Raw genomic sequence first — 144,179 nt, 5'->3', positions numbered from 1 at the left:
ATGTATACAAAATGTATGTATATTTCTATATCTATCTAATGCAATGTGCACATTGCTTTTCACAATTCTATGGTTATTAAAGATAGAAATTATTTTTTGTCTTTATTTTTTACCTGCAATGTTTAGCACCATGCTTGGCCCAAAACAAACATGTAAATTAAATTAATCTAACTGGTCTAGATCTTTTGAATGTAGTGTTCTTTAACTTTCTGGTCTTCTTTAAGCTCCATAGCACTGATTCCCTTTCAAATATTCTGAAGCACCTATTTCATATAAGTCTGACAGAACAATTTTAATAAACATGTGTGTGTCTATGTGTCTGTGTATATGTATATATGTAGTTTAATTTTAAAACAATTTTTATTATGAAAATAATATAAAATTTTATTTTTCTCTAAAAGGCATAACCTTATACTATTTAAGGCTTTCTTCTAAGGATGGATCACAGTTTCTTCTTGGAATGCCAAAAAAAAAAAAAAAAAAAAAAAAAACCAAATATTATTTCTATTCCAAATGCTATGGGACATTTGGTCATCTTATATTAAAGTGTTCATTACAAAAAAAAAGCTCATTTTAACAATAATTGTTATCAATGCCTGTTTTAGTGAATGAAGAAACAGAGAAAGTCTGTGCAAAATTTGATAAAATTTCCTAAAATTAAATCAATATATACTTACTAGTTAGTAACTTCATTACAAAGATTCACATAAAGGAGTGCAACAAAATATATTTTAAATATGTGATAAAATAAGAGAAAAAAAATTATAGCTTCCAAAGAAGTCTCATATTTTTATGCCATGAATATTATTTCCAAATAAGAAAGTCAAGATGTATTAGATGTGGATGATGCAAAGTAAATCACAAAAAATTAAACTGATTCTATTTATCAGGCAAGAAATGACTACTTACTAAAGTGTGACTTATTTCAATAACAGCTGTGTATGCAAGGGAGATCTACTGACAAAATCAATATCAAACTAGAAGAGTAAAATTTAGAAGATATAGCATACAATTGAGGCCACTCTAACTTGCACCATTTAAACAATCTACTGATACCTCAAATTGGAACTAAGTAAAAGAACAGATATCTATACAATCTGTCCTAAAAGTGTTCAATGAATAAAAAGTAATCACTATATTGAGGAGAACAAAAAAAAAAAAAAAAAGCTTGCAAAGTGCCCCATCCAGAAAATATTTGACTTCTTTGCCAAATGGAAGATTACGACAGCTGAATGCAATACAGATTTAGAAAACAAACTCATTTATTAAATCTAATAGAGGAGATAAAATTATGAGTAGTTCTGTTTATTCCAATAAAACAGAGAACCAATAGAAGCAAATATAAATTTCTTTTAAAAAGTTTGGCAAGATATCCAATATTAAATGTTCATTATGAAAATAGAAAGGTAAAAATGGGAAAGAGCTACGAAGCTTTTTATAACAAACTCTTTTCTTCATGAACTACATCAGAGCTACCACATTTAGACTTTATGATAATGCCAGTTCTTCTTCAGATGTAGCCTTTTGAGGACTAAGTGAGGAAAAAACAAAGATGGATTTCACAGCAGTTATATAAATTAGGAATGTATTATATGATAAATGATTCATGCAATTGTGGAACCCTAAAAGGTATATTTGATTTCCTAAGATACCTGAAAAAGATGAAATTATAGCCAGAAAAAAAATTGTATCTTATCTCTCTCACACACACACACACACACACACACACACACACACACAAAACACACAAACTCGGAGGCACATATATCCATAGACATACATATATATGTATGTAAATATATATAAATATATACCTATATATGTGCTTATTTTTCCAGATTACAAAAATTTTATGAGATGAACACATGTAATGAGGACATCTTTGATAAAGTTTTGATGAGGGGTAGGTTTTTGCAACAGCAGACGACCATATCTTTATTCTAACAACTGACTGAAAAGAGCAAAGAAATTCAGACCTCTATATTGTGATTGTTTACTGATTGTAAAAACAAATCAAAGCCACTTAATTTTGTGCATTAAAATTTTGTCTTAAAAGTATCTAAAACAAGGAACCTTTTTGTACCATTCAAACTCACATATTCTTTGAAAGATATAATAATAGATAATTATGTTTTATATCTTTCTGATGATTGATATCAAATGATGAATAAGACAGATGATGTAGACTACTGTCATGAAGGATATTCAGCATAGTGTCAAAATGGGATAGAATTTCTGTATACCTTAAGGTCTTTCATATAGATCCTATTCATAAGGCCTTCATTTCAATCCTTTGAGAGCTAAACTCAAAGAAGTTTAATCTACCTATCCACATTGGAAAACCATAGTGAATGAAAAATGCCCCTCTATAGATTATGTTAAGCAATTGAATGAGCAATTCATGAAACTGGTTTATTGATTCATACCTCTTATGTAGTCATTGAAGAGCAATAAACTGGCATCAGAACTGAACAAGATTCATAGAAACTAGCTATTTTCTCAGATATTATGCTTTGCTTTTGCTAACTGCTTGTTTCTTCTAAAAAAAAATCAATATTTTAAACAAAAATCTTTTTCCAGTGATACTGTATAACCACAAGTTATGGAATTCAACAATTTTTTTAATTAACTTTGAGATCACTCAAAAGGTAATCAAGAGAGACACAGCATAAGTGCACTGAAGGATATCATGAAAGAGATTCTCTAGAAGAGAAGGTAAACTAATCATGTAATTCCCAGCTTCTTTGTGTGGATCATAACCCCATATGGGATCCTATAACTGAATGTGGGGGTAAAGAAATTATGATTTATTATCAGTAAATGTTTGATTCGTACACTTATTTTATGTAACTTTATACCTGTAAAAAATCCTCCTGTGAAAAAGGGTAGAGAGTGGAAAAAGCTTAAGAAGCCCTGATACAGATGAAGGTGAGAAAAAAATTTTGGTGATCCATTGTGTTCCATTGAAGTCCTTACATTATCAAGAGATTTAAAAGAAAGCTCCCGTCATGCTAGTTAGACTCTCTGTGCAGCTTTTATTAGAAAGTAATTGAAAAGATTTGCATATATCATCAAGGTGGCAGGTAATTATTCTTAAGACTTGTAGGTAATAAAAAAGGAGGGGAAGGGGTATGATGACCAAATACATTAACTAGGTAATGGTACTTGAATGTAATGTAATATTTTTATACAGAAGGAATGATAAAAATTTAAAATTCAGCAAATCATAGGAAGACCTTTATAAACTAATAAGAAGTAAAGTGAACCAGGAAAGTTATTTAGACATATCTACAATGTAAATGAAACACTAAAACAAAACCAACAGCTACATAGTTGTGATGACCAACCTTGGCTTGATGTGTCCATTCAAATTCTGATTTTTTTAATGTTTTAAGATACTTTCTCTTAACCTCTATGTTAAATTCATATGCACTTTAGTATCAATGTTCTAATAATTTATGGGCTTGCTCTGAAGGATCATGTATCTACAGATGGCAGGTTGATGATCTCTCATGAGAGGAGGGTAAAGGTATTCCTAAAGGTGATAATCTGCTAGAGGAAATAGCTTTATTGATCATTCTTCATGGATGTAATGTCTATGTACGCCAACATATTATATCTTATGTAATATATACATATTATTTATTATGTACTATATAAGCTATATTAGATAAAGACATATTCCCTAAGTTCCCTGAAATCTTTAAAGTTCAATTATCCTACATCTCTCCAAATTCTGTTTTATGCTTTAGATACCTTCTCTGAATGACTCTGTTGAGATTCATGTGCATTTTAGAAAAATTCTCAGGAATTTAATTTATGCCCACTAATACAATTTATATTTACATAACTCTTTCCTTAATTAGCTACTGGTACTTACCAAACATTATGTCAGTAACCTGTATCAGTTCTTGCACTATTGACAATTCTGCTGGGAAACAAAACAGAAAAAGGATCAGGCATCCTGTCTATAGGAAAATGACTGGCTGAAAAGCACTTTTGTTATATTAGAACTCAGTACATAAACCATTTACATAAATCAGCTCGAACATGAAAAACAAAACATTTTTAAGGAGTGATTCAAATTACACTTAATCCTACCAATATTCATTGTCATAGTTCAAGAAAGATTGATCTAGGAATCAAGAGTCTTTTGCTCTAATCTTGGCTCACAAATTCATTCTATGACTGAACAAGTCTCTTTCTGTCTCTGCATTTTGGTTTCCTCATCTGTAAAATTAGTTCAACTTGAATCAGAAAATAACCAAGTTTTCCTCCTACTTTTATGTTCTATCATACTATAAATGTATAGAGTACCTATTAGTATATATAAGTAATAACATTTGCAAGGAGTTTATACTCTAATAAAATGGCATGATATATAGGTAAAAACATATATATCCACAGTAGTAACATATTGTTAATGGCATATTGGACTTTGAGTCAAAAGACCTCAAGTCTAGATTTCTCACCTAAATATGTTTCTAGAGGCAAGTCACTCAAATTCCTTAAGCCTCAGTTTGTTTCACTCATGAGTAAAATGAGAATAAGAAGAGAAAAACAATTTTGAAAACTATTAGAACTCTGATCAACACACAAACAAGGATGAAACATGCTATTTATCAATGAACTTAAAATGCAAAAAGAAAAATCCATTTTTGAACACGGATAATGTAAGTTTGTATTACCAAACTATGCAGCTATGTACCATGAGCTTTCTTTTTCTTTAATAATTTGTGCAGTGCAGGGAGGTGGAGTAAAAAAAAAAAAAACAGAATAACAGATTAATAAATATTTTAAAAAGATAAAAAAGATAATGATTTTAGCATAAAAAGAAAACATAAAAACCTAAAATAAAAAATATATAATTGAGATAAGACCAATAATAATAGGGCTATTACTTATATGTTGGCTGTGAACAATTCTCTTTGTAAGTTGTAAAATATTATAGAAAGGGAAGCTATTGGGCTAAATCTCTTTTTAGTCCAAGGGTCCTCTCAAATGTGAGTTTCAGAGGTCATAATATTATTTAAAATTAGGCTGACTAATCAATTACGTTAAATAAACCTTCATTAAGGTTTCAGTATAGACAGGGTGTTCAGTAATTCTACTCTGGCCTTCATTTAGTCTGATTTCCTAATAAGTAAACAATATTTCCATCTTTAATATATGTGCTTTTTGTGGCTTTCACAATGCTGACAGCCTGGTCAGCATTATTATTTCCAGCAGTTATTTAATGTGTCTTGATTTCAGTTCTCTCATTTGTAAATTTAAGGGTTCTACAAGATCATAGTTCTTGACTTAGTTTTTCCTCTGTGCTGTGGGCACTTTCTCAAATGTGTTTAAATGAATTTTAAAAAAATTAAATAATTAAAAATTTTTTTTAAATTCGGGATTATAATAATAGCTAGCATTTACATAGCACCTATTATATGACAAACACTTGACAAATATCATCTCATTTGATCCTCACAACTACCCTGGGAGGTAGGTCCTATTTTTATTTTTATTTCATAGATGAAGAAACTGAGATAAACAGAAGTTAACTGACTTACCTAGAGTCACATAGCTAATATGTATAGTAGGCTACATTTCAACTCGGGTTGAATGTCTAATGCTCTATCCACTTCCTTAACTAACTGCCAATTATAGGAAACCAATTATATTGAAATACAGTCATCAAAATAAAAAAAAAAAAAATACACACACACAAACACAAACACATATGCATACACCATACACAGGGTAGGAATCCTTGAACAAGATGTTTTCAGAAGTCTGTTCCCACTCTAGATCTATAAGCCTATCCTCTAATTCTTTGTGCATTGGCCTTGCTTCAACTAATTTTTTTTTATTTTAAATTTTTATCTCTTCTTATACTATAATAATTCCATTTTATTCTTTTTAAATATTTATTAATCTTTCTCCCTTTATTTTTCTTCTCCCCTTTCTTCTCCAGCATATTAAATAAGAAAAAGAGTTCTCAATACACAGTTAGATATTCTAGCAAAAAAAAAAGTTGTTTTTCTCTCTAATATTCTCATTGTATAATTTGTTTTCCTAGTTCTGCTGACTTGGCCATAGTTCACTGAAGTTTCCTCTTAAGTTGCTCATTTCATCTTTTTTAAAAAAAACACAATGATATTCTGTTACATTAATTTTCCATAGTTTGCTTAGCCATTCCCCCAAAGAAAGATATCACCTTAATTTCCAATTTCTGGCTACCATAAAAAGAGTTGCTATATATTTTTATACATGTAAATCACTTCCCACAGTTTGACCAACAGTAGACTAGCATACTTGTTTTTATACACCCCCTTCAATATTTATTATTTTTCTCTTTTATCATATTAACCACTCTTACAGATGAGGACTGAGGCCTAGAGAGGGGAATATACTTTTGTAAGATTACACACTGATCAAGGGGCAAAACCACAACTAAATCACAAGATGTCTAACTCCAGATATAGAATTCTTTCAAGGTACATGCATGTATGCATACCCCACACACATATACACACAATTCCCCAACAAATGAAATTTTTACCTTATTTGATATTGCTTTATCCCATTTGGAGTATTCTAAGGAGAGGTAGGGGAAAGGGATGATGAGGAAGAAAACAAGAAAAAAATTTCTGGGAGCTCAAAAGTAGGTGTTAAAAATAACTTTTCATCATTTTACTCACGTCATCCTTTTTGACAGAATTTTTAGTGAAAACTAAACCTTCTGAGCTCTTAAGAAGACTCTAAGAGGTGTCATTATTTGACTAGCAAGATATGGGTTAATAAACTTCTAAGAGGCCCCAGATGTTTCCTTCAGGGATGAACCAAAAGTTCTAAAGAGGTGGGGGTGAGATTTGGGTAAACAGATTTTTATTGGATCCAGGTGAAAGTAATTCTACTTAAGGGTATGTGATAAGTATATAAGCCCTGACAAAGGAAGCCGTCTTTCTGAAGGGAATGTTTCTCTCTTGACCTATTACTCTGCAACTTCTTTTAAAGCAGGTTTGGTGGCTTTTGGCTCTGTTGAGCAGCTTTCCAAAACAAAATGAATCGAACATGGAATCTCCACCTAGAATGATATGAAATTTTCTATCATTGTTTTTTCTGACTATTTTTTCTCTATAGTCTTTCTAATTCTTTATTCTAACTTTCCTCCTTTTTATGAAGCTTTATTTTATTCTAGTTCTCAAGACTTTGAGAAAGGCAAGGAAGGAGAGCTCGGTGATCTACAAAGAAATAGTTGGGCAACAGAGGAAACTAGGCAAGAAAAGGATCTGATCCCAAAGGGACTAACTAGGCATTCTAAAAATCAAGTAATTTTTCCTGTAGGACTTAATCTTTTTAAAAAACAAAGACATTAGATCAGTAACTGTTAATGTGGCTTTAGGTCAAGGCCAGCATATAAATCTAGTGGTCTCAGCTGTTTGAATATGATTTCTGACCTAGAGAATCAAGAAGTCGGGGGGCTTCCTGGGCTCAAACAGAGGCATCAGCTGAACTCTGTTCTTTGGGGATCTGTAGCCAGCAAGTAACGCTATCTTTCTTCACTAATCACCATGCTGAGAAGCTACTAGTCTTAGACTAAGTATTGTCAAACTGTCAACTTCTCATCTTCACTAAAAAAAAGGAACTTTTTCTGTGGGTTCAAAATCTTTTCTCCTAAGACTGTATCAAGACAAAAGCTGAAGCTGGCTTGTATTAGGTCTTCACTTTACTCTAGTGAAACTAGGTCAGATTCTACTTTTCCAAGTTAAGATGAAGGCAAGTCTACTTTAAAACTTTCCCTTGGAGAGACTAGTGGAGATATATCAAGATTTCAGAAAGTGGCTAACTCTTTTAAAAAAAAAAAAAAAAAAAAAACTAGAAGCAGGATTTCTACCAGGTTCCTGCAAAGAACAAAAATAACTACTACATCCATCAGGATAAAGGCAGAGCCTATTCTTTGCCAATCTAATAATATCTCACTAGTAGCACACTGTGGGAAAGGGGCCTAGATGGCTTTAAACAGGAGGGAAAAGTTCCTGAAGGTAAATATTGCTTATGAGACCTAAATATGGCAAAGCTATTTATCACTGCAGAATAGTCTTTCAGTTTAGGTAGATAGAAAGCTTTTCCTCTCCCAAATCTCTGGAAAAAGACATTTGTTAAAGAAATGGTACCTAAACTAAACCTGAAAGGAAGACTAAAAGTCAGGAAGTGTGGGCAGCATTCTAACTTACCTGGTATATTGAGATTGCTCTGAGCAAAAGAAGCTGTAGGCGCTTGTGGGGGAATTCACACCGTTATCTTTGTCTCATCCCCCATTAAATGTGCCTGAGAAGCACTCCAGCTTATGATAAAGATATCAGAACTACTTTCTACTTACAGCACCCTTATTCCCTGACCTGGGACTTTTGTGGAACTTAAAAAACCACTATCTTCCTTTTCACAACTTTTGTTGAAAGCTGTGAACGTCTCCAAATCTATGCTGGGATACCTGTCTGCTTCTAAATTCCTGTTTGGCAATTCTTTCCTATGTACTTTTGCCCGAGGCCTGAAAGCTCTAGGAGACGTTCTTGCTAGGGAAGTCAAAAGAAACTTGGTATACTTCTGGGAGGGTTTGGGATACTACAAGCCAGTTCGAGCTCTGGTAATCGGGGCCAGAAGCACACCTGGACCTAGTCTATTGAATAAATTGAGCTATCAGGTGTCTCCACAAGGAGATAAGGCAACAGGGCTCAGCTGGGTCTTCCTCAGCACTGGTAGCCACATCAGCAAACATGGCCAAACTTAATGCTTGGGTCACCTACCCTAGTAAATACAACCTAAATGCTGATCTCCAGCATTTAACTTGGCCCTTTTGTGGCCACACCAGGAGAGGACTAACTTCAGAAATGAGATTATACAGTGACAGACCAAGGTCAGCAACCTCAATAGACCAGACAAAACACAGGGATTGAAATAGAGGAAGGACTAGTACTAGAGCTAGAGAAATGGGACTAAGGGACCTACCCAACCCAAAGGGGTTAGTTACACTGGCCTCTAGCAAGTTCAATCTAACTTGAATAAGACTAAATATAGTGAATAAGATGGGACAAGAACAAGTACTTAAAAAGACTTAAAAACCTTAGTACTCAAACCTGAACTGTGGCTTTTCCTATTCCTGTGTTCAGTGCATACATCTTTTGTATGCATACATACAACCTTTAGCATACGTCCTTTGTGTAACCTCATTTCCAAGTAGAGTAACTGTCTTTCAAAGACAAGTGATCAGTATAGCCTTTCAGGTACCACTTTGATATGTGAAAATAACCTTCTACAATGCTATATGAATTTCATTTTCTAACTCTGGAAGATGGGTGCTCTGCCCTCCAGTTGAGTACCTTTTAAGTTGGTTACCATGTAAACATCCAAAAACTGAGTCCAGGGAAAGTCCACGAAGAAATTCTAGAGGTTCCTCTTCAGTCTTATTCCTGACCTCTAATTAGTCATGCTTCACACCAGACTAGAAGCTGGTACAGAGAAACTATTGATTTGAATGTGGTCTTCCCCCCTCTCCATTGCCACCTCTAGGCATACAGATCCTTATCTAACTAATCTAGGACTTGCCAATAGGCAACAAAGATGCCATTTGGCACTTGGATAAGTTCCTCAGGCTCACAACTTAGGTTTTACTTTCTATTCTGTTGCCAAGACCATTGATGTTGGGAAGATAAAAATCAAAAATGATAGCTAGTTTCCTGAGTCTGCTCTAGATTGGTGACTATTTCACACCTGAAAAATTGCAACAGCCTGCTGGTTGGGCTTTACTACCTCAAGTCTTTCCCAACTTCAATCCTTAATTCAGTCATTAAAATGACTTTCTTCAAAGGCAGATCTGCCCATATCAACTCTCAAACTCCCAAAATACCAATGGGATTTCCCATTTGCTCCAGAACAGAGCAAAATTCTGTTTAGAACACAAATTCCTTTATGACCTTAACTTCTGTCTTTTGCTGGTATTCATGCTCTCCATGGTGTTTGGGACAAAGACACCTACCCAAATCGACTACTCGGATCACTCACAAAAAGCAGAATCATTTATTAGAATCTCTAGAAGCAAACCATCCTATTCTGTGAACTCATAGAATCCAATTAGAAAATGTTGGGAGTGATTCCATTATGTTCTAATATTTTAAAAAAAAAAAAAAAAAAAAAAAAAAAAGATGAATGGAAAGGGAAGATCGGGAAACGTCTCCAGATAGACATTTCCATACTAGAGTTGGGTAGAAGCATCTTAAACCTGAACCTCCATCTAGTTGAAAGGAAGAACACATAAAACATACTAGGAGTGGAAATTTAGAGGGAGGAGAGACTAAAGGAATGATTGCGCTCAAAACAAATTCAAAGGATGAACAAGAATAATCAGTGTTCTTTAAAGTGGCAAAAATGGGAATGTAAGGGTTTATGCATATAGCAGAAAGGATTACAACTTGGGTCCATAAAAGTATTGGAATACTACTGCATTGAACTCAGATTTGCATAATGACCAAGCAAGATTCCAAAAGACTAATGATGAAACATGCTGCCTAACGCCTGGCATAGAGCAAAGCTTCTTGAACTGTGAGGTGATACTGTATGAGGATGTATTCTGATGAAAGTGGATATCTTCAACATAGAGAAGAGCTAATCCAATTCCAATTCATCAATGATGGACAGAATCAGCTACACCCAGAAAAGGAATACTGGGAAATGAGTGCAAACTGAGCATTGGTTTCTTTTGTTTTGTTTTTTTTGTTTCTCTTCCCAGATTTTTACCTTGCAAATACAATCCTTCCTTTGCAACAATAACAAAATGCGGTTCTGCACATATATATTGTACCTAGGATATACTATAAGATATTTAATATGTATGGGAATGCCTGCCATCTAGGGGAGGGGGTGGAGGGAAGGAGGGGAAAAACTCAGAACAGAAGGGAGTACAAGGGATAATGTTGTAAAAAAAAAAAAAAAAAAAAAAAATTACGTATGCGTATGTACTGTCAAAGAAAATGTTATAATTATAAAAATTAATTAAAAATAACAATTTAAAAAAAAACTGAGTTGCCAACCCCATGGGTTCATAACTGAATGTGGGGGGTTCATAAAACTGATTTCAGTAAAGTCTGATTTGTAGACTTTATGTGTCTCATAATTTTTTGGGTGAAAAGGTTGAGTGGGAAAATTAAGCCCTTAGAGGTAAGGGTGTAGGGTACCTGTATGGATACAGAATGAGAAATCTTAAGATATAGGGACTAGTAGACACTTTGACAATAGTGAATTTTTGTACATCTGGTTTCTGTGCAGATGGGAAGGATGAAAAGGTGGATCTTTCCTGATTAAACTTGTACATATGTATTAACATATATATGCATACATACATACTCTAATCAATACAAATATCAACCACAATTCCTGAAGAGCCATGATGACATGCTGCCTACATTTTGAGTTGATACTTGGTGTGTAGTTCAAGACAACTTTATCCATGACTGAGAAACTGTTTAGTTTTGACTCCATGCTTTCTTGGAAAAGGGTCTTCTCTCTCTCTCAATGGAGAGAAGTACAAAAGGGAAAGCTAATCTGGTACTAAAATATTTTTTAGACTTTTTTCCACTTCCCAGATTTCTCTTACAACAAATATAGGGATATTCTAAGGATTTGTAGAAGGTTGTAAGTGTCCTGGGGTCAAGTTGTTCCTGTACCATATCTAATAAGGCTTGAATTTTATCACTACCTAAGGGCCATTGTTCTCTATCCACACTGGTGTATCAGTTTTCCATTGAATAGGAACAGGTGAGAGTACAGGCAGGCCTTCAACAGCAGCCTGCCTAAAAAACCAAAGTACTCATTTGTAATTCTAACTGTTGTAAGATCTCTTACCCATAGATTGATGGGTAATAGATTTATATCTGTTAAACTAAAGGCTTAAAAGGCCTATCCATCCATGTGAAGCCAGTCCTTCAGAGACAGATTTTCCAAAATATCTTGCTGGTACTCTATAGGGTCCAGAATTCCTCAATCAAGGAAAGTCTGAACTTCTCCTCCATCCCTAATCAAGAACCAAGCTAAGACTGTTAGAGTCGGGAACTGTTAACTTACAAAGGGAGTCATTATGATTATTAACCTTGGAAGCAACTTCCAAGCCATTCATTTAATCTCTTCTCCATCATGCAGTCTGAGACAGCAGCCAGATCCTCTAAGGTTCCTTGCCAACAAATAAAAGGGGGAAAAAAGCTACAAAGCATCACTATGCACATTATTATAGATTTGCATTATACTTAGCAAGCTATTTTCCCTTTGGACCTGGGTCCAAGGGCTCAGACATGCTAGCACTGTTGGGTGAGTGCCTAGAGAAACTACCAAGTTATATGGTGAATATAGTGAAGGTTATATCCTAATCACATGGTATGTCTTGCTGTAGTTTGTACCTAGTTACTAGATCTCTTATGGCTTTCAACCCAATAGGGAAGACACAAGGCCATGTACTGGTCAGTGTAAGTTCCTGGACCATGAGGCTATTTGCTAAATTGTTAATAGTCCATGCCAACAGAATGGCTTCCACCAATACAGACCTTGGCCATACCAGAAGAACTTCCCCATGTAAGTGAGGGGAGCCTCTTCTTCTATTCAAGCTGAAGAACGTTAGTACTCTTATTGAATGGACTTTTTATGCTAGTAAGTAAACCTTGTAACTATCGGATGATTAAATTTAGAGTATCTGATTGGGGGGGGGGGGGTTGCATCTGAACCAAGCATTGACCTCAGTTGGTTACATCCATTATAACCTTCTCAGGTCAATTTAAGGCTTACTCCAGCCTATAGCAGCCAAAATTTCAAAGAAACCATTTAAAGTGCCTTGACATTGTACCTGACAATGTTTCACTTGTTGGGTTTTTTTTATGGCCTCTGCTGGAGCATGAGACTATGCAGAATAGACCAAATGATACCATAGGGAAGCATATTTGTGTACCATAATACAGTATGATTGAGACCTGGCGCCCATGAGTAGGGACAAAATAGAATCCTATTAGCCTCTTCCCCCTCCCCTCCCCTTCCCATTTCCACAAGGGACATATGGCTCCAAGTATCTTTATTTGATTGAATGATATTCAAGACTTAAACCTTCACGTAAGATGTTCTTGGACTAGCCGATAGAATGTCTTCTAGAGAAGTAGGAAGTTTATCATGACACTATGGTGGAACTTAGAAACTAAGCTTTCCTCGGGACATACAAAGACTCTGCTAAAAAGCTATTAGAAATAATTCAGAATTTTAGCAAAGTCGCAGAATACAAAATAAATCCACATAAATCCTCAGCATTTTTATACATTACCAACACAATCCAACAGCAAGAAATAAAGAGAAATTCCATTCAAAATAACAGTCGATAGTATAAAATATTTGGGAATAGATCTACCAAAGGAGAGTCAGGAATTATATGAGCAAAATTACAAAATACTTGCCACAAAAATAGTCAGATTTAAATAATTGGAAAGACATTCAGTGCTCTTGGATAGGCCGAGCAAATATAATTAAGATGACAATACTCCCTAAACTAATCTACTTAGTGCTATACCAATCAGACTTCCAAGAAACTATTTTAATAACCTAGAAAAAATAACAGAATTCATATGGAACAACAAAAGGTTGAGAATTTCAAGGGAAGTAATAAAAAAAAAAATTAAGTGAAGGTGGTCTAGCTGTACCTGATCTAGAACTGTATTATAAAGAAACAGTCACCAAAACCATTTGGTATTGGCTAAGAAATAGACTAGTTGATCAGTGGTATAGGTTAGGTTCACAGGGCAAGATAGTGAATAAAAATAGCAATCTAGTGTTTGACAAACCCAAAGATCCCAAATTTTGGGATAAGAATTCATTGTTTGACAAACTGCTGGGAAAACTGGAAATTAGTATGGCAGAAACTAGGCATGGACCCACATTCAACACCACATACTAAGATTAGATGAAAATGGGTCCAAGATTTAGGCCTAAAGAACGAAATCATAAATAAATTAGAGGAACATAGGATAATTTACCTCTCAGACTTGTGGAGGAGGAAGGAGTTTGTGTCCAAAGGAGAACTAGACACCATTATTGATCACAAAATAGCAAATTTTGATTCCACCACATTAAAAAGTTTCTGCACAAACAAAACTAATGCAAACAAGATTAGAAGGGAAGTAACAAATTGGGAAAACATTTTTACAGTTAAAGGTTCTGATAAAGGCCTCATCTCCAAAATATAAAGAGAATTGACTTTAATTTATAAGAAATCAAGCCATTCTCCAATTGATAAATGGTCAAAAATATGAACAGACAATTTTCAGATGATGAAATTAAAACTATTTCCACTCTTATGAAAGTGTTCCAAATCACTATTGATCAGAGAAATGCAAAGACAACTCTGAGATCATTACACACCTGTCAGATTGGCTAAGATGACAGGAACAAATAACGATGAATGTTGGAGGGGCTGTGGGAAAACTGGGACACTGATGCATTGTTGGTGGAGTTGTGAAAGAATCCAACCATTCTGGAGAGCAATCTGGAATTATGCCCAAAAAGTTATCAATGTGCATACCCTTTGACCCAGCCATACTACACTGGGCTTACATCCCAAGGAAATACTAAAGAAGGGAAAGGGACCTGTATGTGCCAAAATGTTTGTGGCAGCCCTTTTCATAGTGGCTAGAAGCTGGAAGATGAATGGATGTCCATCAATTGGAGAATGGTTGGGTAAATTATGGTATATGAATGTTATGGAATATTGTTCTGTAAGAAATGACCAACAGGAGAAATAGGCTTGGAGAGACTTACATCAACTGATGCTAAGTGAAACGAGCAGAACCAGAAGATCATTATACACTTCAACAATGATACTGTACGAGGATGTATTCTGATGGAAGTGGATATCTTCAACATAGAGAAGAGCTAATCCAATTCCAATTGATCAATGATGGACAGAATCAGCTACATCCAGAAAAGGAACACTGGGAAATGAGTGTAAACTGTTATTTTTACCTTCTGAATCCAATTCTTCCTGTGCAACAAGAAATTCGGTTCTACACACATATATTGTATCTAGAATATATTGTAATATATTTAGCATGTATAAGACTGCCTGCCATCTAGGGGAGGGGGAGGAAGGGAAAAAATCTGAACAGAAGTGCAAGGGATAATGTTGTAAAAAATTACCCATGCATATGTACTGTCAAAAAAAAGTTATAATTATAAAATTAAATAAAAATTAAATTTAAAAAATTTAAAAAAAAGAAAAGAATCTAATCTTAAAAAAATGAATGGGTGATACAGCAAAAAAACAAACAAAAAAAATTGTGTAGGAAACCTGTCCTCTTCCACATCTTTCACAGCTGCTTTGCCTCTGAACAAATCAATAGCCGAACCGGGAGGAAGCAATCCTTGGTGGTGGTGGCACTTCAAAGCCTGTCCCAACAGGGCCAAAAGACGAGATGGAGGTGCAACACTGACTTTTCCAGCTAAAGCCTGTGCAATTGCAGCTCTTCTTTTTTCCTTGCTGCTTCCATCTGGATATGCCTCATGAGGATCAAAATAGGACCTGGCCAAGAGATTCTCAAGATGAATATATCTCTCTGGCTGACTTTGTTTTAACATGATCATAGGGTCAGTCTGTCTTAGAAGAGATCTGGCAGCACCCAATTCACGAAGTTCTAGTAACTCCAGGACAATCTGTTCATAGAGATCAATCAGTGTTTGGTCTGGCAACTTCAGGGACTGTATAGCTTGCAAAACGGTATCCCAGTGTCCACTGTTAATATCTGCCACAACTCTCTATGTTGTCCACGGTATTCAGGGACACAGTTGTCTCCTCCTGCAAAGTGGCTAAGGCTCGATGTAAACCAATCTTGGATGTGAATCTCCCAGAAGTCCAGGAGCAGCAGGTTTTCCTTTAGGCTGTGAATCTGGTGGACTCTCACATCCACTGAATCCTGGCTCTCTGAATCTCCTCGAGCTTCCCTAAAGCTCTTCTGGAAAGTCCTCTTCTTGGCTCTATCCAGACTGACTCTCCAAATTCAATGTTGACTCCTTATATCCTCCCAGAGAATGGGATTGTGGGAACTCCTCACAAAACCAATGAGCAAACTCCTGTAAAAGGGTGGAAACTCACTCCTGTAAAAGGGTGGAAACTCCGAAGCAGAGAATTGTTAAGTACTAGACAACTGATTTAGCACCTCATAATAATCTTAACACCTTGTCTCACAATGGATATTAAGGTTCTTCAAAGTGACCTTTAATCATCCTTGCACCATTTCTTCTGACCCCTAAGTGCTTGCCTTATGTCTTTTAGGCAAATGTGTTTGGTATTCAAACATGGCCTTGTTGGAGATGGGCTTTTTGTGTAGAGTTTGAATGCTTGGCAACTGGACTCTAGAGAGGTCCTTGGTGTCTGGCACTCTGTCCTGCCAGAATCTTCCCAAAACAAATCAAACGAAAGCAGCTGTCTTTTGGGGGTAAATTGTCCAGGGTCTTACAAGGCATACAACAGTAATAGTCTTTTAATTACAAGCCTAAAGGTGAAGTTCCTGGGCATCTGCAGGTGTCTGCTTAAACAGCTTCTTTCTCTCTCCATCCATCCCAGCTTTTTTCCATATCAGAATTTTTCTTTTGTCTTTAGAACCTCATTGAGATCTTTCCATTTTTCCTGGTCTGAAGAATACAATAGTATCTTAGGTTGTTAGATCCCAAATAGCTTTGTTACAAAGCTTTCAAAGGAATTTTTTACAATCTAGCATGTAAATTAGACTGCCCAATTTCCTCTACTCAGATTCGACACTTTTTTCAGCAAGCTCTAATCCTTTTGTGATGTAACTTCTTAATCTCTCTGAGATTATATATGGATATGGCCGGGCTATAGAATTTTTGTTCTAAGAATGGCATTATACCCAAGAATGCCATTCTACAGTGCACTGGTACATTGTTTAATTTGCAGGTGAGATTGACAGGTCCATTCAACTTCCCCATGGATTACATAAAAAAACTGCTATATGTATAACTTCCCCCTCCCCCACTTCTCTTGAAATTTTTCATATACTGTCTCCTGGGTAAGTGCTGCTATTCTCTTCCTGCCTGTACCCTCACCCTGATCTTGGAATAAGTCAAATTATAAGAGGAGATGGTTTACAAAAATTCAGGTTACCAAAATCTTAATCATTTATATGATCTAGTTTAAAAAAAACAAAACAAACAAAAACAAAACTTGGTTGTCTTTCACGAATAAGGTCAAGGTATTATGTCTGACTGTGGCTAAGCAGAACTTATATTGATAAGTTCAAAAGACTCTACAAATCAGGTGCAAATACTGCATATGAACATTTGGAGTGGAGATCTAAACTTTAACATTTCATGTTCCTTTTGAATTACTGAAACCAGGCTTTGTTCATAGAGTATGCCCTAAATCTTCCCAAGATAATTTAAAAGGAAATGTTTCAGGGTCCTGGCATGGTGCTGGTTATACAGTTCAGGTTTTACAGGCACACAGTGAGTTCTGCACATGGTTTTGAAGACATTCAGTTTGATAGTCTAATACCGCTTCTTTCCACACTTCTTTGGAGTATCCCAAATGCTGACCTTGCTTTGGCAATGTGTGCACCAACCTCATATATAATCTGCAAGCAAAAATTCATATCCCAGCTCTTCCTCCATGTTATTCTCATCTTGTCTTCAAGTTAAATAACTTTCAAATCAATGAATGAACTGACCTTGATGCCATTTTTGAACTTGAAGACATCCAATAATACTAAAAACATCACTTCAAAAGTCATGGCAATAAGTTCATGGCCCTTCTTTTTTTTTTTTTTTTTTTTCCTTCAGTCCATTGGTGACTAGGAAAGTCCAAGGGCATCATTCACTTTTCAGAACTTGTGAGCATGCTATCATGAAACTGGAATATAATACTGATGAACCCTGGGTGAATTTTGCCCAAAAGCCATCACAACTGATCTTGGTCAAAGCCTTTGTCAGATCGAATGTTGTATACAGATCTCTGTTCTATTTCTAGGCATTTGTCCTAGAGTTAATGGGAAGAAAACCATAATTCGGCATTCCTCAGTCCTTTCTGAGGCAATACTAGCTTAGATGATTTTTCCCTCCTCCAATTAAAGAGAAATCTGACAAGAAACTTGTTGGCAATGATTGAGACCTCCCTTTGGTTGTTAGAGGACAACCTATTTCCTTTTCCTAAAAAAAAAAAAAAAAAAAAAAAAACTCCAATAATCTGTTGTGTTCCTCCTCTTTTCTGTATGATCAAGGCACAAAATAGTCATCAAATGTATTAAAGTTAAAGGACCATTTTTTCCAAATCACTAATTCTGTTTTTCAAGGCTTTGATTTTTATTCACTATCTTTAAATGAGTGGGATGAGTTATCCAGATTCTCTTGCCAAGTTTCCCTTTCCTTTTCCCATTTGCTTCTAGCTCTCTTGAGAGCCTTTTTAATTTCTTCTATGAGAGTCTTGTATGCTGAGGAGCAGATCATATCCCCCTTTGGGGATTCCTCTGGAGAGACAGTGTTTAGTCTCCTCTGAGTTTAAAGTCTGCACTCTATCCATATAGAAGCTATCAGTGCTTAGAGTGTGCTTTAACTTTGCTCATTTTGCCCCAAAGAGTCAAAAGAAAACTTACTGACAAGAAAGTCTTTTTTTGTTTTTGTTTGGGGGGGGGGGGGGCTTAAGGAGATGTGCATCCTCTCTGCCATCTTGGCTGGAAGTCTCCACTTTTATTATTTCTTATATTTTTCTTTTTCCAATTTTTTATATTATCTTTTTTAGTTTTCTACATGACCCATTTTAACTTCCACAGCCTTCAGTTGATGGGTCAGCCTTTCCATTATCTGTCCTAAAGTAACAATTTTCCTTGCCCCTCTACCTTAAAAATTCCTCCCTAAACTTTCCATCCTGCTATCTGGTTTCATTTTTTCCCAGATCCTGCTGTAGTTATTTTGACCAGGATTTTTTTTTCCCCCTTGAGACTTTACTCTCACTTCTAGGATATCACTATCCTTCATTACTGCAGTATTCAGACAATTATATTTCCTCTTAGTTCATCCATTTTGGTGAACTTCAACCAAGTTATGCAATTAATGGCACCGCTAGGGCTTACCTTGTTCCCAGGGTAGTGACCTAGTGTAATATTCTCTCTAAAATGTAATATTTTCTTGTTGGTTTTCTTGGGGTCTCTGGGAGCAGCCTTCCTTTTAATTCAATAATCACCCCAAATGCAGCCAGGTGTTAACGTTCAAATCCAAAGACTTCCTTTCCTGCAGCCCAGTTAGCTTTCTTTTTTTCTTTTTTTTTTAAAATTCCAAAACTTTAATTTAAAAGTGAGTAGCTATTTCATGTGATACAAACGTATATACATTTGTGAAAAAAATATATTCTGAATACTTTATTTCACTATTCAAAGACTGCTGGCAAAAACCTGTACATACTACATGGAAACTCTACTTTAACTTAACATTATTTCATTTCTTGGCCAAATAACTGATTTTTAAAAAGGGAGGGAAGTACTTATAAAATGTAAACATTTGTACTATTTATCAAATAATCATCCTGAAAGTCTATTTTTTAAAAAGTGATAAGATTTCCAAAACCTTGCTGCGTTGCATACTGATGTAAATACAGTAATAAAAATTCCATTTTAAAAAATCTAACACAAATGAAACTTTACAGACACAAGATATTAATTCTGCTTTAACTTATTAGTAAGTCAGGATAAAAGTTGCTTTTTAAATTGCAATTATTGAGATGCTGCTTGTCTGAGAGGATGAGGGGGTGGGTATGGAGAAAACATGTAATGAAAAATTTTGAGGAAATGGGATTCACAGAACTCAGAAGAACTTAAAATTGACTGCAGATTTCAGTAAGGAAGATTCAAGTGACCACAGTTCAAAAGTATTTTGGCTTTCACTTTGCTTTGGTTTAGACTGACCACCTTTAGAGTAGAAAAGGTACTTCAAACAAAGTAGTGAAGTCTGAGTTGGCAGAAGAGGAAACCAAACATCCTAAGTAAACACATTTTTTAGACAGAATTTAAAAGAACTATCACACATTTATCACTATTCCAGTTTAGAAGTTTACTGGTGATACCTAGCTTTAGAGCTAAAGGAGAATCACATTTCAGCCAGTCTTGCTCCCAAGCTCACTGTTCCCAAACTTCATAAAGAAATCTTCCATCAAAAACCCTGAATCCAGGACCCATTACTCATTTATCAAGAAAACCTAGTACAAAAATATCTCCGTGCTGCCAGTATGTAGTCAAGTTGGTTTTCTCCATGCTTTATTGATACATCCATCAGGATCTAGGCTAGAAGGAAAACCTAAAGCTATTTTGCAGCAGCAAGTGATCTTAGAACCCACTGGCAATCAGTGGAGCAACACAATGATCAGAGAGGCACCAGAGTAAGAGACACAGAGCAAGAGCAGGCCAAGGGAAAACTCAGTCTCATTAAAAACACAAAATTGGGTTCTAGATTTGCAAACACTGGATCCTGGACATTAAGCAAGGAGTAGCAAAGTCACTGGAGGGAAAGAACTAGTTTTGGCAAATTACTAAATTTTTTTTATCTTTTAACTTTAAGCTTATTAAATGTTCACAAAATGTTTTCCAAGGCTTTGTCTCCTAAACTGGACAAGGAACACTAAATCCCACTCCATGTCACCACATAGCAGTGGTCAATATTGATGTCTGATCATCCCTAACAAGATACTTTGAGGGGAAAAAAGCAGGGATAAATAACCAACATGCAGAGATAATGTCAGTCTCATACATTTCAATCTTAGGACTAATTAATAGGAAAAGTGTTTAACTTTCTACTTTTTCTCTCCCTTGTCAGTACTCTGGTAAGTGGTGCTTGTGTAGATAGAAATAGCAAGGTTTTTTTAGGAGGGTAAGAGAGGAAGGGCAAAGCTAATCCATGTACTGAATAACCAGGCCTTGGTTTATAGAGCCAACTATACATAGCATTCACAAAGCTTCTTTACACTCACTGGTAAGGATGAACTTTGCTCCCAATTTAGAAAGCACTGATGCTTAAAAATGCTCAATACTTTTTTTTTTTTTTAATGGATTAATGTTCTGGAATTTATTTCATGTCATTTCCACTTCTTTCCCTCTCAATTACCATTTATTTCCACTTCAAAAAATTTTTTTTTAAATTTAAAGTTTGTTAAAAAGTAAAAAATGTAAAAAACCTTTATGCTAGAAAAGTATTACTCTTTGGGGCTGAGTAGGGCTACATTTATAAATTATCTTATTGTGTAATTCCCACACTATATATAAATGAGATTCTGCTATTGAAATAACAAGGTGATCTATGCCTACTCATAATGTAGTATTCCATTTACATTACAAAAACCATTCAGATAAATGTAGAACACACCTCCAGCCTGCACCCACACATGGCTCTCATCCAATTTATATATACAACATATGTACACAGACAAAATTTGCACACATTTGAGTTGGGAAAGATTAGTAGATAGGTGTTTTCCTTGCCTCAGCTCCTCCCTGCTTATGGGGTGGGGGGAGAAAATGATGGCAGACATGGCTTTTCAGGATATTAAAAAAATACAGTAATCAGAACAAAAATTTCTCTTTAGCTAGCATGCGCATGTAATTAAAATGAAGACTGCTGCAACATCTGAGGTAATCCTCCTATATAAGTGACACTATGAATTAGGAGGAAAAAAAAGTGTACCCAGGCTACTTTGAGAAATATAGAATCCTCTTATGTAAGAAACAGATCCATGGCCCATTTCAATTTCTTCTCAATGACCACGATTTTATTGCCCTGTCATATATTTCAACAGGACCCAACATTTGTCTGCATGAAAGCAGACAATGAAGTCATTAATGTGTGGTGAAATTCTCATCTCCAAAGACTAAATAATGAAATAGCTTTCTATGATTCAAAGTTAACTGGATTAAAAATTCAGTTTATATATATAATGAGGGCTTGTTTTGATGACAACCAAAACTTGGGCCAAATTCTGTCTAGATATTTACAAAAACATAAAATGTGAAACTGCTGGTCCATATTTCTTAATATCACTGTACAAAGGAAATAGTTGCACAAAGAGAACATGCTACGCTTCTCTTCTTAACCAAAGGTCTACAGTTACCAGGCAATAGTTTCCAGAGCACTACATCCAGAAAAGGAACACTGGGAAATGAATGTAAACTGTTATTTTTACCTTCTGAATCCAATTCTTCCTGTGCAACAAAAAATTCGGTTCTACACACATATATTGTATCTAAATTATACTGTAATATATTTAACATATATAAGACTGCTTGCCATCTGGGGGAGGGGGTTGGGGGAGGAAGGGAAAAAATCTGAATAGAAGTAAGTGCAAGGGATAATGTTGTAAAAAATTACCCATGCATATGTACTGTCAAAAAATGTTATAATTATAAAATAAAATAAAAAAGTTAAAAAAAGTTTCCAGAGCACCAATTCATGCCACGCCATCATGCTTCTACTATATGTAATGGACAACTGTTATTGGTGAAATTCTTCTGAAAGCAAATATCCACACTTGTGTGGCTAACGGATCACAGAAATAAGTTCAACCAAAACCACAAATCATCAAATTTCTTAAATGTTAACATAAGCTGATCAGCAACAGAGGAAAGACAAGGCAATAAGAAGCACCAAAGAACATTTAAAGAACAGAGGTTCTTTAAATCGCAAGTCCAGGCCTTCCACAAAAGGAAAAATTCTCTTAGCAGCTACAGGAGCTTCTTCTCAATTTGCTAGCTGTCAGATATCTCCTCCTCCTCATCTTCATCTTTTCTATCCACCTCAGAGGTGTCTGAAGACTCATGAAGCAGTACATATTCCCGGCTACTAAACCCAAATTTGAGCACATCCTTCTCCTTTAGTTCATAGTAACGCTGTGGCTCAATACACTGGTTGTTCAAGAAGGTCCCATTGACTGAACCAAGGTCAATGACATATGGCCTTACCCTTCGGCCAACTGTTCCATCAGCACGTGTGTATTCTACAAGCCGATACTGAAATACCGCATGCTGCTTTGAACAGGAGGGATGATCAATAGGAATATCTGCAATCCGCCGGTGTCGGCCCAGAAGATAAGCACTTTGTCTGTGGATGTACATGACAGGAAGAACCTCATCATTCTTAAAGGGGTAAAGACGCCAGCGTTTCTTTGGAATCCGTGCTTCTGGAGGCTCGCTATACTTGATCACTACACCTCGAAACATGTTGGTATCCTTCAGGAGTGCCCCTGATAGTTCAAAGCTGGGTTTCTCTTTATTCGCTGGATCTTTTCCTTTACTACGACCACCAGCACACTGCAGAACAGTCTCCTGATTCTCATCACTGCTGCCACCCACATCTCTTTTCTGGCGACGACGAGCATTATAAAACTCTCTTTGTGCTTCTTGTTCCTGTAGGTTCTGAGTATCTCCGTCCCACCCACCACCAGGCCTCTTACTGGTGGTCTTCCTCTGGTTGGAATAGCTCCGCTGTCTGTCCCGGTCACTGTTTCTCTCTCTCCTGTGTTCTGGTTCTGACTGCTCCCTGGCTTGCCTTTCCTCTCTTCCTCTTCGGGGATGACTTTCACTTTCCCGTTCCCGCTTCACCTTGACTACAGGATGATGAGGGTAACGGCTTCTCTTACTTGGAGGAGATCTGCTTCTTCTCTCAAAGGACTGGTTTTTCCTTTTGGGAGGTGATCTACTGCCACTGCCAGCACGGTAGCCCGAGGCACGAGCGCTGCGGGCTCGTGGGGCTGGGGGCGGCAGTAGCGCCTCTTCCTCCGGCGCCGGGCTCGGACTTCCGCCCCGGCCCCGTTCCTCTGGGTGAGAGTGGGACGCAGGGGTCAGGCTGCGCCGCTCCTGCTTCACCAGCGACAGATCCGGCACAAGCACTTCCTCCCCCGCCGCTTCCCCTGGCTTGTCCTCCCGCCGGCGCCGCAGCTGCCTCGGCTCCCGCTCGAGAGTCGCCTCCTTCATCCTCGCGGCCCCGGGCCAGTAGGCTCCTCAGTGACTGCCTGAGCGCGCACCGTTTCCGGGGAGGCTTCAATTCTCCTTCCGTCAAACGAAGTCGGGTTCCCGGAGGACCCTGGAGTGCTGTTTGCACCCCCTGACTAGAGCTGCTGACAATAACACGACTCTGGGTGAGAAGCCGTGGTGTGCCTCGGCTGTAAGCTCAGGCTGGATGAAGTCTCGCCCCTATTTCGGAGATGAGGCAACGGAGGCAAGCCAACCCGAAGTGAATTGCCCAGATTCCCCCGTTAGCGATCCTTTATCTCCTTCCAGGGCTGGGCAGCTTTCTGGAGGCCTTTCAGTCTGGCCTTGGACCCGCCTGCCTTCTCTGACTTCTGAATGTCCCCCTCTGAATCCTGGCTGAAGCTCCTGACTTATATGTGCTCTCTCACTATAGGTGTAAACTCTACTACTAAGTACATGGCCTGAACCAGAGAAGTGTTAAGTACCAGGCTAAATGAGATAACTGTGGTCTGTCAATTTCACTGAGTTATCACCTTGTTTCAAGTTCTGGTGGGAAGGCGTTATCCGGAGAGCTGAAGGACTGCACTCATTGTGTGCACAAAATCGGATTGCTGAATAAGACAACCCCAGTCTTTGAGGTTCTCTTATTCCTTTCACTGGATCCCACAATTTCAGAACTATACATGTTGATGGTCAATTTCCTTAATCTTAACATGATGTAGAAAAAACATTTCTTTTCAGAAAGTGAAACATTCTTGAATGGGCAAACAAGTCCCTATCACCTCCAGCTTGACCTTGACTTCCGTGAATGTAACTTGCCAACATTGGATAGTTCTACAGAGGTAGCTGGTGGGATCAATAGGCACAGAACCTTTATGCTCTTGCATGTATTCCAACAACTAAAGTTAGAGTATCAAAGACAAGAGTGAGAATAGATCAGGCTCAACTGATTTTCAAGGAAAGCTACAAATAATAAAGGCAAATGATCCCTTTAATCTCTGCGGGACAGCAACTAATTCCTAATGGACCATGGGGAGATGCTAATTTCTAACTCAAAACCACTGAGCTAGTTTCAATTCCTGCCAGTTATGATTTTTTTTTGTTCCATTCTTCTATACTATTAAAAACTAATTACATTTTCAATTATAATGCCAGAGAAACTGAGGCAAGATAGAGATTAGTTTTTAATAGCTTATTTGAAAGGGAGAGATTGTGCTGGGGGCGTGATGCCCCAACGGCTGATGCCCAAAGCACCCAGCAGTTAATGTGTTCTTCTCATGAAGCATACATACACATGGCTTCAAGCTACCAGGGGTAGACTGAGGCTAGGGCAGTCAGAGCATTGAGAGCCAGAATCAGACAATCAATCTGGTTCTGACAGGGTGGGGAGAGGCAGCTGACATTCTAAGATGGGATAAAGAACAATGACAGAATGGGGGAAGGCAAGGGACATTCTGTTAAATAGGGAAGGGCTGAGGTCATAATGTCTAAGAGTTCTTTCTCTTTATCTGGATCATTATGATTAGGAGGGAAGGGGGGGGTTGGGTTCAGGATTGAGCAGAAGAATTAGGAATTGAGGCTGAAGAATTCAAGGAAACCGAGTCAGGATGATAAAAGGAACTGTGGCACAACACAGTTCTGGGTCTTTTAGCTATTCAAGGCAATCAAGAGGTCTACTTGTGCCCATGCTAATAACTAACCTTGCTTGGAGAAATGTAGCTCATTTAACTTTTCATTAAATTTCAAAGTAACAGTTACAAGAATACACCTGGGAAAGATAATCTGAAAGATTAGTTCATGGCTACAACTGTCTACCAGTGAGCTGAAATACATCAGTAGCAAGCATGGTATGGAAGGAGGCTCTCCATTCAGAACTTGTTATTAAAATCTCATCTTTGAGCGATATTGTTTCCATAGATGGTGGTAGTAATACCATAACTCACTGGAATCTCTAATTCAGTGCTCTCTACCCATAACATTTATCCCCTGAACCAGAGTGCAAGACAACTTGACACATTATGTAAAAGTTCCTTCCCTTAAAAAAAAAAATAAATAAATAAATTGTTTTTTTTTTTGTTTTTGTTTTTGTTTTTGTTTTTTTTTAACAGTTTTTATTTACCAGATATTTGCATGGGTAACTTTATAACATTGACAATTGCCAAACCTTTTGTTCCAGTTTTTCCCCTCCCCCAGATGGCAGGTTGATCAATACATGTTCAATATGTTAGAGTATAAATTAAATACAATATATGTATAACTGATCAAACAGTTTTATTAAAAAAAAAAAAAGTTTAAGCAAATAGTAGTTACTGAAAATACTTTTTTTTTTTTTTTTTTTTTTTTTTTTTTTTTTTTTTTTTTCTCTAGTCAGACTTATGGAAAGGTCATTGATAAATGACTTCTTCCTAATTCAGGAACCAATGAGTATCATTCAACCACAGTGTTGAAATGTGACCTGAGTGATCAATGGGATTTTTTCTGAATTATCAGGTAGATAGACACGCCCATTTAGAAAAACTGCAATATAGCTACCTTTCATGTTGCTGAGCCACTGAAATTTTAGCAAACTTCTGACTTGTCTTAATCTGTTCACTATCTTTCTATGAAGACCATAGGAAACATAATAATCTGAATTTTTAGTTAGTGAATCACTGGACTAAGGGAGCAATAAACTGGCTTCACCCGTCCTATTGAAGATGATACTTCTGTCAGGGAGACTGAGTCCATTATTGACTGCTTTGTGGATCCTCATATTTAAGAGGACATTTAGGGACCACTCTGTTCTTGAGGTAGGAAATTTAACACAAGGTAGACTGAGGCACAAGTCTGAGTACATTCAACTTATTGACAAAGCATGAATTTAACACTGAAATCTTAGCTTCTGCAGCAAAACTAAGATTTCCTCCCTCAAAATGAAGGGAGAATAGTTTTTATGAAGTCTTGGGAAATGAATATAGAAAGGCTAAAGGCAGAAGAAAATTGATTGGATAGAAACCAGAAATAAGGGCTAATAATAACTCCTTCCTTTCACTTCAAATTCTGCTTTACACCAAATTGGTATCATTTTCATATCTATTCTGTAAAGTGTTATGCTTTTTCCATTTCATCAAATCTATTTTGTAGGGAGTTATATGCCTTTCCCATCCCTTCTTGCAAAGATCTCATTTCCTTTTCCCATTTTTCTTCTCCTTTGAAATCCTTTTTTCAAATCTTCCAAGAAAGCACTGAAATGGGCTTTTCCTTTAGGAACCTCAATATTTTGAGGTCTGTTCTCTCTCCATAAAAGCTGTCTATAGCAATTTTTTTTTTTTTTAAAAAGCTTGAACCCTTCTCTTAATGCAAAGGTGCCACAGCTGCTTTAGTTTACTCTGGGGCATTTCTGCTGATTGACTTCCAGTGCTGGGTAATCTCTGCTAGGAACTCCAGTTCTTCCAGGGTTCAGTAGTTTACAATTTTTTTTCTAAAAAATCTGCTAAATCACCCACTTGCAACCAGGACAGAGTAGCCTAAAAGGGTCACAGAAGATTCCCAGGTGTGTGAAAATTGCAATGCTCTGACTCTTTGCCCTGGGCTCCCTGTGCTGAGTCTGGGCTTGGCAGGCTGGAAGAGCTTCAGGCCTTTTTGAAATAGGAGGACAATCTTCCTCTGGAAATGTGATGTGCACCAAATAGTTGTGGCTTCTGTGACTCCAAAACCAGTTTGGAGGCTTAATCTGCTGTTGGTCTGAGAAAAGGTCAGAGGAGGTCACAGAAAGTGATGTCTGCTCTCCACCATCTTCAACCCCCTTCTTTCTTCCTTTGAGTAATAAATGTTCATTGTTTGATTCCAGCTGCATCTGCAAGAATTGATAGCTAACCAGGCATCCTTGAAAAATAGCTTGGTGATCTAAAATACTACAGCAGACTTCCTGGTGTCTACCTGCCTCCTTCAAAAAGCAACAGATTTCTTTGCAAAAATAGGACAGTGATTAACAGAATTGGATTTAGGGTCCTTATAGGTTTGGAGAATATTTAAATTTTCAATTATCTGAGCATCTACCATTTTTCCTACATACTCAATAATTATAACTATTATACTTCAAATATACAAGGGCAAGTTTGTAAACACTTTTCAAAACATAACAAACCAGATAATCAGATTACAATGGCTAGTCTATGTGAAAAATATTCTTCTTTAGGGAAGAAAAGCTGCAATCATACAGAATAGTACTTTAGAAGCAATATTATGTGTGAATAACCCAATTGGAAGATTCTTCCTTAGAGCGTTTGGCTGAACTGTGTGTTGTAAAAATAGATTTGTAGGCCTCTGATTCTTCACTGTCTGCTATGGATCTCTTAGTGGTTCCAGAAGATGATTTACTGATTTTTCCTGAAGAATTTCCATTTGTTCCTGCAGTTTTCTGACTAGAAATGAATTTCTTCTCTTTAGAATTTAAGCTTGTTTCTTCATATTTTAAACCCTTACCTTTTGATGGTCCTGGAGATTCTTTGGTGACATCTAACTTAGAAGCTGATTCTATAGCCTTGGGCTTCTTGAATTTCTTTTCCAATTTTATTTTGAGTCGTCTGTCTTCCATTCTCTTCTTTAATACATCTACATCCTCTTTATTGCCATTAAGTACAATGACATCATCTTCTTGAAAAGGGACACCACATGTATGGCAAACTTCAGCTTTGATTTCTTTCAAGGCTCATTCAGAAAATACACAACCACAGCAGCGTAAGAAGCAAAACCTGTGCCGACCATTCATCTCCAGACCTACAACAGGGCAAATAAATTGAGCACGCTGGAGGTCATCATATTTATCACCTTTCGTATTTCCTTTATCACCACTCCAGGATGGATTATCAGAGAGTTTCAGTTCTGTCACATTCTTAATACTCTTAATGTGAGATGCTGCCTGCCCAAGAGTTTTGTCATTAGATTTGTCCAATAAAAACTCAATGACTGCATCTTTGTTATAAAGTCTGCCAAGTTCACAAGCTACTATTGGTCTTCTTAGAACTTCTTGACTTAATGTACAATAGTTCCATTGGGCCACTAATTCGGCATTTTTGTCAACCTTTTCCACCTTCTTTGGCCCCTTCACCAGCTCGTGCCTTTTGGGAATCGTGCCCCCATCGCAACCCATCTCTTCAGCACTATTCATTTCCGCAATTTGCCCTGCCTTTTATCCTAGCAGAGCTTGGGCTAGTGACAACTCGGGGGCCTGCAGGGAAATCTTCAACCAATGAAGTTGGTCCTCTTAAAGGTGTAAACTCACCCCCAGAAGTCCAAAGGTGGAAACGCCTTTCAAAGGCCTGAAAAAAGGTGTGAATTCTGAGCTAGAGAATTGTTTAGACAACCTGATTAGCACCTTGTAATCCTAACAATAGGACTGCTGAATATATGAACTAAGTTTAGAGACAAAGAAACCTGACTTAGCTCACTCATGTATTTCTTATTGATCCTCCTTACAGCTGACTGGTTTTGTCCTGTAACTAATTTTTTTTCTCCCCAAGGGGGAGAAACCTGATTTCACTAACTCCAGATCTTCTGTAGATAATGAATTGGAGTGCTCTCCTAAACATCTTCCACATTAAAATAACAATTTTTTTTTCCCTCCTAGAAAGACTTAAGGCCAGCATAAGAGTAGCTTGAGTGAGTTTAAAACCTCCACTATATAAATGTATGTTGAATCTACAATATTTACAATTTGAAAGGATGCACTGGAATTAGATTTAGGTAAAGATCTAAAGCACCATAAAAGCATGAAATAATTACATTTATAGTTATGTTTATCTTTAAAAAGCAGGGAGGGAAGCTGAGGAGATTCTAAAACTATAATAGATGGGCAAAGTTCATGACTGAACAGAATTAAGAGGGATGACAAAACAAAATACAGTTTTAATCTGAAGCTTTAGTACACAAAATGAAAATGGAAGCTAGAGTTAAAAGTTGCTCATTAGAAAATATTTGAAGTTTCCTCAATATAAGAATTCAATTAAAATATAAAATCTTGACTATAGTTTGTTATACAAATTATCAAAGGATAGAAACAGGGCAGGTCTTCCAAAAAGAAGCCAAGATATTGTCCATATGGAGGAGAGGAGAGAAACTCCGAAAGACTGGCCATATCTATTTCAATACTGCTTTGCTATGCCTGTTTAGGCATTGTTGGTGAATAGCATACAATCTTTAGTAAGAAGAGCTTTAAAGATCTCTTGCCTACTGGGAGATGTTATCCTTTCCCTTCATTGAGACTTTAGGCAAATACTTTCCTTTACCACCACTGACTCTTTAAATTTAAACTTAATTTTTGAAAATTGATAATTATTTGGTGACAGAAAAGAGACTACTAGGGTATGCATTTTCCACAAACCAAATTTTAATTGGTCACCTACAAAATTTGTCTGTTCTAACCTAGATTTCTTGAGTTAGGTAATCTGATTCACCATGAGTGCTCTGGAGTTGTGGATTCTTTGCTAAGACCTATGAACTTTCAAAAGTTCTTAGTTTTGTATTGGGTCACACAGGTCCTCCCTTCACAAAGTTCCTATGAAACATCACCTTCTTATGGCACCATAACATTCCATCCTATTCCTAGGTTATTAGATGAGCACTCCTGCATTCTAAATTAAGACAATTGTTTTAGATGGAAGGCTCTTTACCTAGCCTCTTACTCCTGGACTACAAAGGTCATGGCCAGATCTTGAAATGTGAACTGGGAAAGTGACATCTTTGTTGCAGATGAGCTTTGGCTGAGATGGAGCACTTTCCTCCAGTTGTCAATGATGGTCCTGTGACCTTCAACAGCCCAAGTCTCTAAAGACACTGAGGAATCCAGGAAAGAAGCCCTGGTCCTAGGTCTGTCTTTGGATCCTTTCTAAAACTGAGATAGGTGGCAGCTGCCTTGGTGCCCTGGGTTCTCCCTGGGCCAGGGCCCTGTGGGTGCTGCAGCATATCTCCCTGGATTGTCCCACTCCAATATTTGATGGAAGAGGTCCCTAGAACTCATTTATTCAGGCCCTTGTCCAGATAAGGAAACTGAGGCTTCAGTATGAATGTCCAAGGTCATAGTGGAAGAACTCTTCTTTGGTCTCTGACCCAAAGCTAAATCCCAAGTTGATTGTGCTTCTATTTCAATTGTGGTTGAGCCCTCTCTAGGACACCCACATCTACCATATCTGAGAAGGGGAGTCGGCAGGAGGATTCACTTCAATGTATTTGTGAATAGTTCTGTGTTCCATACCCCAGGATCTGCAGTCAGGGAGAAGGCTTGTGAGCTGAGGAATTCTGGAAGTTGTATCTTCTGTTCAAGGATCTATTCTTGCTGCCATTAGGGATGCCCCCTTTTCCCTTTTCAGAGGCTTCATACAGAGCTGCCCCAGGAGGTCCCTCCTCCTCCACTGGCCTCCTCTTCTCTGTATCTTCGGTGCGCAATGTGGGAGCTGGTGGCTCTGGGTTCTTTCATCAGGAGCAGAGTCTGAGAGCTTCTGTGCTCCGGAAGGAGCTGGTACCAAGATGCACTGTGCACCAGCTGCACTCCAGCCCATGTCCAGGACTCTCGGGGCTTTTTCCTGATCTTTCCTTCACCAGCCTCTCTTCCATTACCAGATCCTGCAACGGTCCCCGGCCAGGGTCTTTGGCCACATCTGTCCCATCCCCTGAGAGAAGGGAGTAGGTAGCAGTCTGGCTCTCTTCTGAAAGCCAGTCTGGACCTCGTGGGGCCAGCAGTGGCCACCACACCCATGCAGCTGTGTTTTCAGCACATGGGCTTTACTCCACCGCACACAGTTCATCCTTATTTCGGGCGAGCCCTACTCTTTGGGACACTCCTACTCTAGCTGCTTCATCCTTCTTAACCAAGATCCCTTCTTTATTGGTCCCCACTGTCTGCCTTACGATTCTGACCACTGAAGAATTTCCCCCACCTTCCCACAGCAGATGATTGGCTGAAGTAATCCAGAGTTTCTCTAGGGAGCAGAGCCAAAAAGAGGGGATGATACTATTTAAACGGATTATGTTTCAGAATCTGATGTTTGGGGTCTCCAGCAAGAGCCCAGAGTTTCGGGATTGGGAGGCTTCATGCATTCTATTCTTCCTTGCTTCTGGTCAGGAAGCAGTCTCCCAGAATCCTCCGGAGCATATCTGCCCTGAGACTTCATGGGTCTTATGGACTTCATGTCTTCCACTGTTCCTGGATGAAAGTTGGACAGAGTCTAGAGTTTCCGGGGGCTCCATCAACATGGATAAAAGTTCAGCTTCTCCCCTTCAGCTCTCCATCTTAAACCTGCTCCTTCAACTTGGAGCTGTCTTTTAGAAAATCACTTCATTGGTAATTGTAGAAATGAAATGTAGAAATAGACTAGCAAGTCTGGAGAAAATTAACCTTGTATTTCAAATACTATATTGTGGCAGATGCTTGATTTTTTTTTTTTCCTTATCTCTTATATTCACCTCTTGGATTAAAGTAAAAATCCCTCTTAGTATCTCAAGATTAATTTAAAAAGAAAAGAAAAATGTATAATATTGTTTCCCTAATCATATTTTAAGAAAGCTAACAATATTCCTCCCAGACGGAGGAAGTTAAGGTCTAGCATACAGACCAAAGGGGTTGAATATTGGCCAAGAAGTGAAATAGTCAAACTTAAGAATTTTCAGATTTCAGTCAAGACTAGGATCAGAACTAGAGAATTGGAACAGTAAGACAGAGCTAGATATAGCCCCAGATAGCAGTTTATTGATTTAACAAATTCTTGTTAAATATGTAATGTTTCCAAAATCTATGAGTTTTCTCTTCATCACAGGATTCAGGTCCTCCCTCAGGGAAGCAAAGAGGCCCCGTGTGTTAGCTCGGAAAGAAATGGGCTCCAGAGCTATGGGTAATATAATTCAGTCTGAATCACTGTCAGAATTGGCTGTCAAGCATAAGCCAATCTTGTAAGGTACTAAACCTCTCCTTCCTATAATTAGGAGAAACAAAATTCAGGTTGCTAAGGCCATGTGGAAGTAATAAGGCGTCATAGGGCCTGGGTCTCATGAATTTGTTTTGTAGAGCACCAACTCTTCTTGGGATGGGTTTGGCCCAGTTTTTATAAGTGTATATAATTATAGTGCATAAGATTGAAAGTATATTATCCTAGAGGAAAAATCTATAAGACTCAGTGGGCCTCTGTATATCACTTGTCTCATCTTCCCTCTGAGTAGTTTGTAGCCCCACCTCTATATCTTATTACAAGTTGTATCCAAAGATTCTGAAACTGTTAAATAAAATAGTGATTTTGGATAAAGCCAGCATTTGTACATCTCTTTAAAGTTTACAAAGTGCTTTACAGATATTTCACTTGTTGTCCTAGCAACAATCCTAGAACATGGAAAACCAAAAAGCAAAGCAATTTGCCCAAGGTTACATGCTAGTAAGAGACTGAGACCAAATTTGAACTCTAGGTTTCCTAACTCCAGATCTAGTGCTTCATCCCTCTGTACCAACTAGTTATGTTCAAGAAATTCAAAGGACTTGGAAATTTGGGATAGTCTTGCCTTTTCTAGCATGTTTAGGGTAGTCTCTTAAGGGGTTTCACTTTGAGATTCTAGTGGAGAATCTTTTTTCCTTCGGTCTCTTGCTGTCTGATAATTTAAATATGATTTGCTATCTTAGATCCAACAGAACAATGTCAATTCATCCTTTCTAGATGATTATGACTGAGCAAAGATCAGTAAGCTCTTTCCCTATTCTCTCTCCCCACATCTTCATATAACTGTTAAGTCCTTATGACAGATCACATACCGGAAATTTCAAAACAGTTGATGATTCAGAGGACAACTTACAAGTGAATGTTGCCTGCAGTGCTCATCTTGAAGTAGCTACATCTTTGATCATATCCTTTGTATGGGTCTGGCTTACCTAGCCAGGAAAGCTAAAATTAGAATTTCCTTACTGTCTTCAAGTTAGATGAATGGGTGGATTCCTTCTTGTGGTGACTACTCAAATGGGTCTGAGAATATATGGGTTCTCCCTATTGTCAAATGAGTGATATGGAAATTGATAAATCTTTGACCAAGATCTTGTTGCTCAGTGCCTTGTACCAAGACCCTTATTGGAATATAGCCCACTTCTTCCTTTTTCCTTGAAAACAAAAGTTGATTTTCACCCTCAGATGCATCCTTTTCAAAAGATTATAAATATCAAAAGTTTGAAATGTTTACTCTTTGCTACTATGGGGATAATGACAATTATGTTGATGGCTTTCTAGATAGTCAGTGGAATTTGTTTTAATTTATCCAGAAACTCTCTTGGAAATCTTCAGTTTTCAGAAAACCAAATTCAATCTTAGTCAACAGACTGCTTGCCAAGAGCAGCTTATAATATTGTTGGGATTGGTATATGTAGGGATTGAAGCTTAGCTCTATAGCTAAAGAGTTGGACTTAGTAAAATGAGAATATTTTAGAAACTTTATTCCACTTGAGACCAAAGCAATCCTAGTCCTTCTAGAATGTGTTAGCCAGAAGTCATTACAGTGGTGCAGATGCAGTTGATCTAAGTGTGACTGAGAAAGCAGCTAACATGGTCAAGAGAATTCCCATTATAATTTGCTCAAGGCCAGCATGAGAACTATTTTGCAGGGCTATGCTTATTAGGGCTTAATTATTCATTTTATTCAATTGTAGGGCAGCAAGGGGCAATTTACAGAAATGTTTAAGAACTTGCCCCTTTAGATTCTGCATTAGACTCTATACTTCAAAGTAACAAGGCAAGAAATAAAACGAACTTCATTTGACCTTACCGAGAAAGCAGAGATATCTGTAATTGCTTATCCAAATAAGAAAATTGGCCTAAAATGTCCTAATAAGATAAACCTGTATAGAGATGGAGATAAATATATTATGCTGGAATTCATTTTTTACTTAAATTTAATTGGACTTTTTAAAAAGTCTGTTAAACATGTATAAGCGGTTTTCCACCCCCTCCCAATAATTATAAGTTATCCCTCCCTGCTCTCCTTCAGCCAGTTCAGTCAGCTTTTGCAATTTTCACACTTTTGTAGCCCCTCAATGGATGAGTTGTTTATCAATGTAGATTTTATGCCACCTCAAATTTGCCTATATATTTTTGAGGAAGTTGGGGTTCTGACTTGCCAGGTCACACAGGAAGGGTTATGTGTGAAACCAGATTTCAACTGCGGTCCCTCCTCTTTTCAGGGCTGGTGCTCCTCTTCAGTTTTTAACTGTTAATATTTGAACTGTGGATGGATCTAGGCTTTCTGTCTCACTAAAAGCAAATTTGGATTGCTTTCCTACTATTGTAATTCATTAAAATACATGATGGCATCTTCTGGATTTCAAGTTGGGTCTGTTGTTAAATCCTTGAAGGTTTCTCTTTGACAATAACTCCATGGGTGAAAGCCTTCAAACACTAGCTTCTTCAAAATGGGATTTTGGCAAAAGGAGTCCATCCTGTCTGCCAGGGGCTGCCATTTTTCTCTGGACTGAGTTCAGCCTCATTTCAATAGAATAAAACTCTCAGAAGGCAGAAGATTGCATCTTCTGTCAGCCTCCTGCAACTAGAGGGATCTGATTCAATAGCAGAGATGCATTTTTTTTTCTTATTAAACAATATCTATTTGTAGGCTTTATTATTATTATTATTTTTAAGGTTCCATCAAATGTTGACTATGGCCCTTTTCCCAGATCTTGGCTAGATCTATTTGACCAAATCTGGCTGGGGCTTTTAAAACATCTTATCTTACACTGGATTCCCAACTTCAGAACAAATAGCTACAATCTACTTTCTCAATAAGGCCCCAGACACCTCATTTAAATTGAAGAAATCTATTTTCTTTCTTTATAAAGTAAGATTTATTTATTTATTTATTTATTTATTTTTAGTTTTTAAATAAACAAAACAGAAAAGAAACAATAAAACAAAACATTGCCATTTCCCCAGTCATACATCAGGGAGGGTTTAATATGCAACAATAAATTCATTTCAAGAAAGGTATACAATAAGATCAAATATTCATGATTGTCCTACTGGCTTCCTTGTAGATTCTCTAGCTTTCTGCTGTACACTTATTTTATCTCTCCTCCCTTCATCCTATCTCCCTGAAATATGGGTAAACTTATATATGCATATTTACATATACATTTTTATACATATGGCTAACATGTTGATTTCTCGATTGAATTTTTAAGATTGACTGAGATCAATGATTACTAGCCCTCCTTTTATTTATTTAGTTAGTTACTCATTCATTTATTTTAGATGAATTCTACTCCTGATAATTGTTTCTGCATCTTTCATAGCTAATTCTCATACTCAGCTGCCTTCATCTTTTGAACTACCCAATAACTATATGGTATACCTTTCCATGTAAAACAATAGAAACAATTTTTCATTGAGTCCCTTGAAGTTAACCTTTGTTGGCTCTTATGTTAGATTTTCTATTGAATTCAGGTTTGCTTGAGACAGTCCTGCAAATTTGTTGAATATCCTTTCCCCTACCCCTCCCAGTTATGGTTGACTTTGCTAGATCTGTTTTTTTGCCATGGGCCTATTTATTTTGATTGTCACTATATTATTCCAGGATCTGTGCTCTAATTGTATCTGCTGATAAACACTGCACAATTCTAATTGTAGCTCCACCATATTTGAAACTTTTTTTTTTCCTTTTTGTAGAATCTTGTTTTGGGTATCTTAAAATTTAATAATAATCCTATTTGTTTTCATTGGAGGATTTCTTTGAAATGATGCCTAGTGATTTTTTTTTTCCTATTTCTACTTTTTCCTAATGTTCTACCATTTCAGGACAACTTTCCATGAGCCTTAACACAAATGAAAGAAATAATCAGTGTCAAGGTTTTTTGTTTTATTTTTTTTTTGTTTTTGTTTTTGTTTTTTCTCTCTTCTTCCCCCATATCTTTCAGGTAGTTCAACTTTCTTGATCTGTTTCTTATGTTTCACATTCTTTTTTTTTTTTTTTTTTTTTTAATTCTTTGTAGTTTTTTTTTGTTTGTTTTTTGTTTTGGCTTCTTATAAGTTAACTGACTTCCTGGTCCAATTCTAATTTTCAAATAATTATTTTCAAGACTCTGGATCTCCTTTTCTAGTTTCGCTTTTTTCATAACTTGTTGTTTTTCTTGAATAGATCATTATTAAAGTTTTTTCCTAAATCTCTCATTTGACTTCTGAATTTTTCTTCTGGCAGCCTCTAGTATTTTTTTTTCCCCATTTACCTATAGTTCTGGATTTTTCCAACAATATTTCTTAGTTTTCTTTCTGGGATTTCTGTGGTCATGATAAATGGCTTTTTAATGATTATATTTCCCTCTGCTTCTAGTATAGTAGAGCATTTTCATGATTACTTGAAGAGTGCTGTCCAGGCTTTCTTTTTGTCATGATTTTCAGGTAAACCAGTAATCACTTAATTGTCTCTCCTAGATGTATTTTCCAGGTCAGTTCTTTTTTCAGACGCAGTTTACATCTGCTTCTATTCTAATCTTATGATTCTAGGAGACATCAAGAATCATAGCTTCCATTTGCCCAGTTCTATTTTTTTATGTATGATGTTTTTGGTGAGTTTTTGTAGCTCCTTTTCCTTTTGGTTAATTCTATTTTTAAAGGTATCATCTTCAGTGGATTTTTTTTTTCTTGCATTTGGTCAATTGTATTTTAAGGAACTTTGCTTTTCTAAGCTGTTCACTCTTTTGCATACCTATTCCCCCCCATTTTTAATTTTTTTTTTTAAATTCTACTTCATTTGACATAAAATTGATCTTTCAAGAAGGTTTTTTGGGGTTGAGATCAATTCATATACCTCTTTGTTTTGCATGTGGATATTTTGTCCTCTTCTGAGTTGGTCTTTTAGTATTCCCTGTCACCATAGTAGCTTTTTATGGTATAACCTCCCACTCCAAGGTTACTGATTGCCAGGCCATACATACCAATCTTTCCCAGATAGACAAAAAGGCAAGCCAATTTTGAGGTGCCAAACATTATTGGTAATCTCAGCAGGAAGAAAGGCAAGTGTCTGCTTGTCTCTCCTCTCTGGACTGAAGGCTGGGGCTGGCCATCTATGTTTACTCTCCTCTGGGATTACCTCTGCCCACTCCACTCAGCATTGCCTGAGGTGGATCCCCAGAAGGGATAATAAGTACTAATAACTCCTTCCTTTCACTTCAAATTCTGCTTTACATCGAATTGGTATCATTTTCATATCTATTCTGTGAAGTGTTCTGCTTTTTCCACTTCATCAAATCTATTTTGTAGGGAGTTATATGCCTTTCCCATCCCTTCTTACAAAGATCTCGTTTCCTTTTCCCACTTTTCTTCTTTGAAATCCTTTTTTGAAATCTTCCAAGAAAACACTGAAATGGAGGCCAGCTCATATCTTCCTTGGGGCTTTTCGTTTAGGAACCTCAGTATTTTGAGTCTGTTCTCTCTCTCCATAAAAGCTGTAAAGACTGAGTTTTATTTTGTTTTTTGTTTTTTAAAACTTGAACCCTTCTCTTAATGCAAACAGCTGCTTTAGTTTACTCTGGGGCATTTCTGCTGATTGACTTCCAGTGCTGGGTAATCTCTACTAGGAACTACAGTTCTTCCAGGGTTCAGTAGTTTACAATTTTTTTTTTCTAAAAAATCTGCTAAATCACCCACTTGCAACTAGGACAGAGTAGCCTAAAAGGCTCACAGAAGATTCCCAGGTGTGTGAAAACTGCAATGCTCCGACTCTTTGCCCTGGGCTCCCTGTGCTGAGTCTGGGCTTGGCAGGCTGGAAGAGCTTCAGGCCTTTTTGAAATAGGAGGACAATCTTCCTCTGGAAATGTGATGTGCACCAAATAGTTGTGGCTTCTGTGACTCCAAAACCAGTTTGGAGGCTTAATCTGCTGTTGGTCTGAGAAAAGGTCAGAGGAGGTCACAGAAAGTGATGTCTGCTCTCCACCATCTTCAACCCCCTTCTTTCTTCCTTTGAGTAATAAATGTTCATTGTTTGATTCCAGCTGCATCTGCAAGAATTGATAGCTAACCAGGCATCCTTGAAAAATAGCTCTAAAATCTAGATGCAGATCTAAAATACTAGAGCAGACCTCCTGGTGTCTACCTGCCTCCTTCAAAAGCAACAGATTTCCTTGATGCAAAAAGAGAACAGTGATTAACAGAATTGGATTTAAGGTCCTTATAGTCCTTATAAGACTGCTGAATATAGGAACTAAGTTTAGAGACAAACCTGACTTAATTACAGGACAAAACCAGTCAACTGTAAGGAGGATCAATAAGAAGTATGAGAGCTTTTTTCTAACTCCAGATCAGCTGTAGATAATGAATTGGAGTGCTCTCCTAAACATCTTCCACATTAAAATAGCTAATTTTTTTTCTCCTAGAAGGACTTTTAAGGCCAGCATAAGAGTAGCTTGAGTGAGTTTAAAACCTCCACTATATAATGTATGTTGAATCTACAATGTTTACAATTTGAAAAGATGCACTGGAATTAGATCTAGATAAACATTTAAAGCATAACAGCATCAAATAAATATAACTAATTATACCTGTAATTATCTTTAAAAAGCAGGGAGGGAAGCTGAAGAGATTGACTCTCTTGCATATTTTTTTCCCCCGATTTTTTATTCTTATATCTCATTTGCCTTAAAATTTTTCTTTCCAGAAGGTTCTTTGGAGTTGAGACCAATTCATATCCCCCTTTGATGTTTTGCATATGGATATTTTGTCCTCTTCTGAGTTGGTCTTTTAGTCTTCCCTTTCACCATAGTAGCTTTTTATGGTGTAACCTCCCACTCCAAGGCTACTGATTGCCAGGCAATACATACCAATCTTCCCCAGATAGATATAAAGATGAGCCAGTCTTGAGGTACGAAACAGCCTTTTTTTATTGGTAATCTCAGCAGGAAGCAAGGCCAAGTGTATGTCTCTGTCTTTCTCTGCATCTCTGTCTCTCCTCTCTGGACTCAAGGCTGGGGCAGGCCATTTATATTTACTCTTCTCTGGGATTGCCCAGACACCTGGATTTTTGCATCCTGAGGAGATCTAGCAAGAGGACACACCCCTTGCCATCTCAAGAACATACCTGTAAAACACATGGCCCTCAGGCCATGCCCCTTTTTAGCTCCTAGGTCTGCCCTACCAGCTGACGTGGCATTTCTCAGAAGGAAAGTCCCTAATACTATGGGGACTCTTTTTCACTCCCCTAGCTCAACTTTCTTTCTCCCTCTTTTTCCCTTTGAAAGTATAGCTCTGTTCCTGGGCTCCAGAGGGGTGCTGTACCATACTTGTGTAGCTTTGAGCCTTGTCCTTGATGTTTGGGGTCTTGCTCACATTCTGGTGGGACCCTGGTCTAGTCCAACCTATTGTCTGGCTTCCTGGGCTGGAAATATGCCCTCTGCACTGGCCCTCGAGGTTGTTCCACCAATTTGTTCTACTGTTCTCCAGAGTCAAGACTTAGATTCAGTAACTGATCTGCTGTGATTAAGAGCCTCCCACTGGCTTTCCTGTATGCCATCTCGGACTACACATCCCCTTTCCCCAGTGAGACGGACTCTTCTTGAAGTCTTTCCAACCTGGTGAGCTGGAAAATTACTTTCATTTTGTCTCTTCATAGGCTCTCTAGACCCAGACTCTTTCAGGGGCTTGGTTTCCAGTCTCTGAGAAACTGGGAGAGGTTGAGCAGCCATCTTGGCTCCACCCTTGCATTCAGTCTTTAATTCTATAGTTCCTTCTGGTCAGGTAGCCACTAACATTACAGGGTAGAAGAGGCTTTTTATGATTTTTTTTCTTTCCTTCACTCTTCTATGAAGAGGAGCCCTAATCTTCCCTGTCCCCGTAGTAAGTTTCTGTGGTTAGCTTTTTTCCTACTTTGCCTGTTCATTTTATTTGCTGATGAGCACCATTAGTGTAAGCTTCTCTAATCTGGGAGCAGGAGGGAGGAGTTGTGCCTCTAGCTTCACTTCAGTGCTCTCTCCTGACCTGGCACTCCAGACCCAAAAACTCTACCCTCCTGCACGTGCCTGCAGCCAGCAAGAGCTCCTGCCTAGAACTTCTGTTCTTGTCATGTGTGTGCTGCTTCCTTCTCACCTAGGGCCCGTCTTTGAAAAGGATTGTTGGCTCCAGCTGTGCAGCCAGAGGTTCCCTTAATTTTCCCAGACTACAGCTTCCCAATTCCCCAGGCAGTCTGGGAAATGAGTTTCTGTGGTTGTAACTGAGACTATCTTGATACCCAACTGGCCCCAGGACTCCTTGTAGGGGTTTTGGCTCAATTAGCCTGCAGATGTTTATATTTCACATTGTTTAAACCCCAATCCTAGGGTCTATATTTGGGTCTTCCCAGGTTGTCCCCAGAGGTTCCCTGTCCTGCCCCAAGTCTGTTTTTCAGAGGTGGTTCACCCCGAGTGAATTTTTTTTTTTTTTTTGGTGGGGAAAAATCTAGAGTTTGACAATTCAGGGACATTTAATGTTCATTTGAAATTGATGTCTTGGGGAAAATGTAGAATGGAACAGAATTCCAAATTGTTCAGAGCTACATCGCTTACAGTTTTGATTTCTTCACTGGATATTACATACTAATAAAAGATGGAACTTGTAGAGAGACAACTGAGTGACAGGCAGAACTGATCTCAGAGAAAAAAAACCCAACTGAACTGAGTGACAGGCAGAGCTTTTTGTAATATTCTGTTTTTCTGGAGGTCTTGGAGCAGTCTTCATTTCAGTTCAGTAATCACCAAGAATAGCCAGGTGTTAAAGTCCAAAGTCTTGTCTCCTTGCCTGAGGCTTCAGCTAGATTTCTGGAGGTCCTTCAGACGGGCCTTGCTTTCAGGGGAGGAAATGCAGGAGGACAGGCCTGCCCCCATGAGGCTGATGAAGATAGAATTGAATTTCTGAGTCCAAAGGGCTTGTGCTTCAGCCTCCAGCCACCACAAATGTGGAAGATGGAATGAATCTCTCTCCTTGGCTCCAAGAGCTTGAGCTCCCACCTCCAGTCAGTTTGTCTGCTCTGGCTCTCATTCTCTCTCCTCCAAGCCCTTCAGAGTTTTTCTGGTTTATACCTGGTGGAGAGCATATACATATTGGCCTCAGAGCCAATCATATCACTAGGAAACCATCATTTGTTGTAAGATTAAATCAATCACACTGAACTTGGAGAACTTATTAATCACCATGCTAAATTAGAGAACCATTGTCACATCAATTCCTCCGAGTTAGCACCTTGTAAGAATCCTTGTTTTAGGTACACAGTTCTGGCCCATAACAGCTTTTAAAATTTTTTTTTCCCCTAAAGATTTTGGGATGAAACTAACACCCATAACAATTATGGGGAATGACTGGTCATATTGGACAACTAAGCTTCTATCTACATGTACATGAAAAGTTCCAGACATAGACATTTTTTCCAGAAATTTATTTAAAAGATAGTAAGGAAAACAAATGAGGTTTTTTCCATCACTGTTTACGAAGAGAATAATAAGAATATATGCAATTTGGGTGAATCTTCTTTGAATTATTATTGTCCAAGAAAAGAAGCCATGGGGTCATCTGGCCTCTGACGTTTCATCCTGTAGGCCTCCAGTTCCTCTTCAGTAGGCTCTCTAGTCTCCTGCATGCTATTGTAAGGCCTCTTCCTTTCATCTACCTGCATGATCTCCTTGACATGGAGAAGGTGGGCCTCCTCAGCATTTAATGCCTTTTTCAGTTTTTCATGTTTCTTCTTTTCTTCACCCTCACTGTCAGAACCACTCTTCCTATGCTTCTTCTTCTTTTTCTTCTTCTCCTCTTTCTGCTTCTCTTGGTGAAGCTCCATTAGGGTTTTTGGTCTGCTTGTTTGCTCTGCTCCTACAGAATCATCAGGACTATATTCATGTGCATTAGCAATTTCCTTCCCAGCTTCTCCAGTACAGTAGGAAAACTTAAGGAAGGAATGACAGCACTTATATCCCCATCTACCTTCTTTCCAATAGGAACCCCAGATATGTGTATGATTGTTGATCCTGACATCTTCCTCATACTTAGAGCAGGCAATAGCTCTTTCTTGTCCTTTGATGAGTGTTCCGTGTCTTGAATATTCCACGTAGTCTTCTGTTTGAGCTAAGAGGAACTCAGAGGGGGGAGCATCCAGGTGTTCTTGACCTCCATACTTCTCTAGAATGCTTTCTTTCTGTTGTTCTTTGAAATCTTCTTTCTTGACTTTAAATGACTTGTACAGTAACTCCAGTTTTGTTGGATCTGCTTGGAGATGCACTTCAGAGCCTTTGTCATAAGCTTCCCAGGCAAACAACTGTGTTTGTGCCATTGAAATGGTATCTCCAGTGTATCGCACAAAATTGTCTCCTGCATAACTAACTTCATCAGGATTCTTTCCTGCATTGGCATAGGGATTCTCTCGCATTGCTCTTGTCTTTGGATCATAGTAGGCAGAATTGGGATCTAAGTTTCTCAAGTATTTAGCAATGTCTTCTCTGATTCTGAGATTCCGGACAGTAATTCGTCTTTTAGAGTCAAAATTTTGTCCAGGCATATCAATATCATCTGCATATTTATCTTCATCTTCATCTTCACTGTTATGGTCTCTTTCCGTTTGAGCATCTGGTTCTTCTCCCCCCCACTGATGTTTTGGGGAATTCACTTGTTCCATTAACTTTCCTGAGGCTAATTCTTCCTGTAGCTTCTGAGCTTTCAATGCACGTTTAGCAAGGTCAGCTTTGGCATATTCTTCCACAATCTTCATATGTTCCTCTGAGTTGTAACCATTCCAGAGATCCCTTTTACCATCATAAGCAAACCTAAGTTGAGGTTGTATATGTTCATCTGGTGCTATGTTAGTTCCTGTGAATTTGGCACCAACACGCCTAGGTCTCTCAAAGCAATCTTTTTTCTGGTGGGTCATAGCCCCACAATTTTCACATGCTCCTTTGCGATATTTTGTAGGCACAACATTCTCCTTTACACCTCTCTTATACCATTCTCCAGATGAACTGTACTCTTTTTGTTTCTCAGGTTGGGGTCTTTGATGCTTTAGTGTGGGTCTTTTGGATGGATCTACATACCATGGCACAGAGGAGATGTACTGAGGAATATGAGGATTGATATCTTTGCCTTCCTCATCCACTTCAGCTGGGGCATTACCCAGCTTTCTCTGTTCTTCTAGCTCCTTCTTCTTTCTCCAGTCTTCCCTTGTCATTTTCTTTGGCTCTTCCAAACCCATGTCACTGGATCCCCCTGGGGGGCCAGAAATTATTGCTTCTGAAACAGCAGCTGACATGGTCCTGTTTATCTGGCGGAGTCCCAAGTCTATGGAGCGGAAGACCCCAGAAAAATGACTTCCTTTCAGCTTGAAATGAAACGACGGCTGTCTTCTCCAGAAGCTGCCGGATCTCTCTCTGAGAAGAGATCTGCTGTGTCTACTCAAATCTCTCAGACAGATTCTTCTTCCTGTAGTGAACCCTTGTCTCCAGGCAGTTGCCCTTAACTCTTGTCCAGAGAAGTGACTTCCCTTCCTGCAGAGAGCCCCTTCAGGCCTGATGTAATGCAGACTTCTCCTATCTCTTTTATCCTCCCAGAGAATGGGCGTGGGATAATGCAAGGGCTTCTGGGAAGAACCACTTCAACCAATGAGCTTGCTCCTTCTAGGATTCCTAAGGTGTAAATTCCCTTTACAGGTCTGAGCCAGAGAGCTGTCAAGTCAACCTGAGTTCTCACCTTGTAATTGTCCAGTCAACCTGAGTTCTCACCTAGTAATCCTAACATATATCGAATTTTTTTTTTTTTTTTTAAAGCTTGAACCCTTCTCTTAATGCAAAGGTGCCACAGCTGCTTTATTTTACTCTGGGGCAGTTCTGATGATTGACTTCCAGTGCTGGGTAATCTCTGCTAGGTACCCCAGTTCTTCCAGGGTTCAGTAATTTACAATTTTTTTCTAAAAAATCTGCTAAATCACCCACTTGAAACCAGGACAGAGTAGCCTAAAAGGGCCACAGAAGATTCCCAGGTGTGTGAAAACTGCAATGCTGAATCTGTGTGAGGATGATGCTGGTGATCATACAAGGAGACTGACAGGTAGTTAGTGTTCTGACTCCTATGACTGAGGCAGTTGTGTCTGACCTCTTTTCCCTCTGCCTCCAATTTCTCATTCCCAGTCTGCAATACCAGTCAGCAAAGGCTGATTTGCAATTCCTTCAGATGCAGTGATCCACAGCTGGAAAGGCTCTCTGAGCCCCATCACCTAGGCATGGTCTTTATCCCTAAAACAAAATGGGGAATTGTTAATTTCCCCCCCCACACACACAGCATGGTCAATAAGTTTATGCATTTACTGTTATCTGAGTCAGTACACTGAGGAATGCAAGCAGCCCACTATCACCTTTGGATGGTTGTGGGGTGAAACACCATAGCAGGTGTTCATCTTGATGTCATGGAGACAAACTTTGAAAGGGAGAAGAGGACTTTAGTCAGAACAGGCATTTAAGTCTCCTCAGTCTCCTGGCTCTGCCCTGGGTTGGCCCATTTAATTAGAATGGATCTCTTTGAGGATGCTGCTCTTCTCCCTTTCCTTCCCCACTGGTTACTGAAGGAACTCTGGGATGATCCTTCTCAGGAACAGCTCTTAGGGGCTTCTTTTTGTGTCCCATGTTTGGGTGCCAAGGAGAGCAAAAAAGTCAATAAATGTTCCTAAAGCCTAAAGGCTTTAATAGTTCTAACCTGTAGCACTCAACCCAATCTCCACAAAAGATTAGAATCCTAATTCTTATTGAGATGTCTGGTTAGGTCCCTCCTTTTTCAAGATAAATTGGACCTTTTTGTTGATTCATCAAATTAATTCTGGAACCAATTCTAATTCTGTAACTGTGGAAAATAAAGAGCATAAACTGGTAGCAAGAGCAGAAGTAAGCTGCTTAGAGAAGCTTCTTCGGGAAGCTTTGACCTAACTTTAGGTTGTTACTGTTGGTCTTTGGTCTTACTTGTGACAACTCCACATGACTTGAAGTCTGTGATGTAAATTTTGGCAAAGTTTTATACTGATTTGGACATCTCTTCTGGCTTTGCTAAAGCCATGCAAACCATTCCTTTGATACATTGTAAAGTTCAGCTTGACAGTTCTTAGTAAGTTACCTTAATTTTTAAATCCCTGTAAAGATGGGTATTGTAGCTTATCTCAGAAGTATTTCGAGTAGCTGAATTAAACCTTACTTGGTGTTCACAAGCTGTACCACACACCACTGGGCTTCTGCTGATAATTGGGAGGAGGGACCCAAACTGCATAGACTAAAGGTTTGATCTAGTTGCAATCCTTAAAGAATGTTTCTCCTTGAAACAAAATCCTTATTAAATGGCTTTCTTCCTCCTGCATCTTTTAGTGAAAACTACACATGTGAATATGTAGATACTAAGATAAAGCAGTTAATATCACTGAGCAGTGATCTTATTCCTTTATGACTGGGGAAATCCAGATTTTTAGATGGCATGATAGTTTTGGAAATGACGAGATATAGGAACTTGTGTTAGGAATGTTGGTCCCAAAAGGAATCCCCAAAATGTTCTCTTGTGAATATTGCACTACTCCAATAGCCAATCTTAAGGTGAGTCTGAAAACTGGACTCTACATTTCTAAGGCATGGTGGTCTGGATTTCTTAAAGAATTGATCTCTGCTGCTATAGGGGTTTCTACTATACCACTTGTAAGGGCTATATTACATCAGGATCAATTTTGGCGTAATGAGAAGGGATCACAATCTATAGGAGGTGGTATTTGAAGGCATTCTACCAGCCTCAAGTTGGGGAAAAGTTCATTAGATTTGCCCCCCCAAAAAAAAAAAAAAATTCCTACTCCTATCAAGTCCTCTTTCTTCCTTGGAATGACTTTGCTGCCAGGGATTCTTGGCAAACTTTCTTGAAATTGTTTTAACCCTTTACTATTCTATTGTGAAAATTCTTAATTGTCCCCTACTCTTCTTAAGACTGCATAAAGTAGTCTGATATTCTATAACACATTGCAACCATGCCTTCATGACATATCACTCATGACAGATGTTTGAAGGACCAGGGGGAGTTTTCTGGCAGCTGCTAATTTACTTTGGTTACTCTCTTGTATTATGCTACTAAAGTTAATATCTGGTATTCCTAGTTTCCATTATGATATTTCAATCCAAACAATTGTCTGGCATGTCTTTCCCCCCCAAAAAAAATAACTATTTATGTGGCTTATTATGAAGCCTATGTCAGCTCTTCATACAGGGGCTACTGACTGATCAGAGTTAAAGATCAAATTTTAATATTGGCTTCAATAAAGTCCTTTCCTGTTTAGCTTTCCACCATTCTTTAGGGCATTATTTGGTGATGACTAGTAACTAAATTTCTTCAAAGAAATGTTTGTGATACAGAGAACTTTTCTCCTCTCCCTGCCCCCCGGAAGTTCCTTAAACTCTAAACTTTAAGTAGTGTTTTGGCATGGAGTTGAAGTCTTTAGCCTTTGTATAAAGCTTTCAATCAGACAAGCTTCCTGGACCTGGAAGTTTCATGTAGGAAAAGACATGACAATAATTGCTGTTGATCAAGAACCAGAATCTTTTTTTGTTGGGTTTTTTTTTTTGTTGTTGTTGCTTTTTGTTTTTTTCAATAAACTTTACTCCTATTTAAAAGGTGCTTTAGATCAATGCTCTTTTGATAGAGGAGCATTTAAGCTTAGAAAGAGGGGCTATAATCACAACCACCCCTACTTCATGCAAGTATGAATTTTTGAGGTATTGGCTACTTTTTGTGACAATGCTTCTTTCCAAAGGCAGCTTATCCTGAGAATTACTGGGCTTTATGAATGACTCGGGTGGTAGGAAAAGTTAAGGTCACTTAGTCATATCTGGGCATACATTGTATATCCAAGAAGTTACCATTCAGCATTTAGAATCCTTCATCCACTCCCCAGCAAGCAGAAAGACAATTGGTTTATGTGAGTCTCTTCAGAATTCTCTAAAATGGTCCTGCTGACTGGTTATTACAGAAAAATATTCCTAACATTCATATACAATAACTTATGCAGCCATTCTTCAACTGATGCGCATCCACTCACAACATAGCATTTTCATGTTTGTTTGCTTGAGTTTTGTTTTCAATTTTTTTCCTTTTTGATGTGATTCTTCTTATGTATCAAGATAATTGTACAAAAAATAAAATTTTAGTGCAGTTTCATGACTTCAGGAAGCTTCCCTGAAGAAACTCTTTACAACAATTTTGCAACTCATCTGCTCCAGATTCACATATCTAGCCATAGTCAGGAAAAAAGTTGAAAAGTATTTTTCATCAGATTCCAAACTGCCTTACACATAGAACTTTGGGTGTCCCTTTGTATGTAACCCAATTATGGGTGTTGATGCACCAGGTATGTGATTGATTTAAAGAGTGTTCTCTGAAAAAATTCAGTCAGACAACGAAAAGCATTTTATTTGAAAGTGATAAATTCTCCCTAATGGCATAGGGACCCAGATTCATTTGGTTGTAGGGATTCAGGTTTCAGCTTCTATAGCTGCTTCAGAATGATAAGGATAGTAGACATGTCCCTTCCTCACTGGATCCTTCCCTTTGTGAGGAAGATAATTTAAATAGGGCATAAAAAGAATTCAGGGGATGTATTACCTCTGGGGAATAGCATATATATATATATATATATATATATATATATATATATATATATATATATATATATATATATATGGCAGGATAAAATCATTCTTAGCTTTAGTTTAACTTCAAGTAAATCGTTTTACAACCATTCATGCAGTAACTTAGTGGGACTTGAGAATAATCGGGGAATGTGCCAGTTCAAAGCAACACAATTGGAAATTGAGCCAAAAGGATACCACCTTAAGGTTAGGACAAATGCTGTTCTAACTTGCCCAGATACAAACCTATGCCTGTAATATAGTTCAGGATCATATTCCTGTAAGGAGCTTGCATCATTTCTCTCAAATGGTGAATTACTAAATGAAGGATCCATCAGACTCATCTGAAAATCAACTCAAAACAATATCTATTAGAGTACCAAGAGATTTTCTCAATAGCAAGTCTCATTAATTAGAGCTTTAGAACTAGATACGATTATTTTTACTCTCAAAGTTGAAAATAAATAAATTTACCAGGTTTTCACAAGATTTCACTTACTTCATCTTTTACCTATTTTTCTTGTTTAAACTCAACTTGGTATAAAGACTAGTCATTAAATAATTCTATATAAATTTTTCCTCTCAGTAAATTCTTATCTTATCATAGAACCATATAACCCAAACCATTTTTCCCAGGATTAATGACCACACCCACACTGGTTTCAAAAATTTTATAAGCTTGCAAGTTTATTTAAAAAACAAAACAAAACAACACAACAATTTGATGGGTCCCTAGAAAAAAAGCAGCTGAGTTATCACCCTCATGAATATCCTATTTTAAGCTCAAGTGGTCACTTCATCCAGATTATACAGAAGTGAAATCTCCACATGGAGGAGTTAGTTGAAATCATTGCAAATAGTGACTTAGAAAAAAAGGCAAGAAAATATTTTTTTTTTCATGATTATCATAACTATTACTGGCAGAAGTGAATTGGGTTTCAAGATTTTAATGGGAACATGATCACAATATCTTGGGGATTTCCTTGAATCAGGGGAAAGCAGGGCTCTGAATTAAGTGTATCATTTAAATAGTGATGACGAACTCCCAGAAGTATAGTTTCCCAGTCTGGCTTGCCAAACGGACGTGGCAGAGAAGCATTCAAGAGGTGGGAAGTGAGTTGAGTTTTTAATTGTCTTAATATCATTGAATTTTTACCTTGTCTCGCCTGTGGGAGATTCTATCACTGGTATTGCCAATTGTGAACATTGATCCAACCTAAAAGAGGTTTACAGGGAGAGTTTTAACCTCATTTCAGAGAAATAAGCCATAGATGCCACTCTCATAGGAGCAGGTTTGAGAAGAGTTCTTTTTCATGGACAGAACAATAGCTCGATTTTCACCTATGGGAGTGGATATGGCCATCTGTTAAATGGCCTTCTCTCCTAGTACCTGGATCCTAAGGGGGCAGCTGGGGATAGGGCTGGCTTTTCAGGATTCATGGGAGATAGGTTAAGGGCACTCCTTATCACATGGTTTAATGCTCAAAGAGGGCAAATAGTTCTACTGAGAGGGACTGAAGTCTTCCTTTTGCTCAAAATAGGATAAACTCATTTCTGTTCAAAGATCATTATAACTAACACAGGCTAGGATTCCTGTTCTTGCTTTCTTTAAAAGCAGGATATGTCACTAACTTCCTTAAATAGCAAAGAAGAAATGAAATGTTTCCCACCCTTCATAGGAAGGCCCTGCCTACAAGATAAATGGGAAGATAGAAATCCAGGAACCTAAGTATCAAAGATGCTCTGGATGGCAGAAGTTGACATGGCTTCTGCTCACTATGGGAGAGCTTTCATATTTTACCACTTCCTGAATAGCCTCACTTAGAGACTTTTCCTCTATTAGTATGCTAACTTTATATAGTTGTCATGTATAGTTACTTCAATGTTCTGGCCCTGAAAGTTCATGCCAAATGTTCCAGGAGACAATTTCTACCAATCTTTTACCATTAGAGATGAGCAGTCTTTCTTTCATAGGTTGATTATGGAATAAATTGGATAAGAATGTTAGCCCAGGCACCTTTATATAACGTATTATATTAGACCTTTATCCATGCATGCTTGTCATCTGGAATGAGTCTTTCCTTCAGTTTGGTTAGTTGATCTTGTAGCAAACAGGGTTCAGGGTTAAACTGGAGGGAAAAACTAAGGGCTCAGGATTTAAGAACCTATAATGGAAAGGAGCTCTTCAGTGGTAATTTAGGCTTAGGATTGATTATATATTTAGATTGTGACCCAGGGACTTTTGAATTCATAAATTATCTTGACTCTAGTTTGCTTTGTTATCATGAATCCATTTTAGTTTCAAGCACAACCTAAGATCTGATCATACTGATTGCAAATTTCAAAACTCAAGGTTCATTTTCACATGGTTTCTGGGCATCTGTATTGCCAACTATGAGGACTGCATTCAAATGTACAGGGGACTTTTTTTGGACAGGTCTCTTCAGGTCCTTGGATGGTGAATGGGATATCTTATTTTATATTTAAAAAAAAATTAAGGACTAGCAATGAGTTATTTTTGGGTTCAGTTTATAGAACCAAGTTAGTTTGTCCATCTCAGGCTAAGAAACGTACCACAAATTAGCACATGCATTAAAGGAACGGGGCAATGTCAGATAACACTGAAAAGTATCAAGCATAGTTGAAGCTAGAACCTGGACAAAACTGCAAAAACATATACAGAACCCAACTTAATCCATTCAATGAGAGAAAAATAACTTAAGAAAAATAATAAACATTGCTATCAAGGCCCTTTATCCTCCAGGGATAATTACCCTGAAGTAGCAAAACCAAAAAACTCTAAATCTGAAGTTGGGAAAATGAGGCAGGAGAATGCCATCTACATCACTAAATGACATTCAGGGTCACTGGCTCTTGGGCACTCAGCACCTTAAGATGGATTTCACATTTTTTCTTCCTCTATAGCATAGAGGGATTGAATCCAGATTGCTGAGGAGAGGTTAAATATCTAGTGGATGTTGTATGTGCTCATTGGATCTGGTGGTCATGAATCGAGGTATAAGATTGCAACCCATATGTACCTTTAGAATGGTTGTTTTTTAATAATAGTGTCCTGAAATAATAGGTTTGTCAAGCTGGGGGGGGGGAGCAGCTAAGACAGATTTAGGGAGCACTCCTTATTATTATTAGAATGCTGGATCTTTATTTTTAAAGACTACATACATGTGTATGAAAGGTGTACATGTGGTTAAAAAGGGGAGAGATCCAAGAAATAGCATGCTAATGGCATAAAACAAGTTTTAGCTTTTTTCCCAGCATATTTCTTTGCTAAAAGACCTATGACAGGTAGAGCCGTTTCCCATATTTTTTAAAAGCAGTGAGTCAGAGCAACTTCACCTTCATCTGCAGAAGATGTACAAGGGTACTTGCTGAAAGTGAGTCCAATTGAAAAAAGATATGACCTGTTATTTTACCCACATTTCTTTAGTTCTTCTAACTGAACCCTACATGCATATTTCATGGTTTTCCCCTTTTGATTTTAGTTTGATTGGTTCCAGGGGTCCTCAAACTCTTTAAATAGGGGGCCAGTTCATTGTCCCTCAGACTGTTGGAGTGCCTCACAGTCTCCACTGCCTCCCCCAGTGCCCACAGAGTGCGTCGCTAATGCGAGTTTAGGTCAAACTTCTGGTCAGATTTTCCCATAACCTGGCAGGCCCCATAAACGTCCTCAGTGCGCCATAGTTTGAGGACCCCTGGTAGATTTTCTGAATGGATATATAAGGAAATGTGCAAAAGTTACAGCTCAAATCAAACTTCAATGACTTGGGGATGTTTGGAGTAATTGTTTAGCAGTCCCTATGTCTCAGACTACCAATCTGAAGCAAGAATTTCCCTTTATTTATTTGTTTATTTATTATTATTATTATTTTTTTTTTTTGGCCACTCAAATGGCCAAGGATAAAGTCCAGATGTCTTTCTCTCTCACAGTCTGTCTTCTTGCCTGAGGCTTGGCTTGCTTTCTGGAGGCCCTTCAGATGGGCCTTGGGCTTGGGAGGGGAAGGAGGAGGATGGGTCAGCCACCACAGAGGTGAGATGGAATGAATGTCTTTCAGGCTCGTTAACTTTTATATACTCTCGTATAATTACATCATTGCAGGTGTCTATCTTGTAGAACTATATCAAGTACTAAGCACATGTACTGAACTAGAGATCTAGCATCACCATGCTAAACTAGATGACCATTGTCTTATCAATTCCACTGAGTTAATTCCTTTTAAGTAATTTCTCTAGAGTTCTGCCCTTTATACCCTGGAATTTCTAGTTGGGCCTTTTGAATTAAACCTAAGGAGTAAATGCCCTTAAGTTAGAAAAGGCAGGAAAAAAATGGCTGACAGAAAACAAAGTCTGAGAAATATTCTTTAATAACCCATCCCATGTTATCTGAATAGTCATTCAGTTTGGTAGATTTTATTTATCAAAGCATTTCAAAGAAACAAAAACTGAAAATGGATAATTAACAATGATGGAAAACCAGAGCTCACTCATTTACAAGTTTCCCTTTGGAAAAAACATTAACTAGCATTACAAATAATCAAAAGGAGTGGAACCAGTTACAGCAATGACATTGTTTGACTCTTTAGTACAGGATTACTGAAAATTTGCTATCTGGTATGTATCTGCTTCTTCAGAAACAGATATGTTAATATTTTTAAAAATATACAAAAAAGGGTAACTTCGACTTAAATGAGAAATTTAGCAAAAATTACACTCGTAGCATTCTTAGGCAATTTCCCCCCTTAAATTAAAACAAAAAGTAACACATAAATGTTCCATTTAAGTTGCATACTCTCAGGTTAACAAAAATGAAATCATGAAATCAAGGTTTCCAGAGCTTTAAGAGTCCATCTTCACTGTAGGTAGCAATCAGATTCTGATGGGGATGGTGAGCAATGCCAATCACGTACTTTTCGTGAACTGTCAAAGTTCGTTCTAGCTTGCCGGTTACTGTGCTGAAACAGTATAGCACAAAATCTTCACCCACACAGTAGATCCATTCACCACGTGGCGAGAGGGCACAGCAGACGAAATCGCCGCCTTCTCTCTTACCAGAGCTGAAACTTCTGACAATCTGGCCTTGCATGTTCATGATGACCACTGTATTGGATCTGTTACACACCACAAAGTGCTCAGGATTTTTAGGAAGGAGGACGACACTGTTGACTGTGATATCCGTACCTGCAGTGCTGCCAAGAGACTTGAAAGTATTTGAACATTCGGTGGTCTTCACGTTCCAAATCTTTACGGTGCCATCGGACGATGCACTGATGATATACTGTCCGTCCTGAGTAAAAGTAGCTTCGTTAACAAATGAAGAGTGACCACGAAATTCCTTCAAGGTTTTCCCAGATCTTAAGCCGTGTACTCTGATAGTTTGATCAAAGGAGGCGCTGAGGATTTGACTGCTGTCCTTAGAGAAACTGAGGCAGGTGACACCTTTGCTGTGTGCCCTTTCAAATCTTCGTAAACACTGCCCACTCTGTATCTTCCACACCTTTATTTTTCCATCTTGGGCCCCAGTTGCTAACATTTCCGTGTCTCTGCTGAAACACATACATAGTACGGCATCGTCCATCATCATAAAGTTGTCTTGTGCTTGGTACTTGAGATCCTTCCTGATCTTTCCAGTTGTAAAGTTCCATACTTCAATGAATCCATCAACAGAGCCAGTGACCAGGTATTGGCCGTCTGGAGAAAACCGAGCACATTCCACATGTGACTTCTGGCCAAACTTAATGTGTCTGCTTAACTGTGTAGGAAACCTCTCCTCTTCCACATCCTTCACGGCTGCTTTGCCTCTGAACAAATCAATAGCCGAACCGGGAGGAAGCAATCCTTGGTGGTGTTGCCACTTCAAAGCCTGTCCCAACAGGGCCAAAAGACGAGATGGAGGTACAACACTGACTTTTCCAGCTAAAGCCTGTGCAATTGCCGCTCTTCTTTTTTCCTTGCTGCTTCCATCTGGATATGCCTCCTGAGGATCAAAATAGGACCTGGCCAAGAGATTCTCGAGATGAATATATCTCTCTGGCTGACTTTCTTTTAACATGATCATAGGGTCAGTCTGTCTTAGAAGAGATCTGGCAGCACCCAATTCACGAAGTTCTAGTAACTCCAGGACAATCTGTTCATAGAGATCAATCAGTGTTTGGTCTGGCAACTTCAGGGACTGTATAGCTTGCAAAACGCTATCCCAGTGTCCACTGTTAATATCTGCCACAAAACTCTCTATGTTGTCCACGGTATTCAGGGACACAGTCGTCTCCTCCTGCAAAGTGGCTAAGGCTCGATGTAAACCATTTTCCTTCAAGTACTGCATGATGAGACGTAAAACATCGGACGACTCGATTTCCATAGACATCTTGACCCTCTGGGAAACCTGCCACTGAACTAGAAGGATGTGAGGGGTGGCTTTCCCAGAACTCAATCTTGGATGTGAATCTCCCAGAAGTTCAGGAGCAGCAGGTTTTCCTTTAGGCTGTGAATCTGGTGGACTCTCACATCCACTGAATCCTGGCTCTCTGAATCTCCTCGAGCTTCCCTAAAGCTCTTCTCCTGGAAAGTCCTCTTCTTGGCTCTATCCAGACTGACTCTCCACACTCAATATTGGCTCCTTATATCCTCCCAGAGAATGGGATCATGGGAACTCATTACAGAGCCAATGAGCAAACTCCTCCCTCCTGCAGAGGGGGTGGAAACTCAGACCCGCTCCTGCAGAGGGGCTGGAAACTCAGACCCGCTCCTGCAGAGGGGCTGGAAACTCAGACCCGCTCCTGCAGAGGGGCTGGAAACTCAGACCCGCTCCTGCAGAGGGGCTGGAAACTCAGACCCGCTCCTGCAGAGGGGCTGGAAACTCAGACCCGCTCCTGCAGAGGGGCTGGAAACTCAGACCCGCTCCTGCAGAGGGGCTGGAAACTCAGACCCGCTCCTGCAGAGGGGCTGGAAACTCAGACCCGCTCCTGCAGAGGGGCTGGAAACTCAGACCCGCTCCTGCAGAGGGGCTGGAAACTCAGACCCGCTCCTGCAGAGGGGCTGGAAACTCAGACCCGCTCCTGCAGAGGGGCTGGAAACTCAGACCCGCTCCTGCAGAGGGGCTGGAAACTCAGACCCGCTCCTGCAGAGGGGCTGGAAACTCAGACCCGCTCCTGCAGAGGGGCTGGAAACTCAGACCCGCTCCTGCAGAGGGGCTGGAAACTCAGACCCGCTCCTGCAGAGGGGCTGGAAACTCAGACCCGCTCCTGCAGAGGGGCTGGAAACTCAGACCCGCTCCTGCAGAGGGGCTGGAAACTCAGACCCGCTCCTGCAGAGGGGCTGGAAACTCAGACCCGCTCCTGCAGAGGGGCTGGAAACTCAGACCCGCTCCTGCAGAGGGGCTGGAAACTCAGACCCGCTCCTGCAGAGGGGCTGGAAACTCAGACCCGCTCCTGCAGAGGGGCTGGAAACTCAGACCCGCTCCTGCAGAGGGGCTGGAAACTCAGACCCGCTCCTGCAGAGGGGCTGGAAACTCAGACCCGCTCCTGCAGAGGGGCTGGAAACTCAGACCCGCTCCTGCAGAGGGGCTGGAAACTCAGACCCGCTCCTGCAGAGGGGCTGGAAACTCAGACCCGCTCCTGCAGAGGGGCTGGAAACTCAGACCCGCTCCTGCAGAGGGGCTGGAAACTCAGACCCGCTCCTGCAGAGGGGCTGGAAACTCAGACCCGCTCCTGCAGAGGGGCTGGAAACTCAGACCCGCTCCTGCAGAGGGGCTGGAAACTCAGACCCGCTCCTGCAGAGGGGCTGGAAACTCAGACCCGCTCCTGCAGAGGGGCTGGAAACTCAGACCCGCTCCTGCAGAGGGGCTGGAAACTCAGACCCGCTCCTGCAGAGGGGCTGGAAACTCAGACCCGCTCCTGCAGAGGGGCTGGAAACTCAGACCCGCTCCTGCAGAGGGGCTGGAAACTCAGACCCGCTCCTGCAGAGGGGCTGGAAACTCAGACCCGCTCCTGCAGAGGGGCTGGAAACTCAGACCCGCTCCTGCAGAGGGGCTGGAAACTCAGACCCGCTCCTGCAGAGGGGCTGGAAACTCAGACCCGCTCCTGCAGAGGGGCTGGAAACTCAGACCCGCTCCTGCAGAGGGGCTGGAAACTCAGACCCGCTCCTGCAGAGGGGCTGGAAACTCAGACCCGCTCCTGCAGAGGGGCTGGAAACTCAGACCCGCTCCTGCAGAGGGGCTGGAAACTCAGACCCGCTCCTGCAGAGGGGCTGGAAACTCGGACCCGCTCCTGCAGAGGGGCTGGAAACTCGGACCCGCTCCTGCAGAGGGGCTGGAAACTCGGACCCGCTCCTGCAGAGGGGCTGGAAACTCGGACCCGCTCCTGCAGAGGGGCTGGAAACTCGGACCCGCTCCTGTAGAGGGGCTGGAAACTCGGACCCGCTCCTGTAGAGGGGCTGGAAACTCGGACCCGCTCCTGTAGAGGGGCTGGAAACTCGGACCCGCTCCTGTAGAGGGGCTGGAAACTCGGACCCGCTCCTGTAGAGGGGCTGGAAACTCGGACCCGCTCCTGTAGAGGGGCTGGAAACTCGGACCCGCTCCTGTAGAGGGGCTGGAAACTCGGACCCGCTCCTGTAGAGGGGCTGGAAACTCGGACCCGCTCCTGTAGAGGGGCTGGAAACTCGGACCCGCTCCTGTAGAGGGGCTGGAAACTCGGACCCGCTCCTGTAGAGGGGCTGGAAACTCGGACCCGCTCCTGTAGAGGGGCTGGAAACTCGGACCCGCTCCTGTAGAGGGGCTGGAAACTCGGACCCGCTCCTGTAGAGGGGCTGGAAACTCGGACCCGCTCCTGTAGAGGGGCTGGAAACTCGGACCCGCTCCTGTAGAGGGGCTGGAAACTCGGACCCGCTCCTGTAGAGGGGCTGGAAACTCGGACCCGCTCCTGTAGAGGGGCTGGAAACTCGGACCCGCTCCTGTAGAGGGGCTGGAAACTCGGACCCGCTCCTGTAGAGGGGCTGGAAACTCGGACCCGCTCCTGTAGAGGGGCTGGAAACTCGGACCCGCTCCTGTAGAGGGGCTGGAAACTCGGACCCGCTCCTGTAGAGGGGCTGGAAACTCGGACCCGCTCCTGTAGAGGGGCTGGAAACTCGGACCCGCTCCTGTAGAGGGGCTGGAAACTCGGACCCGCTCCTGTAGAGGGGCTGGAAACTCGGACCCGCTCCTGTAGAGGGGCTGGAAACTCGGACCCGCTCCTGTAGAGGGGCTGGAAACTCGGACCCGCTCCTGTAGAGGGGCTGGAAACTCGGACCCGCTCCTGTAGAGGGGCTGGAAACTCGGACCCGCTCCTGTAGAGGGGCTGGAAACTCGGACCCGCTCCTGTAGAGGGGCTGGAAACTCGGACCCGCTCCTGTAGAGGGGCTGGAAACTCGGACCCGCTCCTGTAGAGGGGCTGGAAACTCGGACCCGCTCCTGTAGAGGGGCTGGAAACTCCGAAGCAAAGAATTAAGTACTAGACAACTGATTTAGCACCTCATAATAATCTTAACACCTTGTGTCTCACAATGGATATTAAGGTTCTTCAAAGTGACCTTTAATCATCCTTGCACCGTTTCTTCTGACCCCTAAGTGCTTGCCTTATGTCTTTTAGGCAAATGTGTATTTGGTTTTCAAACATGGCCAACCTGTTGGAGATGGGCTTTTTGCTTGGCAACTGGACTCTAGAGAGGTCCTTGGTGTCTGGCACTCTGTCCTGCCAGAATCTTCCTAAAACAAATCAAACGAAAGCAGCTGTCTTTTGGGGGTAAATTGTCCAGGTCTTACAAGGCATACAACAGTAATAGTCTTTTAATTACAAGCCTAAAGGTGAAGTTCCTGGGCATCTGCAGGGTCTGATTAAACGGCTTCTTTCTCTCTCCATCCATCCCAGCTTTTTTCCATATCAGAATTTTTGCTTTGTCTTTAGAACCTCATTGAGATCTTTCCATTTTTCCTGGTCTGAAGAATACAGTAGTATCTTAGGTTGTTAGATCCCAAATAGCTTTGTTACAAAGCTTTCAAAGGAATTTTTTACAATCTAGCATGTAAATTAGACTGCCCAATTTCCTCTACTCAGATTCGACACTTTTTTCAGCAAGCTCTAATCCTTTTGTGATGTAACTTCTTAATCTCTCTGAGATTATATATGGATATGGCCGGGCTATAGAATTTTTGTTCTAAGAATGGCATTATACCCAAGAATGCCATTCTACAGTGCACTGGTACATTGTTTAATTTGCAGGTGAGATTGACAGGTCCATTCAACTTCCCCATGGATTACATAGAAAAACTGTAGCAACACAATGATCAGAGAGGCACCAGAGTAAGAGACACAGAGCAAGAGCAGGCCAAGGGAAAACTGTCTTATTAAAAACACAAAATTGGGTTTTAGATTTGCAAACATTGGATCCTGGACATTAAGCAAGGAGTAGCAAAGTCACTGGAGGGAAAGAACTAGTTTTGGCAAATTACTAAATTTTTTTTATCTTTTAACTTTAAGCTTATTAAATGTTCACAAAATGTTTTCCAAGGCTTTATCTCTTAAACTGGACAAGGAACACTAAATCCCACTCCATGTCACCACATAGCAGTGGTCAATATTGATGTCTGATCATCCATAACAAGATACTTTGAGGGGGAAAAAAGCAGTGATAAATAACCAACACGCAGAGATAATGTCAAAGTCTCATACATTTCAATCTTAGGACTAATTAATAGGAAAAGTGTTTAACTTTCTACTTCTTTTTCTCTCCCTTGTCAGTACTCTGGTAAGTGGTGTTTGTGTAGATAGAAATAGCAAGGTTTTTTTAGGAGGGTAAGAGAGGAAGGGCAAAGATAATCCATGTACTGAATAACCAGGCCTTGGTTTATAGAGCCAACTATACATAGCATTCACAAAGTTTCTTTACACTCACTGGTAAGGATGAACTTTGCTCCCAATTTAGAAAGCTCAATACTTTTTTTTTTTTTTAATGGATTAATGTTCTAGAATTTATTTCATGTCATTTCCACTTCTTTCCCTCTCAATTACCATTTATTTCCACTTCAAAATTTTTTTATAAAAATTTAAAGCTTGTTAAAAAAGCAAGAAATGTAAAAAGCCTTTATGCTAGAAAAGTATTACTCTTTGGGGCTGAGTAGGGCTACATTTATAAATTATCTTATTGTGTAATTCCCACACTATATATAAATGAGATTCTGCTATTGAAATAACAAGGTGATCTATGCCTACTCATAATGTAGTATTCCATTTACATTACAAAAACCATTCAGATAAATGTAGAACACACCTCCAGCCTGCACCCACACATGCTCTCGTCCAATTTATATATACAACATATGTACACAGACAAAATTTGTACACACTTGAGTTGGGAAAGATTAGTAGATAGGTGTTTTTCCTTGCCTCAGCTCCTCCCTGCTTATGGGGTGGGGGGAGAAAATGATGACAGACATGGCCTTTCAGGATATTAAAAAAATACAGTAATGAGAACAAAAATTTTTCTTTAGCTAGCATGCGCATGTAATTAAAATGAAGACTGCTGCAACATCTGAGGTAATCCTCCTATATGTGACACTATGAATTAAGAGGAAAAAAAGTGTACCCAGGCTACTTTGGGAAATATAGAATCCTCTTATGTAAGAAACAGATCCATGGCCCATTTCAATTTCTTCTCCTCAATGACCACGATTTTATTGCCCTGTCATATTTCAACAAGACCCAACGTTTGTCTGTATAAAAGCAGACAATGAAGTCATTAATATGTGTGGTGAAATTCTCATCCCCAAAGGCTAAATAATGAAATAGATTTCTATGATTCAAAGTTAACTGGATTAAAAATTCAGTTCATATATAATGAGGGCTTGTTTTGATGACAACCAAAACTTGGGCCAAATTCTGTCTAGATATTTACAAATAAAAAAAAAAAAAATGTGAAACTGCTGGTCCATATTTCTTAATAAGTCACTGTGCAAAGGAAATAGTTGCACAAAGAGAACATGCTAGGCTTCTCTTAACCAAAGCTCTACAGTTACCAGGCAATAGTTTCCAGAGCACCAATTCATGCCACGCCATCATGCTTCTACTATATGTAATGGACAACTGTTATTGGTGAAATTCTTCTGAAAGCAAATGTCCACACTTGTGTGGCTAACGGATCACAGAAATAAGTTCACTGACTTCCTGGTCCCATTCTAATTTTCAAATAATTATTTTCAAGACTCTGGATCTCCTTTTCTAGTTTCGCTTGTTTTTTCATAACTTGTTATTTTTCTTAAATAGTTCATTAAAGTTTTTTTCCTAAATCTCTCATTTGACTTCTGATTTTTTCTTCTGGCAGCCTCTAGTATTTTTTTTTTCCATTTACCTACAGTTCTGGATTTTTCCAACAATATTTCTTAGTTTTCCTTCTGGGATTTGAGGTCATGATAAATGGCTTTTTAATGATTATATTTCCCTCTGCTTCTAGTATAGTGGAGCGTTTTCATGATTTCTTGAAGAGTGCTGTCCAGGCTCTTTCTTTTTATCATGATTATCAGGTAACCCAGTAATCACTTAATTGTCGCTCCTCGATGTATTTTCCAGGTCAGTTCTTTTTTCAGACGCAGTTTACATTTGCTTCTATTCTAATCATTGACTGATTCTTGATGTCTCCTAGAATCATTAGCTTCCATTTGCCCAGTTCGATTTTTTTTATGTATGATGGTTTTGGTGAGTTTTTGTAGCTCCTTTTCCTTTTGGTTAATTCTATTTTTAAAGTGGATTCTTCAGTGGATTTTTTTTTCTTGCATTTGGCCAATTGTATTTTAAGGAACTTTCCTTTTCTAAGCTGTTCACTCTTTTGCATACCTATCCCCCCTTTAAAAATTTTTTTAATTCTACCTCATTTGACTTTTAAATTTGATCTTTCAAGAAGGTTTTTTGGGGTTGAGATCAATTCATATTCCTCTTTGTTTTGCATGTGGATATTTTGTCCTCTTCTGAGTTGGTCTTTTAGTCTTCCCTGTCACCATAGTAGCTTTTTATGGTATAACCTCCCACTCCAAGGTTACTGATTGCCAGGCCATGCATACCAATCTTTCCCAGATAGACGAAAAGGTAAGCCAGTTTTGAGGTGCCGAACATCATTGGTAATCTCAGCAGGAAGCAAGGCAAGTGTATGTCTCTGTATCTCTCTGTATCTCTGCTTGTCTCTCCTCTCTGGACTCAAGGCTGGGGCAGGCCATTTATATTTACTCTTCTCTGGGATTGCCCAGACACCTGGAGTTCTACATCCTGAGGAGATCTAGCAAGAGGACACACCCCTTGCCATCTCAAGAACATACCTGTAAAACATGGCCCTCAGGCCATGCCCCTTTTTAGCTCCTAGGTCTGCCCTACCAGCTGACATGGCATTTCTCAGAAGGAAAGTCCCTAATACTATGGGGACTCTTTTTCCCTGCCCTAGCTCAACTTTCTTTCTCCCTCTTTTTCCCTTTTAAAGTCTAGCTCTGTTCCTGGGCTCCAGAGGGGTGCTGTACCATACTTGAGTAGCTTTGAGCCTTGTCCTTGATGTGTGGGGTCTTGCTCACATTCTGGTGGGACCCTGGTCTAGTCCAACCTATTGTCTGGCTTCCTGGGCTGGAAATATGCCCTCTGCACTGGCCCTCGAGGTTGTTCCACCAATTTGTTCTACTGTTCTCCAGAGTCAAGACTTAGATTCAGTAACTGATCTGCTGTGATTAAGAGCCTCCCACTGGCTTTCTTGTATGCCATCTCGGACTACACATCCCCTTTCCCCAGTGAGACGGACTCTTCTTGAAGTCTTTCCAACCTGATGAGCTGGAAAATTACTTTCATTTTGTCTCTTCATAGGCTCTCTAGACCCAGACTCTTTCAGGGGCTTGGTTTCCAGTCTTTGAGAAACTGGGAGAGGTTGAGCAACTTTCTGGCTTTTTTTCAGCCATCTTGGCTCCACCCTTGCATTCAGTCTTTAATTCTATAGTTCCTTCTGGTCAGATAGCCACTAACATTACAGGGTAGAAGAGGCTTTTTATGATTTTTTTCTTTCCTTCACTCTTCTATGAAGAGGAGCCCTAATCTTCCCTGTCCCCATAGTAAGTTTCTGTGGTTAGCTTTTTTCCTACTTTGCCTGTTCATTTTATTTGCTAATGAGCACCATTAGTGTAAGCTTCTCTAATCTGGGAGCAGGAGGGAGGAGTTGTGCCTCTAGCTTCACTTCAGTGCTCTCTCCTGACCTGGCACTCCAGACCCAAAAACTCTACCCTCCTGCACGTGCCTGCAGCCAGCAAGAGCTCCTGCCTAGAACTTCTGTTCTTGTCATGTGTGTGCTGCTTCCTTCTCACCTAGGGCCCATCTTTGGCAGCACAGCTGGAGCCAACGATCCTTTTCAGAGGTTCCCTTAATTTTCCCAGATTACAGCTTCCCAATTCCCCAGGCAGTCTGGGAAATGAGTTTCTGTGGTTGTAACTGAGACTATCTTGATACCCAACTGGCCCCAGGACTCCTTGTAGGGGTTTTGGCTCAATTAGCCTGCAGATGTTTCTACTTCACATTGGTTAAACCCCAATCCTAGGGTCTATCTTTGGGTCTTCCCAGGTTGTCCCGAGTCTGTTTTTCAGAGGTGGTTCACCCTGAGTGAATTTTTATTTTTATTTTTATTTTTTTATTTTTTTTTATTTTTTTTTTTTGGTGGGGAAAAATCTGGAGTTTGGAATTCTGTTCCATTCTACATTTTCCCCAAGACATCAATTTCAAATGAACATTAAATATCCCTGAATTGTCAAATTGTTCAGAGCTACATCGCTTACAGTTTTGATTTCTTCTCTGGATATTACATACTAATAAAAGATGTAACTTGTAGAGAGACAACTGAGTGACAGGCAGAACTGATCTCAGAGAAAAAAAACCAACTGAACTGAGTGACAGGCAGAGCTTTTTGTAATATTCTGTTTTTCTGGAGGTCTTGGAGCAGTCTTCATTTCAGTTCAGTAATCACCAAGAATACCCGGGTGTTAAAGTCCCTTCAAAGTCTTGTCTCCTTGCCTGAGACTTCAGCTAGATTTCTGGAGGTCCTTCAGACGGGCCTTGCTTTCAGGGGAGGAAATGCAGGAGGACAGGCCTGCCCCCATGAGGCTGATGAAGATAGAATTGAATTTCTGAGTCCAAAGGGCTTGTGCTTCAGCCTCCAGCCACCACAAATGTGGAAGATGGAATGAATCTCTCTCCTTGGCTCCAAGAGCTTGAGCTCCCACCTCCAGTCAGTTTGTCTGCTCTGGCTCTGTCTCTCTCCTCCAAGCCCTTCAGAGTTTTTCTGGTTTATACCTGGTGGAGAGCATATACATATTGGCCTCAGAGCCAATCATATCACTAGGAAACCATTATTTGTTGTAAGATTAAATCAATCACACTGAACTTGGAGAACTTATTAATCACCATGCTAAATTAGAGAACCATTGTCACATCAATTCCACCGAGTTAGCACCTTGTAAGAATCCTTGTTTTAGGTACACAGTTCTGGCCCATAACAGCTTTTAAAATTTTTTTTTCCCCTAAAGATTTTGGGATGAAACTAACACCCATAACAATTATGGGGAATGACTAGTCATATTGGACAACTAAGCTTCTATCTACATGTACATGAAAAGTTCCAGACATAGACATTTTTTCCAGAAATTTATTTAAAAGATAGTAAGGAAAACAAATGAGGTTTTTTCCATCACTGTTTACCAAGAGAATAATAAGAATATATGCAATTTGGGTGAATCTTCTTTGAATTATTATTGTCCAAGAAAAGAAGCCATGGGGTCATCTGGCCTCTGACGTTTCATCCTGTAGGCCTCCAGTTCCTCTTCAGTAGGCTCTCGGGTCTCCTGCATGCTATTGTAAGGCCTCTTCCTTTCATCTACCTGCCTGATCTCCTTGACATGGAGAAGGCGGGCCTCCTCAGCATTTAATGCCTTTTTCAGTTTTTCATGTTTCTTCTTTTCTTCACCCTCACTGTCAGAACCACTCTTCCTATGCTTCTTCTTCTTTTTCTTCTTCTTCTCCTCTTTCTGCTTCTCTTGGTGAAGCTCCATTAGGGTTTTTGGTCTGCTTGTTTGCTCTGCTCCTACAGAATCATCAGGACTATATTCATGTGCATTAGCAATTTCCTTCCCAGCTTCTCCAGTACAGTAGGAAAACTTAAGGAAGGAATGACAGCACTTATATCCCCATCTACCTTCTTTCCAATAGGAACCCCAGATATGTGTATGATTGTTGATCCTGACATCTTCCTCATACTTAGAGCAGGCAATAGCTCTCTCTTGTGCTTTGAGTGTTCCGTGTCTTGAATATTCCACGTAGTCTTCTGTTTGAGCTAAGAGGAACTCAGAGGGGGGAGCATCCAGGTGTTCTTGACCTCCATACTTCTCTAGAATGCTTTCTTTCTGTTGTTCTTTGAAGTCTTCTTTCTTGACTTTAAATGACTTATACAGTAACTCCAGTTTTGTTGGATCTGCTTGGAGATGCACTTCAGAGCCTTTGTCATAAGCTTCCCAGGCAAACAACTGTGTTTGTGCCATTGAAATGGTATCTCCAGTGTATCGCACAAAATTGTCTCCTGCATAACTAACTTCATCAGGATTCTTTCCTGCATTGGCATAGGGATTCTCTCGCATTGCTCTTGTCTTTGGATCATAGTAGGCAGAATTGGGATCTAAGTTTCTCAAGTATTTAGCAATGTCTTCTCTGATTCTGAGATTCCGGACAGTAATTCGTCTTTTAGAGTCAAAATTTTGTCCAGGCATATCAATATCATCTGCATATTTATCTTCATCTTCATCTTCACTGTTATGGTCTCTTTCCGTTTGAGCATCTGGTTCTTCTCCCCCCCACTGATGTTTTGGGGAATTCACTTGTTGCATTAACTTTCCTGAGGCTAATTCTTCCTGTAGCTTCTGAGCTTTCAATGCACGTTTAGCAAGGTCAACTTTGGCATATTCTTCCACAATCTTCATATGTTCCTCTGAGTTGTAACCATTCCAGCAATCCCTTTTACCATCATAAGCAAACCTAAGTTGAGGTTGTATATGTTCATCTGGTGCTATGTTAGTTCCTGTGAATTTGGCACCAACACGCCTAGGTCTCTCAAAGCAATCTTTTTTCTGGTGGGTCATAGCCCCACAATTTTCACATGCTCCTTTGCGATATTTTGTAGGCACAACATTCTCCTTTACACCTCTCTTATACCATTCTCCAGATGAACTGTACTCTTTTTGTTTCTCAGGTTGGGGTCTTTGATGCTTTAGTGTGGGTCTTTTGGATGGATCTACATACCATGGCACAGAGGAGATGTACTGAGGAATATGAGGATTGATATCTTTGCCTTCCTCATCCACTTCAGCTGGGGCATTACCCAGCTTTCTCTGTTCTTCTAGCTCCTTCTTCTTTCTCCAGTCTTCCCTTGTCATTTTCTTTGGCTCTTCCAAAGCCATGTCACTGGATCCCCCTGGGGGGCCAGAAATTATTGCTTCTGAAACAGGAGCTGACATGGTCCTGTTTATCTGGAGGAGTCCCAAGTCTATGGAGCGGAAGACCCCAGAAAAATGACTTCCTTTCACCTTGAAATGAAACGACAGCTGTCTTCTCCAGAAGCTGCCGGATCTCTCTCTGAGAAGAGATCTGCTGTGTCTACTCAAATCTCTCAGACAGACTCTTCTTCCTGTAGTGAACCCTTGTCTCCAGGCAGTTGCCCTTAACTCTTGTCCAGAGAAGTGACTTCCCTTCCTGCAGAGAGCCCCTTCAGGCCTGATGTAATGCAGACTTCTCCTATCTCTTTTATCCTCCCAGAGAATGGGCGTGGGATAATGCAAGGGCTTCTGGGAAGAACCACTTCAACCAATGAGCTTGCTCCTTCTAGGATTCCTAAGGTGTAAATTCCCTTTACAGGTCTGAGCCAGAGAGCTGTCAAGTCAACCTGAGTTCTCACCTTGTAATTGTCAAGTCAACCTGAGTTCTCACCTTGTAATTGTCAAGTCAACCTGAGTTCTCACCTTGTAATTGTCAAGTCAACCTGAGTTCTCACCTTGTAATTGTCCAGTCAACCTGAGTTCTCACCTAGTAATCCTAACATATATCGAATTTTTTTTTTTTTTTTTTTTTAAAGCTTGAACCCTTCTCTTAATGCAAAGGTGCCACAGCTGCTTTATTTTACTCTGGGGCAGTTCTGATGATTGACTTCCAGTGCTGGGTAATCTCTGCTAGGTACCCCAGTTCTTCCAGGGTTCAGTAATTTACAATTTTTTTCTAAAAAATCTGCTAAATCACCCACTTGAAACCAGGACAGAGTAGCCTAAAAGGGCCACAGAAGATTCCCAGGTGTGTGAAAACTGCAATGCTGAATCTGTGTGAGGATGATGCTGGTGATCATACAAGGAGACTGACAGGTAGTTAGTGTTCTGACTCCTATGACTGAGGCAGTTGTGTCTGACCTCTTCCCTCTGCCTCCAATTTCTCATTCCCAGTCTGCAATACCAGTCAGCAAAGGCCGATTTGCAATTCCTTCAGATGCAGTGATCCACAGCTGGAAAGGCTCTCTGAGCCCCATCACCTAGGCATGGTCTTTATCCCTAAAACAAAATGGGGAATTGTTAATTTCCCCCCACACACACACAGCATGGTCAATAAGTTTATGCATTTGCTGTTATCTGAGTCAGTACACTGAGGAATGCAAGCAACCCACTATCACCTTTGGATGGTTGTGGGGTGAAACACCATAGCAGGTGTTCATCTTGATGTCATGGAGACAAACTTTGAAAGGGAGAAGAGGACTTTAGTCAAACAGGCATTTAAGTCTCCTCAGTCTCCTGGCTCTGCCCTGGGTTGGCCCATTTAATTAGAATGGATCTCTTTGAGGATGCTGCTCTTCTCCCTTTCCTTCCCCACTGGTTACTGAAGGAACTCTGGGATGATCCTTCTCAAGAACAGCTCTTAGGGGCTTCTTTTTGTGTCCCATGTTTGGGTGCCAAGGAGAGCAAAAAAGTCAATAAATGTTCCTAAAGCCTAAAGGCTTTAATAGTTCTAACCTGTAGCACTCAACCCAATCTCCACAAAAGATTAGAATCCTAATTCTTATTGAGATGTCTGGTTAGGTCCCTCCTTTTTCAAGATAAATTGGACCTTTTTGTTCATCAAATTAATGCTGGAACCAATTCTAATTCTGTAACTGTGGAAAATAAAGAGCATAAACTGGTAGCAAGAGCAGAAGTAAGCTGCTTAGAGAAGTTTCTTCGGGAAGCTTTGACCTAACTTTAGGTTGTTACTGTTGGTCTTTGGTCTTACTTGTGACAACTCCACATGACTTGAAGTCTGTGATGTAAATTTTGGCAAAGTTTTATACTGATTTGGACATCTCTTCTGGCTTTGCTAAAGCCATGCAAACCATTCCTTTAATACATTGTAAAGTTCAGCTTGACAGTTCTTAGTAAGTTACCTTAATTTTTAAATCCCTGTAAAGATGGGTATTGTAGCTTATCTCAGAACTATTTCGAGTAGCTGAATTAAACCTTACTTGGTGTTCACAAGCTGTACCACACACCACTGGGCTTCTGCTGATAATTGGGAGGAGGGACCCAAACTGCATAGACTAAAGGTTTGATCTAGTTGCAATCCTTAAGGAATGTTTCTCCTTGAAACAAAATCCTTATTAAATGGCTTTCTTCCTCCTGCATCTTTTAGTGAAAACTACACATGTGAATATGTAGATACTAAGATAAAGCAGTTAATATCACTGAGCAGTGATCTTATTCCTTTATGACTGGGGAAATCCAGATTTTTAGATGGCATGATAGTTTTGGAAATGACGAGATATAGGAACTTGTGTTAGGAATGTTGGTCCCAAAAGGAATCCCCAAAATGTTCTCTTGTGAATATTGCACTACTCCAATAGCCAGTCTTAAGGTGAGTCTGAAAACTGGACTCTACATTTCTAAGGCATGGTGGTCTGGATTTCTTAAAGTATTGATCTCTGCTGCTATAGGGGTTTCTACTATACCACTTGTAAGGGCTATATTACATCAGGATCAATTTTGGCGTAATGAGAAGGGATCACAATCTATAGGAGGTGGTATTTGAAGGCATTCTACCAGCCTCAAGTTGGGGAAAAGTTCATTAGATTTGCCCCCCCCCCCCAAAAAAAAAATTCCTACTCCTATCAAGTCCTCTTTCTTCCTTGGAATGACTTTGCTGCCAGGGATTCTTGGCAAACTTTCTTGAAATTGTTTTAACCCTTTACTATTCTATTGTGAAAATTCTTAATTGTCCCCTACTCTTCTTAAGACTGCATAAAGTAGTCTGATATTCTATAACACATTGCAACCATGCCTTCATGACATATCACTGATGACAGATGTTTGAAGGACCAGGGGGAGTTTTCTGGCAGCTGCTAATTTACTTTGGTTACTCTCTAGTATTATGCTACTAAAGGTAATATCTGGTATTCCTAGTTTCCATTATGATTTTTCAATTCAAACAAATGTCTGGCATGTCTTTCCCCCCCCCCCCCGCCCAAATAACTGTATTTATGTGGCTTATTATGAAGCCTATGTCAGCTCTTCATACAGGGGCTACTGACTGATCAGAGTTAAAGATCAAATTTTAATATTAGCTTCAATAAAGTCCTTTCCTGTTTATCTTTCCACCATTCTTTAGGGCATTATTTGGTGATGACTAGTAACTAAATTTCTTCAAAGAAATGTTTGTGACACAGAGGACTTTTCTCCTCTCCCAGCCCCCCAGAAGTTCCTTAAACTCTAAACTTTAAGTAGTGTTTTGGCATGGAGTTGAAGTCTTTAGCCTTTGTATAAAGCTTTCAATCAGACAAGCTTCCTGGACCTGGAAGTTTCATGTAGGAAAAGACATGACAATAATTGCTGTTGATCAAGAACCAGAATCTTTTTTTGTTGGTTTTTTGTTGTTGTTGTTGCTTTTTGTTTTTTTCAATAAACTTCAGATCAATGCTCTTTTGATAGAGGAGCATTTAAGCTTAGAAAGAGGGGCTATAATCACAACCACCCCTACTTCATGCAAGTATGAATTTTTGAGGTATTGGTTACTTTTTGTGACAATGCTTCTTTCCAAAGGCAGCTTATCCTGAGAATTACTGGGCTTTATGAATGACTCGGGTGGTAGGAAAAGTTAAGGTCACTTAGTCATATCTGGGCATACATTGTATATCCAAGAAGTTACCATTCAGCATTTAGAATCCTTCATCCACTCCCCAGCAAGCAGAAAGACAATTGGTTTATGTGAGTCTCTTCAGAATTCTCTAAAATGGTCCTGCTGACTGGTTATTACAGAAAAATATTCCTAACATTCATATACAATAACTTATGCAGCCATTCTTCAACTGACGGGCATCCACTCACAACATAGCATTTTCATGTTTCTTTGCTTGAATTTTATTTTCAATTTTTTTCCTTTTTGATGTGATTCTTCTTATGTAGCAAGGGATTGTACAAAAAATAAAATTTTAGTGCAGTTTCATGACTTGAGAAAGCTTCCCTGAAGAAACTCTTTACAACAATTTTGAAACTCATCTGCTCCAGATTCAAATATCTAGCCATAGTCAGGAAAAAAGTTGAAAAGTATTTTTCATCAGATTCCAAACTGCCTTAATACATAGAACTTTGGCTGTCCCTTTGTATGTAACCCAATTATGGGTGTTGGTGTACCAGGTATGTGATTGATTTAAAGAGTGTTCTCTGAAAAAATTCAGTCAGACAACGAAAAGCATTTTATTTGAAAGTGATAAATTCTCCCTAATGGCATAGGGACCCAGATTCATTTGGTTGTAGGGATTCAGGTTTCAGCTTCTATAGCTGCTTCAGAATGATAAGGATAGTAGACATGTCCCTTCCTCACTGGATCCTTCCCTTTGTGAGGAAGATAATTTAAGTAGGGCATAAAAAGAATTCAGGGGATGTCTTACCTCTGGGGTGTAGCATATATATATATATATGTATATATATATATATATGGCAGGATAAAATCATTCTTAGCTTTAGTTTAACTTCAAGTAAATCGTTTTACAACCATTCATGCAGTAACTTAGTGGGACTTGAGAATAATCGGGGAATGTGCCAGTTCAAAGCAACACAATTGGAAATTGAGCCAAAAGGATACCACCTTAAGGTTAGAACAAATGCTGTTCTAACTTGCCCAGATACAAACCTATGCCTGTAATATAGTTCAGGATCATATTCCTGTAAGGAGCTTGCATCATTTCTCTCAAATGGTGAATTACTAAATGAAGGATCCATCAGACTCATCTGAAAATCAACTCAAAACAATATCTATTAGAGTACCAAGAGATTTTCTCAATAGCAAGTCTCATTAATTAGAGCTTTAGAACTAGATACAATTATTTTTACTCTCAAAGTTGAAAATAAATTTACCAGGTTTTCACAAGATTTCACTTCATCTTTTACCTATTTTTCTTGTTTAAACTCAACTTGGTATAAAGACTAGTCATTAAATAATTCTATATAAATTTTTCTTCTCAGTAAATTCTTATCTTATCATAGAACCATATAACCCAAACCATTTTTCCCAGGATTAATGACCACACCCACACTGGTTTCAAAAATTTTATAAGCTTGCAAGTTTATTTAAAAAACAAAACAAAACAACACAACAATTTGATGGGTCCCTAGAAAAAAAGCAGCTGAGTTATCACCCTCATGAATATCCTATTTTAAGCTCAAGTGGTCACTTCATCCAGATTATACAGAAGTAAAATCTCCACATGGAGGAGTTAGTGATTTGAAATCATTGCAAATAGTGACTTAGAAAAAAAGGCAAGAAAATATAATTTTTTTTTCATGATTATCATAACTATTGCTGGAGAAGTGAATTGGGTTTCAAGATTTTAATGGGAACATGATCACAATATCTTGGGGATTTCCTTGAATCAGGGGAAAGCAGGGCTCTGAATTAAGTGTATCATTTAAATAGTGATGACGAACTCCCAGAAGTATAGTTTCCCAGTCTGGCTTGCCAAACGGACGTGGCAGAGAAGCGTTCAAGAGGGGAAGTGAGTTGAGTTTTTAATTGTCTTAATATCATTGAATTTTTACCTTGTCTCGCCTGTGGGAGATTCTATCACTGGTATTGCCAATTGTGAACTTTGATCCAACCTAAAAGATGTTTACAGGGAGAGTTTTAACCTCATTTCAGAGAAATAAGCCATAGATGCCACTCTCATAGGAGCAGGTTTGAGAAGAGTTCTTTTTCATGGACAGAACAATAGCTCGATTTTCACCTATGGGAGTGGATATGGCCATCTGTTAAATGGCCTTCTCTCCTAGTACCTGGATCCTAAGGGGGCAGCTGGAGATAGGGCTGGCTTTTCAGGATTCATGGGAGATAGGTTAAGGGCACTCCTTATCACATGGTTTAATGCTCAAGGAGGGCAAATAGTTCTACTGAGAGGGACTGAAGTCTTCCTTTTGCTCAAAATAGTTATAATGATCTTTGAACAGAAATGAGTTTATCCTAACACAGGCTAGGATTCCTGTTCTTGCTTTCTTTAAAAGCAGGATATGTCACTAACTTCCTTAAATAGCAAAGAAGAAATGAAATGTTTCCCACCCTTAATAGGAAGGCCCTGCCTACAAGATAAATGGGAAGATAGGAATCCAGGAACCTAAGTATCAAAGATGCTCTGGATGGCAGAAGTTGACATGGCTTCTGCTCACTATGGGAGAGCTTTCATATTTTACCACTTCCTGAATAGCCTCACTTAGAGACTTTTCCTCTGTTAGTATGCTAACTTTATATAGTTGTCATGCATAGTTACTTCAATGTTCTGGCCCTGAAAGTTCATGCCAAATGTTCCAGGAGACAATTTCTACCAATCTTTTACCATTAGAGGTGAGCAGTCTTTCTTTCATAGATTGATTATGGAATAAATTGGATAAGAATGTTAGCCCAGGCACCTTATATAACGTATTATATTAGACCTTTATCCATGCATGCTTGTCATCTGGAATGAGTCTTTCCTTCAGTTTGGTTAGTTGATCTTGTAGCAAACAGGGTTCAGGGTTAAACTGGAGGGAAAAACTAAGGGCTCAGGATTTAAGAACCTATAATGGAAAGGAGCTCTTCAGTGGTAATTTAGGCTTAGGATTGATTATATATTTAGATTGTGACCCAGGGACTTTTGAATTCATAAATTATCTTGACTCTAGTTTGCTTTGTTATCATGAATCCATTTTAGTTTCAAGCACAACCTAAGATCTGATCATACTGATTGCAAATTTCAAAACTCAAGGTTCATTTTCACATGGTTTCTGGGCATCTGTATTGCCAACTATGAGGACTGCATTCAAATGTACAGGGGACTTTTTTTGGACAGGTCTCTTCAGGTCCTTGGATGGTGAATGGGATATCTTATTTTATATTTAAAAAAAAATTAAGGACTAGCAATGAGTTATTTTTGGGTTCAGTTTATAGAACCAAGTTAGTTTGTCCATCTCGGGCTAAGAAACGTACCACAAATTAGCACATGCATTAAAGGAACGGGGCAATGTCAGATAACACTGAAAAGTATCAAGCATAGTTGAAGCTAGAACCTGGACAAAACTGCAAAAACATATACAGAACCCAACTTAATCCATTCAATGAGAGAAAAATAACTTAAGGAAAATAATAAACATTGCTATCAAGGCCCTTTATCCTCCAGGGATAATTACCCTGAAGTAGCAAAACCAAAAAACTCTAAATCTGAAGTTGGGAAAATGAGGCAGGAGAATGCCCATCTACATCAATAAATGACATTCAGGGTCTCTGGCTCTTGGGCACTCAGCACCTTAAGATGGATTTCACATTTTTTCTTCCTCTATAGCATAGAGGGATTGAATCCGGATTGCTGAGGAGAGGTTAAATATCTAGTGGATGTTGTATGTGCTCATTGGATCTGGTGGTCATGAATCGAGGTATAAGATTGCAACCCATATGTACCTTTAGAATGGTTGTTTTTTAATAATAGTGTCCTGAAATAATAGGTTTGTCAAGCTGGGGGGGGGGAGCAGCTAAGACAGATTTAGGGAGCACTCCTTAGCATTATTAGAATGCTGGATCTTTATTTTTAAAGACTACATACATGTGTATGAAAGGTGTACATGTGGTTAAAAAGGGGAGAGATCCAAGAAATAGCATGCTAATGGCATAAAACAAGTTCTAGCTTTTTTCCCAGCATATTTCTTTGCTAAAAGACCTATGACAGGTAGAGCCGTTTCCCATATTTTTTTAAAGCAGTGAGTCAGAGCAACTTCACCTTCATCTGCAGAAGATGTACAAGGGTACTTGCTGAAAGTGAGTCCAATTGAAAAAAGATATGACCTGTTATTTTACCCACATTTCTTTAGTTCTTCTAACTGAACCCTACATGCATATTTCATGGTTTTCCCCTTTTGATTTTAGTTTGGTTCCAGGGGTCCTCAAACTCTTTAAATAGGGGGCCAGTTCATTGTCCCTCAGACTGTTGGAGCGCCTCACAGTCTCCACTGCCTCCCCCCAGTTCCCACAGAGTGCGTCGCTAATGCGAGTTTAGGTCAAACTTCTGGTCAGATTTTCCCATAACCTGGCAGGCCCCATAAACATCCTCAGTTGGCCATAGTTTGAGGACCCCTGGTAGATTTTCTGAATGGATATATAAGGAAATGTGCAAAAGTTACAGCTCAAATCAAACTTCAATGACTTGGGGATGTTTGGAGTAATTGTTTAGCAGTCCCTATGTCTCAGACTACCAATCTGAAGCAAGAATTTCCCTTTATTTATTTGTTTATTTATTATTATTATTTTTTTTTTTTTGCCACTCAAATGGCCAAGGATAAAGTCCAGATGTCTTTCTCTCTCACAGTCTGTCTTCTTGCCTGAGGCTTGGCTTGCTTTCTGGAGGCCCTTCAGATGGGCCTTGGTCTTGGGAGGGGAAGGAGGAGGATGGGTCAGCCACCACAGAGGTGAGATGGAATGAATGTCTTTCAGGCTCGTTAACTTTTATATACTCTCTTATAATTACATCATTGCAGGTGTCTATCTTGTAGAACTATATCAAGTACTAAGCACATGTACTGAACTAGAGATCTAGCATCACCATGCTAAACTAGATGACCATTGTCTTATCAATTCCACTGAGTTAATTCCTTTTAAGTAATTTCTCTAGAGTTCTGCCCTTTATACCCTGGAATTTCTAGTTGGGCCTTTTGAATTAAACCTAAGGAGTAAATGCCCTTAAGTTAGAAAAGGCAGGAAAAAAATGGCTGACAGAAAACAAAGTCTGAGAAATATTCTTTAATAACCCATCCCATGTTATCTGAATAGTCATTCAGTTTGGTAGATTTTATTTATCAAAGCATTTCAAAGAAACAAAAACTGAAAATGGATAATTAACAATGATGGAAAATCAGAGCTCACTCATTTACAAGTTTCCCTTTGGAAAAAACATTAACTAGCATTACAAATAATCAAAAGGAGTGGAGCCAGTTACAGCAATGACATTGTTTCACTCTTTAGTACAGGATTACTGAAAATTTGCTATCTGGTATGTATCTGCTTTTTCAGAAACAGATATGTTAATATTTTTAAAAATATACAAAAAAGGGTAACTTCGACTTAAATGAGAAATTTAGCAAAAATTACACTCGTAGCATTCTTAGGCAATTTCCCCCCTTAAATTAAAACAAAAAGTAACACATAAATGTTCCATTTAAGTTGCATACTCTCAGGTTAACAAAAATGAAATCATGAAATCAAGGTTTCCAGAGCTTTAAGAGTCCATCTTCACTGTAGGTAGCAATCAGATTCTGATGGGGATGGTGAGCAATGCCAATCACGTACTTTTCGTGAACTGTCAAAGTTCGTTCTAGCTTGCCGGTTACTGTGCTGAAACAGTATAGCACAAAATCTTCACCCACACAGTAGATCCATTCACCACGTGGTGAGAGGGCACAGCAGACGAAATCGCCGCCTTCTCTCTTACCAGAGCTGAAACTTCTGACAATCTGGCCTTGCATGTTCATGATGACCACTGTATTGGATCTGTTACACACCACAAAGTGCTCAGGATTTTTAGGAAGGAGGACGACACTGTTGACTGTGATATCCGTACCTGCAGTGCTGCCAAGAGACTTGAAAGTATTTGAACATTCGGTGGTCTTCACGTTCCAAATCTTTACGGTGCCATCGGACGATGCACTGATGATATACTGTCCGTCCTGAGTAAAAGTAGCTTCGTTAACAAATGAAGAGTGACCACGAAATTCCTTCAAGGTTTTCCCGGATCTTAAGCCGTGTACTCTGATAGTTTGATCAAAGGAGGCGCTGAGGATTTGACTGCTGTCCTTAGAGAAACTGAGGCAGGTGACACCTTTGCTGTGTGCCCTTTCAAATCTTCGTAAACACTGCCCACTCTGTATCTTCCACACCTTTATTTTTCCATCTTGGGCCCCAGTTGCTAACATTTCTGTGTCTCTGCTGAAACACATACATAGTACGGCATCGTCCATCATCATAAAGTTGTCTTGTGCTTGGTACTTGAGATCCTTCCTGATCTTTCCAGTTGTAAAGTTCCATACTTCAATGAATCCATCAACAGAGCCAGTGACCAGGTATTGGCCGTCTGGAGAAAACCGAGCACATTCCACATGTGACTTCTGGCCAAACTTAATGTGTCTGCTTAACTGTGTAGGAAACCTCTCCTCTTCCACATCCTTCACGGCTGCTTTGCCTCTGAACAAATCAATAGCAGAACCGGGAGGAAGCAATCCTTGGTGGTGTTGCCACTTCAAAGCCTGTCCCAACAGGGCCAAAAGACGAGATGGAGGTACAACACTGACTTTTCCAGCTAAAGCCTGTGCAATTACCGCTCTTCTTTTTTCCTTGCTGCTTCCATCTGGATATGCCTCCTGAGGATCAAAATAGGACCTGGCCAAGAGATTCTCGAGATGAATATATCTCTCTGGCTGACTTTCTTTTAACATGATCATAGGGTCAGTCTGTCTTAGAAGAGATCTGGCAGCACCCAATTCACGAAGTTCTAGTAACTCCAGGACAATCTGTTCATAGAGATCAATCAGTGTTTGGTCTGGCAACTTCAGGGACTGTATAGCTTGCAAAACGGTATCCCAGTGTCCACTGTTAATATCTGCCACAAAACTCTCTATGTTGTCCACGGTATTCAGGGACACAGTCGTCTCCTCCTGCAAAGTGGCTAAGGCTCGATGTAAACCATTTTCCTTCAAGTACTGCATGATGAGACGTAAAACATCGGACGACTCGATTTCCATAGACATCTTGACCCTCTGGGAAACCTGCCACTGAACTAGAAGGATGTGAGGGGTGGCTTTCCCAGAACTCAATCTTGGATGTGAATCTCCCAGAGGTCCAGGAGCAGCAGGTTTTCCTTTAGGCTGTGAATCTGGTGGACTCTCAAATCCACTGAATCCTGGCTCTCTGAATCTCCTCGAGCTTCCCTAAAGCTCTTCTCCTGGAAAGTCCTCTTCTTGGCTCTATCCAGACTGACTCTCCACGCTCAATATTGGCTCCTTATATCCTCCCAGAGAATGGGATCATGGGAACTCATTACAGCCAATGAGCAAACTCCTCACTCCTGTAGAGGAAGTGGAAACTCACCCACTCCTGTAGAGGAGGTGGAGACTCACCCACTCCTGTAGAGGAGGTGGAGACTCACCCACTCCTGTAGAGGGGGTGGAGACTCACCCACTCCTGTAGAGGGGGTGGAGACTCACTCACTCCTGTAGAGGGGGTGGAGACTCACTCACTCCTGTAGAGGGGGTGGAGACTCACTCACTCCTGTAGAGGGGGTGGAGACTCACTCACTCCTGTAGAGGGGGTGGAGACTCACTCACTCCTGTAGAGGGGGTGGAGACTCACTCACTCCTGTAGAGGGGGTGGAGACTCACTCACTCCTGTAGAGGGGGTGGAGACTCACTCACTCCTGTAGAGGGGGTGGAGACTCACTCACTCCTGTAGAGGGGGTGGAGACTCACTCACTCCTGTAGAGGGGGTGGAGACTCACTCACTCCTGTAGAGGGGGTGGAGACTCACTCACTCCTGTAGAGGGGGTGGAGACTCACTCACTCCTGTAGAGGGGGTGGAGACTCACTCACTCCTGTAGAGGGGGTGGAGACTCACTCACTCCTGTAGAGGGGGTGGAGACTCACTCACTCCTGTAGAGGGGGTGGAGACTCACTCACTCCTGTAGAGGGGGTGGAGACTCACTCACTCCTGTAGAGGGGGTGGAGACTCACTCACTCCTGTAGAGGGGGTGGAGACTCACTCACTCCTGTAGAGGGGGTGGAGACTCACTCACTCCTGTAGAGGGGGTGGAGACTCACTCACTCCTGTAGAGGGGGTGGAGACTCACTCACTCCTGTAGAGGGGGTGGAGACTCACTCACTCCTGTAGAGGGGGTGGAGACTCACTCACTCCTGTAGAGGGGGTGGAGACTCACTCACTCCTGTAGAGGGGGTGGAGACTCACTCACTCCTGTAGAGGGGGTGGAGACTCACTCACTCCTGTAGAGGGGGTGGAGACTCACTCACTCCTGTAGAGGGGGTGGAGACTCACTCACTCCTGTAGAGGGGGTGGAGACTCACTCACTCCTGTAGAGGGGGTGGAGACTCACTCACTCCTGTAGAGGGGGTGGAGACTCACTCACTCCTGTAGAGGGGGTGGAGACTCACTCACTCCTGTAGAGGGGGTGGAGACTCACTCACTCCTGTAGAGGGGGTGGAGACTCACTCACTCCTGTAGAGGGGGTGGAGACTCACTCACTCCTGTAGAGGGGGTGGAGACTCACTCACTCCTGTAGAGGGGGTGGAGACTCACTCACTCCTGTAGAGGGGGTGGAGACTCACTCACTCCTGTAGAGGGGGTGGAGACTCACTCACTCCTGTAGAGGGGGTGGAGACTCACTCACTCCTGTAGAGGGGGTGGAGACTCACTCACTCCTGTAGAGGGGGTGGAGACTCACTCACTCCTGTAGAGGGGGTGGAGACTCACTCACTCCTGTAGAGGGGGTGGAGACTCACTCACTCCTGTAGAGGGGGTGGAGACTCACTCACTCCTGTAGAGGGGGTGGAGACTCACTCACTCCTGTAGAGGGGGTGGAGACTCACTCACTCCTGTAGAGGGGGTGGACACTCACTCAGACTCAGACTCATACTACAGATTCCCAATTCCCCAGGCAGTCTGGGAAATGAATTTCTGTGGTTGTAACTGAGACTATCTTGATACCCAACTGGCCCCAGGACTCCTTGTAGGGGTTTTGGCTCAATTAGCCTGCATATGTTTCTACTTCACATTGGTTAAACCCCAATTCTAGGGTCTATCTTTGGGTCTTCCCAGGTTGTCCCCAGAGTTTCCCTGTCCTGCCCCAAGTCTGTTTTTCAGAGGTGGTTCACCCTGAGTGATTTTTTTTTTTTTTTTTTTTTTTTGGTGGGGAAAAATCTGGAGTTTGGAATTCTGTTCCATTCTACATTTTCCCCAAGACATCAATTTCAAATGAACATTAAATGTCCCTGAATTGTCAAATTGTTCAGAGCTACATCGCTTACAATTTTGATTTCTTCTCTGGATATTACCTACTAATAAAAGATGTAACTTGTAGAGAGACAACTGAGTGACAGGCAGAACTGATCTCAGAGAAAAAAAAACCAACTGAACTGAGTGACAGGCAGAGCTTTTTGTAATATTCTGTTTTTCTGGAGGTCTTGGAGCAGTCTTCATTTCAGTTCAGTAATCACCAAGAATAGCCAGGTGTTAAAGTCCCTTCAAAGTCTTGTCTCCTTGCCTGAGGCTTCAGCTAGATTTCTGGAGGTCCTTCAGACGGGCCTTGCTTTCAGGGGAGGAAATGCAGGAGGACAGGCCTGCCCCCATGAGGCTGATGAAGATAGAACTGAATTTCTGAGTCCAAAGGGCTTGTGCTTCAGCCTCCAGCCACCACAAATGTGGAAGATGGAATGAATCTCTCTCCTTGGCTCCAAGAGCTTGAGCTCCCACCTCCAGTCAGTTTGTCTGCTCTGGCTCTGTCTCTCTCCTCCAAGCCCTTCAGAGTTTTTCTTTCATAAATAACTATTTTGTGAAAAATTCTCAGTAGGATTCACAAAAATAACATTAAAATGTAGAAGAAAAATGTTTTGCTTACATAAACACAGATGAAGGAATATCTTCTTATAATATCCCTTTTCAGAGTCCTGGGGCCAGTTGGGTATCAAGATAGTCTCAGTTACAACCACAGAAATTCATTTCCCAGACTGCCTGGGGAGAGCATATACATATTGGCCTCAGAGCCAATCATATCACTAGGAAACCATTATTTGTTGTAAGATTAAATCAATCAAACTGAACTTGGAGAACTTATTAATCACCATGCTAAATTAGAGAACCATTGTCACATCAATTCCACCGAGTTAGCACCTTGTAAGAATCCTTGTTTTAGGTACACAGTTCTGGCCCATAACAGCTTTTAAAATTTTTTTTTCCCCTAAAGATTTTGGGATGAAACTAACACCCATAACAATTATGGGGAATGACTGGTCATATTGGACAACTAAGCTTCTATCTACATGTACATGAAAAGTTCCAGACATAGACATTTTTTCCAGAAATTTATTTAAAAGATAGTAAGGAAAACAAATGAGGTTTTTTCCATCACTGTTTACCAAGAGAATAATAAGAATATATGCAATTTGGGTGAATCTTCTTTGAATTATTATTGTCCAAGAAAAGAAGCCATGGGGTCATCTGGCCTCTGACGTTTCATCCTGTAGGCCTCCAGTTCCTCTTCAGTAGGCTCTCGGGTCTCCTGCATGCTATTGTAAGGCCTCTTCCTTTCATCTACCTGCATGATCTCCTTGACATGGAGAAGGTGGGCCTCCTCAGCATTTAATGCCTTTTTCAGTTTTTCATGTTTCTTCTTTTCTTCACCCTCACTGTCAGAACCACTCTTCCTATGCTGCTTCTTTTTCTTCTTCTCCTCTTTCTGCTTCTCTTGGTGAAGCTCCATTAGGGTTTTTGGTCTGCTTGTTTGCTCTGCTCCTACAGAATCATCAGGACTATATTCATGTGCATTAGCAATTTCCTTCCCAGCTTCTCCAGTACAGTAGGAAAACTTAAGGAAGGAATGACAGCACTTATATCCCCATCTACCTTCTTTCCAATAGGAACCCCAGATATGTGTATGATTGTTGATCCTGACATCTTCCTCATACTTAGAGCAGGCAATAGCTCTTTCTTGTCCTTTGATGAGTGTTCCGTGTCTTGAATATTCCACGTAGTCTTCTGTTTGAGCTAAGAGGAACTCAGAGGGGGGAGCATCCAGGTGTTCTTGACCTCCATACTTCTCTAGAATGCTTTCTTTCTGTTGTTCTTTGAAATCTTCTTTCTTGACTTTAAATGATTTATACAGCAACTCCAGTTTTGTTGGATCTGCTTGGAGATGCACTTCAGACCCTTTGTCATAAGCTTCCCAGGCAAACAACTGTGTTTGTGCCATTGAAATGGTATCTCCAGTGTATCGCACAAAATTGTCTCCTGCATAACTAACTTCATCAGGATTCTTTCCTGCATTGGCATAGGGATTCTCTCGCATTGCTCTTGTCTTTGGATCATAGTAGGCAGAATTGGGATCTAAGTTTCTCAAGTATTTAGCAATGTCTTCTCTGATTCTGAGATTCCGGACAGTAATTCGTCTTTTAGAGTCAAAATTTTGTCCAGGCATATCAATATCATCTGCATATTTATCTTCATCTTCATCTTCACTGTTATGGTCTCTTTCCGTTTGAGCATCTGGTTCTTCTCCCCCCCACTGATGTTTTGGGGAATTCACTTGTTGCATTAACTTTCCTGAGGCTAATTCTTCCTGTAGCTTCTGAGCTTTCAATGCACGTTTAGCAAGGTCAACTTTGGCATATTCTTCCACAATCTTCATATGTTCCTCTGAGTTGTAACCATTCCAGCAATCCCTTTTACCATCATAAGCAAACCTAAGTTGAGGTTGTATATGTTCATCTGGTGCTATGTTAGTTCCTGTGAATTTGGCACCAACATGCCTAGGTCTCTCAAAGCAATCTTTTTTCTGGTGGGTCATAGCCCCACAATTTTCACATGCTCCTTTGCGATATTTTGTAGGCACAACATTCTCCTTTACACCTCTCTTATACCATTCTCCAGATGAACTGTACTCTTTTTGTTTCTCAGGTTGGGGTCTTTGATGCTTTAGTGTGGGTCTTTTGGATGGATCTACATACCATGGCACAGAGGAGATGTACTGAGGAATATGAGGATTGATATCTTTGCCTTCCTCATCCACTTCAGCTGGGGCATTACCCAGCTTTCTCTGTTCTTCTAGCTCCTTCTTCTTTCTCCAGTCTTCCCTTGTCATTTTCTTTGGCTCTTCCAAAGCCATGTCACTGGATCCCCCTGGGGGGCCAGAAATTATTGCTTCTGAAACAGGAGCTGACATGGTCCTGTTTATCTGGAGGAGTCCCAAGTCTATGGAGCGGAAGACCCCAGAAAAATGACTTCCTTTCACCTTGAAATGAAACGACGGCTGTCTTCTCCAGAAGCTGCCGGATCTCTCTCTGGGAAGAGATCTGCTGTGTCTACTCAAATCTCTCAGACAGATTCTTCTTCCTGTAGTGAACCCTTGTCTCCAGGCAGTTGCCCTTAACTCTTGTCCAGAGAAGTGACTTCCCTTCCTGCAGAGAGCCCCTTCAGGCCTGATGTAATTCAGTCTTCTCCTATCTCTGGAGTGCTGTCCTCTTTTATCCTCCCAGAGAATGGGCGTGGGATAATGCAAGGGCTTCTGGGAAGAACCACTTCAACCAATGAGCTTGCTCCTTCTAGGATTCCTAAGGTGTAAATTCCCTTTACAGGTCTGAGCCAGAGAGCTGTCAAGTCAACCTGAGTTCTCACCTTGCAATTGTCAAGTCAACCTGAGTTCTCACCTTGCAATTGTCAAGTCAACCTGAGTTCTCACCTTGCAATTGTCAAGTCAACCTGAGTTCTCACCTTGCAATTGTCAAGTCAACCTGAGTTCTCACCTTGCAATTGTCCAGACCACCTGAGTTCTCACCTAGTAATCCTAACATATATCTAATTTTTTTTTTTTTTTTTTTTTTTTTTTTTTTTAAAGCTTGAACCCTTCTCTTAATGCAAAGGTGCCACAGCTTCTTTAGTTTACCCTGGGGCAGTTCTGATGATTGACTTCCAGTGCTGGGTAATCTCTGCTAGGTACCCCAGTTCTTCCAGGGTTCAGTAGTTTATATTTTTTTTTTCCCTAGAAAATCTGCTAAATCCCCACTTGCAATCAGGACAGAGTAGCCTAAAAGGCTCACAGAAGATTCCCAGGTGTGTGAAAACTGCAATGCTCTGACTCTTTGCCCTGGGCTCCCTCTGCTGAGTCTGAAATAGGAGGACAATCTTCCTCTGGAAATGTGATGTGCACCAAATAGTTGTGGCTTCTGTGACTCCAAAACCAGTTTGGAGGCTTAATCTGCTGTTGGTCTGAGGAAAGGTCAGAGGAGGTCACAGAAAGTGGTGTCTGCTCTCCACTATCTTCAAACCCCTTCTTTCTTCCTTTGAGTAATAAATGTTCATTGTTTGATTCCAGCTGCAACTTCAAGAATTGATAGCTAACCAGGCATCTTTGAAAAATAGCTCTAAAATCTAGATGCAGATCTAAAATACTAGAGCAGACCTCCTGGTGTCTACCTGCCTCCTTCAAAAGCAACAGATTTCCTTAATGCAAAAATAGGACAGTGATTAACAGAATTGGATTTAGGGTCCTTATAGTCCTTATAAGACTGCTGAATATAGGAACTAAGTTTAGAGACAAACGTGACTTAATTACAGAATAAAGCCAGTCAACTGTAAGGAGGATCAATAAGAAGTATGAGAGCTTTTTTTTTTTTTTTTTCCCCCAAGGGGAGAAACCTTATTTGACTAACTCCAGATCAGCTGTAGATAATGAATTGGAGTGCTCTCCTAAACATCTTCCACATTGAAATAACTAATTTTTTTTTCCTCCTGAAGGACTTTTAAGGCCAGCATAAGAGTAGCTTGAGTGAGTTTAAAACCTCCACTATATAATGTATGTTGAATCTACAGTGTTTACAATTTGAAAAGATGCACTGGAATTAGATTATATAATTTTACTACTTTCTGAATGGCTTTTATTGAAATTTTAACCACAAGCACTAGGTAAAATTTTATTTTTTTTAATCTGATTGCTGGGAGGTTCATCCACTTCATGTTGTCTCTTTGATGAAGGATTTTTATGGGTGCCCTTGCTTTCCTCTCGGTTCTAATTTAATCTTTTCTGTCTTCTACCTCAGTTTTTTGCCTGAGCTGTTGCATTTTTTTTGTTTAATTGCTGTAATCTGGCTTTTGCTTTATCTCCTAATTCTTCTTGAAGGCCAAGTTCCTGCATCTTTTGTTCCATCTGTTAATCCCCTCACGCATCCTCTCTGAAACTGTACTTAAGGGGGAGGGGGAAGGTGGTTTTCTTTATTGCCTTGATCACCTGGAGGTACATATCCTGATAAGCTTTTTAATGAAGGATAAATACTCTTTGCCACTGGGGAGCACTCCTCCTGCTTTTCTTTTTCTTAGGATGTGTTTTTGTTAGAAACTAGAATGGGTGATTCTTTAATTCATAAGCTTGCTCTGCATTTACAACTCTACTCTTGGGTCTGATCACAGTTTGACCCATAATGTATGTCTACCTTCTCTTCTGGATGAGGAAGTGTTATGCCTTCTTGAATATCAATTTTTAATAATTAATATTTCAAGGCTTAGTCATTTATTATGCCTCACTTCTGGCACCATATGTTAAGTGTCACTTTAGCACTCAAGTAATGCCAATCTATCCTTATTCCTAGGTCTAATCAGAAACTCTGGTAAATATAATATCAAACTTGCCTCTGTTTTGAGGTCCTCAGATGTCCTCCAGCTGCTATCTCATACAGACTCAGTTTGAGCATAACAGAGCATCTGAGAGTTTTAACAGACAAGCTTAGACTTTATTCTCCTGGTTTACACTTCACTCTGACCTCCTGCATTATCTTTGTATCACTCCCAGGGTCAAGCTACAAGTGGAAAAGGTGGAAAAAGAGGTCAAATCCCTCTTCCTCTGAGCTCATATAGGGTCTATGAGGTTACAGACACAAGCCAATCAATGATGGAGCGATTACATCCCATTCCTGACATGATTTCAGAGTGAGACTTTAGGATTCCCACCATGGCTGGAGGTCCCACCCACAAAGGAAGTCTCTATGTACTCAACTCCGATCACATCTGGGACCTTGAGACCATTGGCCTACTACATCCCAATTTCACTTGCCTGACCTCTCTAATGAACCCTTACAGGGACCAAAACTAGAATCTGGGAAGCAGGTATTCTAGATTCATGGAAGCAACTTGGTCATTGACTCTTAAGAATGAGCATCCCTATGGTGTTTAAAAAAAATTTCTCCCTTCCTGTCTTGGAAAAATGCTTCAATTCCAGCTTTAGCAGCTTGGCTTTCAAAGATAATATAGCTTTAAAGAGTCTGAGCAGCACGAATGTGGTTGTGGTAGGGTGTCAGTATGTTTTCCACTGAGATGGGTTTATTCTGGTTAGGACAATGTTCTGTATTCATAGGTCTATTAAGGCTGGGTTACATCCATTTGCAAAGTTTCATTAGGTCTCAAACCACAAAGGTTCCTCCTTGGAGGGAGCATAGGAGCATGGAAAGGAAGGCAAGCTGTACAGGCTTTTACTATGCTCCCAGCTTCTTCTCTTGTTATCCCAAATTGTAAACATAAAGCTCAAGCAGCCTGATATTTAGAATGAGATTCTTGGGCTTCCTGAAATAAAGGAGTATTGGCCAACATAGAAAGGATATCTGCCTTTGAATATGCATTAAAAATAGGACCTGGAAGTCATGCAAGATATAAATCTTTCCTGGATGTTTTCCTACTTGCTCTTGAAGTTCCTTAAAGAGCTTATATGTTAGAAACTACAAATTGTATTTGGGCTGTGGCAATTCTTTGTACCACACCTACTGAATAGACTGAATCAGATATATCTATCTCCTGGATAATAAGAACCAGAATGATTTGCTTACAATTCAATCTGCTGAGTGGACTGAGTTCTGACTATTCTCTTTATAATTAAGTCACAAGATTATACAGGACAAATGTTATGTTTTGATACATCTGTAAAGATAATTGGTTCTTTAAGAGGAACCTTAGAAACCTTTTCCTCAGAAATACATTGCTAATTATGTAAAAACCAGGTTGTCTTTAATGGAGACACATGTGTAAGATTTGGAGCTATGGCCAATAAAATTTGCCACTCTGGGATGGTTTTCACAGCGTATATTAACTTCTGCACTGGTATAAAAGGTGTATATGTTGTCATGTCTTATCCCAGATAATTGTACTACTCTCTTAATGGCTTTTAATAAAATTCTAGTCACAAGCACTAGGTAAGGAGTAAGGCTATGGTCTAGTTGTGCTGGGAGGTTCACCCACTCTATCACATTGTCTCCTTGATGGACTGCTGCAGGTGCCTCTTCTGTAGCAAAAACCTATTTCCAAGGGTTTGAGTAACTTTCAACCACATTGGATAAAGCCAGTTCAACTTCTCTCAAAGCCTCTTGAGTTTTTTTTTTTTTGTTTGTTTTTTTGGTTTTTTTTTAATAAGCTGGGCCTAGTGAGTTTAAAGTACTGTCTCCTCTTAAAATGCCATATAATGGTTGCATTTGATAGGTAGTCAAGCCTACCACTGGACACATCCATTGGGTATCTCCTATCAATTTCTGAAAGTCATTTAAGATGTTTAGCTTTTCTGTTCTTAAGGAAAGCTTTTGTATTGTAAGCACCTTAGGGTATATTTCATATCCTAAATATTGAAAAGGAATGCCTTTAAATGTTTTTCTGGAGCTATATGCAATTTGTAGTTTCTTAGTGTTTCTATGGTCTTTTGTAGACATGCTTCTAACATTTGCTCCTCAGGTGCATAATCCAAGATAAAACATGTAATGTAATAACTTTTGGAAATGCTTTTTTCTTACTGGAGCAAGAGCAGCAGCAACATGCATTTGACACATAGTAGGGCTGTTTTTCATTCCCTGTGGCAAAACTGTCCATTCATATCTCTTATAAGGCTCAGCTAAATTAACACTGGGTACTGAAAAGGCAAATCTTTTTCATATCCTCCTTATCCAGAGGGATAGAATAGAAACAACCCTTAATGTCTATAACCCAAAAAGGCCATTCTCTAGGCAATTGAGTAGGAGATGGAAGTCCAAGTTGAAGAGTTCCCATAGTTTCCATCTGTTCACTTACTTTTCTTAAAATGATAAACATCCTCTGTTTTCCAGATTTCTTTCTTACAACAAATGCAGGGTAATTCCAAGGACTTAGAGAAGGTTGTAAGTGTCCTGAATCAAGTTGCTCCTGTACCATATCTAATAAGACTTGAATTTTTTCACTAGTTAAGGGCCCCTGTTCTACCCACGCCAGTATATCAGTTTTCCATTGAATAGAAACAGGTGAAAGTGTTGGCACGCCTTCAACAGCAGCCCTGCCTTAAAAAGCAGAAGTTCTCAATTGTAATCCTAACTGTTGTAGGATCTCTTCCCCACAGATTCATGGGGATTTTATTTCCTACCTTTTTCCGCCTTCAAATAACCATCTCAAAGAGGTAGCACTAACTTCAGCTGCTATTTATCCTCCTACACCAGACATATGGGTGTCTGCCTTATAATCTTCACCCATATCTACCAATCCTTCCAATGGTATGCCATTTACATAGATAGTGAGTATAGGTTGGTCAGCTGTAATAGCTGCAGTCCAGAACATTCCTGAATTCTGTTGTTGGGGGTCAGAATCTGGACAACTATCATCAGATTCACTATCAGAAGTGTGCATCAGTAAACCTGATGCCACTTTTTCCCCTAGTTGATAAGTCACACATTGTCTGTGTTAGTAAGTGGGATATTACCTACATTTTCCTACATCAATGTATGGATACACACTATTTTGTAAGCACTCTCAGGAGGTGAAATGGTCAAGCCTACTGTGCTTGGAGGCAAGGGATCCATAGGCTGGACAGAGACAGATTTCACTTCTCCAGGGGGTATCTCAATAATCCAGCTGCATACAACTCTATTCTCCCGGATTGTAATCCCTTTCTCCCATCAGATTGCTTCTTGGTTGATTGGTCATGTCTGAGTACTGAACTTCTAAAGATTCTGGGTGTAGCACTGGCTGCCATCATGCCCCAAGTGTTTTTTGCCTAGGGCTGGGCCCTGCTTCCCACTTCCCTGCGTCAATCTACATTCTGATACCCAATGGAAACCTCAGAATTTTGGACATGGGGTTTGGCTCTTATTCTCCCACCTTGTTTTCTCACTGTCTTTATGCCAACATTGAGCTTTCAGATGCCCTACTTTACTGCATTGACAAGTCTCTCTGGAAGTCCTTGCCAAAAGGGACCCTGTCTTCCATGTTCTGCATCATAGCCTGGATATAAAAGGCATTTGTGCCCACTGTGGCACAGCATCTTATAATTTCCTCTAAAGGAACATCCTTATGTGGTCCTAGAATAATTCTCCTACAAATCTCATTAGCAAGTTGTCTTATCATAATTTGTTGCTGCATTTTCACCAATAGTTTGTATGACAGCTGTCTGCAGATGTCCCACAAAATCATCAAAGGATTCATTTGGGCCTTGGGCTATTTTTGTCAATGCTTCCCCTCTATCTTGTCTTCCTGGGAGGGAACCCCATGCTTTGATAGCAGCAGAACCAATTTGCTCAAATGCTGCTATGGGTAATTAATCTGTGCTAAAGTGTCTGCATAAGGACCTAAACCTGCTAGTTGGTCAGAGGTGAGGTATATTACCTTGAGGTTGCCTATTTCATTCCTCAGAGTTCACTATACTTCAAAAGCCACAACAAGTTTTGTCCAGCTTCTAAACATGCCCTTGCTATATGTTTCTAATCATTAGGGGTTAAAACTTCAAAAGCCAAATTCTCTAATAGCTTGGCCCATAAAGAGTGCAAGCCTTTTTCAAATCTTTGATAATTTCCAGATTAAAAGGAGTGTATCTTCTTTCTTCTTGACCTGGAGAGTCAAACTCTTCAAACACAGTATATGCTTCTATTTTTAAATCAGATATATCCTGTCCTTCATTTTTAGCTTTAATTAGTGCCTTTTGCAATCATATTATAGGGGGTAGACAAAGCTGCCCCTACTCCTCCCTGCACCCATGAAGGTAAAATTGAGAGAGGAGGGTCAGGAGATGGGGAATGCCCTAAGGGGACCCCTGCTTAGGTGTAAACCCAAGTGAAACTGAACTGTGAAAGTGAGAAACACCATACCCCTTAAGTTCATCAGTGCTATACTTAACTCCTTTCCTGTCCAGTTTCTCCATGCTTTTCAGCAGCTTTGTCAATACCATGCCCCTACTGCTTTTTCTCCTTGCCCTTCCTTGCTTGGACATCCACATGAAAATCTTTCCTTGTTTTAGAACTTGTGGGATTCTTTAAACCCAATTGTATTATATTGTACATAAGGAATGTTTCCTCAGAAATTGAATAAGGACACCCATAGCTTCACAATATTCAATTAGTTGCTTTCCCACTATTTTCCACATATCTGGCTCTAATTTTTCTTCCTCAGATAGCCAAGGAAAAGTGCACTCTAATATATTTCAGAGCCCAGTGATCTGCTTCCAAGTTTTGCCAACGAACTTGGCTTCTTTATTAACCTAACTATGCACTCTAAACACTTCCCTTGGAGTGAGAGAGGCTCTTTTCTTAGTATTTGCCCCATTTCAGCTGAATAATGAAAGTGACTAGTTTAGCCTTACCAAAGTTTCCTTTTATCTATTTTTGTATTCACCCTATTTCCAGATTTTTTCACTAAGCTTAAGATGCTTAAGATGATGTTACTTGAACTTCTGAGTGTAGAGCCTCGTGTCTAGTGCCACACATTGGGCACCAAAATGTAATGTCAGGACTCTTTCTAGAGGATCTCTGGACAAGCCTTGGTCTTAGGTGGAGAAGTGATGAAGGCAGAAGAGCCACAAGGAGGTATATCTGTTATTGAACACAGGTGGTCACATCCTCCTTGACTTCTTAGGAAGGGTGAAAACACCAAAGGGAGATGGGGAGCCAAACCAAATATTGTCAGCGGGTTTCCTCTGGGCTATAAATGGTCCTGTACTTTACCCAAATTTCCCCCACTATCTGCAGCGCTCTGCAGCACATTATTTTGCTTATGCTAAATGTTAACACTTCTTTCCATGTCTAGTGTTGTCCTACTTTCTAGAGCCCCCAAGTTGGGGTGACAAAGCATACTGTTGCTTTCTAGAGCCCCAGTACCAGGTGATTAAAAATACTGTCCTAGTAGAGAAGTGATGAGACGGGACTCGAGATTGGTGAAAAAATGGAGTCCATTTATTCCAAGGATTTTCCTCCTTTTTATACCCTCATATACCCTTATGTAACAAACACTGGGCATGTGTCCAGTATATATGGTGTGTGTATATATAAACAGCTAATTGGGACAGGGTAACAAAGTAAATGGAGGGGGAATGAATTCAACTTATAGAATAATTAAGAAATGGTTATCTCCCACAAACTTGAGAATTCCAACTCTATGGTAGGATTCCTCATGACTACCTCTTCAAGATCCTAGTTATGTCAAGATTTATCTCTATTTTGGTTTTAAGAGTATGACTTATACATCTTTCACTGGGAGAGACTGAAGGGCATAGACCCAATGAGATTCACTGGTGTAGATATTTTCTGAAGCTCTTGTCTTAGCAATTGGACAACTTTCCTTTCTTCAGCAGCCATGGTTACTATAGAAGAGTACTACCTTTTTCTTGAGACTAGTCAAAATCTTTTTTCATGTCGTCTCCTACATGATATTGGGATAAGAAAGAGCCACTGAGATCAGTAAGACTTCTCTGGCCCCTCAAAAATGGACAAGATATTTTCTGGTCATGTATTGCCCAGAAACATCCTTGAAGACTGGCTTTTAATTAGTCATGAAAGATGGCTTGGATCTGGTTAATCTTTGAGAGGACATCCAGTGTCAAGGGAACTAGATAGAATGACCTAATCTAGTCATTTGTAAATGACTTACAATACCATTCTTGCAGTGAAGGTGCATTCCCCCTCCCCCTACCAAAAAAATTACATTAATCATGTGCTAAGACTCTAGAAGAAGAAACTTGACTACTATGTTTGACTGCTTCTGCCTTTAAGTTTGACTTTTCAGTTTTTTTTTTTTTTTTTTTTAACTTCCACTAACTTTATGGACTTTTGAGACTTACCAAAACTTATCCATATCTCAGATCTCTATTTCTAAGACTCAAGATGAGGTTAAGAGAACATAAGTAGGTTTTCCTAGACAAGAATATAAAAGAAATGAGTAGTTTTTCCTCTGTGTGATCCAAGTGACCCCACTTTTCTCCCCTTCTTCTCCCAGTATAACTTTTTCCATTCTTTAATATCTTTTCATAACATCAATTTATATCTACTCCCTCAGTGTGTTTATATCACCTTCTAATTGCCCTAATGAAAGATATAGTTCTCAAGAGTTACAAATAACATCTTCACATGCAGGAATATAAACAGTCTAACCTTTAATGTTCTTTTTATTCTTTCCTGTGTATCTTTTTGTTTCTCTTTGAGTCCTATATTTGAAGATCAAATTTTGTTTAATTCTGGTCTACTAATTGGAAACAATTGAAAGTTCCCTACTTCATTGAAAGACCATCTTCTCTCCTGAAAGTTATAAGCAGTCTTGCTGGGTAGTAGATTCTTGATTGTAATCCAAGGTCCAATGCCTTTCAGAATATGGTATTTCAGGACCTCTGGTCCTTTATTGTAAAAGCTAGCAAGTTCTGGAAAATCCTGCCTACGACTCATGATACTTACGTTATTTTTGGGGGAGCATACATATTTTTTTTTTTGACCTTATAGTACTGGAATTTTGCCACAATTTTTCTTGGTCTTCCTTGTGGATATCTTTTAGGAGGTCATCAATCGATTCTTCCAATAATTACTTCACTTTCTGGTTCTAGTATATCAAAGCAGTTTTCTTTTCTTTTCTTTTCTTTTCTTTTCTTTTTTTTTCCCTGAGGCAATTGGAGTTAAGTGACTTTCTTCTTCTTTTTTTTTTTTGTGTGTGTGTGTGCGCATGTGTGTGTGCGCATGCATGGGCAATTTTCCAGCATTGACAATTGCAAAACCTTTTGTTTCAACTTTTCCCTTTTTTCCCCTAACCCCTTCCCCCAGATGGCAGGTTGACCAATACATGTTAAATATGTTAAAGTATAAGTTAAAGACAACATATGTATACATGTCCAAACAGTTGTTTTGCTGTACAAAAAGAATCGGACTTTGAAACAGTATACAATTAGCCTGTGAAGGAAATAAAAAATGCAGTCAGACAAAATTAGAGGGATTGGGAATTCTATGCAGTGGTTCATAGTCAACTCCCAGAGTTCTTTAGCTGGGTGTAGCTGAGTCGGTTCATTTCTGCTCTATTGGAACTGATTTGGTTCATTTCATTGTTGCAGATGGCCACATCCATCAGAATTGATCCTCATATAGTATTGTCGTTGCTGTGTATAACGATCATTTCACTCAGCATCAGTTCATGTAAGTCTCCCCAGGCCTTTCTGAAATCATCCTGTTGGTCATTTCTTACAGAACAATAATATTCCATAATATTCATATACCATAATTTATTCAGCCATTCTGTAATTGATGGGCATCCACTCAGTTTCCAGTTTCTGGCCACTACAAAGAGGGCTGCCACAAACATTCTTGGGCGTATAGGTCCCTTTCCCTTCTTTAAGATCTTTGTTCTTACCCTTTGATCCAGCAGTGTTACTCAATTTGATAACTCTTTGAGCATAGTTCCAAATTGCTCTCCAGAGTGGCTGGATGTATTCAAAATTCCACCAACAATGTATTAGTAGTTTGACTGATTCTTGATGTCTGTCATTGGCTTCCATTTGCTCAGTGCTCATGAGTTTCTTCAGTTAGCTTTTCTATATCCTTTCTCACTTCATTTAATTCTATTCTTTAAGTTAGTGGGGGTTTTTCCTCAGTGTTTCATTGCTGTTGTGAGGTGTTTTTGTTTTGTTTTGCATTTGATCAATTGTATTTAAGGAATTGTTTTAGTTTCCCAAGCTGTTAATTCTCTTGAATACCTGCCATTTTTCTTTTATTTGTCTTTTAAAATCCTTTGAGCTCTTCTAACAAGGCTGTTGGGGCTTGAGACCCATTCAAATTCCTCTTTGAGATTTTTGCATATAGTCAATTTGTCCTCTTCCGAGTTGCTTTTTTAGTCTTTCCTGTTATCATTTGGGATATGAAGAGTAACCCCTTATGTTTGGTGTCTTTCTCATAGTTCTGCAAGTTACCTGATTTAATCTGCCCTGTTTGGTTTCCCAGGCTAGCAATTAGCCTTCTGTGTTGGGACTGGAGGCTGATTCATTGGTCACTCTACTATTGTTCTGAGCCATGACAGAGGGTCTCATTTGCTGATCTGCTGTGATTAAGACCCTCTTACTGACTTTCCCTGGACACTGAACTGGGCTGTCCAATCCTTTCACCATAGTGAGACTGATCTTTCTTGAAGTCTTTTCAGCCTATATTGAGCTGAAAAATTGTCTCTTTGTAATCCATCATTCCAGATTCTGTTTAAAATTTTGATTTCATGTTTTGAGAGAAACTGGGAAACTTTGCCATATTGGCTCCCTCCCTAATAGCCTTTCCATAAGCAGGGTTTGAGCAGATAGAGAATGAAACTTTATCTTAGAATAGGGGCAGAATTTTTCTTCTAGAAGGAGATCCAACAACACTTAGTGGGATTTATTGCTTTTTCAGCTAGGCAGAAAGTCCAAGTCCATGACAAGTGATCGTACTGTTCACTTGTAGTGATTGAATTTTCCAAGGTCAAGTGTTGAGAAATTCTATTAAATTAAAACATTTATTTAAAGTCCATGTATTTGCAATGCTAATTTTTTAAAGTTTCTTTTCATTTATTTATTTGTACTCCAGGACCAGTAACATCATGATTTTTGGGGACAAGGTAGTGTTAGACTGCCAAACCAGTCTAATGAGCTTGAAAGGCCCTACTACAGGCTGGGCCCAAATAATCTGCTTTAATATTTGAGCTGAAGATGTAACTAGACTTGTACATCTCATTTTCTTTATGCTACTGAGAATCTGCTTTGCTCATGGAGTGCATTGCCTTCTTTGAAGCAAGTGTGCCATGCTGGGTGGTACTATGCCAGCTTCTCCCACATCTCCCAATCAATATAAAGTTATTCAGAGACCTAAAGTGTCCTTGTACTGTTTCTTTTGACCTCTGAATTCTCCATAAGTCTTTTTAGGTAAACATGTGTTGGGCATTCAGGCTACATTGCCAGCCCTTTGGATTTCTACTTCCTGCAGTAGAGTTTGAAAGTTTTACAGTTCATATATTGTGAAAGGACTTTTGTATCTAGTATCTTATCTTGCCAGGTTCTTAGCATTTCTAACATAGGCAAGTCCAGAAATCAGAAGAATCCTCCAGAGGCAATATATCCAATAAACAAGGTATGGCTAGTTAGACACCTAAATAAGAACTCTGTGACTTTATTTGACATAGCCTACTCTTCAGGGATGTAGACTGTAATCCCAAGGCACAAAGCTCTGTTAAATGAAGAAGAATATCTATCACTTGTTCCCCCCTAATATAAAAATAACTTATTTGGCAAATTACCTAGAAAGGAATGCCTTTTTGTTCTTTACCCCTACCCCACTGGTCCATTTAACTTTTGACAAATGAACTATTGTTAAGTGCAGATGATTGTGACAGCACATAGTTGAACATACTGGAACATTCATCAGAACTTCTCTACCCACTGACAAGATAGCAAGCAAATTTAGACATAGCCAATATGGTTCACTTCCCCAGAAATTGGTAAAGGGAACAGATAACAACCTAACATATTGTGTATTGTTTAGTCTTGTCCTGCTTCCCAAAACTCTACCTGTGTTCTGATCTTTGGTAATCAGTGAAAGCAAAACTTAGTATTTTATGTGTCTTGTAAGAAGACATGAGTTTACTAATTCATTTTGGGAAGAGCTTCCATAAACAAATGTTGAATTTCTCTACCAGAGCATTGAGTTGAGGCTGGATTTCCATCCAAAAATCCATCTTGATTAAGGTTAATCCAGAATTAGTTTGTGCTTCACTAATATCTTGGTTTGAGGTAATTTGATAATCTCTATTTTTATTAAACCTGAACAAATGTAATATGCTGTATATTCAGAATAAAATTATATTGTATCAATGGATTGAAGAATGAATATCTTTCCAAAGATGTCCAAGAGCATATATACTAAATGCTGAGTTTTTTCAGTGCCTTTAGGTCCTCTGACTCTAATCAAGTTTCATGTTTTGGAAACTCCTTAATGTTCTGAAATTGAAATGCAAGGCTTTTTAACCTTTCCAAATAAGTCCATTTTATCAGACTAAAGAACTCCAGTGTCCATGATGAAGATAAATTCAATATTGGAGCTTAGGAGACTCCAGTCTGACCAAAAAAAGGATTGTTTCCATTAAAATTGGATGTGTGTGTGTACACACGCATGTGCACTTGTGTTTGTATACTACCACATTTAAAAAAAAAAAAAGTCAGAATATGATTTCTCTAGCAGAAAGCTTTAAGGTCGGGATAAAATAGCTACTGTCAATACTGACAATAATGAGACATCATACCAAAATGTGTGGGATACAGCCAAAGCGGTAATAAGGGGAAGTTTTATATCTCTACAGGCCTACTTGCATAAAATAGAGAAAGAGAGGGCCAACGAATTGGGCTTACAACTCAAATTGTTAGAAAAGGAACAAATTAAAAACCCCCAGACAAACACAAAACTTGAAATTCTAAAAATAAAAGGTGAGATTAATAAAATTGAAAGTAAAAAAAACTATTGAATTAATTAATAAAACTAAGTTGGTTCTATGAAAAAACCAACAAAATAGACAAACCCTTAGTAAACCTGATTAAAAAAAGGAAAGAGAAAAAGTAAATTGTTAGTCTTGAAAATGAAAAGGGAAAACTCACCACTAATGAAGAGCAAATTAGAACAATAGTTAGGAGCTACTTTGCTCAATCCACAAGGAACATCTGCATTAGTAAAGGCTGCTTTACAACTTCAAGTGTTATGATTCACAATTCTTGGATAATTGACCTGTCCCTTCACTTAGGCAAGGTCCTTAACAGACAAGAGCAGATTCACAAGACTAAAGGAAAAGCCTGCTCATGGACTTCTGGGAGATTCACAACTAGGATTGACTTCTGGGAAACCCACAATCCCACACTCTTGGAGGCAGAGTCTGATTCATTCCCACATCTACCTTCGTGCTGACTGGAGGCTTTGGATTTAGAGGGAGCTAGAGACTGAAGCTGGCTGGAAACATTCTAACAGGAACTAAAGCCAAGGCTGCCTCCAGAAGCCCCCCAAGAAACCTGCTCCCAGATAAAAGGATTTACAGAAGAGAACCTCCTCCCAGAGAACGATCTATAATCTAGAAACAACAGAACATTACATAGGGGCACTACATAGTTTGAGCTATGTGGGGTCAAATTTGTCCAGAGCAAAGATGTGAGATATCGTTTGACTTAATTCTGCTGTTTATCAGCCACAAGTTAAAAGCATATACTTGATAAGTGGCAAAGCTTGATAGCTGATTAGTTACAAAAAATGTAAATGGATATTGGGTGAAGTGAGCAGTTTCAGAATCTGGGTTTCTTGTCTCTGAAGATGACCATGGTGTTCACACAATCAGTATTTTGACAAATCTTTCATGTCTCTTAAAGTTTATCCTTCACCCCATCTCTTCTCTTAATTAGAAGGTCCTAGAAAAAAATAATCTGTCTAGGTTGTCCTGAAACAAAGAACTTTTTTTAGATATCTGGGCATATCTTTCCATTAGGGTGTTCCAAATCTTTCATCTATACCACATCCAAATACTTGCGTGTCAACACTGAATTACCTTCATGGGACAGTTTGGCTTAACCTGATAATTCTGGTAGTTGTTGGGAGGAAGTCTTTAGCTACAGTTGTTCCTATAGAATTGGTCCTATGAAAGGGATTATCTATCTTTACACAATGATCCAACAGTTAATTTGGCTAACAGAATAACTTGTCTACCATCCCTTATGCTAGGGAGAAAGGCAAATGTTTGTTTGTAAACAACAAGCAAAATCATTTTTCTTGAAATGTGATGTCTATAAAAATGTAAACTCTGTAAACATAAGAGCTGTAAGAGACTGTAGAGATTAAGTGGTGCTGAATATTTTTCCCAGTGGTAGCAGTAGGTAACACAAATGCATTTGTCAATTTTTAGTAAAAATCTTCATTGATATTTATAATGTTCTTGTTGGGTTAAAAAAGCCTGTATTCTCCCCAATTGTAATCCTTTTATCCCATCTGATTGCTTCTTTGATGATTGAACATATATAATCCCTTTTTTCCATCTGATTGCTTTTTGGCTGATTGATCATATAATCCCTTTCTTCTATTAGATTGCTTTTCTGCAGATAATATCGGAGTCCTGAACTTCTAAAGACTCTCTGGGTGTAACCTTGGCTGTCATCATGCCCCACCTGTTTTTTGTTTGTGGTCATGGTGCTGGGCCCCACCTCTCATTTCCTTGGGTCAATCTACATTCTGAGGCCCAGTGGAAATCTTTGTGGCATTTTGGACACAGGGTTTTGGGTTTTATTCTCACCCTGTCTTCTCGCTATCTCTTTGCCTACATTGAGCTTTCAGATCCCCCACTTTACCTCACTGAAAGCATTGGCAAGTCTCTCTGGAAGCCTCTTGCCAAGAGAGGGATACTCTCTTCCCATGTTCTGCATCATAGTCTGGGTATAATAAGTATTTGTGCCCACTGTGGCACAGTGTCTTATGATCTCCTCTAAAGGAGCATTTTTGTGTAGTCCCCAGATAATTCTTCTGCAAACCTCATTAGCATTTTCTTTAGACAATTGTCTTGTCATAATTCCTGTAGCTGCATTTTTTCCAATGGTTCTTGTGACAGTTGTCTGCTTATGTCCCACAGAAGAAGCAGCAAAGGGTTCATTCAGGACCTTGCTGTATTTTTGTGAAGGCTTCCCCTCTATCTTTTCCTGGGAGGGAGCCCTATGCTTTGATAGCAGCAGCAGCAATTTGCTCATATGTTGCTATGGGGTGCTTAATCTTCACTGAAGTGTCTTCATACTGACCTTTACTTCTAGTTGGTCAAAGGTGATTTTTATAGTAACTCCAATTTGCCTATTTCATTGGGCTTGTATCCTACAGAGCTCACTATACTCTGAAAGCCACAACAAGTCTTGTTCAGGTTCTAAACATGTCCTTGCTATAGATTTCCAATCATAAGGAGTTAAAATTTCATAAGCCAAATTATCTAATACCATCTTAACATAAGATGATGTAGCCCCATAAAGAGTGCAACCCTTTTTAAAAATCTTTGATAATTTCAGATCAAAAGAGTGTATCTTCTCCTGGCTTGACCTTGAAGAATCAAATTCTTCAATTACAGGATATGCATTTATCAAATCAGATATATTCTGTCCTTTTTTTAGCTTTAACTAGTGCCTTTTGTAATCTTGTCATAGGCTGCTTCATAGGTGGTGCTGATTGTGTCACTGCCCCTTCCTTCCTCTTCCTTCCTCCACCCATGAAGGGTTAATTAATTGAGAGGGGTTAGGTCAGGGGTTGGGTAATGCCCTAATGGCCCTTCCTGTGAAGCATCACACTATAATATTCTTCTTTTAAAATATATTGTTCTCTGGGAGCAGATTTCTTGGGGGGCTTCTGGAGGCAGCCTTTGTTTCAGTTACTGTAATAATCTGTAATGTCTGCATCAGTACCCTGGATATCTTAGAATCTGTGGTAGTCAGGATAAGCAAAAGTCTTTATTCTTTGTCTTTTGGGGTCAGCATCAGGGGAATAGATATAGGAATCTCCACACCTCCTTTCTCTCTCTCCACCGCCAAAGAATGCTCCTGCTTGTCCTACTCCACCCTCTCAACTCTCGCACTTCTCTGTCACACAGATCAAGCCAGCACAGAATAGTTGGTCAGGGTCATCCTCCAAGCAAATATTAAGAGTATTGTCCAATTGGTCTCAAGTACTTGGTTGGACTTGGTGCAACTCAGATTTTCAGCCCTTTACAATAATCCCCTCAAATGCAGCCAGGGATTAAAGTCCAAATCCTTTGTTTCCTTCAAAGTCTCTTTCCTTGGGGCTGGTTAGCTTTCTTGGAGGCCTATCTCTCTCCTTGGTTCTGAGAGCTCTTGCTGCTAGTCCTTTGCCTCTGCCAGCTTCAGCCTCTAGCTCTCTCCAAATCTCCAGCCAGCCCAAAGGTGGAAAATGGAATGAATGTCTCCTACAAGAGTGGGCTTGTCCTTTAGTGAGTTCCTCCTTATATATGCTCTCTTAAAGGTGTGAATCTTGTGGAACTCTAGTAAGTACTAAATACATTAGTGAACTGGAGAACTGTTAAGTACCATGCTAAGTTACATAATTTTTTTTTTAAATAAAATTTTAGAGATTTTATTTGTATCATTGAACAAAAATCTTCCATTCTCCCCTCCTCATCTCTGAAACATCTTAAAAGCCATTGTCTAATTAAGCAATATGTCTGCTTGTGGTCTCTTGATCCAAAATGCCTCATCGTTCATATTAAGCTTCTCCTCACCTCTTGTCGGGCAACATTCTTCAATCCTAATTCTCTGGGATGAAGGTTGGTCATGGTATTAACTAACAGTCTGTGAGAAGTCCATTTTTGTATGCCTAGTACTCAGCTCGGAACAGGTCACTCAGACATTTCTTAAAATTAAAATAGCAAGGTTTTATGGGTTGGAGTTACTTTAGGGACAAAATTTGGGATGCCTTTCATTTGTTTTGGGGACATCTGTATTCTTTGAGATCAGATCAAGTCGGTCTGTATGCCAGCTCGAACCAAACAAGTACACATTCCACCACTTCTTTCCTTCTTTAGCATTCTTCGAAGCTTCCACAAATGTAGATGAAACGTTTATTTCTTTCTGCTTTAATGCTCATTCAAGTGTGGGTAAGCTGCTGGATAGCTCTTATGGTAGAGTCCTTAGGACCGATAAGGAAGCCCACAAGGCTCCTGTCTATCAGCAAATAAAGTAATACTTGTGCCTCTCTCTCTCTCTCTCTCTCTCTCTCTCCCTTTTGTGATACTGGGTCTTTGGCATTGCTGCTTTTTTCTTCAGTCTCGGAGGCCTCTGCTGCTTGAGTCTGAGCCTTGGAGGCCTTTGCTTCTGTTTCAGAGTCAATGTCTGACTCACTGGCTTCTGCCTCTGCTTTAAGTTCTGGCCTTCTTGTTCTGATTGTTGGGGGAACCGGCATCCTTGCTTAGTCAGTAGTGCTCCTTCCTGATGGTCACTCTTATTAGTGGGGCAATGCAGGTATGTCAGAAGTTTTTCTGATAATTATTGTTTCTATCAATTCCAGTGATTTAGCACCTTGTAAGAATCCTAACATCTCCTGCTTTCTTTTGATTTTTGAACATAGGTGGTCATGACCTCTCTGACTTCTCAAGGAGGTGAGAATCTCCCAAAAAAGGTGATCACACCTTCCCTGACTAGTCAAAAAAGGAGTGAAAACACCATAAAAGGAAGTGATCATGCCCTCCCTGACATTTCAGGAAGGGATGTGAAAACACCAAAGGAAATGGGAAATCAAATCAAATTAGTGGGTTTCTGAATGGGCTCATTTGAAACAAGTATACATAAATCCATCAATATGGGAGGTATTACACATAATTACATAAATTACATAAGCACATAGTAATATAACACAGGCTAGTAGTGATGTAACAAATAACATGAATCAACATGAAGAATTATACATGTCCATAAGTCCTAGAAATAGTACAAAAGGAATCTATTGTCCATTAGTTCATGTTCCAGGAATCCAATAATTCCTGCAAATTTTGAAGTCCCTGAAATAGTCTCATCAACAATTTTTCATCTCAAAGAATCCAATGATTCCTATTGGTTTTCAGGTCTTGTAACAGTTTCATCTTATATTAGGGAATGCGATGATTCCTGCAGATTTTGTTCTTGGAAAAAGAGACAAACCTCAAAACAAAGGAAAAGACCTGTCTCTCTGGACAAGGCAAATATGGCTCATTGGCACCCATCGGATTCCTTCTCCATCTGTAGAAATACAAAAAAACCCTCTCCCCCAAGCAGTTAACCTATCTGAGCCCTTCCATTCACCACTTTCTGGATCTCTCCACATCACCTTGCAATTATTTAAAGATAGTGGAGCTGCTGGCACTGGACACTGCCCTTCCAGTGGGTTATAAAACCTGTCTGCTGGAGCCCAGTGCATCTTTAGCTCTATACCATACATTTTTAAATTTTTGATAAATTTAGAAATTCTCTAGGGGTTACCTGTGGCTCCCCTCTTCTTTTGTTTTTGGAGGAGTGTCTTAATGTCTGTTTCTTCTTTCTACTATTGCCTGTCCGTGAGGATTAAATGGTATGCAAGTGCTGCATAAAATCTGATACTGTACACAAGTGTACAAAATGTTTAGAAGTATATGCAGGTCCATTATCTGTTCTTATTGCTTGTGGCACACCCATAATTGCAAATGCTTGGATAAAGAATTCAGTGACCACTCGGGCTGTCTCTTTTGCTGCTGGTATTGCAAAAGTGAATCCAGAAAAGGTGTCTACCACAACATGGATAAGACAGATAACCAAAAGATTTATGAGTCACATCCATTTGCCAGTTTTCATTGGGTCTCAACCACAAGAGTTCTTCCCTGGAGGGAGCATAGGAGTGTGGAAAAGAAGGCAAGCTGTACAGCTTTTTACTATGCTCCTATCTTCTCTTGTTATTCCAAATTGTAAACATTAAAGCTCGAGCAGCCTAATGATATTTAGAATGAGATTCCTGAGCTTCCTGAAATAAAGGCGTACTGGCTAACATAGTTAAAAGGCTATCTGCCTTTGAATTTCCATAAAAAATAGGGCCTGGAAGTCCACTATATGAGTAGACATGCAAGATATAAATCTTACCTAGATGCTTTCTCACTTGCTCTGGAAGTTCCTTAAAGAGCTGATAAATATTAGAAGCTGCAAATTGTATTTAGGCTGTGGCAATTCTTTGTACCACACCTACTGAATAGGCCAAATCAGATATTATATTTATATCTTCTGGATAATAAGTAAGAGCTAGAATGATTGCATAAAATTCATTCTGAGTGGACTGAAAAGGAGTTCTGACTACTCTCTTTATGGTTAAATCATGAGAGTATACAGCACAATTTTTTTGTTTGGATGCATCTGTAAAGATAGTTGATCCTTTAAGAGGAACCTTAGAAACCTTTTCTTCAAAAATCCATTGCCAATTATTTAATAGCCATGTTATCTTTAATGGAGACCCATGTGCAAAATTTGGAGCTGTGGTCATTAAAATTTGCCATTCTAGGATGGTCTCACAGCATACATTAATTTGTGCATTAGTATAAAATGTATATATTTTGTCAAGTATTATCCCAGATAATTGTATTGTACTACTCTCAATAGCCTTTTAATAAAATTCCAGCCACAAGCACTTGGGTAAGGAATAAGGCTTTGTTCTGGTTGTACTGGGAGGTTCAACCACTCTATCACACTGTCTGCTTGATGAAGGACTGCTGTGGGTGCTTCTTTTGTAGCAAAAAGTGATATTTCTGAAGGTTTTTGAGTGACTCTTCAACCACATTGGATAAAGCCAGTTTAACTTCTCTCAAAGCCTCTTGAGCTTCTTTTGTAAGCTGGCCTGGTGAGTTTAAAGCAGTTCTCCCCTTAAAATGCCATATAGAGATTGCAATTGATTGGTAGTTAAGCCTAACAGTGGATGCATTCATTGGATATCTCCTATTAATTTTTGGAATTCATTAAGGTGTCCAACTTTTGTACTTCATAGCTTAAATATTGAAAAGAAGCATGTCTTTGAATTTTCTCTGGAGCTATATGTAATTTGTAGTTTCTTAGTGTTTCTATGGTCTTTTGTAGACATGCTTCTAACATTTGTTCCTCAGGTGCATATCCCAAAATATCATCCATATAATGTTAACAATATTACTTTTGGAAATGTTTTTCTTACTGGAGTAAGAGCAGTAGCAACATACATTTGGCACACAGTAGGGCTATTTTTCATCCCCTGTGGCAAAACTGTCCATTCATATCTTTTATAAGGCTCAGCTAAGTTAATGCTGGGCACTGAAAAGGCAAATCTTTTCATATCCTCCTTATCTAGAGGGATAGAATAGAAACAATCCTTAATGTCTATAACCCAAAGAGGCCATTCTCTAGGCAACTGAGTAGGAGATGGGAGTCCAGGCTGAAGAGTTCCCATAGTTTCCATTTGTTTATTTACTTTTCTTAAATCAGTCAACATCCTACACTTTCCAATTTTTTTTTTTTTTTTAAACAACAAATACTGGGGAATTCTAAGGACTTAGAGAAAGTTGTAAGTGTCCTTAGTCAAGTTGCTCGTGCACTATATCTACTAAGGCCTGAATTTTATTGCTTGTTAAGGGCCACTGTTCTATCCACACTGGTGTTTCAGTTTTCCACTGAATAGGGAATGGTGAGAGTGCAGGTAGGCCTTCAATAGGAGTCCTGCCTAAAAAGTCAAAGTATTTAATTGTAATCCTATGTGCTTAAAATATCTCTTCCACACAGATGGGGAATTTTTTTTTTAACCACAAAAGGAGTAAAAACTCCTGTTTTATTTTCAAATATCCATCTCATAGGGCAGCACTAACTCTTGCTGCTATTGATCCTTCTATACCAGTCATGTAGGTGTCTGCCTTAATCTTTGGCCAGGCCCTCTCTAATGATTGTAGAATCTGCACCCGGGTCTACCAATCCTTCTAATGGCATGCCATTTATATAGATAGTGAGCATAGGTTGGTCAGCTCTCACAATTGCTGTCTGGTATATTCCTGGACTCTATTGCTTGGGATCATAATTAGGGCAACTTTCATCAGATTGCCTATTAGGGGTATGTAACAGTAAACCTAATGCTACCATTTCCCCTGGTTGATATGTCACACATTGTCTACCTGTGTTAGTGATGTGGGACTGAAGAATGTGTAGCCAATATCCCCATCAGTGTATGGATGAGCACAGTTTTGTAAGCACACTCAGGAGATGAAATGGTCAAGCCTACTGTGCCTGGAGGCAAGGGATCCATAGGCTGGTCAGCAACAGATTTCACCTCTCCAGGGGATATCTCAGTAATCCCTACTGCATACAACTCTATTTTTCCTAATTGTAATCCTTTTTTCCCCTCTGCTTCTTGGTTGATAGATCATGTAATCCCTTTCTTCCATTTGATTGCCATTGTAACATTCATATGGTTGCTCTCCTACTAATTTCCACTTGTCTGAATCTAATTTTTTCCTTAAAGAACCAAGGAAATGTGTATTATAATGTTTCTAAAAGTTCAATGATCTGCTCCCAAATTACAATCAAACCTTGGCTTTTAATGAATTTAACTATGCTTTCGATACATTATCCTTGAGGTAGAAAAGGCTCCTTTATAAACATTTGTCCCATTTCAGCTGAAGCACTAATTTAGCCCTTTACAAAGTTTCCTTCTTGTCTATTTTTGTAGTGGCCCTAATTTCTGGGTCACAGATGTGGGTTCTTAATCCCACGTATGGACGCCAAAATAGTGTTCTTTTTGGTTTTCTGAAGGTCTTTGGGGCAGCCCTCTTTTCAGTGGAGTAATCACCACAAGAATAGCCAGATATTAAACTCTAAGAGTCTTCATTTTCTCCACTGAAACAAAGTCCCCTCTGAAGGCCACAGGATAGCTAGCTGAGCACCAGGCAAAAGAGACTATAGAGGATAGGCCACCATGGTGGTGTAAAATGAAGCGAGTTTGAGCCCAAGGGTTTGTGCTTCAGCCACTAGCAGCCAAAAAGGTGGACAATGGAATGAATCTCTTTGCCTCCTTAGGCTGAGTTTTTCAGCTTATATCCTCTACACTGAGAATAAATCAATCATTATATTGCTAGGAAACCATTATTTGTTGTAAAATTAAATCAATCATACTGAACTTAGAACTAGTAAGCATCATGCTAAGCTAGATAAGTCAGTGGAATTGATGAGACAAGTTAACACCTTGTAAGGATCCTCGTTTTAGAGTTCTGGCCCATAACAAGTATTCTGTATTCTAATCTTCCTAATGATGTCCTTTCTAATATCATCTCTAGCTAATTTCAGCATACAGCAATCTTTAATGCGCTCAATAGATATTAGATTTCTTTTTGTCCTGAATTAGAAATGGATTGAAGGGAAAATAATTCTTTCTAGACCTTGGGAGAGAAATTATGGAGCAAATATACTGACTGAGGTTTAAATTGGAATTATTCTTTCCTGGATACAGAATACTTGTGTGAGGGATGTAGAAGACCCTTACCCAAAATGGCTACTCAGAGATCACTCAGTAGAAGGCAGAAAAGTTGTTTATTGAAAACCTCCAGAGGATGAGCCATCCCATCATGAGATAAGAGAAAAAGCTTGAGATAGGAGGGCTAAAGAAGTAGTAAAAATACATAGCTTTTATACAAAAAACTACATCATAAGGAAGAGAGAATTGAGAAGGGGAGGGGGGAAGCATCTAATTGGTTGTTGCTAAGTTGGGGAGCATTGATAAATAGGTGCCCTCTCCCCTTAATTGAATGTTAGACTTGGGTGCCAACAGACCTTCAAAATTTAGATTACTAAGCTAACAGCATTCAACTAATAGTCTAAATATTGATAACGTTGAACGGTGATAAATGTCATCATTTCAGGTCGAGTAAATATAATGATAGCTGGCCGAGGCACAAGTAAATATGGGCCTGCACATATGATACAGGTCATAGGGGAAACACAGAAATAATGAAAATAAAATACAGAAAAAGAATTCACATATTCTTGTAAGTTCTTCACCTTATCTCGCTCTATTCCCCACAACTCCCCCTGTAATAATTTTTATATTTCTATGAAGAACTTGCACACTACTCAAAATGAGTTAACATATCTATACATTGCTTATCAAGTTCACCATCAACTATTCTAGTTACTAATGTAATATAGGGCAGTCTGCCAGGGCAATTCCACAAAATAAGGGGTTTCAAAGCTGAAACATAGTAAAAAAACAAAAAGGACTGCTTAAGGACTTAAAACTAAGGGTTCCCACTCTTTTAATACATTTTGAGAAAAATCCATCCGTTTCCCTAGTTCCCTATCTTTTCTCCTTTTTTTCCCTCATGGAAAGGAATTATCCAAAAACAAAGTAAATAGTCAAATAACTATCCCATATATACATAATTCACAAGAGTGAATTAAAGTTCCTATACATAAGACTAGTATAGGAGGAGTTTCCTAAAAGAAAAATCCCTCAAACAATTACATATTCTGAAGTGAACATAAATATTATAAACATATTATAACTTCCTTAACAGCAACAGTTACCAATTTTAACAATTTCCATCCCAAATCTTAAACACACATTAATACAATTGTAATTTTAACAATAATTCATCAACCACTTTCCCACTTCCCCCATATCAGTCCAAATTACATCAGGAGCATAGATGATGGTCTCAATCTTAGCTGCTTCAGGCTGAGAAATGGGCAAAGGCTCTCAATCCATGCATGTGGGTGTGGTCAATCTAAACTTCAGATGGGCTGATCCATGTCTCAGAAATCTGCAATTTGACCAAAATCTAAAACGACAAAAACCCCAAATCTAACAAGGTTAGAACAGTCTGAGATAGACTTGATTTACCAGACTGTTGCCAAATGCGAAGAGCCAACAGCCGAGTTTGCTTCACAAGGCAGGCAAATGGCTGTCAGCTATATTCCCAATAAATAAAACAGCAATTAAATTTCACAGACCATTGTTAATTGTCCTCTTATCATTTAGAAACCTTTTAAAAAAATAATACACAAATATCCAGTAAGAGATGTCCAGGCTAAATACTTATTTGCCTAAGTATTTAGGATATAATAATTACATATAACCAGATTGGAAACAGCAAGGCATGACATATTTGAATTGCATTAATAGTTCTTATTAACTATTGTTCTGATCATAGAAATCAGTCACAGGAAGAAAAAAAAATGCAAAAGTATGACTATAACATAACATAAGCATTAATTTCAAGCCCAAAGAACTTTCTCCAAAGTTTCAGATAAATCCTAAACACTTATTTACCATGGCTTATATCAGTAACAATAAGAAATTTATCCCAGAAAATTCACACAAGTCCTATATAGATGTTAAATCTTGAATAACTTGAATATTATACCAATCATTTTGCTTTTAAAATGCCCAATACACAGAAAAATCCTAAACTACATATTGTTCACAACAAAAACGTTTTCAGAAGGACAAAGGCAAAAACTATTATTCTTGAAGTCCTGTTTCAGATAATTGGCATCAGTACAGTTAATTAAAACTTATTTTCACATAAAAGAATCTGAAAAGTTGAAAACATCAATTAAACTTTTTGAAATAACGCTTTCAAACTATAGATCACATTTCTGATCATAGTCTTTAATAGTCATAACCATTATGTATCTAAAGAAACAAATATTCAATATCTTGTAAGACTAGCCTGTCCCTTTAAACAGTTTCTTCAGCCAAAAACAGCTGCAGTTTTCCTCTGCTACTCTCTCCCTAAAAGAAAAAAAAAAAAAAAAATCCCTGTCTCACAGCCTTCTGTCTGTGACTACCCTTCCCCCCAAATTTCTTGAAATCATTTGCTTCTACTAATCAATCCTTCTTAAATCACCTTCACTTTCCTGTCCCATCTTTCTGTAACCCTTCTGACTAGATGCTGCATTTAAATTATTAATTGCTTTTGTAAATCAATCTCTTTTTCCCTTGTCTTTATATCACCTTTAAAAAAAAAAAAAAAAACTTTAAACTTCAATATTCACAATTAATTTTTGAATCAAATTTCATAAAACTTATAATATAGTTTACAAATTACCCAGTACTTCTAAAAAGGCAACATCCATTTAAGTAGGGAGATACAAACAAGACCCCCCTAAGATAAGCTACTGGCATTTTGTTTAATAATCTATATTTCAATTTGAAGTCGAACCAAATAATAAAAAAAAAAAAGTTTTTCTCTTCAGTTGTAAAGGCCACAATATTCAATTCTTAAGATTTTTATCCTCTTAATAAATCTAACATGTGCAAGGCAACAGTAAAATTATTTCAATTTCAAAATTATAGTACTTCTTTAAAACATAAGTTCCCAAAATTCTTAATCAAATGTTGCAGACAATTACCCAATTTTGTCTTCTTAAACTTTCTGTTCTCTGATTCCATGAAAGTAAACTTCCTAATAATGATTTTCTTTCTTCTCCTGGCACAATTTTCTTAGAAACATGCCTAGTTTTCCCACAGGTCCAACAGGTCAGAGAGCCCCCATATTCAGCTATTTACCTCTCTTACTCTATTTTTATTCCTCCCTTCAAATATCTACAATTTCTTATTTCCAATCTTAAGTTTGCAATCTTAACAGACATATCAATTTAAAGTTATTTAAAAATCAACCAGTACTTTAGTTTGTGAAATTTCCTAAAATCAACCTAGATATTCCATTCAAACTTCTTTTCTTTAGTAAGCCAGGAAAGAGTTAAGCACAATTTTTTTTTTTTGAAATGTAAAATGGACAATTTTTATTATATCAAATTTAAAAGTTTTGTACAAACAAAACAGCCAAAATTAAAAGGGAAACAAAACTAGGAGGGGCTGAATTTTACATCCAAGGGCTCTGGTAAAGATTTCATTTCTAAAATATATAACTGATTCAAATTTATAACAATATAAGCCATTCTCCAACTGATAAATGGCCAAAGGATATAATCAATTTTCAGATGAAGAAATACTCTAAATCACTATTGATTAGGGAAATGTAAATTAAGATAACTCTGAGGTACCACTACACATCTCTCAGATTGGCTGACAGAAAAAGATAATGATAAACGTTGGAGGGAATGTGAGAAAACTAGGACACTAATACATTGTTGGGAGTTGTGAACTGATCCAACCATTCTGGAGAGCAATTTGTAACTATGCCCAAAGGGCTATCATAATGTGGATACCTTTTGATCCAGAAGTATGTCTACTTAGTCTGTATCCCAAAGAAATCATTAAAAAGGGAAGGAGGACCTACTGTGCAAAAATGTTTGTAGCAGCCCTTTTTGTAGTGGCAAGGAATTGGAAAGTGAATGGATGTCCATCAGTTGCAGAATGGCTGAAAAAAAATTATGGTATATGAATGTAATGGAATATCACTGTTCTATAAGAAATGATTAGCAGGCCAATCTCAGAAAGGCCTGAAGAGACCTACATAAACTGATGCTGAGTGAAGTGAGCAGAACCAAAAGAACACGGCACATAGTAAAAAGATTATGTGATGGACATTTCATCTTTTCAACAATGAAGTGATTCAGGACAACTCCAATAGACATATAATAAAATCATCTGCATCCAGAGAGAGGACTATGGGGATTGAGTGAAGATCACAATCTGGTATTTTCACCTATTTTTGTTGTTTGCTTGCTTCCCCCCCCTTTTTTTTTTTGATCTGATTTTTCTTGTGTAGTATGATAAATATGGAAATGTTTGGAAGAATTGCACATGTTTAATCTATATTAGATTACTAGCTGTCTAGGGGAGGTGGATGGGAGAAAAATTTGGAGCACAATGTTTTATAAGTGTGAAAGAAAAAGCAAAGGTGGAAAAACCATGCTTTCAACCACACCCAGTCTCCATAGTTCTCACTGGATGCAAATGGCATTTTCCATCCAAACTCTATTGGAATTGTCCCACATCAATGCATTGAGAAGAACTAATTCTATCATAGTTGATCATTGCATAATCTTACAGTTATTTTGTACAAATATTCTCCAGGTTCTTCTCACTTCACTCAGTGTCAGTTCCTATAAGTCTTTCCAGGCTTCCCTGAAATTCAGCCCGCTCATCATTTCTCATGGGATAATAGTAATCCATTACATTCATATACCACAATTCAATCATCCACCAGTTAGGTCATTTTTTTCTTCCAGATCCAGATCCTTTTCCCCTCTTTTATCTTATATTGACTTTTAACAAAGGCCTAGATATACAGGTCTTAAAACACTCCCCATTATCCTAAGGTGATAATTTGAGCATTCTAATTGTCCAGCCTTGCTTTTTTAACAATATTGTGGAGGGGAATGAGGGGGCAGGGGAGAGTGTAAACTTGGACATGGTGAATGGTCCATGCCAAAATACTGAGGTCTTTTCTGTACCTTTTCTTCTGTTGCTTTTAAATTTCTAACATCTACTTTCTTCATATTCTCTCTCTATATCTCTTTCCCAGTACATCATGATTTGAGTCCTTGCCCCAGGTAGTTAAAAGATGGATACCATTCTTTCATTGTATTAGTTGGTAAATGGATGCTCCTGGAGAATTCTCTTTCAAAAGCAGGTCAAACCTTGGAGTGAAGGTGGGAGGTTGTTTGCTGAAGTCCCAGACTAACCCTGAAATGAACACTGTTCCTACAGAACAGAAAGCAAATAACCAAAACACCAAACATATCGAAACCAGTCCCACTATTCAGCTTGGTCCTGGACACAATCAAACACCTCCCTCCAAGGACTGTTGTGGAAATCACATGAGATCATTGTTAAGTTCCACAGAGTGAGTACTTAGCTATTATTGCTGACAAAGATGAAGGATTATATTGTGGTAACTCTTATATGGTGGTAAGGAAACCTATTTTAAAATTATCTGAAAATTCATCTATTAGCACAAACAATGTGTATCTAGACAAGGCTAGGATCTTGTAACTCTGTCATATCATCTTCCAAGATATCAAGCAGATCTCCCAGGAGTAGTTCTGTGTATTCCTCAGAAACAGCCTGATGTCCTTGGAAATTATCCCAATGTCCTTGCTGGGCACCCAGATGTCCCTGGGAAGCAGTCAGATGTCCTTGCTGGGCACCCAGATGTCCCTGGGAAGCAGTCAGATGTCCTTGCTGGGCACCCAGACGTCCCTGGGAAGCAGTCAGATGTCCTTGCTGGGCACCCAGATGTCCCTGGGAAGCAGTCAGATGTCCTTGCTGGGCACCCAGATGTCCCTGGGAAGCAGTCAGATGTCCTTGCTGGGCACCCAGATGTCCCTGGGAAGCAGTCAGATGTCCTTGCTGGGCACCCAGACGTCCCAGGGAAGCAGTCAGATGTCCTTGCTGGGTAGCCAGATGTCCCTGGGAAGAAGCACCCAGGTGTCCTTGATGGACACCCAGATGTCCCTGGGAAGCCGCCATGTATCTTTGCTGGGCACCCACCTGTCCCTGGAAAGCTGCCAGGTGTCCTTGCTGGGCACCCATCTGTCCCTGGGAAGTCACCAGGTATCTTTGCTGGGTACCCAAAAGTCCCTGGGAAGCCACCAGGTATCTTTGCTGGGCACCCACCTGTCCCTGGGAAGCCGCCAGGTGTCCTTGCTGGGCACCCAGACGTCCCTGGGAAGCAGCCACGTTTCCTTGCTGGACAGTCAGATTTCCCGGATGGGCACCCAAATATTCCTGGAAAGCATCCAGAGGTTCTTGCTTGACAGTCAGAAATCCATCTAGTTGCTCTTCACCGTTCAGCAGTGGCTGTATCTGTCTTTGACTTATTTGTGGTGACTGGTACAGAGAAGAGGCCAGTTGCTGTCTCTGGGAAGTAGAGGTTTGGGGGAGGTAGGGCTGTAGGGCTGGTGACTCTTGAAGGTAAGGTTGATGCAGGTGAGATGAGGGCTTCTTTGCACCCTGAAAAGGCAGTGGGTGATGGGTTGGAAGCAACTGTCTATTTGCCCAGCCTTGCTCCTGTGCATGCAGCGGTGGTAAGTTTTGTGTTCCATAGTTCTCTGGCAAGGCCCTAGAAGTTGCACGGCAAGTGGAGCTTTCCTGGGACATTGACCCAGGACGGACATCAGACTGACGTGTGGTTGACATGGAAGACCCCTTGAGGTGTTGTCTGGCTCTTCTATTTTGAAACCAAACCTGTATTCTTGACTCCTCTGTTTTAACCTTCTGGGCAAGTTCTTCTCTTTCAGTTATGCCAGGATAGGCCGTTTTTCCAAAAAACTCAATAAGAGTAGCGAGTTGATCTTTCGTGAATACTGTTCTTTTTCTTCTTGTTGAGCTAGTAGGTTTTGTAGAAGAATCTTGCTTCTCCTCATTTGGTGGTGGTGGTGAATTATCCGTCATCTTGCTTGGAAAGTGAAAAAATTAGAAGATCCAAATGGTAGAAAGTAATGGCACTGAGGCTTCAAATGTTTATACTGTCCCTTCAAGTCCTAACCCATGGAAGCCAAAAGCCTTACCTCTTATTTTCTCAAATCAGCACAATTTTTTTTTTCATCACCTTGAACATTTTTCCCCCCTCTGGCTGAGCTCGGATAACAACTCCTTGTTTACAGGAGTGATAGCCACTGTTCTTCTATTTTCTCAAAACTTTCCAAACTTTCAATCTATGTTTTCATCTTTTCCCCATCTCTTTCCCTTCCTGCAAAGACACTTCCAGAGGCAGGAGAGAGAAGAAAAAAGACTTTCTTTTCTTGAAGCCCAAAACTAGCTCCCAAATTACCAATACATTCTGAGTTACTCTGAAAGAATAACTATTTCCACTTCCCACAATTCAGCCTGGTATTTTTCTAAGCCTGTAACACAGACTAAATTTCTTCTAGTACAAACTTACTAACTTTTAACACAGAACAAAAGCAGTGCAAAGCAGACATACACACACAGACAAATGCAAAACTCTTATTTTCACCTTTTACATACAGATACATACTGATAAACCCAAATAGTTCTGGGATTTACATCCTCCGTTTTCTTCCCTTTTATATCTGGGAAGTTCATTCCAGTCTTGAACTCCCTAGCTAACGTCCTGATACAAATTGTTGGACTGCTTCTTTAGCACCCTGGACCCAGTCCAGGTGTCAGTGGAGGACCTATGTTACCCTCACGCCCGGGCAGAGGTCCTTTGTTACCCTCACACCCCGCAGCCACCTGAGAGCCTCCTCGGGAAAAGTCCTTTATTGTTGGGGTCAACAGTAGTCCACACCAAAAACAAATTTAGGAGGGCTAATCCTCAAGATCTCCCTTGACCCAGCCAATAGACCCCCAGACTTCCCAAGAGCTTTACTTTGAGCATGTATTTCTTTTCAGACTGCCTGCCAGCCATCAGGACTCTATTTCTTTCAATCTTCAATTCTGCGTTCCACTAAGTATCCCTGCCTCAGGTCATTGTCTAAAAGGGAGGGAGGTTGCTCACCCAGAGCCAGAGACCATGGAGAAAACTATTCCTTGGGCACCTGTCCCTGTTTAGGGTGCACAGCCATCTCCCCCAAAGACCCCATCCCGGACAAACCCCCATCTGTGGGGGATGTAGAAGACCCTTACCCAAAATGGCTACTCGGATCACTCAGTAGAAGGCAGAAAAGTTGTTTATTGAAAACCTCCAGAGGATGAGCCATCCCATCACAAGATAAGAAAGAAAAAGCTTGAGATAGGAGGGCTAAAGAAGTAGTAAAGATACACAATTTTTATACAAGAAATTACATCACAAGTAAGAGAGAATTGAGAAGGGGAGGGAGTTATACTGAGTAATTAGATGCTTATCTAATTGGTTGTTGCTAAGTTGGGGACCATTGAAAAATAGGTGCCCTCTCCCCTTAATTGAATGTTAGACTTGGGTGCCAACAGACCTTCAAAATTTAGATTACTAAGCTAACACCATTCAACTAATAGTCTAAATATTGATCACGTTGAATAGTGACAAATGTCATCATTTTAGGTCTAGTAAATATAATGATAGCTGGCCGAGGCACAAGTAAATATGGGCCTGCACACATGATACAGGTCATAGGGGAAACACAGAAATAATGAAAATAAAATACAGAAAAAGAATTCACATATTCTTGTAAGTTCTTCACCTTATCTCACTCCATTCCCCACATTTTCATTGCTTGCTTCTTCTACAGCTATTAAAGGGACAAATTCCAGATATAAAGCTAATAAATAGTAATCAGTGAGCATCAGAATAAGACTTGTTGTCCATTGACTAACTTCATAATCATTCACCTTTAGTTACAAGATCTTCAAGAATCAATTGGCAGACTATACATACTAATGACCTTCCTTTGAAAGGGTTGGTCTCTGCTAGAGAACTTTTAATTGTGAGTATGTACTTCAATTGCATAAACTATTCCCTGGTCCCAGACCAACGCATCAAAATGACTCTACCATTGTTTATAATTATAATATTCCTAAAGAATTCATGAAGGAAAATAAAATCCAAAAAAGTTGGCCTCTATTTAAATAAAATATAGCCATTAAATGTAAAAAAAAAAAAAATCAAAGCCAGAAAATTCATCACTGATGAAACTAAAGTTGTCCTATGCATGCTTGAGATATAAATATATGTTGAAGATTTCACTATCGCTTACTGGGTTTGTTTCTAAGAATTATCCTTCAGTAATTTAGTTCAAATAACAATGAACTGAAATAGAAAGTCAGGAAAGCTAAAGGGATAAGGTATAGTTCCTAATACTGAGTAAAATCATTTGGGGTTAGGGAGCAGTCCAAAGAAGCTGGACCCAAATCTTGATAGCCTTAAGTCATTATTGATGTTTTGTTCTGAAATTGTGGTATCTTGTCTGTTTTATCAAGCAGTTGACAATTTTAGTCCATCTACTATAGAGAAACCCATTTTCTGAGTCATGTATCTGAATTGGCAAGCAGTTCTCCATTATCACATTTAGATCTTAGCTTTCACTCGCCACTTGAATCTAACCATATTATTAAGTGGTAAAATCTTAGCTAAAGATCTTTTAGGCTCATTTAGATGAGTGTGCAATGGGACTAGAGCAAGCTCTGCTTCTTTACCAGGACATCTTATATAGTTTTGTAGCAAGTAAGTGAATAAAGTCTTCCACAATCCTTATTGGAAAGCAATTAATTTCTAATGGGAAAATGGGCTAACAATCAGAGCTATTTTGGGAACAATAGCTTCTAATTCAAAATCAAAATGCCTAGAGAAATGGTCAATCATGTCCTTGAATTCTAAACTTTTGAATCCTTTCTGCTTGCATCTCTCTTAGAGAAATTAATAACTTTGGATCATGGAATATAAATATTTTACAAAGGAAAACATTTGTAATTTTTTCATTGGTTTCTAAAGTTGGTTGTAGAACTTGGTGCTAAAGACTGGAATGTGGAAGGTCTTTAATGTGTCCCCTAAGCATTACATAAAGGAAGTCTAATTGTGCTTTCTTAGATACTTAGATGTGGGAGCAACTAGAAAAAGCTTGGAAGCATGTACTCCAGCCATCAACCTATACAGGATATAGGAGAAGGAAACTCAACATAGCTTTATTCTCAGCCAGAGGGGGGGAAACAAACATGAATTTCTGGACTTGAATAGACAAACAAGACTGAGGACAGCCAGTAGAGGAGCTTGATTCTGGATCTTTTTTTGGAGGGGGGGTTATCAACAAATGAAAGTAATTCTCAAGCCTATATTTCTTTTCTTGCAACTGGACAATTATTTGTCCTGCAGATATAACCCCTCTACAAAGTTTTCTGAAGATAATGGACAATGGCTCAGTAAACATATTGAGCACAGTTGAATTTTCATGTCTTCTTTCAATTTTCCTACCTGTCCTAAAGGCCAATTGTTTCCATGAAATGCTAAAGATCTTCAGTCAATTAACAGACATATGGCAAATACCTGATAGGTACTAAGATATGAATGTAAAAATTATGCACTATTTGCTTTCAAAGAAATTACTTTCTATTATAGGAATTATGTACAAAAGGAAATAAAACTGAAAATAAAAAGCAATGAACAAAGTGTTTTTGTCCTTGACTTGATTATTTCTAACATTATCTCCTAGACTTTTTAGATTTCTAGTGAGCAGTGGAGTAAATAATGGTCAACTAAAAATGTGACCTCTTATGAATAACCAAGAATGCAGTGGTTATCCAGTTTTGAGTCCTAAGGTGTGACCCAAAAATGAAGAATGAAAGTTTTCAAGTATATAACTTGCTCTAAGCTGCACGTCCCTGGGAAGCCGCCAGGTGTCCTTTCTGGGCACCCAGACGTCCCTGGGAAGCCGCTAGGTGTCCTTGCTGGGCACCCAGACGTCCCTGGGAAGCCGCCAGGTGTCCTTGCTGGGCACCCAGACGTCCCTGGGAAGCCGCCAGGTGTCCTTGCTGGGCACCCAGACGTCCCTGGGAAGCCGCCAGGTGTCCTTGCTGGGCACCCAGACGTCCCTGGGAAGCCGCCAGGTGTCCTTGCTGGGCACCCAGACGTCCCTGGGAAGCCGCCAGGTGTCCTTGCTGGGCACCCAGACGTCCCTGGGAAGCAGCCAGGTGTCCTTGCTGGGCACCCAGACGTCCCTGGGAAGCCGCCAGGTGTCCTTGCTGGGCACCCAGACGTCCCTGGGAAGCCGCCAGGTGTCCTTGCTGGGCACCCAGACGTCCCTGGGAAGCCGCCAGGTGTCCTTGCTGGGCACCCAGACGTCCCTGGGAAGCCGCCAGGTGTCCTTGCTGGGCACCCAGACGTCCCTGGGAAGCCGCCAGGTGTCCTTGCTGGGCACCCAGACGTCCCTGGGAAGCCGCCAGGTGTCCTTGCTGGGCACCCAGACGTCCCTGGGAAGCCGCCAGGTGTCCTTGCTGGGCACCCAGACGTCCCTGGGAAGCCGCCAGGTGTCCTTGCTGGGCACCCAGACGTCCCTGGGAAGCCGCCACGTTTCCTTGCTGGGCACCCAGACGTCCCTGGGAAGCCGCCACGTTTCCTTGCTGGGCACCCAGAAGTCCCTGGGAAGCCGCCAGGTGTCCTTGCTGGGCACCCAGACGTCCCTGGGAAGCCGCCACGTTTCCTTGCTGGGCACCCAGACGTCCCTGGGAAGCCGCCACGTGTCCTTGCTGGGCACCCAGACGTCCCTGGGAAGCCGCCACGTTTCCTTGCTGGGCACCCAGACGTCCCTGGGAAGCCGCCACGTTTCCTTGCTGGGCACCCAGACGTCCCTGGGAAGCCGCCAGGTGTCCTTGCTGGGCACCCAGACGTCCCTGGGAAGCCGCCAGGTGTCCTTGCTGGGCACCCAGACGTCCCTGGGAAGCAGCCACGTTTCCTTGCTGGACAGTCAGATTTCCCGGATGGGCACCCAAATATTCCTGGAAAGCATCCAGAGGTTCTTGCTTGACAGTCAGAAATCCATCTAGTTGCTCTTCACCGTTCAGCAGTGGCTGTATCTGTCTTTGACTTATTTGTGGTGACTGGTACAGAGAAGAGGCCAGTTGCTGTCTCTGGGAAGTAGAGGTTTGGGGGAGGTAGGGCTGTAGGGCTGGTGACTCTTGAAGGTAAGGTTGATGCAGGTGAGATGAGGGCTTCTTTGCACCCTGAAAAGGCAGTGGGTGATGGGTTGGAAGCAACTGTCTATTTGCCCAGCCTTGCTCCTGTGCATGCAGCGGTGGTAAGTTTTGTGTTCCATAGTTCTCTGGCAAGGCCCTAGAAGTTGCACGGCAAGTGGAGCTTTCCTGGGACATTGACCCAGGACGGACATCAGACTGACGTGTGGTTGACATGGAAGACCCCTTGAGGTGTTGTCTGGCTCTTCTATTTTGAAACCAAACCTGTATTCTTGACTCCTCTGTTTTAACCTTCTGGGCAAGTTCTTCTCTTTCAGTTATGCCAGGATAGGCTGTTTTTCCAAAAAACTCAATAATAAGAGTAGCGAGTTGATCTTTCGTGAATACTGTTCTTTTTCTTCTTGTTGAGCTAGTAGATTTTGTAGAAGAATCTTGCTTCTCCTCATTTGGTGGTGGTGGTGAATTATCCGTCATCTTGCTTGGAAAGTGAAAAAATTAGAAGATCCAAATGGTAGAAAGTAATGGCACTGAGGCTTCAAATGTTTATACTGTCCCTTCAAGTCCTAACCCATGGAAGCCAAAAGCCTTACCTCTTATTTTCTCAAATCAGCACAATTTTTTTTTCATCACCTTGAACATTTTTCCCCCCTCTGGCTGAGCTCGGATAACAACTCCTTGTTTACAGGAGTGATAGCCACTGTTCTTCTATTTTCTCAAAACTTTCCAAACTTTCAATCTATGTTTTCATCTTTTCCCCATCTCTTTCCCTTCCTGCAAAGCCACTTCCAGAGGCAGGAGAGAGAAGAAAAAAGACTTTCTTTTCTTGAAGCCCAAAACTAGCTCCCAAATTACCAATACATTCTGAGTTACTCTGAAAGAATTACTATTTCCACTTCCCACAATTCAGCCTGGTATTTTTCTAAGCCTGTAACACAGACTAAATTCTTCTAGTACAAACTTACTAACTTTTAACACAGAACAAAAGCAGTGCAAAGCAGACATACACCCACAGACAAATGCAAAACTCTTATTTTCACCTTTTACATACAGATACATACTGATAAACCCAAATAGTTCTGGGATTTACATCCTCCGTTTTCTTCCCTTTTATATCTGGGAAGTTCATTCCAGTCTTGAACTCCCTAGCTAACGTCCTGATACAAATTGTTGGACTGCTTCTTTAGCACCCTGGACCCAGTCCAGGTGTCAGTGGAGGACCTATGTTACCCTCACGCCCGGGCAGAGGTCCTTTGTTACCCTCACACCCCGCAGCCACCTGAGAGCCTCCTCGGGAAAAGTCCTTTATTGTTGGGGTCAACAGTAGTCCACACCAAAAACAAATTTAGGAGGGCTAATCCTCAAGATCTCCCTTGACCCAGCCAATAGACCCCCAGACTTCCCAAGAGCTTTACTTTGAGCATGTATTTCTTTTCAGACTGCCTGCCAGCCATCAGGACTCTCTTTCTTTCAATCTTCAATTCTGCGTTCCACTAAGTATCCCTGCCTCAGGTCATTGTCTAAAAGGGAGGGAGGTTGCTCACCCAGAGCCAGAGACCATGGAGAAAACTATTCCTTGGGCACCTGTCCCTGTTTAGGGTGCACAGCCATCTCCCCCAAAGACCCCATCCCGGACAAACCCCCATCTGTGGGGGATGTAGAAGACCCTTACCCAAAATGGCTACTCGGATCACTCAGTAGAAGGCAGAAAAGTTGTTTATTGAAAACCTCCAGAGGATGAGCCATCCCATCACAAGATAAGAAAGAAAAAGCTTGAGATAGGAGGGCTAAAGAAGTAGTAAAGATACACAATTTTTATACAAGAAATTACATCACAAGTAAGAGAGAATTGAGAAGGGGAGGGAGTTATACTGAGTAATTAGATGCTTATCTAATTGGTTGTTGCTAAGTTGGGGACCATTGAAAAATAGGTGCCCTCTCCCCTTAATTGAATGTTAGACTTGGGTGCCAACAGACCTTCAAAATTTAGATTACTAAGCTAACACCATTCAACTAATAGTCTAAATATTGATCACGTTGAATAGGGACAAATGTCATCATTTTAGGTCTAGTAAATATAATGATAGCTGGCCGAGGCACAAGTAAATATGGGCCTGCACACATGATACAGGTCATAGGGGAAACACAGAAATAATGAAAATAAAATACAGAAAAAGAATTCACATATTCTTGTAAGTTCTTCACCTTATCTCACTCCATTCCCCACATTTTCATTGCTTGCTTCTTCTACAGCTATTAAAGGGACAAATTCCAGATATAAAGCTAATAAATAGTAATCAGTGAGCATCAGAATAAGACTTGTTGTCCATTGACTAACTTCATAATCATTCACCTTTAGTTACAAGATCTTCAAGAATCAATTGGCAGACTATACATACTAATGACCTTCCTTTGAAAGGGTTGGTCTCTGCTAGAGAACTTTTAATTGTGAGTATGTACTTCAATTGCATAAACTATTCCCTGGTCCCAGACCAACGCATCAAAATGACTCTACCATTGTTTATAATTATAATATTCCTAAAGAATTCATGAAGGAAAATAAAATCCAAAAAAGTTGGCCTCTATTTAAATAAAATATAGCCATTAAATGTAAAAAAAAAAAAATCAAAGCCAGAAAATTCATCACTGATGAAACTAAAGTTGTCCTATGCATGCTTGAGATATAAATATATGTTGAAGACTTCACTATCGCTTACTGGGTTTGTTTCTAAGAATTATCCTTCAGTAATTTAGTTCAAATAACAATGAACTGAAATAGAAAGTCAGGAAAGCTAAAGGGATAAGGTATAGTTCCTAATACTGAGTAAAATCATTTGGGGTTAGGGAGCAGTCCAAAGAAGCTGGACCCAAATCTTGATAGCCTTAAGTCATTATTGATGTTTTGTTCTGAAATTGTGGTATCTTGTCTGTTTTATCAAGCAGTTGACAATTTTAGTCCATCTACTATAGAGAAACCCATTTTCTGAGTCATGTATCTGAATTGGCAAGCAGTTCTCCATTATCACATTTAGATCTTAGCTTTCACTCACCACTTGAATCTAACCATATTATTAAGTGGTAAAATCTTAGCTAAAGATCTTTTAGGCTCATTTAGATGAGTGTGCAATGGGACTAGAGCAAGCTCTGCTTCTTTACCAGGACATCTTATATAGTTTTGTAGCAAGTAAGTGAATAAAAAGTCTTCCACAATCCTTATTGGAAAGCAATTAATTTCTAATGGGAAAATGGGCTAACAATCAGAGCTATTTTGGGAACAATAGCTTCTAATTCAAAATCAAAATGCCTAGAGAAATGGTCAATCATGTCCTTGAATTCTAAACTTTTGAATCCTTTCTGCTTGCATCTCTCTTAGAGAAATTAATAACTTTGGATCATGGAATATAAATATTTTACAAAGGAAAACATTTGTAATTTTTTCATTGGTTTCTAAAGTTGGTTGTAGAACTTGGTGCTAAAGACTGGAATGTGGAAGGTCTTTAATGTGTCCCCTAAGCATTACATAAAGGAAGTCTAATTGTGCTTTCTTAGATACTTAGATGTGGGAGCAACTAGAAAAAGCTTGGAAGCATGTACTCCAGCCATCAACCTATACAGGATATAGGAGAAGGAAACTCAACATAGCTTTATTCTCAGCCAGAGGGGGGGAAACAAACATGAATTTCTGGACTTGAATAGACAAACAAGACTGAGGACAGCCAGTAGAGGAGCTTGATTCTGGATCTTTTTTTGGAGGGGGGGTTATCAACAAATGAAAGTAATTCTCAAGCCTATATTTCTTTTCTTGCAACTGGACAATTATTTGTCCTGCAGATATAACCCCTCTACAAAGTTTTCTGAAGATAATGGACAATGGCTCAGTAAACATATTGAGCACAGTTGAATTTTCATGTCTTCTTTCAATTTTCCTACCTGTCCTAAAGGCCAATTGTTTCCATGAAATGCTAAAGATCTTCAGTCAATTAACAGACATATGGCAAATACCTGATAGGTACTAAGATATGAATGTAAAAATTATGCACTATTTGCTTTCAAAGAAATTACTTTCTATTATAGGAATTATGTACAAAAGGAAATAAAACTGAAAATAAAAAGCAATGAACAAAGTGTTTTTGTCCTTGACTTGATTATTTCTAACATTATCTCCTAGACTTTTTAGATTTCTAGTGAGCAGTGGAGTAAATAATGGTCAACTAAAAATGGGACCTCTTATGAATAACCAAGAATGCAGTGGTTATCCAGTTTTGAGTCCTAAGGTGTGACCCAAAAATGAAGAATGAAAGTTTTCAAGTATATAACTTGCTCTAAGCTGCACGTCCCTGGGAAGCCGCCAGGTGTCCTTTCTGGGCACCCAGACGTCCCTGGGAAGCCGCCAGGTGTCCTTGCTGGGCACCCAGACGTCCCTGGGAAGCCGCCAGGTGTCCTTGCTGGGCACCCAGACGTCCCTGGGAAGCCGCCAGGTGTCCTTGCTGGGCACCCAGACGTCCCTGGGAAGCCGCCAGGTGTCCTTGCTGGGCACCCAGACGTCCCTGGGAAGCCGCCAGGTGTCCTTGCTGGGCACCCAGACGTCCCTGGGAAGCCGCCAGGTGTCCTTGCTGGGCACCCAGACGTCCCTGGGAAGCCGCCAGGTGTCCTTGCTGGGCACCCAGACGTCCCTGGGAAGCAGCCAGGTGTCCTTGCTGGGCACCCAGACGTCCCTGGGAAGCCGCCAGGTGTCCTTGCTGGGCACCCAGACGTCCCTGGGAAGCCGCCAGGTGTCCTTGCTGGGCACCCAGACGTCCCTGGGAAGCCGCCAGGTGTCCTTGCTGGGCACCCAGACGTCCCTGGGAAGCCGCCAGGTGTCCTTGCTGGGCACCCAGACGTCCCTGGGAAGCCGCCAGGTGTCCTTGCTGGGCACCCAGACGTCCCTGGGAAGCCGCCAGGTGTCCTTGCTGGGCACCCAGACGTCCCTGGGAAGCCGCCAGGTGTCCTTGCTGGGCACCCAGACGTCCCTGGGAAGCCGCCAGGTGTCCTTGCTGGGCACCCAGACGTCCCTGGGAAGCCGCCAGGTGTCCTTGCTGGGCACCCAGACGTCCCTGGGAAGCCGCCAGGTGTCCTTGCTGGGCACCCAGACGTCCCTGGGAAGCCGCCAGGTGTCCTTGCTGGGCACCCAGACGTCCCTGGGAAGCCGCCACGTTTCCTTGCTGGGCACCCAGACGTCCCTGGGAAGCCGCCACGTTTCCTTGCTGGGCACCCAGAAGTCCCTGGGAAGCCGCCAGGTGTCCTTGCTGGGCACCCAGACGTCCCTGGGAAGCCGCCACGTTTCCTTGCTGGGCACCCAGACGTCCCTGGGAAGCCGCCACGTGTCCTTGCTGGGCACCCAGACGTCCCTGGGAAGCCGCCACGTTTCCTTGCTGGGCACCCAGACGTCCCTGGGAAGCCGCCACGTTTCCTTGCTGGGCACCCAGACGTCCCTGGGAAGCCGCCAGGTGTCCTTGCTGGGCACCCAGACGTCCCTGGGAAGCCGCCAGGTGTCCTTGCTGGGCACCCAGACGTCCCTGGGAAGCAGCCACGTTTCCTTGCTGGACAGTCAGATTTCCCGGATGGGCACCCAAATATTCCTGGAAAGCATCCAGAGGTTCTTGCTTGACAGTCAGAAATCCATCTAGTTGCTCTTCACCGTTCAGCAGTGGCTGTATCTGTCTTTGACTTATTTGTGGTGACTGGTACAGAGAAGAGGCCAGTTGCTGTCTCTGGGAAGTAGAGGTTTGGGGGAGGTAGGGCTGTAGGGCTGGTGACTCTTGAAGGTAAGGTTGATGCAGGTGAGATGAGGGCTTCTTTGCACCCTGAAAAGGCAGTGGGTGATGGGTTGGAAGCAACTGTCTATTTGCCCAGCCTTGCTCCTGTGCATGCAGCGGTGGTAAGTTTTGTGTTCCATAGTTCTCTGGCAAGGCCCTAGAAGTTGCACGGCAAGTGGAGCTTTCCTGGGACATTGACCCAGGACGGACATCAGACTGACGTGTGGTTGACATGGAAGACCCCTTGAGGTGTTGTCTGGCTCTTCTATTTTGAAACCAAACCTGTATTCTTGACTCCTCTGTTTTAACCTTCTGGGCAAGTTCTTCTCTTTCAGTTATGCCAGGATAGGCTGTTTTTCCAAAAAACTCAATAATAAGAGTAGCGAGTTGATCTTTCGTGAATACTGTTCTTTTTCTTCTTGTTGAGCTAGTAGATTTTGTAGAAGAATCTTGCTTCTCCTCATTTGGTGGTGGTGGTGAATTATCCGTCATCTTGCTTGGAAAGTGAAAAAATTAGAAGATCCAAATGGTAGAAAGTAATGGCACTGAGGCTTCAAATGTTTATACTGTCCCTTCAAGTCCTAACCCATGGAAGCCAAAAGCCTTACCTCTTATTTTCTCAAATCAGCACAATTTTTTTTTCATCACCTTGAACATTTTTCCCCCCTCTGGCTGAGCTCGGATAACAACTCCTTGTTTACAGGAGTGATAGCCACTGTTCTTCTATTTTCTCAAAACTTTCCAAACTTTCAATCTATGTTTTCATCTTTTCCCCATCTCTTTCCCTTCCTGCAAAGCCACTTCCAGAGGCAGGAGAGAGAAGAAAAAAGACTTTCTTTTCTTGAAGCCCAAAACTAGCTCCCAAATTACCAATACATTCTGAGTTACTCTGAAAGAATTACTATTTCCACTTCCCACAATTCAGCCTGGTATTTTTCTAAGCCTGTAACACAGACTAAATTCTTCTAGTACAAACTTACTAACTTTTAACACAGAACAAAAGCAGTGCAAAGCAGACATACACCCACAGACAAATGCAAAACTCTTATTTTCACCTTTTACATACAGATACATACTGATAAACCCAAATAGTTCTGGGATTTACATCCTCCGTTTTCTTCCCTTTTATATCTGGGAAGTTCATTCCAGTCTTGAACTCCCTAGCTAACGTCCTGATACAAATTGTTGGACTGCTTCTTTAGCACCCTGGACCCAGTCCAGGTGTCAGTGGAGGACCTATGTTACCCTCACGCCCGGGCAGAGGTCCTTTGTTACCCTCACACCCCGCAGCCACCTGAGAGCCTCCTCGGGAAAAGTCCTTTATTGTTGGGGTCAACAGTAGTCCACACCAAAAACAAATTTAGGAGGGCTAATCCTCAAGATCTCCCTTGACCCAGCCAATAGACCCCCAGACTTCCCAAGAGCTTTACTTTGAGCATGTATTTCTTTTCAGACTGCCTGCCAGCCATCAGGACTCTCTTTCTTTCAATCTTCAATTCTGCGTTCCACTAAGTATCCCTGCCTCAGGTCATTGTCTAAAAGGGAGGGAGGTTGCTCACCCAGAGCCAGAGACCATGGAGAAAACTATTCCTTGGGCACCTGTCCCTGTTTAGGGTGCACAGCCATCTCCCCCAAAGACCCCATCCCGGACAAACCCCCATCTGTGGGGGATGTAGAAGACCCTTACCCAAAATGGCTACTCGGATCACTCAGTAGAAGGCAGAAAAGTTGTTTATTGAAAACCTCCAGAGGATGAGCCATCCCATCACAAGATAAGAAAGAAAAAGCTTGAGATAGGAGGGCTAAAGAAGTAGTAAAGATACACAATTTTTATACAAGAAATTACATCACAAGTAAGAGAGAATTGAGAAGGGGAGGGAGTTATACTGAGTAATTAGATGCTTATCTAATTGGTTGTTGCTAAGTTGGGGACCATTGAAAAATAGGTGCCCTCTCCCCTTAATTGAATGTTAGACTTGGGTGCCAACAGACCTTCAAAATTTAGATTACTAAGCTAACACCATTCAACTAATAGTCTAAATATTGATCACGTTGAATAGGGACAAATGTCATCATTTTAGGTCTAGTAAATATAATGATAGCTGGCCGAGGCACAAGTAAATATGGGCCTGCACACATGATACAGGTCATAGGGGAAACACAGAAATAATGAAAATAAAATACAGAAAAAGAATTCACATATTCTTGTAAGTTCTTCACCTTATCTCACTCCATTCCCCACATTTTCATTGCTTGCTTCTTCTACAGCTATTAAAGGGACAAATTCCAGATATAAAGCTAATAAATAGTAATCAGTGAGCATCAGAATAAGACTTGTTGTCCATTGACTAACTTCATAATCATTCACCTTTAGTTACAAGATCTTCAAGAATCAATTGGCAGACTATACATACTAATGACCTTCCTTTGAAAGGGTTGGTCTCTGCTAGAGAACTTTTAATTGTGAGTATGTACTTCAATTGCATAAACTATTCCCTGGTCCCAGACCAACGCATCAAAATGACTCTACCATTGTTTATAATTATAATATTCCTAAAGAATTCATGAAGGAAAATAAAATCCAAAAAAGTTGGCCTCTATTTAAATAAAATATAGCCATTAAATGTAAAAAAAAAAAATCAAAGCCAGAAAATTCATCACTGATGAAACTAAAGTTGTCCTATGCATGCTTGAGATATAAATATATGTTGAAGACTTCACTATCGCTTACTGGGTTTGTTTCTAAGAATTATCCTTCAGTAATTTAGTTCAAATAACAATGAACTGAAATAGAAAGTCAGGAAAGCTAAAGGGATAAGGTATAGTTCCTAATACTGAGTAAAATCATTTGGGGTTAGGGAGCAGTCCAAAGAAGCTGGACCCAAATCTTGATAGCCTTAAGTCATTATTGATGTTTTGTTCTGAAATTGTGGTATCTTGTCTGTTTTATCAAGCAGTTGACAATTTTAGTCCATCTACTATAGAGAAACCCATTTTCTGAGTCATGTATCTGAATTGGCAAGCAGTTCTCCATTATCACATTTAGATCTTAGCTTTCACTCGCCACTTGAATCTAACCATATTATTAAGTGGTAAAATCTTAGCTAAAGATCTTTTAGGCTCATTTAGATGAGTGTGCAATGGGACTAGAGCAAGCTCTGCTTCTTTACCAGGACATCTTATATAGTTTTGTAGCAAGTAAGTGAATAAAAAGTCTTCCACAATCCTTATTGGAAAGCAATTAATTTCTAATGGGAAAATGGGCTAACAATCAGAGCTATTTTGGGAACAATAGCTTCTAATTCAAAATCAAAATGCCTAGAGAAATGGTCAATCATGTCCTTGAATTCTAAAGTTTTGAATCCTTTCTGCTTGCATCTCTCTTAGAGAAATTAATAACTTTGGATCATGGAATATAAATATTTTACAAAGGAAAACATTTGTAATTTTTTCATTGGTTTCTAAAGTTGGTTGTAGAACTTGGTGCTAAAGACTGGAATGTGGAAGGTCTTTAATGTGTCCCCTAAGCATTACATAAAGGAAGTCTAATTGTGCTTTCTTAGATACTTAGATGTGGGAGCAACTAGAAAAAGCTTGGAAGCATGTACTCCAGCCATCAACCTATACAGGATATAGGAGAAGGAAACTCAACATAGCTTTATTCTCAGCCAGAGGGGGGGAAACAAACATGAATTTCTGGACTTGAATAGACAAACAAGACTGAGGACAGCCAGTAGAGGAGCTTGATTCTGGATCTTTTTTTGGAGGGGGGGTTATCAACAAATGAAAGTAATTCTCAAGCCTATATTTCTTTTCTTGCAACTGGACAATTATTTGTCCTGCAGATATAACCCCTCTACAAAGTTTTCTGAAGATAATGGACAATGGCTCAGTAAACATATTGAGCACAGTTGAATTTTCATGTCTTCTTTCAATTTTCCTACCTGTCCTAAAGGCCAATTGTTTCCATGAAATGCTAAAGATCTTCAATCAATTAACAGACATATGGCAAATACCTGATAGGTACTAAGATATGAATGTAAAAATTATGCACTATTTGCTTTCAAAGAAATTACTTTCTATTATAGGAATTATGTACAAAAGGAAATAAAACTGAAAATAAAAAGCAATGAACAAAGTGTTTTTGTCCTTGACTTGATTATTTCTAACATTATCTCCTAGACTTTTTAGATTTCTAGTGAGCAGTGGAGTAAATAATGGTCCACTAAAAATGTGACCTCTTATGAATAACCAAGAATGCAGTGGTTATCCAGTTTAGAGTCCTAAGGTGTGACCCAAAAATGAAGAATGAAAGTTTTCAAGTATATAACTTGCTCTAAGCTGCACGTCCCTGGGAAGCCGCCAGGTGTCCTTGCTGGGCACCCAGACGTCCCTGGGAAGCCGCCAGGTGTCCTTGCTGGGCACCCAGACGTCCCTGGGAAGCCGCCAGGTGTCCTTGCTGGGCACCCAGACGTCCCTGGGAAGCCGCCAGGTGTCCTTGCTGGGCACCCAGACGTCCCTGGGAAGCCGCCAGGTGTCCTTGCTGGGCACCCAGACGTCCCTGGGAAGCCGCCAGGTGTCCTTGCTGGGCACCCAGACGTCCCTGGGAAGCCGCCAGGTGTCCTTGCTGGGCACCCAGACGTCCCTGGGAAGCCGCCAGGTGTCCTTGCTGGGCACCCAGACGTCCCTGGGAAGCCGCCACGTGTCCTTGCTGGGCACCCAGACGTCCCTGGGAAGCCGCCACGTGTCCTTGCTGGGCACCCAGACGTCCCTGGGAAGCCGCCACGTGTCCTTGCTGGGCACCCAGACGTCCCTGGGAAGCCGCCACGTGTCCTTGCTGGGCACCCAGACGTCCCTGGGAAGCCGCCACGTGTCCTTGCTGGGCACCCAGACGTCCCTGGGAAGCCGCCACGTGTCCTTGCTGGGCACCCAGACGTCCCTGGGAAGCCGCCACGTGTCCTTGCTGGGCACCCAGACGTCCCTGGGAAGCCGCCACGTGTCCTTGCTGGGCACCCAGACGTCCCTGGGAAGCCGCCACGTGTCCTTGCTGGGCACCCAGACGTCCCTGGGAAGCCGCCACGTGTCCTTGCTGGGCACCCAGACGTCCCTGGGAAGCCGCCACGTGTCCTTGCTGGGCACCCAGACGTCCCTGGGAAGCCGCCACGTGTCCTTGCTGGGCACCCAGACGTCCCTGGGAAGCCGCCACGTGTCCTTGCTGGGCACCCAGACGTCCCTGGGAAGCCGCCACGTGTCCTTGCTGGGCACCCAGACGTCCCTGGGAAGCCGCCACGTGTCCTTGCTGGGCACCCAGACGTCCCTGGGAAGCCGCCACGTGTCCTTGCTGGGCACCCAGACGTCCCTGGGAAGCCGCCACGTGTCCTTGCTGGGCACCCAGACGTCCCTGGGAAGCCGCCACGTGTCCTTGCTGGGCACCCAGACGTCCCTGGGAAGCCGCCACGTGTCCTTGCTGGGCACCCAGACGTCCCTGGGAAGCCGCCACGTGTCCTTGCTGGGCACCCAGACGTCCCTGGGAAGCCGCCACGTGTCCTTGCTGGGCACCCAGACGTCCCTGGGAAGCCGCCACGTGTCCTTGCTGGGCACCCAGACGTCCCTGGGAAGCCGCCACGTGTCCTTGCTGGGCACCCAGACGTCCCTGGGAAGCCGCCACGTGTCCTTGCTGGGCACCCAGACGTCCCTGGGAAGCCGCCACGTGTCCTTGCTGGGCACCCAGACGTCCCTGGGAAGCCGCCACGTGTCCTTGCTGGGCACCCAGACGTCCCTGGGAAGCCGCCACGTGTCCTTGCTGGGCACCCAGACGTCCCTGGGAAGCCGCCACGTGTCCTTGCTGGGCACCCAGACGTCCCTGGGAAGCCGCCACGTGTCCTTGCTGGGCACCCAGACGTCCCTGGGAAGCCGCCACGTGTCCTTGCTGGGCACCCAGACGTCCCTGGGAAGCCGCCACGTGTCCTTGCTGGGCACCCAGACGTCCCTGGGAAGCCGCCACGTGTCCTTGCTGGGCACCCAGACGTCCCTGGGAAGCCGCCACGTGTCCTTGCTGGGCACCCAGACGTCCCTGGGAAGCCGCCACGTGTCCTTGCTGGGCACCCAGACGTCCCTGGGAAGCCGCCACGTGTCCTTGCTGGGCACCCAGACGTCCCTGGGAAGCCGCCACGTGTCCTTGCTGGGCACCCAGACGTCCCTGGGAAGCCGCCACGTGTCCTTGCTGGGCACCCAGACGTCCCTGGGAAGCCGCCACGTGTCCTTGCTGGGCACCCAGACGTCCCTGGGAAGCCGCCACGTGTCCTTGCTGGGCACCCAGACGTCCCTGGGAAGCCGCCACGTGTCCTTGCTGGGCACCCAGACGTCCCTGGGAAGCCGCCACGTGTCCTTGCTGGGCACCCAGACGTCCCTGGGAAGCCGCCACGTGTCCTTGCTGGGCACCCAGACGTCCCTGGGAAGCCGCCACGTGTCCTTGCTGGGCACCCAGACGTCCCTGGGAAGCCGCCACGTGTCCTTGCTGGGCACCCAGACGTCCCTGGGAAGCCGCCACGTGTCCTTGCTGGGCACCCAGACGTCCCTGGGAAGCCGCCACGTGTCCTTGCTGGGCACCCAGACGTCCCTGGGAAGCCGCCACGTGTCCTTGCTGGGCACCCAGACGTCCCTGGGAAGCCGCCACGTGTCCTTGCTGGGCACCCAGACGTCCCTGGGAAGCCGCCACGTGTCCTTGCTGGGCACCCAGACGTCCCTGGGAAGCCGCCACGTGTCCTTGCTGGGCACCCAGACGTCCCTGGGAAGCCGCCAGGTGTCCTTGCTGGGCACCCAGACGTCCCTGGGAAGCCGCCACGTTTCCTTGCTGGGCACCCAGACGTCCCTGGGAAGCCGCCACGTTTCCTTGCTGGGCACCCAGACGTCCCTGGGAAGCCGCCACGTTTCCTTGCTGGGCACCCAGACGTCCCTGGGAAGCCGCCACGTTTCCTTGCTGGGCACCCAGACGTCCCTGGGAAGCCGCCACGTTTCCTTGCTGGGCACCCAGACGTCCCTGGGAAGCCGCCACGTTTCCTTGCTGGGCACCCAGACGTCCCTGGGAAGCCGCCACGTTTCCTTGCTGGGCACCCAGACGTCCCTGGGAAGCCGCCACGTTTCCTTGCTGGGCACCCAGACGTCCCTGGGAAGCAGCCACGTTTCCTTGCTGGACAGTCAGATTTCCCGGATGGGCACCCAAATATTCCTGGAAAGCATCCAGAGGTTCTTGCTTGACAGTCAGAAATCCATCTAGTTGCTCTTCACCGTTCAGCAGTGGCTGTATCTGTCTTTGACTTATTTGTGGTGACGGGTACAGAGAAGAGGCCAGTTGCTGTCTCTGGGAAGTAGAGGTTTGGGGGAGGTAGGGCTGTAGGGCTGGTGACTCTTGAAGGTAAGGTTGATGCAGGTGAGATGAGGGCTTCTTTGCACCCTGAAAAGGCAGTGGGTGATGGGTTGAAAGCAACTGTCTATTTGCCCAGCCTTGCTCCTGTGCATGCAGCGGTGGTAAGTTTTGTGTTCCATAGTTCTCTGGCAAGGCCCTAGAAGTTGCACGGCAAGTGGAGCTTTCCTGGGACATTGACCCAGGACGGACATCAGACTGACGTGTGGTTGACATGGAAGACCCCTTGAGGTGTTGTCTGGCTCTTCTATTTTGAAACCAAACCTGTATTCTTGACTCCTCTGTTTTAACCTTCTGGGCAAGTTCTTCTCTTTCAGTTATGCCAGGATAGGCCGTTTTTCCAAAAAACTCAATAATAAGAGTAGCGAGTTGATCTTTCGTGAATACTGTTCTTTTTCTTCTTGTTGAGCTAGTAGGTTTTGTAGAAGAATCTTGCTTCTCCTCATTTGGTGGTGGTGGTGAATTATCCGTCATCTTGCTTGGAAAGTGAAAAAATTAGAAGATCCAAATGGTAGAAAGTAATGGCACTGAGGCTTCAAATGTTTATACTGTCCCTTCAAGTCCTAACCCATGGAAGCCAAAAGCCTTACCTCTTATTTTCTCAAATCAGCACAATTTTTTTTTCATCACCTTGAACATTTTTCCCCCCTCTGGCTGAGCTCGGATAACAACTCCTTGTTTACAGGAGTGATAGCCACTGTTCTTCTATTTTCTCAAAACTTTCCAAACTTTCAATCTATGTTTTCATCTTTTCCCCATCTCTTTCCCTTCCTGCAAAGCCACTTCCAGAGGCAGGAGAGAGAAGAAAAAAGACTTTCTTTTCTTGAAGCCCAAAACTAGCTCCCAAATTACCAATACATTCTGAGTTACTCTGAAAGAATTACTATTTCCACTTCCCACAATTCAGCCTGGTATTTTTCTAAGCCTGTAACACAGACTAAATTCTTCTAGTACAAACTTACTAACTTTTAACACAGAACAAAAGCAGTGCAAAGCAGACATACACCCACAGACAAATGCAAAACTCTATTTTCACCTTTTACATACAGATACATACTGATAAACCCAAATAGTTCTGGGATTTACATCCTCCGTTTTCTTCCCTTTTATATCTGGGAAGTTCATTCCAGTCTTGAACTCCCTAGCTAACGTCCTGATACAAATTGTTGGACTGCTTCTTTAGCACCCTGGACCCAGTCCAGGTGTCAGTGGAGGACCTATGTTACCCTCACGCCCGGGCAGAGGTCCTTTGTTACCCTCACACCCCGCAGCCACCTGAGAGCCTCCTCGGGAAAAGTCCTTTATTGTTGGGGTCAACAGTAGTCCACACCAAAAACAAATTTAGGAGGGCTAATCCTCAAGATCTCCCTTGACCCAGCCAATAGACCCCCAGACTTCCCAAGAGCTTTACTTTGAGCATGTATTTCTTTTCAGACTGCCTGCCAGCCATCAGGACTCTATTTCTTTCAATCTTCAATTCTGCGTTCCACTAAGTATCCCTGCCTCAGGTCATTGTCTAAAAGGGAGGGAGGTTGCTCACCCAGAGCCAGAGACCATGGAGTAAACTATTCCTTGGGCACCTGTCCCTGTTTAGGGTGCACAGCCATCTCCCCCAAAGACCCCATCCCGGACAAACCCCCATCTGTGGGGGATGTAGAAGACCCTTACCCAAAATGGCTACTCGGATCACTCAGTAGAAGGCAGAAAAGTTGTTTATTGAAAACCTCCAGAGGATGAGCCATCCCATCACAAGATAAGAAAGAAAAAGCTTGAGATAGGAGGGCTAAAGAAGTAGTAAAGATACACAATTTTTATACAAGAAATTACATCACAAGTAAGAGAGAATTGAGAAGGGGAGGGAGTTATACTGAGTAATTAGATGCTTATCTAATTGGTTGTTGCTAAGTTGGGGACCATTGAAAAATAGGTGCCCTCTCCCCTTAATTGAATGTTAGACTTGGGTGCCAACAGACCTTCAAAATTTAGATTACTAAGCTAACACCATTCAACTAATAGTCTAAATATTGATCACGTTGAATAGGGACAAATGTCATCATTTTAGGTCTAGTAAATATAATGATAGCTGGCCGAGGCACAAGTAAATATGGGCCTGCACACATGATACAGGTCATAGGGGAAACACAGAAATAATGAAAATAAAATACAGAAAAAGAATTCACATATTCTTGTAAGTTCTTCACCTTATCTCACTCCATTCCCCACATTTTCATTGCTTGCTTCTTCTACAGCTATTAAAGGGACAAATTCCAGATATAAAGCTAATAAATAGTAATCAGTGAGCATCAGAATAAGACTTGTTGTCCATTGACTAACTTCATAATCATTCACCTTTAGTTACAAGATCTTCAAGAATCAATTGGCAGACTATACATACTAATGACCTTCCTTTGAAAGGGTTGGTCTCTGCTAGAGAACTTTTAATTGTGAGTATGTACTTCAATTGCATAAACTATTCCCTGGTCCCAGACCAACGCATCAAAATGACTCTACCATTGTTTATAATTATAATATTCCTAAAGAATTCATGAAGGAAAATAAAATCCAAAAAAGTTGGCCTCTATTTAAATAAAATATAGCCATTAAATGTAAAAAAAAAAAATCAAAGCCAGAAAATTCATCACTGATGAAACTAAAGTTGTCCTATGCATGCTTGAGATATAAATATATGTTGAAGACTTCACTATCGCTTACTGGGTTTGTTTCTAAGAATTATCCTTCAGTAATTTAGTTCAAATAACAATGAACTGAAATAGAAAGTCAGGAAAGCTAAAGGGATAAGGTATAGTTCCTAATACTGAGTAAAATCATTTGGGGTTAGGGAGCAGTCCAAAGAAGCTGGACCCAAATCTTGATAGCCTTAAGTCATTATTGATGTTTTGTTCTGAAATTGTGGTATCTTGTCTGTTTTATCAAGCAGTTGACAATTTTAGTCCATCTACTATAGAGAAACCCATTTTCTGAGTCATGTATCTGAATTGGCAAGCAGTTCTCCATTATCACATTTAGATCTTAGCTTTCACTCACCACTTGAATCTAACCATATTATTAAGTGGTAAAATCTTAGCTAAAGATCTTTTAGGCTCATTTAGATGAGTGTGCAATGGGACTAGAGCAAGCTCTGCTTCTTTACCAGGACATCTTATATAGTTTTGTAGCAAGTAAGTGAATAAAAAGTCTTCCACAATCCTTATTGGAAAGCAATTAATTTCTAATGGGAAAATGGGCTAACAATCAGAGCTATTTTGGGAACAATAGCTTCTAATTCAAAATCAAAATGCCTAGAGAAATGGTCAATCATGTCCTTGAATTCTAAACTTTTGAATCCTTTCTGCTTGCATCTCTCTTAGAGAAATTAATAACTTTGGATCATGGAATATAAATATTTTACAAAGGAAAACATTTGTAATTTTTTCATTGGTTTCTAAAGTTGGTTGTAGAACTTGGTGCTAAAGACTGGAATGTGGAAGGTCTTTAATGTGTCCCCTAAGCATTACATAAAGGAAGTCTAATTGTGCTTTCTTAGATACTTAGATGTGGGAGCAACTAGAAAAAGCTTGGAAGCATGTACTCCAGCCATCAACCTATACAGGATATAGGAGAAGGAAACTCAACATAGCTTTATTCTCAGCCAGAGGGGGGGAAACAAACATGAATTTCTGGACTTGAATAGACAAACAAGACTGAGGACAGCCAGTAGAGGAGCTTGATTCTGGATCTTTTTTTGGAGGGGGGGTTATCAACAAATGAAAGTAATTCTCAAGCCTATATTTCTTTTCTTGCAACTGGACAATTATTTGTCCTGCAGATATAACCCCTCTACAAAGTTTTCTGAAGATAATGGACAATGGCTCAGTAAACATATTGAGCACAGTTGAATTTTCATGTCTTCTTTCAATTTTCCTACCTGTCCTAAAGGCCAATTGTTTCCATGAAATGCTAAAGATCTTCAATCAATTAACAGACATATGGCAAATACCTGATAGGTACTAAGATATGAATGTAAAAATTATGCACTATTTGCTTTCAAAGAAATTACTTTCTATTATAGGAATTATGTACAAAAGGAAATAAAACTGAAAATAAAAAGCAATGAACAAAGTGTTTTTGTCCTTGACTTGATTATTTCTAACATTATCTCCTAGACTTTTTAGATTTCTAGTGAGCAGTGGAGTAAATAATGGTCCACTAAAAATGTGACCTCTTATGAATAACCAAGAATGCAGTGGTTATCCAGTTTAGAGTCCTAAGGTGTGACCCAAAAATGAAGAATGAAAGTTTTCAAGTATATAACTTGCTCTAAACTGCACGTCCCTGGGAAGCCGCCAGGTGTCCTTGCTGGGCACCCAGACGTCCCTGGGAAGCCGCCAGGTGTCCTTGCTGGGCACCCAGACGTCCCTGGGAAGCCGCCAGGTGTCCTTGCTGGGCACCCAGACGTCCCTGGGAAGCCGCCAGGTGTCCTTGCTGGGCACCCAGACGTCCCTGGGAAGCCGCCAGGTGTCCTTGCTGGGCACCCAGACGTCCCTGGGAAGCCGCCAGGTGTCCTTGCTGGGCACCCAGACGTCCCTGGGAAGCCGCCACGTGTCCTTGCTGGGCACCCAGACGTCCCTGGGAAGCCGCCACGTGTCCTTGCTGGGCACCCAGACGTCCCTGGGAAGCCGCCACGTGTCCTTGCTGGGCACCCAGACGTCCCTGGGAAGCCGCCAGGTGTCCTTGCTGGGCACCCAGACGTCCCTGGGAAGCCGCCAGGTGTCCTTGCTGGGCACCCAGACGTCCCTGGGAAGCCGCCACGTGTCCTTGCTGGGCACCCAGACGTCCCTGGGAAGCCGCCACGTGTCCTTGCTGGGCACCCAGACGTCCCTGGGAAGCCGCCACGTGTCCTTGCTGGGCACCCAGACGTCCCTGGGAAGCCGCCACGTGTCCTTGCTGGGCACCCAGACGTCCCTGGGAAGCCGCCACGTGTCCTTGCTGGGCACCCAGACGTCCCTGGGAAGCCGCCACGTGTCCTTGCTGGGCACCCAGACGTCCCTGGGAAGCCGCCACGTGTCCTTGCTGGGCACCCAGACGTCCCTGGGAAGCCGCCACGTGTCCTTGCTGGGCACCCAGACGTCCCTGGGAAGCCGCCACGTGTCCTTGCTGGGCACCCAGACGTCCCTGGGAAGCCGCCACGTGTCCTTGCTGGGCACCCAGACGTCCCTGGGAAGCCGCCACGTGTCCTTGCTGGGCACCCAGACGTCCCTGGGAAGCCGCCACGTGTCCTTGCTGGGCACCCAGACGTCCCTGGGAAGCCGCCACGTGTCCTTGCTGGGCACCCAGACGTCCCTGGGAAGCCGCCACGTGTCCTTGCTGGGCACCCAGACGTCCCTGGGAAGCCGCCACGTGTCCTTGCTGGGCACCCAGACGTCCCTGGGAAGCCGCCACGTGTCCTTGCTGGGCACCCAGACGTCCCTGGGAAGCCGCCACGTGTCCTTGCTGGGCACCCAGACGTCCCTGGGAAGCCGCCACGTGTCCTTGCTGGGCACCCAGACGTCCCTGGGAAGCCGCCACGTGTCCTTGCTGGGCACCCAGACGTCCCTGGGAAGCCGCCACGTGTCCTTGCTGGGCACCCAGACGTCCCTGGGAAGCCGCCACGTGTCCTTGCTGGGCACCCAGACGTCCCTGGGAAGCCGCCACGTGTCCTTGCTGGGCACCCAGACGTCCCTGGGAAGCCGCCACGTGTCCTTGCTGGGCACCCAGACGTCCCTGGGAAGCCGCCACGTGTCCTTGCTGGGCACCCAGACGTCCCTGGGAAGCCGCCACGTGTCCTTGCTGGGCACCCAGACGTCCCTGGGAAGCCGCCACGTGTCCTTGCTGGGCACCCAGACGTCCCTGGGAAGCCGCCACGTGTCCTTGCTGGGCACCCAGACGTCCCTGGGAAGCCGCCACGTGTCCTTGCTGGGCACCCAGACGTCCCTGGGAAGCCGCCACGTGTCCTTGCTGGGCACCCAGACGTCCCTGGGAAGCCGCCACGTGTCCTTGCTGGGCACCCAGACGTCCCTGGGAAGCCGCCACGTGTCCTTGCTGGGCACCCAGACGTCCCTGGGAAGCCGCCACGTGTCCTTGCTGGGCACCCAGACGTCCCTGGGAAGCCGCCACGTGTCCTTGCTGGGCACCCAGACGTCCCTGGGAAGCCGCCACGTGTCCTTGCTGGGCACCCAGACGTCCCTGGGAAGCCGCCACGTGTCCTTGCTGGGCACCCAGACGTCCCTGGGAAGCCGCCACGTGTCCTTGCTGGGCACCCAGACGTCCCTGGGAAGCCGCCACGTGTCCTTGCTGGGCACCCAGACGTCCCTGGGAAGCCGCCACGTGTCCTTGCTGGGCACCCAGACGTCCCTGGGAAGCCGCCACGTGTCCTTGCTGGGCACCCAGACGTCCCTGGGAAGCCGCCACGTGTCCTTGCTGGGCACCCAGACGTCCCTGGGAAGCCGCCACGTGTCCTTGCTGGGCACCCAGACGTCCCTGGGAAGCCGCCACGTGTCCTTGCTGGGCACCCAGACGTCCCTGGGAAGCCGCCACGTGTCCTTGCTGGGCACCCAGACGTCCCTGGGAAGCCGCCAGGTGTCCTTGCTGGGCACCCAGACGTCCCTGGGAAGCCGCCACGTGTCCTTGCTGGGCACCCAGACGTCCCTGGGAAGCCGCCACGTGTCCTTGCTGGGCACCCAGACGTCCCTGGGAAGCCGCCACGTTTCCTTGCTGGGCACCCAGACGTCCCTGGGAAGCCGCCAGGTGTCCTTGCTGGGCACCCAGACGTCCCTGGGAAGCCGCCAGGTGTCCTTGCTGGGCACCCAGACGTCCCTGGGAAGCCGCCACGTTTCCTTGCTGGGCACCCAGACGTCCCTGGGAAGCCGCCACGTTTCCTTGCTGGGCACCCAGACGTCCCTGGGAAGCCGCCACGTTTCCTTGCTGGGCACCCAGACGTCCCTGGGAAGCCGCCACGTTTCCTTGCTGGGCACCCAGACGTCCCTGGGAAGCCGCCACGTTTCCTTGCTGGGCACCCAGACGTCCCTGGGAAGCCGCCACGTTTCCTTGCTGGGCACCCAGACGTCCCTGGGAAGCCGCCACGTTTCCTTGCTGGGCACCCAGACGTCCCTGGGAAGCCGCCACGTTTCCTTGCTGGGCACCCAGACGTCCCTGGGAAGCCGCCACGTTTCCTTGCTGGGCACCCAGACGTCCCTGGGAAGCCGCCACGTTTCCTTGCTGGGCACCCAGACGTCCCTGGGAAGCCGCCACGTTTCCTTGCTGGGCACCCAGACGTCCCTGGGAAGCAGCCACGTTTCCTTGCTGGACAGTCAGATTTCCCGGATGGGCACCCAAATATTCCTGGAAAGCATCCAGAGGTTCTTGCTTGACAGTCAGAAATCCATCTAGTTGCTCTTCACCGTTCAGCAGTGGCTGTATCTGTCTTTGACTTATTTGTGGTGACGGGTACAGAGAAGAGGCCAGTTGCTGTCTCTGGGAAGTAGAGGTTTGGGGGAGGTAGGGCTGTAGGGCTGGTGACTCTTGAAGGTAAGGTTGATGCAGGTGAGATGAGGGCTTCTTTGCACCCTGAAAAGGCAGTGGGTGATGGGTTGAAAGCAACTGTCTATTTGCCCAGCCTTGCTCCTGTGCATGCAGCGGTGGTAAGTTTTGTGTTCCATAGTTCTCTGGCAAGGCCCTAGAAGTTGCACGGCAAGTGGAGCTTTCCTGGGACATTGACCCAGGACGGACATCAGACTGACGTGTGGTTGACATGGAAGACCCCTTGAGGTGTTGTCTGGCTCTTCTATTTTGAAACCAAACCTGTATTCTTGACTCCTCTGTTTTAACCTTCTGGGCAAGTTCTTCTCTTTCAGTTATGCCAGGATAGGCCGTTTTTCCAAAAAACTCAATAATAAGAGTAGCGAGTTGATCTTTCGTGAATACTGTTCTTTTTCTTCTTGTTGAGCTAGTAGGTTTTGTAGAAGAATCTTGCTTCTCCTCATTTGGTGGTGGTGGTGAATTATCCGTCATCTTGCTTGGAAAGTGAAAAAATTAGAAGATCCAAATGGTAGAAAGTAATGGCACTGAGGCTTCAAATGTTTATACTGTCCCTTCAAGTCCTAACCCATGGAAGCCAAAAGCCTTACCTCTTATTTTCTCAAATCAGCACAATTTTTTTTTCATCACCTTGAACATTTTTCCCCCCTCTGGCTGAGCTCGGATAACAACTCCTTGTTTACAGGAGTGATAGCCACTGTTCTTCTATTTTCTCAAAACTTTCCAAACTTTCAATCTATGTTTTCATCTTTTCCCCATCTCTTTCCCTTCCTGCAAAGCCACTTCCAGAGGCAGGAGAGAGAAGAAAAAAGACTTTCTTTTCTTGAAGCCCAAAACTAGCTCCCAAATTACCAATACATTCTGAGTTACTCTGAAAGAATTACTATTTCCACTTCCCACAATTCAGCCTGGTATTTTTCTAAGCCTGTAACACAGACTAAATTCTTCTAGTACAAACTTACTAACTTTTAACACAGAACAAAAGCAGTGCAAAGCAGACATACACCCACAGACAAATGCAAAACTCTATTTTCACCTTTTACATACAGATACATACTGATAAACCCAAATAGTTCTGGGATTTACATCCTCCGTTTTCTTCCCTTTTATATCTGGGAAGTTCATTCCAGTCTTGAACTCCCTAGCTAACGTCCTGATACAAATTGTTGGACTGCTTCTTTAGCACCCTGGACCCAGTCCAGGTGTCAGTGGAGGACCTATGTTACCCTCACGCCCGGGCAGAGGTCCTTTGTTACCCTCACACCCCGCAGCCACCTGAGAGCCTCCTCGGGAAAAGTCCTTTATTGTTGGGGTCAACAGTAGTCCACACCAAAAACAAATTTAGGAGGGCTAATCCTCAAGATCTCCCTTGACCCAGCCAATAGACCCCCAGACTTCCCAAGAGCTTTACTTTGAGCATGTATTTCTTTTCAGACTGCCTGCCAGCCATCAGGACTCTATTTCTTTCAATCTTCAATTCTGCGTTCCACTAAGTATCCCTGCCTCAGGTCATTGTCTAAAAGGGAGGGAGGTTGCTCACCCAGAGCCAGAGACCATGGAGTAAACTATTCCTTGGGCACCTGTCCCTGTTTAGGGTGCACAGCCATCTCCCCCAAAGACCCCATCCCGGACAAACCCCCATCTGTGGGGGATGTAGAAGACCCTTACCCAAAATGGCTACTCGGATCACTCAGTAGAAGGCAGAAAAGTTGTTTATTGAAAACCTCCAGAGGATGAGCCATCCCATCACAAGATAAGAAAGAAAAAGCTTGAGATAGGAGGGCTAAAGAAGTAGTAAAGATACACAATTTTTATACAAGAAATTACATCACAAGTAAGAGAGAATTGAGAAGGGGAGGGAGTTATACTGAGTAATTAGATGCTTATCTAATTGGTTGTTGCTAAGTTGGGGACCATTGAAAAATAGGTGCCCTCTCCCCTTAATTGAATGTTAGACTTGGGTGCCAACAGACCTTCAAAATTTAGATTACTAAGCTAACACCATTCAACTAATAGTCTAAATATTGATCACGTTGAATAGGGACAAATGTCATCATTTTAGGTCTAGTAAATATAATGATAGCTGGCCGAGGCACAAGTAAATATGGGCCTGCACACATGATACAGGTCATAGGGGAAACACAGAAATAATGAAAATAAAATACAGAAAAAGAATTCACATATTCTTGTAAGTTCTTCACCTTATCTCACTCCATTCCCCACATTTTCATTGCTTGCTTCTTCTACAGCTATTAAAGGGACAAATTCCAGATATAAAGCTAATAAATAGTAATCAGTGAGCATCAGAATAAGACTTGTTGTCCATTGACTAACTTCATAATCATTCACCTTTAGTTACAAGATCTTCAAGAATCAATTGGCAGACTATACATACTAATGACCTTCCTTTGAAAGGGTTGGTCTCTGCTAGAGAACTTTTAATTGTGAGTATGTACTTCAATTGCATAAACTATTCCCTGGTCCCAGACCAACGCATCAAAATGACTCTACCATTGTTTATAATTATAATATTCCTAAAGAATTCATGAAGGAAAATAAAATCCAAAAAAGTTGGCCTCTATTTAAATAAAATATAGCCATTAAATGTAAAAAAAAAAAATCAAAGCCAGAAAATTCATCACTGATGAAACTAAAGTTGTCCTATGCATGCTTGAGATATAAATATATGTTGAAGACTTCACTATCGCTTACTGGGTTTGTTTCTAAGAATTATCCTTCAGTAATTTAGTTCAAATAACAATGAACTGAAATAGAAAGTCAGGAAAGCTAAAGGGATAAGGTATAGTTCCTAATACTGAGTAAAATCATTTGGGGTTAGGGAGCAGTCCAAAGAAGCTGGACCCAAATCTTGATAGCCTTAAGTCATTATTGATGTTTTGTTCTGAAATTGTGGTATCTTGTCTGTTTTATCAAGCAGTTGACAATTTTAGTCCATCTACTATAGAGAAACCCATTTTCTGAGTCATGTATCTGAATTGGCAAGCAGTTCTCCATTATCACATTTAGATCTTAGCTTTCACTCACCACTTGAATCTAACCATATTATTAAGTGGTAAAATCTTAGCTAAAGATCTTTTAGGCTCATTTAGATGAGTGTGCAATGGGACTAGAGCAAGCTCTGCTTCTTTACCAGGACATCTTATATAGTTTTGTAGCAAGTAAGTGAATAAAAAGTCTTCCACAATCCTTATTGGAAAGCAATTAATTTCTAATGGGAAAATGGGCTAACAATCAGAGCTATTTTGGGAACAATAGCTTCTAATTCAAAATCAAAATGCCTAGAGAAATGGTCAATCATGTCCTTGAATTCTAAACTTTTGAATCCTTTCTGCTTGCATCTCTCTTAGAGAAATTAATAACTTTGGATCATGGAATATAAATATTTTACAAAGGAAAACATTTGTAATTTTTTCATTGGTTTCTAAAGTTGGTTGTAGAACTTGGTGCTAAAGACTGGAATGTGGAAGGTCTTTAATGTGTCCCCTAAGCATTACATAAAGGAAGTCTAATTGTGCTTTCTTAGATACTTAGATGTGGGAGCAACTAGAAAAAGCTTGGAAGCATGTACTCCAGCCATCAACCTATACAGGATATAGGAGAAGGAAACTCAACATAGCTTTATTCTCAGCCAGAGGGGGGGAAACAAACATGAATTTCTGGACTTGAATAGACAAACAAGACTGAGGACAGCCAGTAGAGGAGCTTGATTCTGGATCTTTTTTTGGAGGGGGGGTTATCAACAAATGAAAGTAATTCTCAAGCCTATATTTCTTTTCTTGCAACTGGACAATTATTTGTCCTGCAGATATAACCCCTCTACAAAGTTTTCTGAAGATAATGGACAATGGCTCAGTAAACATATTGAGCACAGTTGAATTTTCATGTCTTCTTTCAATTTTCCTACCTGTCCTAAAGGCCAATTGTTTCCATGAAATGCTAAAGATCTTCAGTCAATTAACAGACATATGGCAAATACCTGATAGGTACTAAGATATGAATGTAAAAATTATGCACTATTTGCTTTCAAAGAAATTACTTTCTATTATAGGAATTATGTACAAAAGGAAATAAAACTGAAAATAAAAAGCAATGAACAAAGTGTTTTTGTCCTTGACTTGATTATTTCTAACATTATCTCCTAGACTTTTTAGATTTCTAGTGAGCAGTGGAGTAAATAATGGTCAACTAAAAATGGGACCTCTTATGAATAACCAAGAATGCAGTGGTTATCCAGTTTTGAGTCCTAAGGTGTGACCCAAAAATGAAGAATGAAAGTTTTCAAGTATATAACTTGCTCTAAGCTGCACGTCCCTGGGAAGCCGCCAGGTGTCCTTGCTGGGCACCCAGACGTCCCTTGGAAGCCGCCACGTTTCCTTGCTGGGCACCCAGACGTCCCTGGGAAGCCGCCAGGTGTCCTTGCTGGGCACCCAGACGTCCCTGGGAAGCCGCCAGGTGTCCTTGCTGGGCACCCAGACGTCCCTGGGAAGCCGCCAGGTGTCCTTGCTGGGCACCCAGACGTCCCTGGGAAGCCGCCAGGTGTCCTTGCTGGGCACCCAGACGTCCCTGGGAAGCCGCCAGGTGTCCTTGCTGGGCACCCAGACGTCCCTGGGAAGCCGCCACGTTTCCTTGCTGGGCACCCAGACGTCCCTGGGAAGCCGCCACGTTTCCTTGCTGGGCACCCAGACGTCCCTGGGAAGCCGCCACGTTTCCTTGCTGGGCACCCAGACGTCCCTGGGAAGCCGCCACGTTTCCTTGCTGGGCACCCAGACGTCCCTGGGAAGCCGCCACGTTTCCTTGCTGGGCACCCAGACGTCCCTGGGAAGCAGCCACGTTTCCTTGCTGGACAGTCAGATTTCCCGGATGGGCACCCAAATATTCCTGGAAAGCATCCAGAGGTTCTTGCTTGACAGTCAGAAATCCATCTAGTTGCTCTTCACCGTTCAGCAGTGGCTGTATCTGTCTTTGACTTATTTGTGGTGACGGGTACAGAGAAGAGGCCAGTTGCTGTCTCTGGGAAGTAGAGGTTTGGGGGAGGTAGGGCTGTAGGGCTGGTGACTCTTGAAGGTAAGGTTGATGCAGGTGAGATGAGGGCTTCTTTGCACCCTGAAAAGGCAGTGGGTGATGGGTTGAAAGCAACTGTCTATTTGCCCAGCCTTGCTCCTGTGCATGCAGCGGTGGTAAGTTTTGTGTTCCATAGTTCTCTGGCAAGGCCCTAGAAGTTGCACGGCAAGTGGAGCTTTCCTGGGACATTGACCCAGGACGGACATCAGACTGACGTGTGGTTGACATGGAAGACCCCTTGAGGTGTTGTCTGGCTCTTCTATTTTGAAACCAAACCTGTATTCTTGACTCCTCTGTTTTAACCTTCTGGGCAAGTTCTTCTCTTTCAGTTATGCCAGGATAGGCCGTTTTTCCAAAAAACTCAATAATAAGAGTAGCGAGTTGATCTTTCGTGAATACTGTTCTTTTTCTTCTTGTTGAGCTAGTAGGTTTTGTAGAAGAATCTTGCTTCTCCTCATTTGGTGGTGGTGGTGAATTATCCGTCATCTTGCTTGGAAAGTGAAAAAATTAGAAGATCCAAATGGTAGAAAGTAATGGCACTGAGGCTTCAAATGTTTATACTGTCCCTTCAAGTCCTAACCCATGGAAGCCAAAAGCCTTACCTCTTATTTTCTCAAATCAGCACAATTTTTTTTTCATCACCTTGAACATTTTTCCCCCCTCTGGCTGAGCTCGGATAACAACTCCTTGTTTACAGGAGTGATAGCCACTGTTCTTCTATTTTCTCAAAACTTTCCAAACTTTCAATCTATGTTTTCATCTTTTCCCCATCTCTTTCCCTTCCTGCAAAGCCACTTCCAGAGGCAGGAGAGAGAAGAAAAAAGACTTTCTTTTCTTGAAGCCCAAAACTAGCTCCCAAATTACCAATACATTCTGAGTTACTCTGAAAGAATTACTATTTCCACTTCCCACAATTCAGCCTGGTATTTTTCTAAGCCTGTAACACAGACTAAATTCTTCTAGTACAAACTTACTAACTTTTAACACAGAACAAAAGCAGTGCAAAGCAGACATACACCCACAGACAAATGCAAAACTC

At 41.1% G+C, this 144,179-nt stretch overlaps 1 long non-coding RNA gene and 7 pseudogenes across 2 annotated transcripts in view; all 8 read right to left on the bottom strand.

Moving 5' to 3' along the window:
- LOC141552629 (uncharacterized) overlaps positions 1-6,801 on the bottom strand; it is a 9,020-nt gene extending 2,219 nt beyond the window's left edge. Inside the window, exons 1-2 of one of the 2 annotated variants that reach the window (XR_012485232.1) lie at positions 6,548-6,801; positions 3,881-3,931 (exon numbers count right to left, since the gene is read on the bottom strand). This is a non-coding gene — a long non-coding RNA (uncharacterized LOC141552629). The remainder of the gene's footprint in view (positions 1-3,880; positions 3,932-6,547) is intronic. The other variant, XR_012485231.1, reaches the window with a different exon arrangement.
- Positions 6,802-22,427: 15,626 nt separating this feature from the next.
- Positions 22,428-24,116, bottom strand: LOC141552619 (smad nuclear interacting protein 1 pseudogene; annotated as a pseudogene).
- A 4,043-nt stretch (positions 24,117-28,159) lies between these two features.
- Positions 28,160-29,181, bottom strand: LOC141552608 (replication termination factor 2 pseudogene; annotated as a pseudogene).
- A 13,325-nt stretch (positions 29,182-42,506) lies between these two features.
- On the bottom strand, positions 42,507-44,280 carry LOC141552597 (pre-mRNA-splicing factor SLU7 pseudogene; annotated as a pseudogene).
- Positions 44,281-53,105: 8,825 nt separating this feature from the next.
- Positions 53,106-55,150, bottom strand: LOC141552586 (WD40 repeat-containing protein SMU1 pseudogene; annotated as a pseudogene).
- A 9,267-nt stretch (positions 55,151-64,417) lies between these two features.
- Positions 64,418-66,205, bottom strand: LOC141552576 (pre-mRNA-splicing factor SLU7 pseudogene; annotated as a pseudogene).
- Positions 66,206-75,277: 9,072 nt separating this feature from the next.
- Positions 75,278-77,214, bottom strand: LOC141552565 (WD40 repeat-containing protein SMU1 pseudogene; annotated as a pseudogene).
- A 3,219-nt stretch (positions 77,215-80,433) lies between these two features.
- On the bottom strand, positions 80,434-82,200 carry LOC141552554 (pre-mRNA-splicing factor SLU7 pseudogene; annotated as a pseudogene).
- Between the last annotated feature and the right edge of the window lie 61,979 nt (positions 82,201-144,179).

Source organism: Sminthopsis crassicaudata, chromosome 1, assembly GCF_048593235.1.
Source record: "Sminthopsis crassicaudata isolate SCR6 chromosome 1, ASM4859323v1, whole genome shotgun sequence".
NCBI lineage: Eukaryota > Metazoa > Chordata > Mammalia > Dasyuromorphia > Dasyuridae > Sminthopsis > Sminthopsis crassicaudata.
This window is presented reverse-complemented; position numbering and strand designations above follow the sequence as displayed.